At 35.1% G+C, this 125,381-nt stretch overlaps 1 protein-coding gene across 1 annotated transcript; it reads left to right on the forward strand.

Annotated features, from left to right (window-relative positions):
- Nucleotides 1-2,369: 2,369 nt before the first annotated feature.
- SYCP2 (synaptonemal complex protein 2) lies at nucleotides 2,370-115,124 on the forward strand. Its single transcript, XM_036749896.1, is given in 42 exon segments — nucleotides 2,370-2,393; nucleotides 3,758-3,901; nucleotides 4,853-4,981; nucleotides 14,395-14,499; nucleotides 14,806-14,830; nucleotides 17,131-17,216; nucleotides 18,892-18,977; nucleotides 19,302-19,336; nucleotides 20,943-21,085; nucleotides 21,185-21,237; nucleotides 22,605-22,650; nucleotides 27,849-27,944; nucleotides 30,698-30,758; nucleotides 34,776-34,924; nucleotides 36,841-36,915; nucleotides 65,232-65,325; nucleotides 65,659-65,828; nucleotides 66,576-66,651; nucleotides 66,950-67,007; nucleotides 67,467-67,600; nucleotides 67,715-68,154; nucleotides 70,142-70,299; nucleotides 81,722-81,758; nucleotides 84,417-84,490; nucleotides 84,587-84,644; nucleotides 86,274-86,329; nucleotides 86,705-86,762; nucleotides 89,707-89,881; nucleotides 91,489-91,526; nucleotides 96,579-96,758; nucleotides 102,229-102,427; nucleotides 103,959-104,206; nucleotides 106,170-106,352; nucleotides 107,528-107,615; nucleotides 110,991-111,149; nucleotides 111,337-111,464; nucleotides 111,965-112,059; nucleotides 112,139-112,238; nucleotides 112,595-112,653; nucleotides 112,868-112,946; nucleotides 113,118-113,174; nucleotides 115,053-115,124. Coding segments are annotated over 42 exon segments (4,530 nt in total).
- The last annotated feature ends 10,257 nt before the right edge of the window (nucleotides 115,125-125,381 follow it).

Here is a 125,381-nt window from a genome sequence, read left to right on the forward strand (position 1 = left end):
GGGCCGAGGCCTGATTGGAACGGCCTAGGAGCTCTCCTGGGCCTTCGAGCCAGGCCAGATGAGCAAGTGGCTGCCGCAGACGCCGCTAGGAGGCGGCCCAGAGCTCTAGCACGACGGGTTCTAGACAAGGCTGGCGGGCGAAGCCGCAGCTCCCGGGGACCCGCTCTGGGTGCCTTGGCGGGGACGGGGTGGGGGTCGTCTGGAAGCTCGGTGGGTAGTGAGGCGTGCATGGGCGCGGGGACTTGGATCGCGGGGCAGGGAGGACCGGGAGAGCTACCCACCCGGGAGTGGGTGGGTGGAAGGTTGGCAGTGGAGGCGCCCTCAACTCCGGGCCCTCCCCATCCCCCCGCCGGGGGAGGCTTCCCTCTTGCCCCACCCGCGGATCCGGGGAGGGGGCGGGGGACCTCAGGACTGGGAGAGAGGCGGGCGGGAGGCGGGAGGAGCCGCGCCAAGGGCGAAGGTGATTGGAGGAGGCATTTCGCGCCTTTTTCTCAGGCGCTAAGCAGCCGCCTGAGGTAGCGTGGGAGACGACAGCTGGTAATAGCCCCGGAGGCCGCAAACACGTTTCTCCCGGGGATGGGACGACGCGTCTAGGCCACCGCGGGTTAGCGGGTTGGCTTTCCACCTCCCCACCAACTACCAGGGACGTCGGGCCAAGGGGGAGGCCGAAAAAATCATCTTTGGTACCAGAAGCTGAGGCCGGCTTCCCCAATTGCTGAGGTCACCCTAACGGCCTCCCCCCCTCCCCCACCACCACGGGGAGGAGGAGGGCGGAGGCGGGCCGGCTCCGGGCCTGGGGGCGGGGGGCGGGACCGGGGTCCGAGGGGGCTCCCCTACCTGGGGTGGGCCACTTCAACACCTGCGCCTTCATTATCGAGGTTGATGCATGCCTCCGTGGTGGGGGCCTTTCCTTCCCCGCGCCCGCGCTCCTCTCCGGAGATGTTCGGGGCCGGAGGCGCCGGTCGCTCGGCTGGGCCGAGGGGGCAGCAGGGCCCCTCCTGGGGCAGCGTCAGTCCCCCTGGTGGCACTTTAAAACCCGAGTTAGATGGATCATGTTTGGGCCCCGTCGGGAGAAGCCGGTGCCTTCCGTTCAGGTTCCCTAAGCCAGATGTGGAGGGCGGGATGGGGTCGGGCGAGGGCCTACCATGCCATCTTGAGGTGATTAACGGTGAGGGGATCTTCGGAATAACTGCGTTTTCGGTCCCGTTTCTGGAGGAGAATCTTAGGATCATAGAAGGGGCCTTAACACCCTGATCAACCCTCCTCGTTTTACAGATGAGGAAACTGAGGCCTAGAGAGGTGAAGGTGACTTGCCTGTGGTCACACAGGTACTAAGTACGGATGGCAGGATTCAAGCCCATGTCTTTTGACGCCAAATCCAAGGTTCTACATGGCACTGAGGTCCCGTTTTCCTAACAATGACAGCTCAGTTTTATCCTCCTCAGAGGAAGTGGATGCTTGAACCAAGAAAAAACAGGATTTTTGTCAAATAATGACAAAGCTAATCAATCAATTGACTAGAAATTATAAGACTCTCACATGGCAGCATTTGATGGGAAATTTGTTGTCCCCCTCAACAAATAACCTTTTCTTAGGCCTGATTTTATCTTCAAGAGTAGTAATGACTGAAAAAATTACAGTTATTGTATTACATCTTCTATCCTGCTTAATTTCTTGTTTAAAGTTGAGAATTTTTGATGAGTAGCCTCTAACACCTAGTTTGGTACCAGTAGCTCGCAGCTGATCCCCTTTTTTGGTTAATTTGCTTGAAAAAAAATTCCCACCCCTTCCATTTCCATATGCCTAAAAGTTTAACTTTCTCATTTTGTCTAGTGATTTTTCTATACGTTTATTACTAATTCAGTTTCATATTTTTTTTATATTTAGTTTGGGCAGAGGAGGTGAATGAACCTTATTTTTGGTCCTTGCCTCCAAGGTAGGATCCTTATACTTCAAAGAATGAATATAACATAGTAGTGGAAGGTAGAGCAGTAGGAGTCAGGAAACTGATTTTAGTTAAGATAGCTATGTGACATTATACAATTCACTTTACTTCTCTGGCCTCAGTTTTCCAACATATAAAATGAGGGAGTCAAATAATCTCCAAGGATCCTTTCATCTCTAAAATTCTTACATTACTTGGTCCAAATAAATATGAGTGATTTGTTTAGTAAAAATAAAACTGAAACTAACACAATTTTAAAGGAAAGCAAAATAGTTTTTGATTTGGTATGAAGCATTCAGAAGTGTCTACCAAATTCTAAAATGTTACACAGACTATAATCATTTGGAGTAGAATTATGAAAATAGTTATATTTATATTTTCTTTCAAATATTTTTATACAGTTTAGTTAATTGAAGTTGCCAAAATGCCAGTAAGACCAGAACTTCAGGTATGTTGTTATGGGATACGGTGAGATTATGTTATGTTTAATGTTAAAACAATAATTAGGGAAGTTTTATGTTTTTATATGGTTATATCCTTCTAATAAAGACAGATGTATAAATTACTATAAAGGGTTAAATGTCTTAATATGTTTAAATATGTCATTTTCAAGTACTTTGCTTTACTTTACGTGATGTTCTTGAAAATTATATTAAATCAATTTATAACTTCCCATTTAGAAGTGACCCTGTAATAGAGCCTTTTAAACTGCAAAAAAATCACTCCCTGATTGTTAATACAAATATGGATTCTTGTACATCAGGTTTTTTTCAAACAAAATATATTTCTATATATTTGAACTTACTGAAATTTTTTCAGTTAATGAGTCATAGCTAAAGATTGTTTTAATAAATTTTAAAAAAACAAAGCGCGGAACATCAATACCACCACCAAACGTTGCTTAGCAACTATTTACATGAAAATTAATTTTAAAACGTAAAGTATCCCAACAGGTTTTCAGTTTTTCCACTTAAATTCCTATCAGTATTCTTTCCCTCTTTGCCATTCACCTTTCCTCTTTAACATGGTTGTAGTTAATATGTATTGTATCTTTCTGTTTTGGTTTTGGTGGGTTTTTTTGTTTGTTTTTAAGTGCTAGATACAGTTTTCTAATACAGCAACAGTTGTAATTAGTTTGTACTTTGTAAAGTTCTAATTGCTAATTATGGACCTAAATTTAATGTCAAGGATAGCAAATTCTTCCATGTAAATTTTACATATGATTAGTGTTACAGGCAAATCTGTTAATAGGTTTGCTTAGTGATGCTTCCTGACTGGTGATGCCTTTTCCTTCATTTAATATCTAAAACCTTATGTGGATAATGTAGATGGCCAGTAAACCTTGATGAAATCAAAACAACCAAAATTTTTCTGTGGTCGTGGTTTTGATTGGCTTAATTAATAATTTAATGGGCTTAACTAATATCACTTCATTTTCCAAAACCAGATTTTTATTTTTACTTTTGCCTTAAATTGATTAGTTTCAACATAGTTAGCTTAGCAACTTGAAGAGATAAAAAACAACTTAAATCAGGACTAACAAATCTTTCTTCCCTCCTCCATGAAGAAGTTTTATTACTGGCAAAGTGATTTATTATCTTTATCTGTCTTTAATACTTGACATCACAAATCTTAAAATAGTACGTAAATATGACTGGGTTATTATTATCCTTATTAGAACCAATGATAATATTTATAAATTCTTCTGAAATTTTCATAGAAAAATGTTTGTAAAACTTTGGGTATAAAGGATAATTGATTTGGTTTTGATTTGTAATTTAACCATGTCATAGCACTAATTTATTTCTTTAGCAGTTGGAAAAATGCATAGATGAAGCTTTAAGAAAAAATGACTTCAAACCTTTAGAACAGCTTCTGCATTTGGAAAATTATGAAGATATCACACTTACATGCAGCAAACAGTTTTTCAGCAAGTTAGACAACCTTATGTGCAAGGTAAAATTTCAGTTCTAAAAAAAAAAAGACTGGATGTCAACACCACTGTTAACAAGTGACTATTTTGTTTAAATGTTCCTGCCAGAAAGAAAATTGCCATTATAAGAATCAAATTAAAGTGTTTGCTTAAAAATAGCTATTTTAAAACAAATTTAAAATGCTTTGTTTTTTGACCAAGTGATTTAAAAAGTTTGGAAATATTTGCTTAACTTGGTGGTTCTACCTCCACAATATCTTCCACTCACATGACCAAAATCTTAGTTTAGGCCCTTTAAATTCTTGCCTCAACCATTGCAATACCTTCCCAACTGGACTCTTGGCATGCAGCTTCCCTTCTCCAGTCCATCCTCCATTCAGCTGTCAGATTGTCCATGTTGCTTTCTATTACCTCTGTAGTTAAATATGAACTCCTGTCTCACATTAAAATCTTTCAAAATCTAACTCTAACCTGTCTTTTAAAATTTCACATTGTTCCCTACACATACCATGTTACATCTCATCCAACATACTTTCCTATCTCCATGCATGATGTTGTCTTCTACTTCTGAAGCTATGCCCCCATGCCTAAAATGCTCTCCCCTCCTTTTAGAATTGATACTTCTCTTCAGATTCAGCTTAGGTTCAACCATTTTTCTACACAAAGGTTTTCCTGACACCTCTCATTGTTAGTATTCTTACAAAAATTACTTTATATTTCTTTTCTATATTTTGTATTTCTTTATGTGTGTATAGTTTTGCCCCCAGTAGACTATAAGCAGCTTGAGGACAGGAGCTGTTTTTTGTCATGCTATTCTAGAGTCCAGCATAGTCTCTTTTAGTAAGTGGATAATAAATACTTGTTTTTGTTTCTGTATCTTGACTGGAATTAATTTTGTACAATGAAAAATTATTTGACTTATTTCATTGAATATCTTTTTGTGTATATAAAAGATATTTTCTATTTTGTTTCAGGAACTTAACAAAAAAGATATCCAGAATACTTCAACTATTTTAAATTCTCTTGGAAAATATGGCAAAAATATCAGCATATTTGGGGAAGCTGGACTTCTAGTAATGATAAAACAAGGGCTAGTCAAAAAGATAAGTATATTATAAACAAAATAAGTCTTAGAAGGTGAAGTGTCAAGAACAGTCCATTTTAACAATTTTTAAGAAAATTGTATCTCTGTTGAAGCAATCCAAATTATAAGTAATTTTTCCCTACCTTAAAACATGTACTTATCATCTTTACCCTTAAAATACCTCTCCTAAATTCTAACATTCCTTCTAGCAATATCTTATGTACGTCCTCCATTTCATTGCTAAATTCTAAGAAAAGAGGATATGTCATAGGCAGGTTGGTGTAGTGCATAGAGTTCTGGACTGGAAATCAGGAAGACTTGAATGTTGGCCCAAACATCTATCAGGTGTATGACCTTGGGCAAGTCACGTTCTCTCTCTCCCTCTCTCTCCCTCTCTCAACCTCAGTTTCCCCATCTGTAAAATGGGAATAATAGTATCTACCTCACTGGGTTGTTATGAGGATTAAACGAGATATACAAAAATCATATATGCACATAGAGGAGTGAGGTACCAGATATATAGTCTATCACATGTGATTGTAAATGCTTTGCAAATGCTAAAGCTATTACATTTTTTTTTGTGTTTGCTGCTTCTGTTTCCTCAATTCCTTGAGATCTGGCTTCTGACCTCCCTGTTCTATTGATAGTACTCTCTTAAATGTTAACAATGTCCTGGTAATTGCTAAATTTCATGTTCTTTTCTCAGTTCTCATTTTCCTTGACCTTTCTTTTTCTTTCTTTTTTAAAAGATTATTTATTTTTAGTTTTCAACATTCATATCCACAAGATTTGGAGTTCCAAATTTTCTCCTCATCTCTCCCCTACCCCCCACCCAAAGATGGCATGCATTCTGATTATCCGTTCCCCTAGTTGGCCCTCCCTTCTATCACCCCGCCCCACCCTTATCCCCTTTCCCCTTACTTTCTTGTAGGGCAAGATAGATTTCTATACCCCATCGCCTGCATATCTTATTTCTCAGTTGCAGTGAAAACAGTTTTTAACATTTGTTTTTAGAACTTTGAGTTCCGAATTCTCTCACTTCTTCCCTCCCCACCCAGCCTCCTTGAGAAGGCAAGCAATTCAATATAGGTTATAGATGTATTGTTATGCAAAACACTTCCATAATAGTCATGTTGTGAAAGACAATAACTATATATCCCTCCATCCTATCACCTCCCCCATTTATTCAATTTTCTCTTTTGACCCTGTCCCTTTTCAAAAATATTTGCTTCTGACTACTCCCTCCCCCAATCTGTCCTCCCTTCTATCATTCCCCCCACCTTTATTCTCTTCCCCCCTATTTTCCTTTAGGGTAAGATACCCTATTGAGTGTGTATGTTATTCCCTCCTTAAGGCACTTCTGATGAGAGTAAGGTTCACTCATTTCCTTTCACCTTCCCCCTCTTCCCTTCCATTATAACAGCTTTTTCTCGCCTCTTTTATTTGAGATAATTTACCCCATTCTACCTCTCCCTTCCTCTTCCCAGTACATTCCTCTCACCCCTTAATTTTATTTTTTAGATACTATCCCTTCATATTCAACTTACCTTGTGCTCTCTGTCTATATATATATATATGTATATGTATATATATATATATATATATATATGTATATTATCTTCAACTACCCTAATACTGAGAAAGTTCTCATGAGTTACAGATATCATCTTTCCATGTAGGAATGTAAACAGTTCAACTTTAATAAGTCCCTTATGATTTCTCTTTCCTGTTTACCTTTTCATGCTTCTCGTATTTGCTCCATTCTAATTTTTAAGGAATGATTTTCTTCAGTGAGCTTTTGACCTCATTTTCCATTTGGCTAATTTTGTTTTATAAGGCATCCTGCATCTCATTGGCTCTTTTGCCATTTGGGTTAGTCTATTTTTTAAGGTGTTATTTTCTTCTGTATTTTTTTACATCTCCTTATTTGTTTTTCATTATTTTCTTGCATCCCTCTCATTTCTGTTCCCAATTTTTCCTCTACTTCTCGTACTTGATTTCAAAATTGTTTTTGAATTCTTCCATGGCCTGTGACCAATTCATATTTTTCTTGGAGGCTTTTGATGTAGGATCTTTGACTTTGTTGTCTTCTTCTGGCTGTATGTTTTGATCTTCTTTGTCACCAAAATAAGATTCTGTAGTCTGAGATTTTTTATACTGTGCTCATTTTCCCAGCCAGTTACTTGACTTTTGAGCTCTTTGTCAAGGTGTGGCTCGATTTCCAGAGTGGAGAGTGCTCTGTCCCAAGCTTTAGCGGTTTTGTGCTTCTGTTTTCTGAGCTACTTGTAGGCACCTGTAAATTTTCAGTTCTTCTGAGGTTGTATCATCCAAGGAGAGGTGTTTACTCCTCCACTGGCCTGTGCTCTAGTCTGTGAGTGACCTCAAGGACTCTTTTCTATCTTGGAACTGCTAGGAGGACTCCCTCTTCTCAGCAACCACAAGCTGTGCCACACCAGTGCCCCTCCTCTCTCCAGGACTGCCACGCAGGACTGCGACCCAGATCCAAGCAAATTAAAGCAAGAGAATCCCGCTTCAGTGCCAGGAAAGTGATCCCTGCACTCTAGCTCTGATCAGCTGCTTGATTTCCCCCACCATCTGTGGGCCTGGAGCCCCTAAAGCAGGCACTGCTGCTGCTGCCACCTCTGCAGCCACCTCTGCTGCCCTGGGGCTGGGGCCAGACCATGACCTTCTCTCATCCAGGTCCAACAGCGTTTTCCCACTGACCTGCTAAGTTTCTTTGGCATTTTTGAGTTGAGAAATCTGGAAACTACCACAGCTCAGTGATTCAGTGCCCTGAGGCCTGCTCCACCAGGTCTGTTCCTGTGTGATCTGTGACAGCTTGGCCATGCTGGGTTGTGCTCCGCTCCCAGCATGGTGTGATAGACCCTTCCCAGCAACCATCCAGGCTGTCTTGGGCTGGAGTCTTGTTTCACTCTATGAGTTCTGTAGCTCTAGAATTTGTTTAGTCAATTTTTACAGGTGCTGCTTTTACTCCGCCATCTTGTTTCCACCCTTTTCTTACTTTTTTATTGAAATTAGACTCATGCAGGGTACATAGTTGTGACCACCCTAGTTCAGGTCCTCATCACTTCTCTCCTGAACTATGGCAATAACTTTCTCACCCTTTCACTATCTCCTGTCTTCTTATGGCTTCATTATTTTTTATACAGTTAGGTGTATCTTCTTAATATGCCAGTCTAATCATGTCATTTTGCTATAGCCTACTGAGTGAAGTTTAAACTACTTAGCATGACATTAAATTTGGTCATGTGAATGGAAGATATTGTGGAGCTAAAACCAGCAAGACTTGACAATTGATTGGATATGGGAGGTTAGGGAGAGTGAACAATAAATTCTGAGACTGGTGATTAGAGAAAGAAGGACTTTAGGAAGAAAGATGGGTTTGAGCGTTTGTCAGGGGAGGAAAGAAAATGAATTTCAGACATGTTGAATTTGAGATAGCCTTGAAGTAACTCAGTGGAACTATCCATCCAACAATTGGAAAGGCAGCACTTGAGCCCTGGAGCTAGAGGTGGTATTCAGTTCTGGTATTCATTATCCATTTCTCCTGGAAATTATCCATTCATTATCCATTTCTCCCCTTCATTCCAATCCAGTCAATCCAATAAACATTTATTAAACACTTACTATGTGCCAGGCAGGCATTGTGCTAAGCTCTGGGGTGATACAATTAATGAAAAGAAAGACTGTCCCTGCCCTCAAGGTGCTTATAATCAAGCCTGTGGGAACAGCATGTAAAAGGAGGCAGGAAAGCAGGGTTGGAGATAGAACAGGGGACATCTTGTTCCATGGAGTTGAGATCAGGCATAGCAGCAGATGTAGAGTGCTTCTGTGACCCTGATCTTTTCTACTTGTTGGACAGTTGCTATTCAATAGCTTTTGTTATTTTTTATTCTCATCAATATCCTAAGTTTGGGTTTCTTCCCAGACTCCTTTTGCCTTCTTTATATTCTTTGCATTAATAATTTTATCTGCTTCTGTAGGTTCAGTTATCTCTTTGCAAATGACTCTCAGAGTTTGATACCTAGCTTTGATCTCTCCTGTAACTTCCAGTCCTATATCTTCAATAATCTTTTAGTCATACCATTCCACAGCACCTCTGACTCCATATTTCTAAAACTGCATTAATAATTTTCTCTTCCTAGTTTATCCCCTTTCCAGAAAACTCTGTTACTGTTTATAGTATTACCATCCTTTTAATTATCAGTCTTGAAACCTGAATCATCTTTGATTCTTCCTTTTCCTTCATCCCCCACATTCATCCAGTTGTCAAATTCTTTTGCTTCTGCTCTACCTAGAGCTCATTTCTCTTTCATTCTTTCTGCTCCCACTGTCATTTTCTGATTTTAGGCCCCCTTTACCCTTATGTTTTAATGTTTTAATGAAGTTTTTATTTTTATGTGAACTTAGATCTCTTTTTTTGTAATAGCAGTGTTTCACAGTTTTATGTAAATTATTATCTCTTCTCCAACCTAGCCTTCCTACAACTACCAAAATATTCTTTATAACATATGAAATGAACATGTCCCTCTGCTCAAAAACCTTCAATTTCTAATTATGTATATATAAAATATAAAAATTCCTTGTATTTAGGTCTCACCACCATCTTTTCAACCTTATTTTATATTACTGTCTATGCAGCTGTTCCCAAGCTTAAAATACTTTTTTCTTCTGCATTGTACTTGCACATACTGTACCCCATGCTTGGAATGTACTCTGTCCTGACCTATGCCTATAACTTCCACTCTCTTCAAGCCATGGCTTAGATGTCACGTTTCCATATTCCTTCCTTGATTCTGGTCATTTCTGAAAGTGTCTCTCATTCAAATGTTCTTAAAGCACTTTGTCTAGATCTCTCCTTTCCCTCTTTCATATTCTTATCTTCTATTAAATTTATCTTTGTACATATTCTTAGAAACATATAAGACAGTCCTTTGTTCATAGGATATACCTAAAAATGTTGAATTAAATTGAAAATTTTTTTAAAAGTGTTCATTAGCAATTCTATTTGTGTGCCTTTGAGAAAATAGAAGAAATAATTTAATATTTTCAACCTACTTGGCTTAATGTGCATATGTTAAGTATATATTGAAATTAGAATCATGTAGGGCACATAGTTGTGACCACCCTAGTTCAGGTCCTTATTACTTCTCTCCTGAATTATGGTAATAACTTTCTAACCCTTTTCCTATCTTCTGTCTTCTTATGGCTTTGTTGTTTTTTATACAATTAAGTCTATCTTCTTAATATGTCGGTCTAATCATGTCACTTTTCTATAGCCTACTGAGTGAAGTCTAAACTGCTTAGCATGAATGACATTTAATTTCCTTTATAATCTAGCAGCAACCTAGGAGGTAATATATAATAATGGGGGGGGGCGGTAAACTGGTTCTGAAGTCAGAAGACCTGGGTTCAAATTCTCCCTCTGATGTATTCTACCTGTATGATATTGGGCAACTTATTTAATAGCTCTGGACCTTAGTTTCCTCATCTGTAAAAAGAGAAGAGTTGGACTGGATAGCTTCTGAGATTCCTTTCAACTCTTACTCCATTCTGTGATCCTGCGTTTCTAGTCATATTTGCCAGTTTATGATTTACCTTTACTACTTGATGTTCCAGTCTGAATGAATTTCTCACCATTCCACAGATAGATGCTAAGCTTTCCTGTTCCTATATTGTTTCCAGTGCCTGCAATGTTGGTCCCTCCTTTCCTCTGTGTATATCCAGCCTTTAAAATCATACTTGTCTTTCACGTCTTACTTCACATATCACCTCCCGCATTACCACATAATCTTAATAGTGTTCTCTCCATCCAGAAATTATTTTATATTTACCATTTATATGTTGGATACTCCTCGTAGGGTGTAAGCTCCTTGAAGGCAACAACAGTTTCTTTTTGATCTTGTATCCCTAACACCTCAAGTTGAGTATAGTTTTTCTTTTCTAGGAACTCTCACTGTACCTTGTATCTCTTGTTTATACCTATTATAGATTTTTGTATTCATGTTTTATATCCTGCATACTATTTTGTAAGTTTCTTAATGTTAAGAATCATATCTCACTTATTTTTGTATCTTAAGGGCCTGTTTTGGACTTAATACATACCTAACATTACAAATTTTAAATAGGCTAACAGGAACTATTATGTTAGGTTGTGGGAATGTATGTAAAATTAAGAAAATTTTGTCATTTTATTTATATTATAAATTACTCATAAAATAAAATGAAATTGTAACAGAACAATTCCCTTTTAATTAGTTAGAAGACCAAAATAACCTAAAATGAAACAAAAATTTCCCTTTAAATTTAATCCACTGAGTATTTATAGATTTCTACTATATGCAAGACCCTAAGAAAGATAGAAAGGTAAATAGTATCCTTACTGTTAAGGAGCTTCTAAGTGGCACAAATCTAGAATAAAATAGAAGGTAATAAATGCCATACAAGAGGTAAAAAGTAGAACTGGTTGAGTAAACTGGGAAGGACTTTGTAGAGGATGTGGGTCACAAAATAAGACTTGAAGTATGGACTTCATTGGGTAGATCTAGATGGATATTGTGTGTGCATTGCAGAGCAAGCAGCATAACCAAAGACTGGGAGGAGGGAAAGGTTTAGGATAATGAGCAACATATTTTGCTGGAGGTTAGGTTATAATGGAATAGGTGATGGCTAAGATTTTTCCCAGGGGCAACTAGGTGGCACAGTGGATAGAGCACTGGACTTGGAAGCAGATTCATCTTTCTGAGTTCAAATCTGGCCTCGGACTCTTATTAGCTGTGTGACCCTGGACAAGTCACTTAACCCTATCTGCCTCAGTTCCTTATCTGCACAATGAGCTGGAGAAGGAAAAGGCAAACCACTCCAGCATCTTTGCCAAGAAAATCACAAATACGGTTACAGAGAGTCTGACACTTAACAAGAACAAAAGTCTTTTCCAGTGCTAAGATTCTGCAAGTTCTGTGAATAGGGACGATAACCTGTTATCTTTCCAGCCTCATCTATTAAAACGAACATACTAAAACTAGGGATATTTTAAAAGTTTTTAAAGTCATGTTTTTAAATTAACAAGCATTTTCTTTTTTTTCCCATCACCCTCGTCCTCCTTTCATTTGGGAAAAAAGGAAAAGAACAAAAAATCCCTTTAACAAATATACATAGTCAAGAAAAATGGATTGCTACATTGCCACATCCAAGAACTAATGTCTCATTCTTCTTTCTTGAGTCCCTCACTTCTCTGACAGGATATGGGTAGCATTCTTCATTATCTGTCATCTGGAATGATGACTGAACATTGGGTTGATCAGAGTTCAAAAGTCTTTCAGTGTTATCTTTACAGTATTGTTATAGAATAAATGTTCTTATGATTCCTTATCTGATGGCATCAATTCATACATTGTCTCTGAAACCCTCCATTTTATCATTTCATACAGTAGAGACATTACATTCATATGCCATAATTTGTTCAACCATTTCCCCCTTGATGGGCACCCCCTTAGTTTGCAGTTCGTTACCCCCACAAAAGAAACAGATAGAAATATTTTTGTACATATAGGTTCTTTTCCTTGCTCTTTGATCCCTTTGGGGTATAGGCATCACTGGGTTAAAAGGTATACACAGTTGAATGACATTTTGGTTATAGTTCCAAGTTGCTTTCCAGAATAACTTGACCAATAACATCTCTCTACCAATGGTGTATTAATATGCTTACATTCCAGCAACCCCTCCAACAACTGTCATTTTCCGTTTTTGTCAGCTTTTCCAGTCTGATGGGTGTGAGATGGAAACTCAAAATTGCTTTATTTTGCATTTCTCTTATTAGTGATTTGGAGCATTTTTCTTATGATTGTTGGTAGCTTGAATTTCTTCCTTGGAAAATTGCCTGTTCGTATCCTTTCACCATTTATCAAGTGGGAGATGGCTCTTGTTCTTATAAATTTGAAGCAACTTCTTGTATGTCTTAGAAATTATACTTTTACTAGAAAAATTGCTAAAAAGATATTTTCCCAGTTAACTGTTTCTCTTTTAATCTTAGTTTTGCATTTTGTTTTGTTTGTTGAAAAACTTTTTAAAAAATTTGATGTAATAAAAACTGTCCATTTTATCTTCTCTGACTTTATCCCTTGTTTGGCGTCTAACGCTTTCCTCATCCATAGATCCAACAGGAAATTTTTCCTTTGTTCCCACAATTGTTTATAAAAGGACCTTTAATATAATTATTCATGTATCCATTTGGAACTTGTGTTGGTATCTGATGTGAAATGTTGGTGTTACCTTTATTTCTATCAGACTGCTTTACAGTTTTTGAGAATAGTGAGTTTTTGCCACATCACCTGTGACCTATGGATTTATTGAACACTAGCCTATCTGGTTTATTTGCTTCTGTATGTTATGTACCTAATCTGTATCACTGATCAATCTCTGTACTTTGACCAGCACCAAATCATTTTTATGATTACTTATTGTAGTTTACTTTGGGCTGCATCTACTTCCTTCTTCCCCATTCACATTTTTCATCATTTCCCTTGAGATTCTTGACTTGTTTCTCCAAATGAATTTTGTTATTTTTCTTTATAAAAGCAGTCCTTTGGTAGTTTGACTGGCATGGCACTGAATAAATAAATTAGGTAATACTTTCATTTTTATTATCTTGGTCCAGTAACTGATATTTTTTCCAATTATTTAGCTCTTTATTTCTCTAGGATATTTTGTAGTTATATTCCTATAGTTATTGTTCATATCTTGGTAGGGAGACTCCTGAGTATTTTGTGCATTCTGTACTTATTTTAAATGGAATTTCTCTTTCCATTTCTTCCTGCTGGATTTTGTTGGTAATATAGAGAAATGTTGATAATTTATTTGAATTTATGTTATATCTTGCTATTTGGATGATGTTGTTACAATTAATTTTTGTTGACTCTTTAGGGTTCTCTAGATAGACCATCACATATAGTCAGCAAAAAGTGGTAATTTTGTTTCCTCCTTGCTTTTGCTTTATACAATTTCTTTATCTTTTCTTATTGCTATAGCTAGTATTTTTAGTACTATATCAGAGAGCAGTGATGTTAACTGACATCTATTCATTACCTCTGATGTCACTGGAAAGACCTCTTGTTTATCATTATGTATAAGCTGGCACAAGTAGGAAGTTTAAATATTAAAAATATAAGCAGTTTTTCTTCTAGAACAAGGATACCATTAATTTAAGCCAATGCAAACATTAGAAATCTATTTTCAGTTTATTTTTGGAAACATGTTTAAATAAATTGTCTTAAAATACTGTTATTCTTTTTAGAAACTTATATTTTGGATTTTTACATTGTTTATTAGTAGGTTACCTAGTTATATAGTAAGTGACATATTATTTCATAAGGTACTTAAAACTGAAATTAAAATAATTTTTTTCCCCTTTACATGGTGGCCTGGTTTGAAAAAACCAAAGAGATTATTTTAAGTCACAAGAATGAAAAAGATGAAGCAATGACGAATCTGATAGAAGATTTCTTTGATGTCTTAATGGTAAAAAATAAAATAAACCCCTTTTAAAAGTAAATTTACAAGACTTGTGATAAAGCAAATTTTATACTCTGTACCTTGTGCATTAAAAAATGCACTAATATAGGACATAGTATAGCCATTTAATATAGGTTTTATTAACTATCCTAATAAAATAATTAAATGCTCATTTTATTTTAGTTGAAAAATTGAACAATCTATCCAAAATCTCTATAGTGTTTTAATAGCATTTTATAACGTAAATTTTGTAATATGAACAATACTAAATATAAAGTAGTCAATTACAAATTGATCACTTTTTTCTTTCAGACTGTTCATGATATCAATAATGAAGGTATGCTAAAAGATCAGGATTTAAGTGATATTATTTAGATAATTACTGTTTTGGTTATATTATAATGAATTAGTAATTTCTAATAGTGCTATGGTGAATGCTTAGTACTTGACAATTTAAAATATTTTAAGTACCAGAGTAGGCTTTAAAACATAAGACCTACATGCTAGGAAAAATAAGCAGTTTTTGAATCGTGGCTATCTGGTATCTTAGTAGTCTATATATAGTTTTTATAGATGTGTCTATGCATATATGAATATGTATGTACACAACATATACATACACATACATATATACACATGTAGATATTTGTGTGTATATGTATACGTGTGTGTGTGTCTGTATATAAAATCACCAAACCAGAACTTTGTTCCCTATGTTACTTTGGAGAGGAAATAACTGAGAACTGTAGAAGATTTGTATCCTTCTTCAAATCCCTTGAATGTTAGATTACTGGATTCTGAAATGATTAACATAGGGCCAGCTAATAGCTCTCATCTAATTAATCTGCAAGGATTATTAATTGCCTGCTATATGCCAGTATTTGTGCTAGACCTGGGGATACAAGTACAAAGAAACAATTCTTTGCTAAGTGTTTACAGTCTAATGGAGGAACAATAAATATTTATAGAATAAATAATAAGCGAATAAATGCAAATAAATATGAAATAGTTAAATACATGGTAGTTTGGGGGGCAGGGCACTATGTCAAGAAAGTCTATGCAGAAAATGGTATTTGAGCTGTGTATTGAAGAAAGGGACTCTGAGGTAGAATTAAACAGGGAGTATATTCCAGGTTTGGCAACAGCCAAAATGTTGTATGTGAAGAACAGAAATATAACCAGATTGGCTGGATTGCAGAGTGTGGGAGGGTGAGTAATGTTCATTGAGGCTGGGAAGATAGATTGTAGCCAGAACATGTAGGCTTTAAATCCTAACCAGAGGAGTTTATAGTTTATCCTAGAGGCAATAGGAATCTCCTCGAATTGATTGATTAGAAGAGTTACATGGTTAGATCTGGCCTTAAAGAAAATTACTTTTCTAGCAGTGTGTTTGATACCTTGGAATGGTGAGAGACTTGAGGCAGGGAGACAAATTAGGGGACTATTATAATAATATAGTCTAGAGAGGATGAGAATCTCAAGGTGATAGCTGTGTGATGGGCAAGAACAGATCATGTCTGGGAGATATGAAAATTGAAACAGCAAGATTTAGCAACTGATTGAATATGTGGGATGAGGGAGTGTAAGGAATCTAGGTTATAATGCTTAGGTTTTGAACCGAGGAAACTGGAACCTAGTAATGCCTTCAGCAGAAAAAGATATGTTTAAAGGAGTCAGTCTCCTTTGGGAAAAGAGGTGATGAGTTAAGTTTTCAGTATGTTAAGTTCAATATGTTTCTAGGACATCCAGTTTGGAATGCCCAAGAGACACTTTATGATGGAAGAGTGAAGAGTGAAGGGAGAGAGTACCGTACTGCTGGATATATGGATCTATATGGCATAGAGATGAAAGTTAAATCCATGGGAGCTGATGACGCTAATGGAAGTATAGAAGGAGAAGAGAAAAGGCCTAAGTCAGAACCTTGAGGAACATCCATAAATAAACCAGCAAAGGAAACTGAGATGTGGCCAAATAGGAAGGAAATAAACCAGGAGAGAGTACTATCAGGGAAACCCAAGAAAGGATACTATGTGCAGTAGGAAAGATTGGTCAGCAATTGAAATGTAGCAGATTGTTTGAGACAGATGAGGACTGAGAATAAGACCATCATTACATCTTTCAGTTAAGATATCATTGGCAACTTTGGAGAGAGCAGTTTCAGTTGTGATGAAGTTGGAAGCCAGAATGCAGAGGGTTGAAGAGTGAGTTAGAGAGGAAGAGGCAGTAAATATAGAGAGATTTTAAAAGAAATTTGACTGAGATAGAGGAGAGACACATTGAAAATGGTAGGATCTAGTAAAAGTTTCCCAAAACCAAGTCATTAAAGAAATTGGTCTATTAACATTGTTTCTAATCAAATGTATTTTAAACTTGAAGGTAACTTTGAGACTCAAAGCCCTTTTTTCAGATGAGGAAATCGAGGCTCAGGTTAAATGATTTGTTTGACATCACATAGCTAGAGCTAGAATTCTTTTCACTTTGCTTTTAGTTCTTTGTTTTTTCTACTACTCCTCACTTAGTTTTTTTGGTTAATCTATATATAATATAATATTATGTAATATATGTTATGCTTTAAAATTTAAATTTAAAATTAATTTTCAAATTTTCAAAAGTAGTAAAATTTTAAATTTTAACTAGGTAAAATGGAAGTACTGGAAAACTTTATTTTGAGGATCTGTGCCCTCGTAGTCGACATGAGAATACATATCTGTATTCACCAGGAGGTAAAGTTATTTCTTTTACTTTTTTACTTGAAGGTTTTCCACAAAAAATCCTTTATGAAATTTCAAAGAAGATTTCAGAGTAATATTGTTAAAAATATTAACTATTTCTCACTTTTCCTTTTGTAATGCTAAAAATTGTACTTGTTTCAAGGATCCACAATTTCTGAGTACATACCTTTCCTCTGCTGATACAAACTGCAACCCCTATACACGTTTTTTTACACAGTTTTTATGAGTTACTGTGGCTGAATAAATTTATCAGTCATTGGCTAGTCTGTTGGTAATGAATCTCTTCGGCCCTCGGTATGTTGGGTTTTGGACAGGAGATATGCAGTTTGTCACTAGGCTTATTCTTGATGCCTTTCCAACTTGGAAGGATCTGCCAAAATTTGTATTATGCTGTCATACCCTTTGAGAACTCAACAAAGGTACTGTGTTTGCTTTTTTTTTTTTGAATCCCAAATTTAATCTGACCTGAGGAACTGCCTTAGAGGCAATGCTAATCTTGGAAATGTGTTTCTTCTTAAGTTCTGAGTTTCTGTTGAGAAACAAGTGTCTTATAATGATATGCATACAGAAAGTTTATTTAATTATATGTTGTAGATTATCACATCTGGTAGATAAGCCAGATTTGAGATTTAAGATGTAAGAGCAGAATAGAATAGAATTTTGTGCTTTAGTGTTTGAAATGCTAAAAATAGGCCTCTTTTTAAAGGGTGGAGTGTGTGTGTTTGTGTATGTGTGTACATAATATGAAACATGCACATCTGTGTATCTATACACATTCAATCTGTGATATACAAACTATACATACTGTATTCAGTCTGTATGTATACACATATGCATATGTATATGTGTGTCATACATACACATTAGTGTATTCATATTTGTATTATACCTTGTGATATAAATAGTAGTGTTAGATTATATTTACTTATCTCCAAAACAATATTATTACCTTAAGGATAAAGACTCTTTGTTTTGTATTTGTATCTTCTGTATTTTAATGCTTTCTTCATTATAGAATATGATTATTAAAAAGTTTAATGTGACAACTCTTGTCTACATGTTTTAAATTTTATTTTTCTTTGTATTAATTTGTCTAGCAAGTTTTCCCAAATATTTACGTTTTGTTAACCATGTAAAGCTACAACTTTTAAATATTTTGGTCTCAGGACTCCCTTTACCCCCTTAAAAATTATTGAGGACCCCAAATAGCTTTTGTTTATGTGGGTTATATCTATATTTATTTTAAAATATTTTTTCATTTAAAACAATAAAATAATAAATAATAAAATAGTAACAAATATCTTTATGAAAATTATATTAATGAAACAAAAATAGTGAGAAGAGTGAAATTATCTTACATATTCTTTTTCAACATCTTTAATAGGAGATTACTGGATTCTCATATCTGTTTCTGTATTCACTCTTGCAATAATGTTGTTTTCGTTGAAGTGTACAAAGAAAATCCAGTCTCACAGAGACATGTAGTTGAAAAAGAGAAGAGTATTTTAATAGGCAAGTAAAGTCTTAGGATTATTATAAAAATAGTTTTGACCTCATGGTCTCTCTGAAAGGGTCTCCACAACTCCAAGGGGTTTCTCAAACCACATTTTGTAAACTGTTGATATGAAGATTTGATGTCTGAGAGCACCATTTTTTCCTTTTCTAGGCCATAAAAAAGCTGAATGCTCTGCTTGGTAACATGCCCCGAGATGCCAAGAAAATAATTTCCAAACCAGAAATGTTTTCTCTCATGTAAGAGTTTTATTTTTAAATTAGAAAATCAAAAAAAGAATTTAAATGGGGGGGAAACCTAATTAAAGGGGATATTTATGGCTTTATACTGTTATTTTATTTCAAATTAGATTTAGGGAAAAATGATTTTTAGAAGTTGCTTTTGTATTGTCCATAATCACATGCCACTTCATATATGTAACATTGTATTGAGATTCTAAATTGTAGTGATGGATAAGCACTTTTATCTTATTAATGCTTAGGATGTTCAAGAAAAGAGGCTAAAGCCTGTGCTATTGTTCTTGAGATGCTAAAAACTGTGACGTAACTTGTTTTAATTCACAGGATTGATATGGGGAAACGGATATTAGATGCTGGGGGTAAGGATATCCTTTCAAAATATTCATGTCTGAAATTACTCTGTATTTTTCAGTGGAATTTGTGAATTCTCAAAATATAAAATAATGATGTTTACCTGGAAACTATCATTACTTAAGTACTTCAGAATACTTGTGATTTTATATGGCATTCCTCTCCATCAGTGATGATAATGTCAATTCCACCCCTTTTATCTGGAATGCCTTTTATGACCTGTATATAGCCTAGATTTTCAGCCCGATTTCATTTTTTTTCCTCCTCAATGAATTCTGTTCTAGTCATACTAGGCAACTATCTGCACCACAAACATACACTGATCTCCTGATTCTGTTTTTGCTTGGACTATTTCTCTATGCTTAGAGTACCCTCCATTTCTCTTTTCAGCATGTTGAACTCCTAACCTTTCTTTAAAGCTCATTCAAATGTCACTTCCTCCCCTTGTGTTTTATAATTTTGTAATAGACTTATTATATAATACTGTGTATTAGAGTTTTCTGTGTTGGTGTCTTATCTCTCTACCATACTGTAAGCACCTTGAGGAAAGAGTTTTGTAGGATCTAAGTGTTCTTTACACAATAGGCTTTTTGGAAATATTTATTTTATGTAACTTTTTAGTGGAAAATTTAAATGAGTTGCTGTGACCAAAAGAATTAATCACCTGGTTGCCAGCTTGGTAGTGAGGAACCTCTAACTATTTACCCAGGCTGGTTCTAAGATAATAGAATTTGTCCTTAGCCTATACTTTGCAATTTCATGAGACCTACAAGAGTTTGTATTCTGACAGGCCACATACTCTTTATATGCACTATGTAGTATTGGTGAGTATTTTAGTGGAGGCATAGGGTCACAAATTTATCATTATCATCTTAACTTAGAAATGAGAACCTTCAATGCTTATAAAACAGTACACCTTTAAAAATTACGGAATGTGGTAGTCTTTAAATGATTAATATCCTTTGAAAATAGTTAATATAATACTTTAGAAGACAAATGTAATTTATATATATATATACATATATTGTTTAGATAATAGTTATTTTAGATATTCTATATATCCCTAAATAGAGAGGTAGCTGGAATAATGTATAGATTGCCAAGATTAGACTAAGGAAGACCTTGGTCTAAAATGTGCCTGTAATACTTATTAGACATGCGACTTTAAGCAAATCACTTAACTTGCTTCAAGTTGCTTCAGGCAACTCTGAGGACAGAGTACAAGTTGTGATTAGTCTTGATGGAGGGAGTTCCTATACTGAGAGTTTCCTATACTACTGTGATCACTGATCTTTCATGCATTGTTATGATGAAAGGTCATTTTGGTTTATTGTGGAGTTAAGAATATAAATATATATTTTGCTTTTCTTATTTTTATAAAAAAATTTTGGAGGCGGTCGAAGTTAAGTGACTCACCAAGGGTAACACAGCTAGTAAGTGACTGAGGCTGGATCAGGTCCTCCTGATTCCAGGGGCGCTACTCTATTCACTGCACCACTTAGCTGCCCCTTATTGATTGTTTTTAACTTATACTTTATGAAGGTTGAAATAAGTAGCATTTGCATAACTTATGTTATTTTCCAATTATATATTATAATGCAATTTGTTTTATAGATTATGACTTTCAAGTAGGTATCACAGAAGCTTTATGTAGAATGACTTCTGAAAAACAAAGACGAGAACTGGCATGTCAGTGGTTTTCAATGGAATTTGTTGCTAATGCATTTAAAGGGATTAAAGACACTGATTTCGAAACAGTAAGTAAAGAAAAAAAAACATTATTTGTATGAATTCATTATTAATTTCTATGAACCAAAAGTTTCCCTTAAAATTTTTAAAATTCTGTTTCTTACTAGGACTGCAGGAGATTTCTCAACTATGTGAATGGCATGCTTGGAGATAAGAGAATGTAAGTTTGTAGATTGCCATACTTCTATAACTTTATGACTTTTGAGAGTCGATCTGGCTAAAAGTTTACTATCCCACAACCAACCTAGTGATAGGCCTTTCTGAAATGAATTAGGTTGGTACTTGGACAGGAAATATAACCCTGACCTTTCTTAGGCTTTTAAAGCCCTTCTTAGCTTGGTAGATTCTACCAGAAGCCTTGTTGTTCTAGAATATCCTTCAAGAGCCCAAGGTTATCTGTCCACTCTAACTAGGAGCAGAATCCTAGATGAAGAACTGAGAAAGACCATAAGGTTAATCTAATCAAATCTTCTCATTTTGGAGATGAGAAAACCTCCACAAAGGTTAAATGATTTTCCTAAAGTCACATAGGTAGCCCATAGCAGGGCTGGGATTTAAACCAAGGTCCTGTTACTCAAGCCGGTGATCTTTCCACTATTAACAACTTTTCTGTATAACAGAAATATTTCTAAAATTTGTTGTTTTTGAATCATTTTAGTCATGTATGATTCTCTGTGACCCTGTTTGGGGGTTTTCTTGGTAGAGATACTGGAGTGGTTTGCCATTTTCTTCTCTAGTGGGTTAAGGAAAACAGAGGTTAAGTGACTTCCCTGGGGTCACACAGCTAATAAGTGTCTCAGTCCGAATTTGAACTCAAATCCTCCTGATTCCAGGGCTGGTACTTTATCTATTGTACCACCTAGCTGCCCTATCTCTAAAATACTATAATGAAATAACTTTTCGGAAATTGCAGTAGTGTATAAATAGTATATTAGTGAGGTAAGAAGACCTTAGTGAGGTGAAAAGACCTATCGCCTGCCTCATTTTTTGCATGTTACTTCTCAGAGTAAAAGGAAAGGTTTTAATTAACATTTAACAAAAAAGAGTGTTTTATGAAAAGGCGTTTTAATCACACATCATTTAGAAAAAGGAGTGCAGCTAATCATTCAGTGAAAACCAAATATAGATAGCCTATGTCTACCAATTTAGTAACAGTTCAAAATTGAATATTGCTTTTCCTCTGTTTGGAGGCATAAATATAAATACTGTTTAAGCAATGCCTACCTTCTCAGAGCAAGACAAAAAGTCTCCTGACATAAATGTCTATTTATTTTGTAAATAACAGAAAATGAACCTGCTTTTTCGGGAGTTTTTGCTTTAGGAAAAAATGGAATATACAATTTATTCCTATACCCTTTCTGATTATTCGTGATAGATGCACAAATTCATATGAAATTAGAAATAAATCTTTGAAGTCCAAAAAGTCTTTCAATTTGGTACCACTTTCCTACTTCTTTATCCTCCTCATGGCTTAGACTAAATAGATTAAAATATTTATTGTTTATTATGATCTGTTTTTTATTTCAGGGTTTTTACATTTCCTTGTTTATCAGCATTCCTTGATAGATATGAGGTATGTTAAACATTTAATATAAAGTTGTTAGATTTTCAGTGTTTACATATTCTTTTGGTTTAAAGGTCTTTGAAGTACCACGGAGCTGAATAGTTGTGGACTGCAAATCTATAAAAATATTAAGGGTAGCCACCACTAGCTTATGGCAATATATGGTCTATATAGTTTAGTTTATTAGAATGTACATAGCTATTTTTCACAGAATATTGCCAAAGGATATTTTGTAGGAAAACATTTTTGCATTTCATGACATTAAATTATAGGACCTAATAAGTAAAATATGTTCAAAACATTTTCAAACATGTTTAAAATGTGTACATATGTGTATTTTCAACCTGAACTATATCTTGGAGTAACTAAGAGCTCGAAGTGTTCACTATCTCTTTTGTGTAAAGTAGAAAAAGAGCGCTGCTTTTTTTGTCCTAAATTTACGTCTTCGAAGGTGAGAGAGTGGGTATGCCCTCTAATTTTTATATTCTTTTTTTTGTTTTGTTTTTTCTTTTTTAAATTGATTTATTTAACATATTTAGTTTTCAGCATTGATTTTCACAAGAGTTTGAATTACAAATTTTTTCCCCATTTCTACCCTTCCCCCATTCCAAGATGGCGTATATTCTGGTTGCCCTGTTCCGCAGTCAGCCCTCCCTTCTGTCACCCCACTCCCCTCCCATCCCTTTTTCCCTTCCTTTCTTGTAAGGCAAGATAAATTTCTATGCTCCATTGCCTGTGTATCTTATTTTCTAGTTGCATGCAAAAACTTTTTTTTTTGTTTTTGAACATCTGTTTTTAAAACTCTGAGCTCCAAATTCTCTCCCCTCTTCCTTTCCCACCCACCCTCCCTAAGAAGCCAAGCAATTCAACATAGGCCACATGTGTACCATTATGTATAACCCTTCCACAATACTCATGTTGTGGAAGACTAACTATATTTTGCTCCTTCCCAACCTATCCCCCTTTATTGAATTTTCTCCCTTGATCCTGTCCCCTTTCAAAAGTATTTGTTTTTGATTACCTCCTCCCCCATCTGCCCTCCCCTCCATCATCCCCCCCTTTTTTAATCTTCTTCCCTCTTCTTTCCTGTTGGGTAAGATACCCAATTGAGTATGTATGGTATTCCCTCCTCAGGCCAAATGAGCAAGATTCACTCATTCCCCCCTCACCTGCCCTCTCCCCTCCTCCCACAGAACTGCTTCCTCTTGCCACCTTTATGCGAGATAATCCACTCCATTCTATCTCTCCCTATCTCCCTCTCTCAATATATTCCTCTCTCATCCCTTAATTTGATTTTATTTCTTTTAGATATCTTCCCTTCATCTTTAACTCACCCTGTGTCCTCTCTCTCTCTACACATATACATATACATATACATATACATATACATATACATATACATACATATATACATACATACACATTCACTTATATATATACACATAAATATATATATATATACACACATAAATATATATATATATACACATAAATATATATATATATTCCCTTCAGCTACCCTTATACTGAGGTCTCATGAATCATACATGTCATCTTTCCATGTAGGAATGCAAACAAAACAGTTCAACTTTAGTAAGTCTGTTGCAATTTCTTTTTCTTGTTCTTTTTCTTGATTACCTTTTCATGCTTCTCTTGATTCTTGTGTTTGAAAGTCAAATTTTCTACTCAGCTCTGGTCTTTTCACTGAGAAAGCTTGAAAGTCCTCTATTTCATTGAAAGTTAATATTTTGCCTTGGAGCATGATACTCAGTTTTGCTGGGTAGGTGATTCTACGTTTTAATCCTAGCTCCATTGACCTCTGGAATATCGTATTCCAAGCCCTTCTATCTCTTAATGTAGAAGCTGCCAGATCTTGGGTTATTCTGATTATGTTTTCACAATACTCAAATTGTTTCTTTCTGGCTGCTTGCAGTATTTTCTCCTTGATCTGGGAGCTCTGGAATTTGGTGACAATATTCCAGGAGATTTCCTTTTGGGATCTATTTGAGGAGGTGATCGGTGGATTCTTTCAATTTCTATTTTGCCCTGTGGCTCTAGAATATCAGGGCAGTTCTCCTTGATAATTTCTTGAAAGATGATATCTAGGCTCTTTTTTTGATCATGGCTTTCAGGTAGTCCAATAATTTTTATTTTTTTTTTTTAATTTAAATGCAATTTATTTCTTTAACATATTTGGTTTTCAGCATTGATTTTCACAACAGTTTGAATTACAAATTTTCTCCCCATTTCTGCCCTCCCCCCCCACTCCAAGATGGCGTATATTCTGGTTGCCCTGTTCCCCAGTCAGCCCTCCCCTCTATCACCCCCCTCCCCTCTCATCCCCTTTTCCCTTCCTTTCTTGTAGGGCAAGATAAATTTCTACGCCCCATTGCCTGTGTATCTTATTTTTTAGTTGCATACAAAAACTTTTTTTGTTTTTGAACATCTGATTTTAAAACTTTGAGTTCCAAATTCCCTTCCCTCTTCCCTTCCCACCCACCCTCCCTAAGAAGTTGAGCAATTCAACCTAGGCCACACATGTATCATTATGTATAACCCTTCCACAATACTCATGTTGTGAAAGGCTAACTACATTTTGCTCCTTCCCAACCCATCCCGATTTATTGAATTTTCTCCCTTGACCCTGTCCCCTTTCCAAAGTGTTTGTTTTGATTACCTCCACCCCCATCTGTCCTCCACTCCATCATCCCCCCACCTTTTATTTTTTTTTATCTTCCTCCCTCTTCTTTCCTGTGGGGTAAGATACCCAACTGAGTATGTATGGTATTCCCCCTCAGGCCAAATCTGATGAGAGCAAGGTTCACTCATTCCCCCCTCACCTGCCCTCTCCCCTCCTCCCAAAGAACTGCTTCCTCTTGCCACCTTTATGCGAGATAATCCACCCCATTCTATCTCTCCCTATCTCCCTCTCTCAGTATGTTACTCTCTCATCCCTTAATTTCATTTTATTTCTTTTAGATATCTTCCCTTCATCCTCAACTCACCCTGTGTCTGCTCTCTCTCTTTTACATATCTATATATACACATACATACACATACATACATATACACATAGATACATACATACATACACATTCACTTATATATATACTTAAACATATATATATGCATATATATATATATGCATATTCCCTTCAACTACCCTAATACTGAGGTCTCATGAATCATACTCATCATCTTTCCATGTAGGAATGTAAACAAAACAGTTCAACTTTAGTAAGTCCCTTACGGTTTTTCTTTCTTGTTTACCTTTTCATGCTTCTCTTGATTCTTGTGTTTGAAAGTCAAATTTTCTATTCAGTTCTGGTCTTTTCACTGAGAAAGCTTGAAAGTCCTCTATTTTATTGAAAATCCATATTTTGCCTTGGAACATGATACTCAGTTTTGCTGGGTAGGTGATTCTAGGTTTTAATCCTAGCTCCATTGACCTCCGGAATATCGCATTCCAAGCCCTTCGATCTCTTAATGTAGAAGCTGCCAGATCTTGGGTTATTCTGATTGGGTTTCCACAATACTCAAATTGTTTCTTTCTGGCTGCTTGCAGTATTTTCTCCTTGATCTGGGAGCTCTGGAATTTGGCAACAATATTCCTAGGAGATTTCTTTTTGGGATCTATTTGAGGAGGCGATCGATGGATTCTTTCAATTTCTATTTTGCCCTGTGGCTCTAGAATATCAGGGCAGTTCTCCTTGATAATTTCCTGTAAGATGGTATCTAGGCTCTTTTTTTGATCATGGCTTTCAGGTAGTCCAATAATTTTTAAATTATCTCTCCTGGATCTATTTTCCAGGTCAGTGGTTTTTCCAAGGAGATATTTCACATTGTCTTCCATTTTTTCATTCCTCTGGTTCTGTTTTATAATATCTTGATTTCTCATAAAGTCACTAGCTTCCACTTGCTCCAATCTAATTTTTAAGGTAGTATTTTCTTAAGTGGTCCATTGAACCTCCTTTTCCATTTGGCTAATTCTGCCTTTGAAGGCATTCTTCTCCTCATTGGCTTTTTGGAGCTCTTTTGCCATTTGAGTTAGTCTATTTTTTAAGGTGTTTTCTTCAATATTTTTTTCAGTATTTTTTTGGGTCTCCTTTAGCAAGTCATTGACTTGTTTTTCATGGTTTTCTTGCATCCTTCTCATTTCTCTTCCCAATTTTTCCTCTACTTCTCTAACTTGCTTTTCCAAATCCTTTTTGAGCTCTTCCATGGCCTGAGACTAATTCATGTTTTTCTTGGAGGCTTCTGTTGTAGGCTCTTTGACTTTGTTAACTTCTTCCATCTGTATGGTCTTTTTTGTCGCCAAAGAAAGATTCCAGAGTCTGAGACTGAATCTGGGTGTGTTTTTGCTGCCTGGCCATATTCCCAACCAACTAATTTGACCCTTGAGTTTTTCAGCAGGGTATGACTGCTTGTAGACTAAAGAGTTCTATGTTCCACGTTTGGGGGGGATGCGCCAGCTCTGCCCCACCAGCACTCCTCCTTCCCCAAGAACCCCCAACCTGGACTGGGCTTAGATCTTCAGCAGGCTGTGCACTCCTGCTCTGATCCGCCACTTAATTCCTCCCACCAGGTGGGCCTGGGGCCGGAAGCAGCTGTAGCTGCCCCACCTCCGCTGCCCAGGGGCGGTGGCCCAACCAAGAACTCCTTCCCCTCCCTCCACTCCCGCAGCTTTTCCCACTAACCTTCTCTGTTGTCTTTGGTGTTTGTGGGTTCAGAAGTCTGGTAACTGCCGCAGCTCACTGATTCAGGGCGCTAGGGCCCGCTCAGCCTGGCTCCTGGTCTGGTTTGTCCATGCTGCTCTTGCTGGGCTCTGCTCCGCTCCACTCCCAGCTCCCAGCTCCGTGTGGGGTAGACCTCACCTAGAGACCATCCAGGTTGTGCTGGGCTGGAGCCCTGCTTCCCTCTGCTGTTTTGTGGGTTCTGCAGTTCTAGAATTGGTTCAGAGCCATTTTTATAGGTTTTTGGAGGGACTCGGCGAGGAGCTCATGCTAGTCCCTGGTTTCCAGCTGCCATCTTGGCTCCGCCCCTAATTTTTATATTCTTGAATTTGGTAAACAAGCCTATTCAACCTGACCATATTTATCCATTAATTTTGTTTAGCAACCATCTTTCATTGTCATTGTTAAAGGTGGTTTTAAGTCACTGTCATTTTAAGAATATTGTCTGTGATTTTGGTTACTTGGTTCTATTAGCTACAGATACCTTCAGATGAAAAACTTGATGAATTTTGGATTGACTTTAATCTTGGTAGCCAAAGTATATCCTTCTACACTGCGGGAGATGATGAAGTAAGCCAATTTCTTTTTTTCTGCCATATACATATATACAAACATACATGCACAGACATACATACATACATACATATCCACTTTGAGAATATAGATTTCTTTATATGGTCTCGTTTTCCAGCTAGGCACCATTTGTTAGGCAAGTTCAACTTAAACCTCATTGTGTGTGTGTGTGTGTGTGTGTGTGTGTGTGTGTGTGTGTGTTTATGAATGTGTATGCAATGTCTGGGGTGTTCGTGGAGGACTAGTACCTCTGGTGTGAGGACTTACTGAGCCCTTTTCAGGGCTGCTCATCTACTTTTGCTGTCCACCTGTCACCCAATTCTAACTGTGGTTCCAAGAAGCTGTAGCATGTGCAGCAGCCACAGCCTGGTAAAACCGTCTTAGCAGATGGGCTAAACCAGGTTGAGGGTAACTGACAGGCCTCAAACCCATTGGTGAGTTAGTGGGAATGTCTACTCCAAGCATGTGAAGACTTCCTCAGTGGTATGAGCAGATGAGAACAATTTTTTCAAATGGCCAGGAAAGCAGCTGAAGTGGGTGCTGTGCAGTGCTTAGAGCTTGGTCAGACATTGAAGATGCTAAGGTTATCTGTTTCATCTTGGCATATCTCCAGTCTTGACTTTTGTCCTGCCACTAGACTTCAATGACTCCGAAGATTGATGAATGTGTTCAGCATTGCCTCACTTAAATCCCATTCATTTGCAAGTGAAGACATCACCCCGTGATGTCATTGGTCCTCTCTGGAAACAAAGGAGGAACAACTCTATGTGTTTGTATGTGCATGTATATACACATACACGCATACACACACACACAGACACACACATGCATATTTATATATTTTAAAGTCTGCTTAAAGTTGCTGATCTTTTGTTCGTTTTGTCTTTTTTTTATTTGAGTATTTGATAGTAATGTAGAGGAAAGTATGTTGGACCATGAGCGAAAAGATCTGAATTCAAGCTTCTATTACTAACTAGCATTGTGACTTAATCTCACTGATCTAAATTTCCTCATTATTTTTGGTAAAATAAGTCATCTAGAAGAGATGATTTCTATCATTCATTTTTTAAATTTTGATTTCTAAATTATATCCCTCCCTCCAACCCTTCCCCAACCCATAGAAAGGCAAGCAACATGATACCTGTTATATAATTAAGTTATTTGCATTAAATATACAAAATATATTTCCATATTAGCCAACCAGATGATTTCTAAGGTCTCTTCTAACTTTATGATTCCCTGGTTCTAACAGTAGGCAAAAGCAGAGGTTTTGGTAAATGAACAGCAGATGTTGGAGAATTGGCCACGAAGGACAGGGTGTTCAGTACAAGACTGCAGTTCCTCTGAAGACCTGGGCATGAGACAGGACTCCACTTTGAGAGAATCATGTATACTGGGCATCTAAGTGTCCTACATTAGATTATAGTGAGATTTACAGCACCCCAAATAATAATTTTGATGGTGGCAATTGTGGCCAACTAATAGGATATAGAAACGGATGGAGACAGTTTCTCCCATCTCTTGGGTCTTCTACTTACATACTTTGCTTCCAGTCTTTCAGTTAGGAAACCTTTATCTGTAGACATCTAAACCTTCAGTGTTTCTATTGGCTGCACAACTATGAGCCTTTATTTTGGGTATATTTGTGTTGGAGAGTGGCAGGGAAGGACGGAGTAGTAAAGAAGAAAGAGTAGCATGAATTCATAACTAGTTTCATTCTCACTTTGTTATAATAGAAAATTTTGCTCCTATCACCCTTCTCTCTTTTCTACTCCCTGTTAAATGCTGACAGCTATATAAAGATAAGTAAGATACAACCCCTTTACATTACTTATAATTTAATTTCTCCACTTTGACTTTAAAAGGTAATAATGGAATCTTAAGTACAGTAGTAGAGAAAGTTAATTGGGTAGGGCAACACATGATTACATAATGGTTAAGTGATGTTACTCTCAGAGAAATGAATGTGTTTTCTCTTTTGATTTCCTGTGTGTGTGTGTGTGTGTGTGTGTGTGTGTGTGTGTGTACTATAAATATACAGAGTGGCTACTTTATTGCAACAATAATGTTGCTTGCAGCTACTGGGGTGGGGTAAGACTAATAACACCAGCACACAGGAGGGCTGCTCAGATTCCTTGATCTGTATTTCTAAAGGAAAGCAACTTTAAGGGGTTAACAGTCTTACTTTAATCAAACATAAATATGTCATTCACTTAGTTCGGGGGAGAAAGTCAGCACCTTGAACTTCAGAGAGAATACAAACAGAAATTACAAGCAGAAATTATAAACGGAAAAATAACACAAATCAACAGACAGGCTTCTGTCTGAGCATAGCAATACATACATAGTTACTAGAAAGAGAAGCACCAACATCTGGGTTTTCAAAGCCGAGGAGACTCCTTAATGGCTACCCAGAGTCTCATCTGGCTATGTCACATGAACACTCTTCCAATGAATGAGCTCCCAAAGCAAAGATTCACCTCAGAGTATATATACCGTTTCCAATCAATGACTCTTGATTCAATCAAAGACTCTTGATTTAAACAAAGGCCAGACAATCAAAGGCACTGGATTATGTTAGTGCCAAGAAGCACTCCAAAAGAAAAAACAGCAAAAAAGTCCCACTTTGCTTGCCCTTACATTGATAGAAAATAAGAAACTTTTAGAATTCTAGTTTTAAAAATTATTTTAATAGTCAGCTTGATTCTAGTATTAGTCATATAATTTTACGTGTCTATTTTAATTTTAAGGATCATCAGTGGGAAACTGTCAATGTGCCTAATGATGAAGTGGAAATATACAGTGTAGAAGGTAATGTTTGTGCAATACTAGCATTTTCTTTTTCCAGTAATCTCTATTCAAAAAAGGGAACTTGAGTTCACTGATGCTTTTCAGTTTATCTATGTGCTTTCTCATCCATAGAAGTTATGTCTAGTGTGCCCGAAGTCATTTTGTTCTTTTATCATTTTGTGGATAACTACCTATGCATCAGTTAGATGGTCTATCTATTATTGCTTATTCTGCATACGTGACTGACCTTCTTTTCTAGTCATAGACTTTCTTGATAATATATTTTATGTCACTTCTTATGTAATCATCATTGACAATATGTTGTAGCATCATTCATCTTTCAATTGCCTTTTGAGCCACCTGTAGTTATAATCTGAGGTAATCTACAATTGTGATTGTCTAAAGTGTTGCTGTTCATGACTTAGAACTATAAAATGTAATTGGGACAGTACTAGTGTTTAAAAGATTTGCTTTTGTTGGAGTGAGGAGCTTGACTTCATTGAAAGGACTGTTTATTTTCCAAAATTCTGTTCATCTCAATCTTCTCTTTTCTCGATTCTGAGCCAGCTTCTTGTCTGTCTGTGGTGCTTTCCTGAGATGTATCTTTCTAAATTAGATGTAATTTGAACCAGTGTTTATTATAAATACTGCCTCATCCATGGAAACAACTAAATGAGTTTCCTGTCCAATTGTATGTCATAATCTGAGCAATATGTGTTTTTTTATCTTTAATCCAAAATAATAGTTTTTCTTGTATGGGTGGATATGCCAGTCTCATTTGGGTGATTATGGATATTATTGAAAAGTCCTTGAGTATTCTAGGTCTCAGTATAGTCAACATAGTATCATACACAAACAGGAACATCTGTAGAACCTCTTCATCAACAGGTAATCCCTTTTTTATTTACTTTCTCCAAGACCTCCATAAAAATGTTAAGCATTTTTGGTGAGATTATGTCCTGTTTCATTGCAAAATTTGATGCTGGTGCTCAGGGTATCATTGAAGGAAGTTATCTCCCTATTTGAATCTGTCATAGAATCTTATATGATCTTAAAATATACACAGTATATATACTTTGCATTATACTAAGTTCCTTTTCTGTTATTCTCTATTCAATAAATGAAATGGTAGTTACATGAATTGATGAAGAGGACAAATACACTAAGAAAACAATCTAAATTCCTTTATTTTATTTTCACATAAATATATTTGATAGTTTGTTACCTCTGATGTTATTAGCAAATATTCATCAAATGTTCCTTATAATTTAAAGTGCTTTATTGAATGTTCCATTGAAATATACAATTTTGGTGCCTTCTAAAAAACTCTACAATATAAAAGAAGCTAATAATTACAACAAGTATGTTCAGTCATGCCAAGGAGGAGCTATATAGGCCCCTCTTTCCCCTTGTGTCTCCTTGATAAGGTGTATGTTTCCCTTGTGCTGAGTGTTTCTTGGGTCATGGATGAGGCAGTATTTATAATAAACACTGACTCAAATTACAACTAATTTACTCATCCTAGATAATCCCTTGAACTTGGTCTGTAAAAAGAAGCTACATAGGACTTAGAGAGCTGGCAACAAAGTGATTAGAAAAGGAAATTCATAGAGAGGCTGTAGACAGAGAGATATGCTCCCTTTTCAAGAGGTTCACCCATACGTATATAGCCCCTTTAGAAACCAGTACCAGATGGAGATACAGATTTGTCCAGAGATACAAACTAATGGAGAATCAGAGATAACAGAAGGAAAAGATGTGAAGAGAAGAAGGATTAGTTCAGTATAATAGGTAGTCAGGATGTAGAGGAGCAACCTAGTCCTATCATTTCACTGATATTATGATTCATATAGATAGTGTGGGTACCAAGGGAAAATGTTGGACCTGCCAGAGAGAAGGTTTATTTGACTCTAGAAATTCCAACTCCTTTTTCCATTCAGGGACATGATCCCACCTAGAGTAGTACTATAGAGCATTGAATCATTCTTTGGGTAAAGCAGAAGCTTATTGGAGAGGGAAAAGGAGTTATCTTAACAATTTATAGGTTTTGGTGTAAGTCCTTTGTATTGTAAAAGTCTAAATAAAATATATGCTAAAAGCAGATGTATTGTTATTCTAAATAATTTAATGGGAGTTAGGGTGAGTTTTCACAGGAAACCCTTAGTGGAAACTGTTAGCCAAATTCTGATATTCCCAAGAGAAAAACTCTTAAGTGGAGACAAACCAAACCAAATTGTGACATTCTCCAAAGAAAGCCATAGAGTTATTTTTAGTAGGCTACCAAAATAGATTCTGGGCTATATTGGCCCAGAACAGAAGTAAATTAGCCAGATTACACAGGGAAGAATATTTGCCTAAATCTGTGATATAAAATAAGCATATATAAAATATTATGTAGTTATTTGGTTGATTGTAAAATAAGAAGATGACTATAAAGACTTATTATTGCCTTAATTCTCCCAACCTAGAGGTTGGAGAGGAGAAACGGAATTAATTCCCCATAGAAGTGATTTTTTGGCTTTCATTTTAATTTAACAACATTTTTAATAGCTTATTGTATCCTAGGAACATACAATGATACAATGATATAATACATTAATAAAAGGTATTATAAAATAATACAATGATATAATACAATGATAAAAAACAAAATGGTCCACACCTTTAAGGAGATAACATTCTTAAGTGAAGGGTGGGTGGAATGCATCATCATAACTCACATTTGTTCAGTGCTTTAAAATTAACAAAGCATTTTCCTCAAAACAATTCTGTTAGATAAATACATAGTGCAAGTATTAGTTTATTAGTTATCCCCATTTTACAGATGAGGAAATTGAAATACCAAGAGATTAAGCAAGTGGTTATACAACTAGTGAATGTTTCAGATGCTATTTGAATTCATAGCTCGCTCCTGGGCTCTGTCCGTTGCACAAAATGGTCTCTGAGAGTTTAAATGAATTGTTCATGATTTCACAGCTGGTTAAGTATCTGAGGTGGGATTTGAATTCAAGTTTCATCATTCCAGTTTGAGAGCTCTATTCTTTGTACCATGCAGTATTCAGTTAAGATAATTTGAAGAAACACAGACAATTAACAGTTGTTGAGTTCAAAGAAGACAATTTGGAAAATGTGGCACCTGAGCTGACCCTTGAAGGAAGATAAACATTCTGAAAAGCAGAGATAATGAGAGGGCACATTCAAGTAATGCGAAATAACTACAGTGCAACAGACAGGAGATAGCTTTATTTAGAGATGGAAGAATTTGATCACTCCTTTTATGATAATAGCAAATATGTTTTTCTTCCATACCTATTGTATGTTGTTAAACCTTATCAATCAGAAATGGTAAAAATCAACTTGATGTATATAATTGTATATTATAGATAAAATTCTTGTTAATTTTCAAGGCATGTTTGGGAGGGTCTCAGGTTATAATTTGGGGAGTTATGGATGGAAATTTTGTACTAATAACTATGGGTCACATGAAATATAAAAAAACTAGGCCTAAGTAGGTAGCATACTTCCAGTTAGGACCTGGGTATTACATATAAGGCAATGACCTTCAAATGCCTTGGTATGCTTTTTGGCTTGGCATCTTATTGTAAGCATTTTGTTTAAATATTTACAGTTTAAGTATGGCCTAAGGATGACAAAATACTAAGAATAATAAGTTAATTTTAAAATAATTATTCAAAATTATGAAATATAAGAAATATTTTCAAAGAATAGCTGTAAATCCTTCAAGTTGATCTGTAAATAAAATTATATGATAAACTATAAATATAGCACATATATTTGGTACAAAATTTGATAGAAAATTTTGGCTGATTTTTTTTTCCTATTAAAGATTAATTTTATCTAGCATTTATTGTTGGCATCTAGAAAAAATGATTTACTTTGACCTTAATATTTTCAATTTAATCAGTTTCATTTGTTCCATTGATTATGAATAGATTCCATTTCATTTAGTGTAGTCTGTAGATGAAAGTATGTAATTAGGTAAATATATACTAATAAATGTGTTTTATTTTTGAATAGTGAAAGGTCCTAAGAAGCTACTAACCCTAATTCTGAAAAATACAATGAATGTTGGTAACAAAGAAGGAGACCAACTGCTCCTGTATTTCGATCCTTCGCTAGAAATCAGTGATGTGACAAAAAAAATTTATGATGCGAATAAGTATAGGGTAAGTTCTGTCTTATTTCTCACGGCTTTTCATATTACTTACATAATATAGAAATGTTGATTTTCATGTTTCAGTTCATGATATTGGAAGTATTACTGTCTGAACGGTAGTTAATGTGGCTCTTTAGAAAGAGTGCTAGATTTGGAAGAGACAGAGGAGCTGTTTGAATATTGACTCTACCATTAGCACTTGTATAACCTTGAGAAACTTTCCTGTCTCAGTTTTTTATCTGTAAAGAGGCATTTGTATCACATAACATCTAAGTTTTTTTCTGGCTCTTAAGTCTATGATCCATTTATCCTTTGATATTAGGTAGGAGTTAATAACTCATTTGCCCGAACCTCTAAAATGACAGTAGTCTTAGCACCATCACCAACCAGCTATTTGACATTGGGAGAGTTACTTAATGTGTCTGAGATTCAGTTGCCCCTTCCATGTCGTGAGACACTTCAGTTAGATCTATGGTCCCCAAACTGTTTTGATCATAGACCCCTTGTCAACAAGAATTTTGAAAACATTCTCTAAAATGTTATATATTATATGTCTCTGTATACACATGTATTTATTTATGTACCTGTTAGTTATATGTACTATACTACAATACTAATAAAGCACATTTTAAAAAACATATACACAATTTTAAAATATGAGGCACAGATGAAATATTTTTTCCTAGAGTCAGTAGGAAGCCACTGGAGTTTATTGAAGAGATGAGTAACATGGTCAGATTTTTGGGATATCACTTTATCAGGTGTGTAGAAGATGGATTAGAGTGGAGAGAGTTTTGTAGCAGGGAGATTAGTTAGGAGTCTACAGTAAGTCTAGGTGAGAGGAGATGCTGTCCTGAACTAAGGTGGTAGCTGTGTTATTAAAGAAAAGGGGACAGGTTTGAGAGATCTTGTAGAGGTAGAAATGACAAAATTTGTCAACCAATTTAGACTTGAGTGATAAAAGTGAGAAACTGAAAATACACTGCTAGGTAAATTTTATATACATACACATATATGCACATATATAATATGTATGCATGTCCTTTATTTTTGAAAATGGCACTATTGATTATTCTCTATGAACATAGATGTAACTAAAAAACCCTACTATTTATCTTTATTAATTTGCATTTTGGTATTAAGTAATCCTTGATTTCAGCTACCACTAACATTTACAATATCTGTTGTGGCTAGCCCCAAAACTCATACTTTAAAATGTTTATCTTTTTTCAAGCTGCCACAGTTGATTTCATCATATAGTTGTTACCAGAGGCAGTTAGGTGGCACATAGTCAATGGAGTACTGGACTAAAGTCAGGAAGACATGAATTCAAATCCGGCCTCAGACACTTACTAGCTGTGTGACCCTGGTCAAGTCACTTAACTTCTCACTCAGTTACCACATCTGTAAAATGGGAATATAGTACCCACCTCCCAAGGTTATTGTGAGGATCAAATGAGATAACAATTATAAAGCACTTAGCACAGTGCCTAGTGATTTTTAAATATTATTATTGTTGTTGTTATCATTATCATTATTATTATTACTATTAAACTCTGGGCTTGGAGTCAGGAAGACCTGAATTTAAATCCAGCATCAAATACTCACTAGCTTTTTGACCCTGGGCAAATAACTTAATCTGTCTCAGTTTCCTCAACTGTAAAATGGGGATAATAACAGTACCTACCTCCCAGAGTTGTTGTGAGGAGCAAATGTGATAATATTTGTAAGACATTCTTGCTAAGTGCTCACTGCGTACCTGGCTCATAGTAGGTGCCTAATAAATGCTTGTTCCATTCCCCTCCCACCTGAGTATCTTGTGCTCATATTTTTTTGCACATGTACAGTCTAGCAGAGTTGTGTAATAGGCATTATAATTGGAAGAATTAGCAAATATATCCCAATTTTTAATCATTTTTGTCATAGGGGTTTACCAAGAAACAAGCAATTTCAGTTGCTAAAACATCAGTGCACATCATTTTTGATACAAGTGGATCACAGGTATTTTTCTTGCTTATTTATTAATTTTATCATTGAGTTGTATTTTTCTCCAAAGAGTAGATTAATAAAATGTCAAAAAATAATGTGACAGCGTGGTATGGTAGATAATTGTCCTGACTTTGGAGTCAGGAAGACATTGGTTCAAGTCTTGCCTGCGATGCATGTGGACATCATAACTGGGCAGTGTCCCAAACATCTCACTAAGACTATAGGTTATAGACTAATTACTGATCTCTATCAGTGAAGGGAAAATCCATACTGGGAGTTCCTTACACTTCTAGAATCACAGATCCAACCCTTCTCTCCTTCCCCCTGAAAAGATAATGAACGAGTTCTCACACCAATGAAAGAATGATGTGACTTGGTACATGTGAATAGCTAAAGAAAACAGAGAAGATTTGATTGATGATAGGTATGAGATTAATCTAGATATAGCTAAATCAACAGCAATTGGAAGAGATAGCTATAGAACAAGTAGCAGCTGAGACCTCTGCTACTAGTGTTTGTGTGTAAACTTTTGCAATATAGATTATGTTTCTCTAAAAATATCCCCTACCTCATTAATGTATATTGTGCTCTATGAATTGTCCAAATTATTATTAAAGACTATTTTGCAATTGTCTAGGTAGAATTGGAATAATCTGAGATATATCATGTAGTGTAGGTATGATCTTTCCTATCAGATTTGGTTTCTTAAAGTTCTTCATAGTTCTCTTGTTATAATGTTTCAAGTAATAGTTCATGAGTAGGTAGTTCAAGGACAGTGATTAAGTTTTTAAATGAATATTGATCTTTAATCAAGTTTTTATAACTTTCATTCAAATTGAGTAATTCTCATGAGTAATTAATCTACAGGTTTTAATTTCCTTGTATAATTTGCTTCTCCAAAGTAGTTCTAAAAATCATTGTACTCTTAGATTTTTTGAAGATTACTTGAATTTCTTATATACTTATTTGAAAATATTATGAATTATAACATTATTTATCAGTGTTTAAAGTCTTTTTTTTCAGCTTGCTCAAGTATAGAAGTTTGTATATATTTCATTTTTTACTTGAATGTATGAAAATGTTTTTTTTTTTTTCCTGAGGGAGGAAGGCAGGGCAATTGGGGCTAAGTGACTTGCCAAAGGTCACACAGCTAGTAAGTGTGTCAGTGTCAGTGTCTGAGGCTGGGTTTGAACTCAGGTCCTCCTGACTCCAGGGCCAGTGCTCTATTCATTGCGCCATCTAGCTGCCCCAATGAAAATATTTTTTAAAAAACCATAAGCAAATCTTTTAGAATCTGTTGTGTTTCTATATTTAACATGTTCTGTGGTCAGTTGTTCCTTAACATTTCCATGTAAGTTTATTGTCTTCCAGGCTACATCTCCGTTTTTTTCCAAAGGTGTACCTTAAGAGACATTATCAATTACTTTGTTAAAATTTAGGCACACTGTATCTAAAGCATTCTCTAATCTACTAGCTTAGAAACCCTGTCAAAAAAGTGAATAAGGTTAGTCTGGACCGATCTATTCTTGATGACTCATGATGGTTGTGATTACTACTTTGTTTTTCTAAATATTCGTTACCCATCTACATAATATTCTAGAATTTTTCTCAGGAATCAAATTCATTGACCTACAATTTGCAAATAACATTCTTTTCCCTTTTTAAGGGATAATAGTTGCTCTTCCCTAGTCCTATATAATATTTCCTTTTTCTTTATGTTCCAAATATAGCAGTAGTTCAGCAATCACATCTACCAGTTTTTCAATACCCAGGTTCACGTAGGTCCAATTACTTGAAGTTATCAAGGTCAGGTAAGAGTCCTTGTATATCTAGCTATCTAGATAAGGAAAATAAATACAAGGACTCTTACCTGCACCTACTTCACAGCATTGTTAGGATCAAATTCAAAAACACACCTAAAGTGCTGTATGTATATTAAAGTGCTATAAATGCTAGTTATTAGTATTATTATCTTCAATATCAATTTATTAGCCATTTTTGTTCAGTCCTTTCCAATCTAAAGGACCTTTTCTTTAGCATAGAGAACAGAAGCAAAATAAGAATCAAGTAACCATGCCTTCTCTGTTATTATATATCTTTACACTGTTCACCCAGAGTGGTAGTCCTATCTTTCTGTACTTTTCCCCAGTACAGTAGAAAGACAAATAAATTAAAAAGTCAACCATCCTGTTTTGTTGTATTTACATTTTCCAGCCTGAGCCACTTTTGGTGTTATTCTTATATAATACAGTGTTGTGTTCCTTTCCTGTTAGCCACCCTTTTGTTCCCTTTCATCTTTATATCAGTAATCCTTAACTTTGGTCTGAAGATGGATTTTGGGGAGTCTGTGAACTTGGGTGGGGAAAAATTACATTTTTATTTTCACTGACTTCTAATTGATATTAATCATCTCTTTAAATTAAGAATGTCATTAACAAAACAATATTTGGAAAAGGGAGTCTGTAATCTTTTATCAGACTGCCAAAGACCTCCATGACATAAAAAGATATATATATATATATATATATGTATATATGTATATTTGTATATGTATTTGTGTCTGTCTCTTCATGATCCTATTTGGGGTTTTCTTGGCAAAGATACTGGAGTGGTTTGCCATTTCCTTCTCCAGCTCATTTTACAGATGAGGAACTGAGGCAAATAGGGTTAAGTGACTTGCCCAGGGTCACACAGCTTTTAAGTGTCTGAAGCCGGATTTGACTCAGGGTCCTCCTGACTCCAGTGCCAGCTCTCTAGCCTTGTAAAATGTAAGTTGGCTGGTGAGTTCTTTGCACAGCCACCTTAGTTTCTTTGGACAGTTTCCTTCTTTCTTTCATTATATTTGCTTCTGTGTTTTCAGAATTTGATTCTTGTTTTTCATCCCTGTTTGGACAATGTCCTCTGTAGAATGGAATCTTGCCTGTCTTTCATCTGAACCTTCTGAAATCTACGCTTATCAAATTTAGGGTTTATGCCAGACTATTTCCTGACTTTCTTCTCCCTCTCTGTCTTAAAGTTGGTTGTCACTTCCCTTCCTGAGGTTCCTATCATCCACCCCAATAACCCAAATTAAGTCCCAAATAAGCCCAAATTAGAATTCCATCTTATTAGTTTCTCCACTTTTTGAATGATGAAATTATCATTAAGACAAATCAGAAATTTATTAATATTTCTACTTGTGGCAAAGAAAGATCTTCACCAGATTTCTGGAAAGTTTCCTATTACTACTATATCATGCCTTTCTTGTGCCAGGCTTGTTATCTATTTCTTGAACTCAGCTTTACTTATTTTTTCTGTCTCAGGGATCTGATATATATATATATATATATATATATATATATATATATATATATCTCATATCCATATGTGTAAGATATATATATATATATATATATATATATATATACACATATGTATATATGCATATCAATGGCAAAATCACTGCTGTTTGTCACTCCATTAATCTTTGCCCAGATGCCCTCTACCATGTTTCCTGTTTCTGGTTCCTGGACAAATATGTCTTCTTTAATATATAGGAATACCCCACGTTTCCTTTTTTATGTTATTATGTAAATCATAGTTCCATATTAGTCACAGTCGTGAAAGAAGAAATAGATCAAAAGGAAAAAAAACACAAAAAAGAATAAAGTAAGTAAAAAATATACTTTGATCTGTATTCAGAGTCCATCAGTTCTTTATCTGAATGTGGATAGCATTTTCCTTAGTGAGTCTTATTTACTTGTCTTGGATCATTGTGTTGCTGAGAAGAGCTGAGTCCTTCATAGTTGATCATCACACAGAGTTGCTGATACTGTGTACAGAGTTTTCCTGGATCTGCTCATTTCACTTTGCATCACTTTATACAAGTAATTCTGGGTTTTTCTAAAATCTGCCTGTTCATAAAAATTTTCTGTTTTACATTTTGTAATTCTCTCTAGCTCTTGTTTGGTCATGAATTCTTCCCTTCCCCATAGATCTTACAGGTAGACTATTCCTTGTTCTTCTAATTTGCTTATTGTGTCACCCTTTATGTCCAAATCAGGCACCCATTTTGACTTTATGTTGGTATATGATGTGAGATGTTGGGCCATACCAGGGGTGGGGAACCTGTGGCCTTGAGGACACATGTAGCTAGGTCCTTGGTGAGACCTTTTGACTAAGTCCAAGTTTTACAGAGCAAATTCTTTTATTAATGGGATCTATTCTATGAAGTTTGGATTCAGTCAAAGGGTAGAGCTTGAGGACATAGAGGTCCACGCCCTGGACCTAGTTTGTGTCCTCTTTGTTTTCCCAGCAGTTTTTTGTCAAATAGTAAGTTCTTATCCTAAAGGCTAGGATATTTGGGTTTATCAAACACTAAGTTGCTGTGGTCATTGACTACTGTGTTTTGTGTACCTAATTTATTCCACTGATCCACCACTCTATTTCTTAGCCAATACCAGATAGTTTTGATGATTATTACTTTATAATATAATTTGAGATCTGGTATTGCTAGGCCACTTTCCTTTGTTTTTTTTCTTCCATTAATTCCCTTGTTATTATTCTTTACCTTTTGTTCTTCCTGATAAATTTTGTTGGGATTTTTTTTCTAGCTCTATCAAATACTTTTTTTCGTGATTTGATTGGTATGGCACTGAATAAATAAATTAGTTTAGGCAGAACTATCATTTTTATTATATTGACTCACCCTAGCCATGAGCAGTTGATATTTTTCCAAGTGTTTAGATCTAACTTTATTTGTGTGAAAAGTGTTTTCTAATTGTGTTCATGTCGTTCCTGGGTTTGTCTTGGCAGGTAGATTCCCAAGTATTCTATATTTTTGTAAAAATTCATTGATTTCACTCAGATTGTCAGATTTATTGGTATAAATTGGGCAAAATATTTCCTAATGGTTGTTTCAATTTCTTCTTCATTGGTGGTGATTTCACCCTTTTTATTTTTTATACTGGATATTTTTTTAATCAAATTAATCAGTGGCTTATCTATCTTATTTTTTTTTTATAAAATCAGCTCCTAGATTTATTACCTCAGTAGTTTTTTCTTTAAGTCGTAATAATATCCCTTTTGATTTTTGGGATTTCCAATTTGGTGCTCAATTGGTTATTTTTGATTTGTTCTTTTTCTAGTTTATTTAGTTGCATGTCCACTTCATTCATTCTTTGTCTATTTTGTTGATCTAAGAATTTAGAGAAATAAATTTTCCCCTAAGTACTACTTTGGCTACATCCTATAAATTTTAGTATGTTGTCTCATTGTCATTCTCTTTAATGAAATTATTGTTTCTATAATTTGCTGTTTGACCTACTTATTCTTTAGGATTAGATTACGTAGTTAACAATTTTTAATCTATATTTCCACTGCCCTGTGTTGAATGTGATTTTTATTGCATTTTGATCTGAAAAAATACATTTCTGCCTTTCTACATTTGATTTTCAAATTTTTATGCTCTAATATATGGTCAGTTTTTGTATCAGTGCCATGTGCTGCTGAGTAGAAGGTATATTCCTTTCTGTTCCCATTCAGTTTCTCCAAAGGTCTGTCATATCTAACTTTTCTAATATTCTATTCACCTCCTTAGTTTCCTTCTTGTTTACTTTTTGTTTGGATTTATGGAGGGCTGAGAAAGGACAGTTGAGGTCCCCCGCTAGTATAGTATAGTGTCTCTTTCTATAACTCACTTAACCTCTCCTTTAAGGATTTGGATGCTATACCATTTGGTGCGTATGTTTAGCATTCATATTGATTCATTATCTATGGTACCTTTTAGCAAGATGGAGTTTCCTTCCTTTTCTCTTTTAATTAGTAGATCAGGATTGCTGCTGCTGCTTTTTTTTACTTCAGCTGAAGCATAATAGATTCTGCTCCAGCCCCTTACCTTTACTCTGTGTGTATCTCTTTGATTCAAGTATGTTTCTTGTAAGCAATATATTATAGGATTCTGGTTTTTGATCCATTCTCCTATCCACTTCATTTTTATGGGAGAGTTCATCCCATTTGCATTCACAGTTATGATCACTAACTGTGTATTTTCCTCCATCCTATTTTTCTTCCTCTTTGTCCTCTCTCTCCTTTCACCCTTTCCCTCTTCTTCAGTGTTTTGCTTCTGTTTACCATCTCCCCTGATCTGTCCTCCTTTCTGTCAGTCCCCCCTTCATTTAATCTCTTCCCCTCCCATTTCCCTGTTGGGTAAGATAGATTTCTATATTCAACTGATTGTGTATATTTATTCCCTCTTTGAACCAATACTGATGAGAATGTGGTTCAAGTGATGCTCATTGCCCACCCTCCCATCTTCCCCTCCACTGTAATAGATCTTTCATGTCTCTTCATGTGAAATAATTTATCCCATTCTACATCTCCTTTCCTTCTGCACCCGGTGTACTCCTCTTTCTTATCCTTTAATTAATTTTTTATGTCAGTCCCTCAAATTTACCTTATACTTGTACCCTCTGTCTATGTATATACATAGACACTATATAATCTAGCTGTACCATTTGGTGTTACTGTTTTTAAGAATTATAAGTATCATCTGTCCATGTAGGGATGTAAACATTTTAACTCTATTGAATCTCTTATGTTTTCTTTTCCCTTTTTACCTGTTTATGCTTCTCTTAGATCTTGATATTAGAGATCAAAGTTTTGGTTTAATTCTGGCCTTCTCCTTATAAAAGTTTGAAAATCTATTTCATTGAATGACTATTTTTTCACTTGATGTATTGAACCTAATTTCACTGGGTAAGTGATTTTTGCTTGCAGTCTTAGGTCCTTTCCCTTCCAGAATGTCATGTTCCATGACCTCTGATCGTTTAATGTTGCACCTGCTTTGTAACCCTGATCGTGGCTTTCCAATATTTGAATTGTTTCTTTCTGGCCACTTGCTGTATTTTTTCCTTGACCTGATAGTTCTGTAATTTGGCTATAAGGTTCCTTGGAGTTTTTATTTTGGCACCTCTTTCCTGAGGTGATCAGTGGATTCTTTCAATGCCTATTTTGCCCTCTGGTTCCACCTATCATTTTTTTTGCCTTCTGGTTCCACCTATCATTCCTTTTACTTACCCTTTTCATTTTGAATAAGGTACACCCAGTCAGTGCTACAATTAGTCGTGGATGTAGTCCTCCTGCCAAGTCTCAGTAATAACCTATGTTATCACATTTCTCTACTTCAGCAATCATCCCAATCCCCCCTAATTCGAGTGCCCTTCCATCTGTTGATTATTTACAATTCTTCCTATATATAGCTTGTTGGTAGATAATTGTTTTATGTTTTCTCCCCCATTAGACTATGAGCTCCTTGAAAGCAGGGAATGTCTTTTATCCTTCTTTGTATTCCCAATGCTTAACACAGTGTCTGGCAAATAGTAAGTGCTTAATAAATTGGTAATGAAGTGGTGCAATGGATAGAGAGCCAGGCAAGTCACTTAACCCTCAGTTTGCCTCATTTTCCTCCTCTGCAAAATGATCTGGAGAAGGAAATGGCAAACCACTCCAGAATCTTTGCCAAGAAAATCCCAACTGGGTTACAAAGAATGCTTGAACAACAATCAATGTATATTGACTGACTCCAGTGGCTTAGAGCCTCTAGGATAAATTGAAACTCCTCTGTTTTTCTTTTAAAGCCCTTCACAATCTGGCTCCAACCTCTCTTTCTAGCCTCATTGGATGTCACCTCCCCCAACATACAAAACACAACACAACACATACACACATGTACAGTGTAATCCATCCAAATGGGCCTTATCATTGTTCCTCATACAGGACACTCCATTTCCTGTTTTCATTCTTTGCTCTGATTATCTGATGTATCTGAAATGCACTACACCCTTACCTCTGCCTCATAGAGCCCATCTCTTCCCTTAAAGACACAGTTCATATATCATATTCTGTATAAAGCCTATCCCAATTCTCCCAACTCCTAGTGCCCTCCCTCCAAAACTACTTTATATTGGATTACTTTGTAATACCTTATGAATAAGAATTGTTTTATCTCTTTGCTTCCCACCAGAATGTATTCCTCTGGACCAGGGGTGGGGGAACCTGTGACCTAAAGGCCACATGTTTCCCTCTAGGTCCTCAAGTGCAGCCCTTTGACTGAGTCAAAACTTCACAGAACAAATCCCCTTAATAAAAGGATTCCTTGTGTAAAACTTGGACTCGGTCAAAAGGCTACACCCACAGACCTAGAAGGGCACATATGGCTTTGAGGCTGCAGGTTCCTCACCCCTGCAAGTCTGGACTTTTCCATTTTGCCTTCAGAAATCTCTACATCATTTCTTTTTTTCAATTAAAAATATTTATTTTAACATTCTTTTCTTTTAAAATTTAAAATTCCCAATTCCTTCCCTCCCTCCCACTCCCACTGAGAGGGCAAACAATATGATATAAATTATGCAAGTTAAGTCATGCAAAACATATTTCCATATTAGCCATATTTTAGAAAAAAGTAAGAAAAATAAAATGAGAAAATTATACTTCAATTTGTTCTAAGCATTCATCAGTTCTCTCTGAAGATGGATCGTATTTTTTCATCTTGATTCCTTTGGAATTGTATTGAATCATTGTATTGATCAGAGTAACCAAGTCTTTCATAGTAGATCATCATTACAACATTACTGTTACTGTGCACAGAGATTTCCCAGTTCTTTTCACTTCACTTTGCATTAGTTCATGCAGTCTTTATTTTTCTGAAACCCTCCTTCCCCCACTCCAATCATTTCTTGTAGGACAATACTACTCCATCACATTCACATGCCACAACTTGTTCAAGCATTTCCCGATTGATGAGCATCCCCCTGATTTTGAATTCTCTGCCACCACAGAATATTTTTTACATATAGATTCTTTCTTTTTTTCTTTGATTTCTTTGGGACACTGACCTAGTAGTGGTGTTGCTCGGTCAAAGGATTTTGTAGCTCTTTGGACCTGGTTCCAGATTGTTCTCCAGCATAATCGGACCAGTTCACTACTCCACCAACAATTCATTAGTGTACCTATTTTTCACTAACCCCTCCAACATTTGTCTTTTCTGATAGGTGTCAGGCAGTGTCTCAGAGTTGTTTTAATTTGCTTTTCTCTAATCAATAAACAACAGACCTCTCTTTCTCATAGCATACCAAATTGAAAAATAATTGTCATCCCCCTTAAGCAGGGAGCCATTACTCACCAACACTAATGCCTTTTTTCCTTAGAGCATTCCTCTGTAAAGTCTTCTCCTCTTTGGCTCTTTTTCCTCAGTCTATTTTCTTTCCTCACATTGAGTCCGCCAGATAAAGGCCTCCTCCTTTTTTTTTAGCTAGAGATTATCTTCTTTAGATGTCTTCAAGTACACTGAGATCTTACCTCTACAGATTCAGTCTCTGGACTTCTCCAAATGTCCAAAGCCCTCTAATTCATCTTTACAATTTATTTCTCCTTTTTAGCCTCAAGTTTCTCCTCAGACCCTTTTAGGGACGTGATCTTTTCCTTTGGAATCTAGAAAAAGAAATTAATACGTACCCAGGAGAGTTTAGATAGAATAAAAATGAGTAGACCCAGTCAGCACAGTTTTATACCTTCATTAACAGTACTAGTTATTCAAAATTGGGGATTATCAGGGCAAGAATAACAGTCAAGGGCATTAAAATAATAGTTTACCAAAAGATAATGACTATGAATGGACCAGATCATTTTGTGTTTTAAAAGGTCTCATAATAGCCAAAGACTTCATGTGTCAGTAAAAGTATGAAACAACTAATTTATGTCAATAAAAACTTTAAAATTTGGTTTTCCATGTATAAGATGAAAAGGTTGCCATACTTACAGATAAGATAGAATCTGTAGGCTAAAAGATAGTACAGTTAGGTGAATTCAAAACTAGTAGAACAATCATAAACAAAGAGAAAAGCTTTTAACGCATCAGTATTTGGAGGGAAATTCTTAGTGGACCTAGTGGACAATAATGTTGATTGTAATCATAATTCACATTTGTATAGAGCTTTAATGTTATAGAGCATTTTTTTTCACAGTAACTTTCCATTTTTTTTCCAGAGGCTAAAGCATGTAGTACAAGTACTGTCATTTCTGCTATAAGGTGATAAATGTATTCCCAAAAAGCACTGTGCTATGCAAAATTGTCCTATTGATGGAGCCTATGAGAAAATTTGAATTGGGGCCCAACACTCAAAGACTTCATTAGTGACACAAAAATAGGAATTTTGATAAAAATGGTAATGCAATTTTACACATATTAACTGGTTAAGAAATAGATACTTTAATAAGTAGTTGCAGTGTTTATGATCTCAGGCTGTCAGAGACTGATAGAGCTCCTGGTCACTTGTACCTCAATTCCCTAGTGGACCTGTCTGGCAAAGTCTCAGAAAGTTGAGCAGGCTCAAACTAGGGGCCTGGTGGGGATTGGCGGAGATGGTGGAAAGGAGAGAAAATTTTGGACCAGCCCTTCTCCACCCATAGCTCCTCTTGCACCAGAACATATAAAATAAATATGGCATTTTTACCTTGAAAAAGATCTGAAATTTGTTTGTGGATGTGGGAATCTGAAAGGTTACAGCTTGTGATGTATGAAGTGATATAGTTTTCTGCATTCTTGCTATTTCTCCCAGGATAAATTGTGTAAAAGCAAACTCAAAATTCACATTATACTCAAATTGTTCCCTCTATATCAGTTGTGTTGAAACAAATTCACATTTTTAAAATAATCCTTATAGAAGAAATATATGTATTATTATTATCCCAATTTTGTAGGTAATGAATCAGAAACTCAAAGAGTTTAAGTGACTTGACCCGTCAGATATCTGGTAAATATTGGCACTAGGACTTGTACTCATGTCCTCGGGGCTTCAAGTCCACTGTACTTACCACTGTACTATACTGCTTCCCAGTGATCTGTATTTGACACTGAATTACTCAATATTTTCATCAGTAACTTAGATGAAGGTATGTTATGATAAACAAATTAGTAAATAACACAAAGCTGAGAGGAATAGTTAATATATTGGATGAGAATAGGATCCTGAAAGTTCTGGACAAGCTATAACAATGGAATGAATCTCATTAAAATTCAACATAGGTAAATATAAAGTTGTACAGTTTTTAAAATCAGCTATATAAATACAAGATGGGAATAGTGCAACTGGACAGATTTCAGGTTAAAGAAGATCAGGGACTTTAGTGGATGGCTAACTCAGTATGATTCAACAATGTGATGTGGAAGAGGCAGTCTTAGTTTTCACTTTAATAGAAAGAAGATTCAAAGCAAGGAAGCCGCTAGTAACGCCGTATCTGAAATATTGTACCTAGTTCAGGTTGGCGTATTTTAGGAAGAGCATTGTTAAACTGGTGAGTGTCCTGAAGAAGATAACTGTGGTGATGAGAATAGAAACTACAGTATGTCATTTGACATTGGAAGACCTGTGGAATCTTAAACATGAAGAAGAGGAGATTTGGATAGGGCATGTTAAGTTATCTTTAGGTATTTGAAAGACTGCAATATTTCAGAACGATTAGACTTTGCTTGGACTTAGAGGACAGAATCAGCAGCAATCAGCAGAAGTTATAGAGGCAGATTGCAGTTCTATGTAAGTAAAAAAAACCCTCCAAATAAATTAGAGGTATCCAAAAGAGGATTGTGGACTCTCTTGGGAAGTAGTAAGTTAGTCATCACTGGAAGTCTTCAAGGAGAAGATAGACTGTTTGAGTATGTTGTTGAGGGAAGGAGTTTCCTGTTCAGGTAGGGATTTTACTAGTTTACAACTACAAAAGAACAGAAACAACAAACTATTAGGTTGCTTGTGAGTGAGATTCTGTGAGATTCTGTAACACTTCTTTTAACACTGAACTTCTTCCTCACTTCCCCCTCCCCCTTTTTGGGGTGGTTTTCCTTGTAATCTTTATCGACAGGAACTCTGAGGCTGTTTCTGTGTAAAGACTGGACAACCAGTTGATAGGGAGGTAGAAGGAATCAGACAGCTCATGGTTTAGTATAGAAAAAATGCTAGTAATTCATTTGACTTATCTTTCTGCTGAAATTAACAGTATATTGAGTTGACTAGTTCAACACAGATGTCAAGCTAATTATTTATCTATACACGGCTTAATATTATTTACCATTGTTTATGTTCCCATGATAAGAATTAGGAACATTATAAGAAAGTTGGATGGATAGGAATGGAAAACAATTAACATTAATAAATATGTGTCACTCTACTCCCCTCCCCATCCCTTTTCCCCTTACTTTCTTATAGGGCAGGATAGATTTCTATGCCCCATTGCCTGTATATCTTATTTCCCAGTTGCATGCAAAAACAACTTTTTTTGAGCATCTGGTTCTAAAACTTTAGTTCCAAATTCTCTCCCGTCTTCCCTCCCCACCCACCCTCCCTAAGAAGGCAAGCAATTCAACATAGGCCACACGTATCATTATGTAAAACACTTCCACCATACTCATGTTGTGAAAGACTAATTATATTTCCCTCCATCCTATCCTGTCCCCCTTTATTCATTTTTCTCCCTTGACCCTGTCCCTTTTCAGAAGTGTTTGCTTTTGATTACTTCTTCTCCCATCTTTCCTCCCTTCTGCCGTCCCCCCTTTTTTATTCCCTTCCCCCTACTTTCATGTGGAGTAAGATACCCAACTGTACCACTCAATTTCTTAGCCAGTATGTAACAGTAAGGCAATAATAACAACGTAGATGATAATTGTCAAAATATCTATGTAGTTCTATATCGCAAAGTATATGAGGCTATCCACATAGAAGGTAGAAAAAGTAAACCATTTACTCAGACACCAGAGAACCATATCCCACAAGCCATTTATCTTATCTATCAGAGCAGTAAAACACTCAGTACAGAAAATCACAACATGGAGCCTCTCCGTTCCAAAACCTCTTTGACCCCCTGCTGGGATCTTCCCCAAAAACAAACTCACAGTACAGCTAAGTCAGCCTGTTCAGTTGTAATAATCACGAGGGTGGCCATTAGCAGCCATAACTATACTTACTCACTCCCTCTCTCTCTCTCTCTCTCTCTCTCTCCCCCCCCTGTCTCTGTCTCTCTGTCTCTGTCTCTGTCACTCTGTCTTTGTCTCTCTCTCTCTTTCTCTCTCTTCATTTCCTGTGACATAACTTCCTTTTCCTGTCAGGAAGCTCCTCCCACCACACGTGTCTTAGGCTTCCTGTGATATAAGCAAGTCACAAGGCCTATTAATGGGTGGGAAAGATCTTCAAATCTGAATTGCTGCTACATTGAGCCCCAAGATCTTTCTTATCCGTTACATAGGGCAATGGGAATTCTGGGATAACTGGTGTCAGCCAAACTTTACACAACAATATAACAGGGATAACATAAGTTAAGTATATAAAACAGTGTCATAATTCCCTCCATGTATGAATGGGGCTCAAAATCTTGGTGTAAGGGGCAAAGATCTTGTCCTCCAAAGCATCTTCCTGCTGAAATTCCCCAAAAGATAAAGTGTCCTATTAGAGAGGTCAGTTATTTAGCAAGCTGGCATTTGGAACTCAATTGACGCCAGGTCCAGGGATGACACGTCACAATCGTGGACAGGTCCAGAGATGACACATCACAGTTGTGGACAGGTCCAGAGGTGACATCCAAACACATCAGAGGGTGACATCTGGCTTAAGCTATCGGGCATCTGCAGGTGGATGGTACTAAGCCTGCAGGAAACAAATCTCACCAACAAATTTAATAGACAAAAGCCAAAAAGAAACAAAGAAACTATCATAGCCTCATTCACGATAGAATACATGAGTCAATGGTACAATTTCATAACCATCTTCTCCTGGGTAGACTACTGTTACGGTATTGTCTTTCCCTTGTGCTATAATATCTGTAGCCTTTGGAACATCATCTGGCTTCTGTTTTACCCATACTTTAGCTCCCAATTTTATTCTCTCAGTACAATCAAATCCTTTCTTTCCTCTCATAGTTATTTTGGAAGGAGGGTCAGTTTTCACAATGGGTATTGTTTTACAAGGAATAATAATCAATTGAACTATTTATCATTTTTACACAACTGTAAAGGTTCTTTACCCAAATTCTGAAGTGTCACAATAATTTCCTCTTGATAACTAGAATCTGTTACTCCAGCCAATACATGTATTCCTTGAGCTGCTAATCCTGGTTTAGGTAATATCCGTCCAAAATGATACTTAGGGATTCTCATACATATCCCAGTAGAGATTTTTCTTATCTCTTTTCTATCCAACCAAAAGTTCTCTAAACAATCAAATCATATCCTGCTGAATCCTGGATACGGTGGTGGGACATCTTCCCTCACCATCCAATACTCAATATTTTGAATCTTATGTGTCTGATGTCTTCCAGTTTGCAGATTTGGGGTCATCATTCTGGCTAGAGGTGTACTTCCTCCCAATGGTCTATTATTCAGATTATGTAAAGCAGTGAACAAATTATCCTTCCAATGTTGACACGAATTATTAGAACTTAACTTTCTTAACTGTTCTTTCAATAATGCATTCATTCTTTTTATCAACCCAGATGCTTGTGGATAATATGGAATATGATATATCCTCTCTATATTATTCAATATACAATATCACTTCATCTCATTACCTTTGAAATGTGACCTATTGCTACTTTGAATCTGCATTGGGGTTCCATAATATAGACTTATAATATCTAGAGTTTTACAATTGTTTTTCTGGGTTGCATTCTTATAAGGACAAGCCAATAGTACACCTGAACAGGTGTTGACACAAGTACATATAAATTTGCATCCTTTATCTTGGGGTAGTAGTCCAATATAGTCTATCTGCCAAATCTGGGCTGGAACTTCTCCCCTTGCTGTTTCTCCAGTTACTACCCGAGGAACGGTTCATTCCTTTTCCAATTGACATATATGACATTCCTCTGTTACTTGCTTCAACAATGAATAAGAGATACTAATACCTCGATCTTGTGCCCACCGGTGTGTGGCCTGGACCCCTAAATGGCCAGCCATTTGGTGGACCCATTTTGCTAGTACCAGATCATCAGTTGGTGTCGAGGTAGGGACAGTGTATTCAGTAGCAATCTTTGCTAGTCGATCAGCATGTGCATTGCATTCAAGTTCTAGCATAGTGAGGGGCACATGAACATCCATATGAAAAGCTGACTAATTAGTAACCAAAGACTGTCCCATATATCTTCCCATAGTTCTTTGTACCAAACTTGTTTACCATGAATTTCCCAATTTTGGTTTTTCCACATTGGTATCCACATAGCTAACCCATTAGCTACTGCCCATGAATCAGTGAATATATAACACTGTCCTCCTTTCTCTGTTTTAATAACTTGATGTACTTCCATAAGTTCAGCATATTGAGTACTTCCACCTATCCCAGTACCTTCCAAAGTTCTCTTAGTACGTGGGTTATAGGCTACTGTTTTCCAATGTCTTTTATGGTCCAAGTATTTTGCTGTCCCATCAGTAAACCATGTATGTTTCTTCTGTTCTTCAGTCAATCCATCATATCTGTCATTCCATTTTACCAAGGATTGTACCAACTGTTGCCTTGATTCAGGTGCTTTTTCATTTCCATCAATGTCAATGCTTGCAATGGATTCATGTAGAGCAGAAATTCTACTTTTGCCTATTTTTGATCCATTTCCATTTAATTATGTGCATGTCCAATTCTGTGAGGTGCTGGGGTACTCATTACCCAAGTCATAATAGGGATTCCAGGCCTTAATATCACTTCATGGCCCAGAGTCAGTTGTTTAGTCTCTGCCAAGGCCCAGTATGTAGCTAACAACTGCTTTTCAAAAGTTGTATATTGTAATCCAGATGAAGGTAGTTTCCTTGACCAAAATCCTAAGGGTACATTTCAGCTTTGTTGTTTCTGCCATAAACTCCAGTTCACTTAGTCATCTTGTAATTCCACTGGGTCCACTTTGCTTAGGTCATAAATCCAGAGCCAATTGTATAGCAGCTTTAGCTTCTTCAAAAACTTTACTCTGTTCAAGTCCCCAATCAAATTCATATTTTTTCTTGGTAACTTTATATAAGTGTTTCAAAATTTGTCCAAGATGTGGAATGTTCTGCCTCCAATATCCAAAGAGTCCTATGAACTTTTGGGCCTCCGTCTTATTGTTGGGGATAGGAAAATTTTGGATCTTTTGTCAAGCTTGTGGGAGAATTTCTCACAGTCCTTTATTCCATCATATATCCAAGAACTTTACAGTTTGAGCTGGTCCTTGAATCTTTTCAGGGCTAATTTTCCATCCATTGCTTTTCATATGCTCAATTAAAAGTATCAAAGTCTTCTCCACTTCTTTTAATTTTCTCCCTGTATCAAAATATCATCCATGTAGTGGGTAAGCTGTACACCAGGTAACTTCAATTCATCCAAATATTCAGCCACAATCCTATGACAAATAGTTGGACTGTGCAGATATCCTTGTGGCAATCAGGTAAAAATATATTGTCGACCCTGCCATGTGAAAGTAGACTGGTTCCATTGTTTGGAGTCTATTGGGATCATAAAGAAAGCATTGGCCAAATTAATAACTGTATACCAAGTCTCATCATATTTCTGGATCCTTTCTATTAAAATAACAGTATCTGGAACAGCAGCATACAAGGGTGGAGTCACTTTATTCGGTTGTCTATAATCCACTGTCATTCTCCACATTCCATCTGACTTTCATACTGGCCATACAGGATTATTCCATTGAGTGGTTGTAGGGACTAACACTCCTGCTTCAACATATTCCTTTATAGCATTGGCAATTTCATCTTGCCCACCTGGCAGGTGATACTACTTCAAAGTAATTACTTTAGAAGGTTCAGGTAAAGTGATTGGGTCCATCTTTACTTTTCCCACTAAAACTGTATTAATTCTTATCTTCCTTACTGCAAGTTGATATCTCCCCTCAGGCAAATTCAGAGTCATTCCCTTCAATATATCTGTTCCAATGATGTATTCAGGAGTGGGTACAATGACCATGGTATATTCTTTCTTAGGCAGTTGTCCAATTTTCAACATCAGTTTCACTTGTCTGGCTGATATTTCGGTCTCTCCTAGTCCTGTGATGGTAATAGGAGTTAAATTCGTCAGGGTTTCTATAAGTCAAGCTGGCCTCTGCCCCAGTGTCTATCAATGCCCTAGTTACAGTACTTGATCCATTTTTCCAATATACAGTCAGATTAATATGGGATCTGTAATCTCATCAGTATGTTTCTTTAATCTGAGCTGGGGCTTAGTCTATTCCCTAGTCTCCTAGGAGGTGTGACTCCCTTGGATACAAGAGTTTAAGATCTGAAGGATTTGTAGGGGCAGTTCTTACTTCTCTATTCTGTTTGCTATTAAACTCTTTATCTTGGTACATTTTGTATAGCTCATCATTTGGAATACCATCTATTCTAAAATCTACCCCTGCTTTCAATAGAGCAGTAAACGTTTCTCTCCTTGTCATTGTATTCCAAAGTTGAATTTGCTGGTTTTTTACCCTTCTCTCCTGAGGAAATTCATTATTTCCCCAGTCTCCTAGGTCACTTAACTGTGAAATCTTATCCAGCACCTCTGAAAGAGGATTCCCTGCTTCTGCAATCAGCAGAGTCAGAATTACATGTTTATAAGTTGGGGGAGCCGTCTTAACTATCAAATTCATATGAGAGACTCCCCAGGGAGTTTCATAGTAAACATCAATGTGCCCTAACATACTAGCAGTTTTAACATTTTTGTACAGTTCCTAATTGAATACCAGGGTCTAACTGCAGTAGACCACATAGAATCAGCAGGGTATTCCATATTATAACCCGTTAAAGCCAATACAAATTGGTTGTTTGATTATTTCTTTGCTAATGATAATCCCTAAAAGCTTGCTGTACAAAAGAATTCTAATACTTATAAATCTCATACAATCCTCAGAATCTACAAACACTCCTGTGGCCCCTTCATCACTGATTCTTACCATCCAAGATAACAACAATTCTCCCATTCTCTGGGTGAGCCTGCTCAAGATATATGTAATTTCCTGCTGTGTAAAATCTTCCAAAATCTCCCTAAACACAGTATTATGATCTTGTGTTTCCTGCCTCCTCTGCTATATGGGGCGCACTTCTCTTTGAGAAGATAACAATGTCTCACTCTCTTTGTGAGAAGCACCATGCGACAAAGTATCACCCCATGCCTAAGGTTCTGATGTTGTATCCTCCTGTCTAGAGTCTCTGCCCCTGTTACCATGGTAACCAGACTGACTGCTAGGCTACACCTCAGCTGAACTGAGATGCACTCTTGACCTCCTTGACTCCCTCTGCCTTCTAGCTGAATTTATAGCAAGGCTGTTAGCTTCCTGCTGTTCTACAACCTGAATTTCTCCATCTTGCTGTGGTATAGAAGAAGCACTCTCAGACATTTCAGTAACTGTCTGAGTCTGAGTTGTCTTGTAATAGTCTGTCTCTGCTTTCATATACAATACAATAGGCTGTGAGTAAAATCCAGCCTCTTCTAGACATCCCTCTTGTCACTGCTGTTCCTAGCTCAACAATAACCTCTCTGAGGTATCGCTCCAGATTTCTAGGTCCTCCACTCTGTAAATTCTGCTTCCAATCTTCACAGAGACCAGTGCCTTTAGACCATTCTCTTGGGAGCAATAAGTTACATCCTCCCATCTTGGGACAACCAGTTCTTCATCTAAAGCCTTTCTACCTCTAAATAGAGGTCTCATTCCTTGCGATCCCATCCTGCTAGTCACCAAATATGACAGTAAGGCAATAATAACAATGTAGATGATAATTGTCAAAATGCCTATGTAGTTCTCTATTGCAAAGTATATGAGACTCTCCACATAGAAGGTAGAAGTAAACCATTTATTCAGACACCAGAGAACCATATCCCATAACCAAATGTTCAGCTCCCACAGCCAGTTAGCCCACTTCATCATAACAGTAAGGAACCCAAAACATTCAATACACACTATCTCAACATGGAGCTTCGCCATCCCAAAACCTCTCTGACCACCCTGCTGGGATCTTCCCAAAGACAAACTCACAGTACTGCCAAGTCAAGCCTGTTAAGTTCTAACCATCGTGAGGGCGGCCATTAACAGCCATAACTGCTCTCTCTCTCTCTCTCTCTCTCTCTCTCTCCCTCCCCCATTTCCTGTAACATAATTTCCTTTTCCTGTTAGGAAGCTCCTCCCACCTGTCTTAGGCTTCCTATGATGTAAGCAAGTCACATGGCCTATTAATGGGTAGGAAAAATCTTCAAATCTAAATTGCTATTACACAGTACCAGATTGTTTTGATGATTACTGCTTTGTAATATAATTTGAAATCTGGCACTGCTAGGCTGCCTTCCTTCACATATTTGTGTTCATTGATTCCTTTGATATTCTTGATCTTTGTTCTTTCAGATGAATTTATTCTAGCTGTATAAAATAATTCTTTGGTAGTTTGATTGGTATGGCATTGAATAAGTAAATTAGCTTAGGTAGAATTGTCATCTTATTGTCTCAGCCTACCTATTAGCAATTAATATTTCTCCGGTTGTTTAGATCTGTCTTTATTTGCATGAAAAGTGTTTATTAATTGTTCATATAGTCCCTGGATTTGTCTTGGCAGCTAGACTCCCAAATATTTTATATTGTCTGCAGTTATTTTAAATGGAATTTCTCTTTCTGCTGCGTTTTGTTGGTAGCATAGAAACACTGATGATTTATGTGGGTTTATTTTATGTCCTACAACTTTGCTAAAGTGGTTAATTGTTTCAAATAGTTTTTTAGTTGATTCCTTGGGGTTCTCTAAGTATACCATCATATCATCTGCAAAGAGTGATAGTTTTGTTTCCTCGTTGCCTATTCTTATTCCTTTGATTTCTTTTTCTTGTCTTACTGTCATAGCTAGCATTTCTAATACAATGTTGAATTAGAGTAGTGATGTTAGACATCCCTGCTTCACCACCACTCTTATTGTCATTCTAGAATTGGTTCAGAGCCATTTTTTATAGGTTTTTGGAGGGACTCGGTGGGGAGCTCACGCTAGTCCCTGCTTTCCAGCCGCTGTCTTGGCTCCACCCCCTCTCCACCACTCTTATTGTCAAGGCTTTAAGTTTATCCTCATTATAGAAAATGCTTGATCTTTGTTTTAGGTAGATACTACTTATCCTGTGCTTTCTAGTGTTTTTAATAGGAATGTATATTGTATTTTATCAAAAGCTTTTTTTGTACCTATTACTCTAATTATATGATTTTTGTTGGTTTTGTTATTGATGTGGTCAGTTATGCTGGTAGTTTTCCTAATATTGAACCAGCCCTGCATTCTGGGTATAAATCTCACCTTGGTCATAAGTGCATTATTTTTGTGATATATTGCTTTAGTGGCCTTGCTAGGATTTTATTTAAAATTTTTATATCAATATTTATCAAGGGAATAAGTATAGTTTTTTTCTCTGTTTTCGTTCTCCTTGGCTTATTTATCAAGACTATATTTGTGTCATAAAGGGAATTTGGTAGGACTCCTTTACCTATTTTTTCAGGTAGTTTATATAGTATTGGGATTAATTGTTTTTAAATATTTAGTAGAATTCACTTGTAAATGCATCTGGTCCTGGAGATTTTTTCTTAGGGAGCTCATTAATGGTTTGTTCAATTTCTTTTTCTAAGATCGGGTAATTTAAATATTCTATGTCCTCTTCTGTTAATTTGGGTAATTTATACTTTTGGAAAATTCATCCATTTCAATAAGATTATCGGTTTTACTAGCATATAAATGGGCAAAATAATGCCCAACTAATAACTGCTTTAATTTCATCTTCATTGGTGATTCATTTACCCTTTTCATTTTTGGTACTGGTAATTTTCTTTTCTTTTTTTTTTTAAATTAAATTAACCACTGGTTTATCTATTTTATTGCTGTTTTTTCATATAACCAGATCCTAGTTTTATTTATTGGTTTAATGGGTTTTTTTTAACTTTTCATTTTATTCTTCTCTCCTTTAATTTTCAAGATTTCCATTTTGGTGTTTAAATGGCGATTTTTAATTTGTTCTTTTTTCTAGTGTATTCAGTTGCATGCCCAATTCATTGATCTACTCTTTCTCTTTTTTATTGATTTATGTATTTATAGATATATATTGTCTTCTAAGTACTGCTTTGGCTGCATCCTACAAACTTTGGTATACTGTCTCATTGTTGTCATTCTTTTTAATAAAATTATTTCTATGTTTTTTTCTTTGATCCACTCATTCTTTAGGATTAGATTAGTTGACAAATTTTTAATCTATTCTTCCATAGCTCTTTATTGAATATAATTTTTATTGCATTATGGTCTGTGCCTTTAATGTTTTTATGCTCTAATGCATGGTCAGTCTTTTTAAAGGTACCATGTACAACTAAGAAAAGGGTATATTCCTTTCTATTCCCATTCAGTTTTCTTCAGAGGCCTATCATACCTAACTTTTCTAAAATTCTGTTCATCTATTTGACTTCTTTCTTCTTTATTTTATGGTTACATTTATCTAGCTCTGAGAAAGGAAAGTTGAGATTCCCCACTAGTATAGTTTTATTGTCTATTTTTTTTTCCTGTAATTCATTTAGCTTGTTTTTTAAGAATCTGGATTGTTAACAGGATTTTACTGAGCCAGTCTCTAACCCAAGAATGACGAAACAGTAGGCCAGAGACAAAGTGCCAATAATCAGGTAGCCTTTTAATTAATTAGTTTCATTATGAGGAACAGATTTGCAAATTCTCCTGATCAGAATTTCACCTTGAGGAAGTGAAAACAGAGATTATATACATAAATGGCAAGTGAGAAGGGAAGGGGGAAGGTGGATTGCAAACTATAATTCCCAGGGCCAGAGTGGTTTCCCATGACGAACCCACAAATGGAAGATAATACAACAGTTCTGGAGTCCTGTAGGAGCAACACTGCTCAAGTCTCTGGGGGTGGTTACTTAGTGGGTCATAGCTCCAGAGTTCCGTGACAGGAATAGGTTCTACAGTCTTTGATTTGCTTCACTCCAGGTATGCAGGCAGAAGGGTGCCAGTAAATGTGAGCCTTCTCAAGGTTTGATTGATCAGTTCAAGCTGCATTGTGAGTCTGACTCACAAACTGGAAAAGGCAATTCTACAAAATCTACTAGTATATTCGTTACACATATCATATTGATTATTATAATAATCAGAATTCCCTCCACACGTGTATATAGCTTGCTTTCCCTTCACAGGATGTTATGCCGTTTTGTTCTTATATGTTCAATGTTGTTATTACTTTATTTTCTATGGTGCGTTTTAGCTTGATATAGTTTCCTCGCTTATCTATTTAATTAGGTCTATTTTTGCTTTTGCTTTGTTTGAATGCGTGATATCTACCCCTGCCTTTTTTAGTTCAGCTGAAGAATAATAGATTTTACTCTAGTCCCTTATTTTAATTCTGCATACGTCTATGTTAATTATAATCAACACATTATCTGGTTTCTAATCCATTCTACTATCTGCTTCAACTTTATGTCTGAGTTCATCCCATTCATATTCATAGTTGTGATTACTAACTGTGTATTTCTTTTCATCCTGTTTTCTTCTGTTTATACTTTTCTCTTTCTTTTTATCCTGTCCCTTCTCTAAAGTATGTTTTGCTTCTAGCCTCTGTCTTCTCTAATCTGCCCTTCCTTTTATAATTCTTCCTTTTCTCTTACCCCCTTTCCCTCCTATGTTCCCTATTGAGTAAGACAGATTTCTGTACTCAGTTGTGTGTGTCTGTGTGTGTATATTTTGTCTCTCTTTGAATCAGTTCAGACAAAAGTGAGGTTCAAGTGTTATCTGACCTCCCCCCATTCCATTTTACCCTTCACTATAAAGGGTTTCGCACATATTTTTTTGTATGAGATAATTTCCCCCATTCTTCCTTTCCCTTTCCCTTCTCCTTGGGAATCCCTCTTTCTCACCTATCCATTTTAAAAAAATTATCCCAATGTAATTGACTCACTCTTATACCCTCTGCCTATGTACACTATTTCTAATTGCCCTCATATTAGTAAAGTTTTTAGGAGTTACATATATCATCATCTTCCCACATACGAATCTAAACAGTTTAACCTTATTAAGACCCTTAATGATTTCTCTTTTGTGTTTACTTTATGTTTTGTTTTAGTCTTAAATTTGAAAGTTACATATTTCATAAAGTCCTCTACTTCAATAAATGTATTTTTTCCCCTTGAACGATTACTGGGTTTTGCTGATTTAGTTATTCTTGGTTGTAATCTTAGCTCCTTTGCCTTCTAGAATATTATATCTAAGCCTTTCATTCCTTTAACATGAGAGCTGCTAACTCTGTGATCCTGATTGTGGCCCCATGATATTGAATCATTGCTGCTAGTTTCACTTTGACCTGGGAGCTCTGAAATTTGGCTATAATGTTCCTGAAAGTTTTCATTTTGGGATTTCCTGCAGATTGTGATAGGTGGTCCCTTTCAGTTCCTGTTTTACCCTCTGCTTCTAGGATGTCTGGGCGGTTTTCCTTGATAATTTCTTGGAACATGATTTCTAGTCTCTTTTTTTGATCATGACTTTCAGATAGTCCAATGATCATTCTCAGATTATCTCTCCTGGATCTATTTTCCTGGTCAAATATTTTTCCAAAGAAATATTTCACATTTTCTTCCATTTTTCATGTTTTTGACTTCTAAAAATTATTTCTTGATGTCTGAGAGTCATTGGCTTCCTCTTGCTCAATTCTAATTTTTAAGGAATTATTTTCTTCAGTGAGCTTTTGTACCTCTTTTTCCATTCGGCCAATTATTTTCTTTAAGGAGTCATTTTCATCAGTGAATTTTGTATGTCTTATTTCATTTGGCTAATTCTCTTTTTTAAGGTGTTATTTTCTTCTGTATTTTTGTGCCTCTTTTACCAAGTTGTTGTCATTTTATAATTTTCCCCTCTTTATTCTCCTCTCCAAGTTTTCCTCTAGTGCTCTTATTTTGTTTTGAAAATCATTTTTTAGTTCTTTGTGTCCAAGGGTTTGTGTCCAATTTACATTATTACTCGAGGCTTTGCGTATACCTCTTTTGACATCATTGTCTTCTAAGTTCTTGTCCTGATCTCTCCCCTTTCACTATAGTAGCTTTTTACTTTCAGATTATTTTTTGTTGTTTGCTTACTTTTCTCAGCCTGTTTCTTGAATTTGAACTTTATATTAAAGTTCTTGGCATGGGGAGTGGGGTTGGGGGGAAGGACAGTGTCCCAAACTTTAGGCCCTTCACACAGTTACTTTTGGAATTTTTTTCTGGAAGTTTGGAAGTTTTGGGGCTTCTAAGTTGGTGAGATCTGAGGATATGTGTGAGGACATGACATTCTTCTGGTCTGTGCTTTGGTCCTTTCCTAGGAAGGGCCCCTGATCCCTTGGGATTGCAGTCAATATTGCTCCTCAGGGTCCATATTCCCTTGGGACTGGGAATATTTCTCCTCAGGGCCCATGCTGCTCCTTTTAGACTGTGAGCAATACTGCTCCTGAGGGTCCCTGATCCTTTTTGCCTGAAAGTGATACTGCTCCTCAGGGCCCCCGCTCCCTCTTAACTGAAAGTGTTACTCTCCACCCTCAAATTGTGACCCATAAGTGACTAATGGAGTTGTCAAACCGCTTCTAGTCCTGCATCCAGTGCTAGCACAGGAGTCCCCTGTAATCTTTTTCTGACAAGGTGTCTTGGAAGAATGTCTCACCCTGACCAGAATTTGATTTGAGGTGTTATTTTAAAGTTGTTTGGAGGGGAATTTTCAGAGAGCTCTGCTAAACACTTCTCTATTCAGCCATTCTGACTCTGCCCCCTGCTTCCTCTTACTAATTTATCTTTTCTGTTCCTTTAATGCTATTTCCACATCAGATATTAGAAATAGATACCTTTCTGTGCTGAACTGACAGTGCCAGGGACTTTGATGGTAAGAGCATGTCCACAAGGAATATTTCCTCAGATGAAGGCTATAGAATCTGGGCTCTAAATAGGGCTGATCCTTTGCAGGTGCTCCTTTTCTTGGAGCCCTTGGGTTCAAGGTCCTGGGCTGGATCTACATACATCTGAGAGGAGATGATGATTGGGTGGACCTAGGTATTTGACCAGATTGGCACAAGCTACCTCTTGTCTCTCTCAGGGTGCCTTTTTACTGTAGATCAGGTAATAATTGTTTGACTTACGTTGATAGCGGTGGTAGCAAGAATGGACGTTCTTTTCTCCACAGGGGTTACTGTTGCTATGTGATCACTTTAGAAGCCAGGATGAAAACAAGACTGGTAGCAAAATTATCAAAGATCGATTGTTGGCAGCTAACAACTATCGCAGTAGTGGAAAGGATTAGTATTAATAAGGATTTGTACTAGGGTGGTGGCAACAAGAAGAGGAGACAGATATAAGAAATATTGAGGTACAATTCACAAGATTTCGTAACTGATTAAATATGAAATGATAGAGAAGGAAGAATCAAAGATATTAGGAATAGGGAGGTGATATTTAGTGGGTTTTGAATGTGGGAAATTAGGTGAATTTTGCTGTCTTTGACAAGAAGAGTGGAATCAGAAGGAGGTTAGAGGTGGGGAGGAAATAAGCTTGGTTTTGAACATATTAATTCTAAGGTGGTATTAGGAAACTCGGGTGTAGATATTATATAGACAATTAGAGATGTTTATTGGAGCTCAGAAGAAAGGCCAAGGCTAGAGATTAATTTTTGGAAATCATTTGCATAGAGGTATAGTAGTCGATGCAAAGAACATACATGCAAAGAAGGAAGAAAAGGGACCAACGACTAACTTTTGATGTCTCTCTTTTTTCTTTTCGTATCCAGTTACAAAGTCTTATAAGTTCTTCCTTTAATATCACATCCATCCCTCTTTCTCTAGTCTTTTCTAGCAACTTCTATCATAGACCCTCAGTACCTCTTGTGTAAATTACTTCTTTGGCTTTTAAAACTTTGGGGAATATACAAAAAATGTGAGATATGGTCCCTGTCCTCCAAGTGTTTAACTTGAATGATGTGAATAATATAATATAGCATGCCAAATACCAAATTGTATGGTACATGCTGAAGTGCTTTTGTAGTGAAAAGGAATCAGAGATCAGTGAAGATTGGAATAGGTAGGCAAAGTTTTGTGAAGTAAGTCTTGAGATTGAAAAGATTTAGATAGGGGAAGGGCTTTCCATGAGTGAAGGCATGCATGCATGAATTCAAGGTGATCTCCATAACTCTAGTCTCCAAACCTTACCTTCACCCACATTCTACCCTGCATACCACTACTGAATTGATTTTCATTGACTACTATTGAATAACATCACAGCCTTGCTCAGAAATTTTCAGTAAATCCTTTTTACAGAATTTTAGAGTTTGAAGGGATTTCAGTGACTATACCTCAAAGAAATCCCTGACTATGTTATAATCAATACCCAACAAGTGTTCATCCAGCCTATGCTTGAAGACCTTCAAAGAGCAAGAACCCTTTATCTCCTGAGGTATATCATTCTACTTTTGGACAGTTCTAATTGTTAGGAAGTTTTTGTTTTGTTTTGTTTTTCCTGACATCCAGCCTAAATTTACCTTTATGCAGTTCTGCTGTTTGCCCCTACTTCTTCCATCTGGAGCCAAACAAAAGCAGAAATTCTTTTCCATATCAGCACCCTTCAAAATATTTGAAAAGGAACTATCATGTCCCCTTTCCTCCCCACCCCGCCACCACTGAGTCTTCTCTTCACCAGATCAATCATTTCCAGTTTCTTCAACTGATCCTCATATGACATAGTCTAAAAGGTCTTCACCATCCTGGTTGCCTCCTCTGAATGTTTTCCAACTTATCAATGTGTATTTTTTTTTATTTTTGGTAGGGCAATTGGGGTTAAGTGACTTGCCCAAGGTCACACAGTTAGTACATGTGTCAAGTGTCTGAGGCCGGATTTGAACTCAGGTCCTCCTGACTCCAGGGCCGGTGCTCTACTCACTGAGCCACCTAGCTGCCCCTCAATGTGTATTTTAAACTATGGCTTCCTGAACTGAACATAATGCTCCACATGTCATCTGACCATGCAAAGGATAAAACCAGGGATATTTAATGAACTCTTTGGCAGTATGGTGAAGCCCATGGACTCCTCAGAATATTTTTAAATGGATAAATTAAAACAAATAATAATGGAAAGGGAACCAATTATATTGAAATAAATACTTCTTATTTGAATCATATGGAGGAGTCAGATATCTTGCCATTTTGAAGCTCCTCATAACTATTCCCCCAAATTGCCATTTTGTAAGAGGAGACTGCCAATTAAATCCCTTAGCTTTCTGATTAATCTTGGGCCCTTTCTATACCTCTCTTATGCCAATTTCCCCAATGTTTGTCCCTACTTCAGTGGTAGAGACCATATTATTTTCAATAATCTGTCTGCCCCCTCCTTTTATTCATCTTCTTTTGATACCACCTGTTTTTCCATGTTTGATTTTCAGAAAAACCCATTTTGAGAAACACTGTTTCTGATTTTCCTTCTTTCTTATTCGACTAATCAATCTGTCCCGTGCCTATCTATTTCTGTTCTACAAACTTCTAAGACCTCAGTAGCATTCCCCAAATTACATTTTGATCATGCTTAGGACAGTAAGTCCACCTTCCCCCAGGTTTGTGTATCAGCAGTCATTCTGTTCCTACAATACCATTAATATCCTCCTGACAAAAAGGGGAAAATTTTGTTAGTTGTGTAAATCAGATGAGTTAAAAATATGATAGTTTAAGACTTTTAACTACTAAAATACAAATTATAAAACAGATAACTTCTTCATTAATTATATTGCTACTGTAGTAGGAAATCTAAGCATATGTTATGTAGAATTTAATGAAATGTATTCTTTGTCAATAAAATATTGTTAACCAAAGATATAGAAGTAGGCTTGTTAAAGAAGCAGCATTGAATAATGGAAAAAACCCTTAACATGAAGTCAGAAGAAATGGATCTCAATCCTTACTCTGAAACATATAGTTGTGGGACCATGGGAAAGGTCACTTCATATTTTAATAACCTTGCTTTCTTCATTTACAAAATGGGACTATTAGTACTTGCAGTACCTAACTCTTTAAGATGTTGTATAAATTTGAATTATCCTGTAGTACTGAATATTTGTTAGCATTCTGTAAAACATGATTCCATCACTATAGTTTTGATTGTGTCTGTATAATGTTAAATATTTAAAAACCGAAAATATTTATCTGAATTATAGAATTTACAAGTATGTCGTTGTTCGTAAATATCCACATTGGCATCATTTAGATTGTTACAAATGTAATTATGAGGTATTTTCATTTAGAAAGAGGATGTGCATTCATCATCATAACATTTGTTTCTTATCATTTAAGATGATAACTCCTGTTAAAAGGAAAATGTCTGAAGCATCAATGTCTATTCCTGGTACAGATAAACCATCTAGGAAGACCTTATTAGCCAACATATGTAAGTTGATAAAATTTACAATATACACTATTAATTATTAGAAATATTTCAAGTGGATATTGCTAATTTTTCTTAAGAAGAAAACTAATCATTTAACATACATATATTTTTATTATAGGATGAAAACTCCAAAAGTAGTAGTATCTTTGAATATATGTATGAATCTATATATTCATATATATATATATATATATAATTTATCTTTATAATACTGTCACTACATCACCTAGATGGAGGGAACACATTCATATTTGTATTTATGTATATGTGTCTAAACCTATAAAATGTATCAATAATGTCAGCAACTAATAAAAATCTTACTCTGTATTTTAGCAACACCTCGAACAGGAAGAGTTAAACCACCTTTGAAAATGGTGAACTCCACTGAACCACCCAGTATTTACGAAGTACAAGAAAAGGGAGTGAAGAATACCACATCCCTTCCTGGTTCAATTGAAGGAAGGAATCCACCCAGACAACAAAGTGATTTTCCTAAATTTCAGGTCTGACCATGTCACTCCTCTCTTCAGTAAATACTATTAATTCCCTGTTATCTGAAGGATAAAATATAAGCTGTTTTTAATATTCAAAGTTCATCACACCTTGGTCCAACTTACCTTTCTAGTCTTGTTGCAAATTAATTCATTTTCCATGCTCTAAGGTCCACACATACTGGCCTTCTTAATCTTCCTCATAAAGGACACGCACTCTCCTAAATCCCCGCTTTGTTCTAAATGCCCTTCATGTCTTGAATGTAGACCTTCCCTGTCTCCATCTCTTAGAATCCCATTTCCTTCAAGACGCAGTTCACACACATGAGACATTACCTGATCTAAATCAGGTAAATGCTAGAGCATCTTTCTTCAGAAAATGCTTTTATCTATTTTATATATGCATATACATTTATATCTCCCTGTAGAATATTCTCTGTCCCTTGGGGACAGAGAACTAATTTTTTTGTCTTCGTATTCCACATAGTAGGCACTTGATACATTATTGTTGATTGATTAATTGTCTTTGATTTGTCATGCTTCTTTACTTGAGGTGAAGATAATTGATTTATTCTCTAAGATAGTATTCAAACATTTTTATGAAGCAAACATGAACATCCCTCATTAGAGACTAAATTAATGGCAGTTATTTTAAAAAGTTTCAATATTTTCAAAATAATAATTTCCTAATTTATTGAGATTTTTAATAATAATTAAAAGTATAAAGATTATATTTTAATAGATCCTCTTATCTTATAGCCAATCACAGCTGCTAAGCCCTCAGAAATGACAGAAAATGATGAGAACATCAGTGTGTTAGTAAAACAAAATTCTAGTAAGTGCCTTTCTGTTCAATTTAAATGATTTTTCTTATCATTTAGACCCTCCCCTGCCACCTCTTATTCTTATTCATATTTGCATTCCTTTTGGTAGCCAAAAAAAGATGTTTTTGTGGGTTTTTTTTTGCATGACAAATCTATATGCTCAGAATTTTGGTAGTCATTGCAAAAAATGCAAAATAAACATGAAACAGGATTTTTGTCTGGAAAACACTTAAAATCTCAGTAAGAAAACAGGTTCTGCCAGATGACTATCTCTCCCTAAAGAGAAAAAATAATTTGTGTTTTATTTAGATGGAGATGTGGATATCATTCCTGATTCACAACCAGTTGAGAAAATAGATAAACCTTTGTAAGTATTCAGAGGACCTGCTTAAACTATTAAAAATGGAAATTTCTTGGGCATTTTTTACCAGGGCATAATAGATTAATAGTTAAGGACAAATATTTCTTTAATGCTACAATACAGGCTAAAGAACAATCAAGTATCATGAAGGAGAATACAGTAATATTATGTGTGAGGAATAACAGATTCACTTGACTTCTTACAATATAACTTTATGACTAGGAAAGCAAAATTTTACAGTGTTTAAGTGTTTGAACTTATAAAAAGTCATCATGAAAAGTGGCCCTTGTCGCCATTGTGTGTTGTATGCTAGGAGGCTGCCTAACTGGATCAATTCTATAGTTAAACTCATTCTAAAATAACGATTATCAAATTTTAAATTTATTAGGATCTGTTACTATTTAAATAATATTAAACATTAATGTTTTCTTGTTTAGCAACAATCAAATGCAATTGTCTTTATAGATTGCCTGGTGTTATGGACAACATTTGTGAAAATAACATCCATTCAAAATGGACTTGCTGGACACCTATAACAAATATTAAAATTTGTAGTAAAGAGAGTGCAAGCACATCACCAGAAGAAACATTTAATCAAGGTTAAATTTGTGTAATAATGTGTAATTGTTTTATAGTAATAACTGTAAAATATTAATATTATAACTTTCAGTAAATAACAATACATTCAATTTTTTTCTTTTTCCCCCCACTAGATGTTGTTAGTGAAAGAGTCACAAAAAAATCCTCTCTTTCAACAACATCTGATAATATTGCACTGGAAAAAAATATGATACAAAATCGGAAAAGAAAAGGACATGTGGAATCTAACAAAAAGAAGAAAACAAAAATGGAAACTTGTGAAACAAACGGAAGACAACCACTAAATAATTCTGTCAGTTTAGGTCAGGAAAATACTGAAAAAAACAAGGAAAATGACTGGCGTATTGAATCTGAAACCTTTAAATCAGTTCTTCTAAATAGGACTATTGAAAAATCTCTGATATACACCAAGAAATTGGTTCTGGCAAAAGATCTAAATAATGATTGTTGTGATAAAACCATTTCTTCTGGAACAAATGCCAAAAGTAATAGAAGGCCTATGAAAGGAGTGATATCAGAAATTAGATCTTGTGACCTAGAAACAAATAGAAAGGTGAGCTTTCAGAGTATTCAGACTTTCATATTACTGTGTTTTCATTATAATATAGTTTCAAAAGACCTGATTTAATTAATGCAGACTTGGAATTTTTCTTAAATTTTCGCATTTTTCTAAAATTATTTGTCCATAATCTCACCTCCTCTTTCAGACCTCCCCCTCCCCAACTGCCATTTCCTTTGTGAAATTTTTCCAATATACCTAACTAGAAATAGTGACTCCCTCTTCTGAACTCCCAAAATATTTTGTAGCTTTCTTTTGGTATTTATGCATTTTCAGCCATGCATTGCAGTTATTTATGCATGCTTTAACTCCCTTACTAGATAATTTATTTCTTAAAGTTGTAGTGACTATCTCTTTTTTTTCTTATTCTATAACCTAACACAGTGACTGGTATATATTAAATGCCCCAAAACTGTTTTGAATAAAATAATGAGCTAGGCTCAAGTTTAAAGGTAAGATTTGTTTGGGGGCAGAGGAAACAATTTTACTGCAACATTTGCTTACATCCAAGAACCATCTTTCCCTCTAGAAAAGTATGAATCCTGTTCAGGAGAGTACTGAGAGGGGTCTATGTAGGAAAGTAATAGGATTGGCACCGTATTGTAGGGAGTCTCTTGTCTTAGTAGGTAGCTAAGTCTTTTCCTGTAAACGACAAAAGTGCCTCAAATGTTTTGAGTAATAATAACAATAGTAAATATGCACATAGAGCAACAATACTACAACAACTCTTTGAAGGTAGGTTATATTATAAGAGAATGATGTGATCTTTTGAAGTGATATTTTATAAATATTTATCTGGTAGTCTACATTGTGGATTACTGCTTTGAGAGAGGCAGGAAGATCAATTAATTATCAGATTTAGAGGTTCTGGTATGAAGTGTGCTAAAATGTATTTTGCCATTTTTTTCTGGTTCTGGTTTGAAATTCATTAATATTTTAACATTAAAATGTATTTGAATCTTTAAAAAATCAATATATATGCTATATACCTGGTTGTATTTTATAGAGAGATAGATAACTTTTAACCTCCATTACCCAGATTATACTGCTCTTGGATATTAGTGTAAATATAGGTATATTTACTTTAAAAAATTTTAATAACTTTTTCTTCACATCATAGTCATTTTTAGATATGTCCTTCTCAATCCCATCTACTGAGCCTTCCTTTGTAGTAAAAAACAAACAAAACTAACTAAAAAATTTGCATTTAACAGTATATGCAGTAATTCCCCATTCAGTCTCCCATCCCTCCAAGGAAAGGAGAGGGGTGAATTTTTCACATTTCTCTCTGGGACCAATAGCCATCATTATAATTACAGAGTTTTCAGCTTTGTTTTAGTGTTCTTTTCATTTATGTTATATCTATTAGATATATTGTTTTCTGATTCTACTTACTTTATATCAATGTGTGTCTTTTCATGTTTCTCTGAATTCCATCTGTCATTTTTGTATCTGTCATTTTTATGGTGTGATATTTCATCATACTCAAGTACCAGAGCTCTTCTAATATTTTTTTGAATTCCCCATTTGTTATTTGTCATTTCTTGTGATAGTTAAATTTCTATATCATTCATATACCATAGTTTGTTCAACCACTCCGTAACAAATGGATACCTGCTTTGTCTCCAATTTCCTCTGTGTGTGTGTATGTGTGCGTGTGTGTGTGTGTGTGTATGTACGTGCTACAACCAGAAGTATTGCTATATGTTGCTATATTAGGAGCTTTTCTATCTTTGACTTCTTTGAACTATAATTCCCTCCATTTAAATAGGTGGATCAAAATGTTCCAACAGTTTGGTAATTTTTTGACTGTATTTAATTACCTTCCTTATGTAGGTACTATTCTCAGTTTTTCCATTTGAATATATGACAACCCAAATATACAAAATCTTTTCACATTTTATATATAAATCTGACTGAATGTATCTACTTTTGATTTTTGCATTGTTTTAATTTAACATGTATTTTTATTGGGTAATACACTTTTAAGTCAATTGATTAACTATTTCAGAAAGAAAAGACAAAAGAAAAACAGTTTACTGATGCAGCAGAATCATTGATCAACCAAATTAATAAGAGATACAAACAAAAGGATGATTTAAATTCTTCAAGAAAATTTGGAGAATCTTTATATGACAGGTATGTTATTGAAAATGAATTTATCAGTTGAAATAATTTGTTTACATATCCTTTTAAGGGTAGTTATTTTAAGGATATATTTTAGTCACCTAGAATGTCCTACAGATAATAAAAAGAAACTTGGTAAGAACAGTTGCCTATTTTGAAAAAGGGAATAAATTTATTTATAGATTCTCATAGAAGATAGGGACTTATGATTTTATCTTGTTCTCTCCATACTTTAATTATGAATCCCTTCTACAAAATTCCCAGAATATATAATCATCCAAACTATTTATTTCTTTTTCAGTTGATCCATTCCACTTCTGAGCAGTTCTAATTATTAGAAATGTGCTTATTGGTTAATAATTCTTCTTTACAACTTGACTATTGTGTAAATAAGTTTAACGTGAAGCTGTATGTAGAACCCGGATTACTTGCTGTCTTGGGGAGCAAGGGGGAGGAGAGGGAGAGAGAGAAAATTTGTAACTCAAAAACTTGTGGAACTGAGTGTTGTAAACTAAAAATAAAAAGAAAACTAAAAAGAAATGTGCTTGATATCAAGCCAAGAAATCTGCCTTTATAATTCACACCCTTTACTCTTAGTTCTTCCTTCCTGGGCCAAGCAAAATATAACCTAATCTTTTTTGCCATGTTATATCCTTCAGAGAATTGAAAACAAATAATTTTCATTTCTTAGTCTCTTTTGCTGATTTCTTTTCTTTTGTATCACACCCACTAACTCTAGGTGACCATAAATGCTCTTCCTGGCCTTTCTTCCCTTTTGCTCTATATTGTCTTACTTGATGATAGTTCCAATGAGGTGAGGTATTATCTCTCTCCATGTGAATATCATTTTGTATCCATTCCTCATCTCTTTCTTGAGATAAAGTCATATATCTCCTCCTGCTTTTTGGAGATCTCAAACTAGATGTTCTATAGGCATCTCAAACTCAATATGTACAAAACAACTCGTTATTCTTCCCCTTAAACTCATCCTTCTTCTAAACTTCATTATTATTGTCTAGGGTACCATCATCTTTCTGGGCATGGGGGCGCACAAACTAAGTGTCGTCCTCAAATTCTCACTCTCCTCACATATTCAGTCTGTTGAAAAATGGTTTCATTTCTGTCTTCACAACATCTTTAGCATCTCCCTTTCTCAATTATCTACAACCTTAGCTTAGGCCTTCTTCACCTCTTTCCTGGACTAACCATTCCCCTGCTTCAAGTTTCTCTCCACTCCAATCTATGTGGCACTGTCCAAAGTAATTTTTCTAAAGCATATAAGTCTTTGAGAAAACACATTTTTTTCAAATTGAAAAATAAAATTAAAAATAAATAAAGCATAGATCTGACCAGATTATCCCCACCCTCTTAATGAGCTCCAGTGGCTCCCTTTTACCTCTGGGACCAAATATAAACTACCCTGTTTAGCCTTTAGATATCTTTATGTCCTCACCTTTTCTTATCTTTCCATTCTTCTATACACTTCACTGTCCTTCACATAATCTGATTCAACTACACTGGCCTACTTTTAGTTCCTTAATTCCTTGAATATGATACTTCATCTCCTATCTTTGTGGCTTTGCATTGGCTGTCTCCCATTCTTGGGATGCTCTGCCACCTTACTTTTTTTAATAGTATTTTTTTATTCTTTTGAATTTGTTTGATTGATTCTTGATGTCTCACAGAGTCATTAGCTTCCATTTGCCCAATTCTAACCTATAAGGAGTTGTTTACCCCGGTGAGCTTATGTACTTCCTTTTCCATTTGACCAATTCTACCTTTTAGGGAGTTGTTTTCTTCACTGGATTTTTGTATCTCCTTTTCCATTTGGCAAATTCTACTTTTTAAGCAGTATCACTCTCATTTTTCCCCTGTTTTTCTTCTACCTCTTATTTGATTTTTAAGCTCCTTTTTGAGCTCTTCCATGAGTTCTTTCTGGGCTCAAGACCACTTCTTGTTTTTCTTTGGGGTTTTGCCCATAGGTGTTTTGACATTGTTGTCTTCTGAGTTTGTGTCTTGGTCTTCCCTGTCACCATGATAACTTTCTATGCCAGATTCTTTTTTTCTTGTCTTCTGCTCATCCTTTTTGGCCTTTTCCATTTCTTTTAAATTTGAGCTCTGCTGCTGAGGTGAAAGGGGCACTGTCTGAAGCTTCTTGTCCCTAGGGCTGAAGGCACTGGCTGTCTACCTGTTGCTTCACTGATGTTACCCTGAAGCCCACAGGAGACCCTTGTGTCTGGCACTATGTTTAGCAGGTAAGGTGTGGAGTGGCTGGCACTGCTGGAGGCTTTAGGCACCTGGCAGCTTACCTGGTGCAGAGTTGGGGGGCTTGTGCTGGTGTCTGGCATGTGTTGAGGCCAGTGGAGTGTTACTGCATTTTCCCAAGGCTACACTGAAGCATGTGGAAGTCTGGCCTCTGGAGGCTTCCAGTTTGCCTGGGGCTGTGCTTCAGCAGGTGGAGGTCTGGCTGCTTGAGGATGCCTGTTTGCCTGGGCTATGCTAAAGCACATGGCAGTTCTTAGAGTTGGAGTATACCGCTTTCCTTGGCTATGCTGAGGCACATAGGTGGTCCTGGTGTTGACCTTTGTCTGCTCCATCACACTGGGGCTCAGGATCTCTCGCTGGTTGGCTGAGGTGGGGCTTGCTGCTGGCTTGCTCAGAGGCTTTCTATTCTGAACTGAGTTCGGTCTGAGTGGGACAGACCTTTCTTGCTGATCTTCCAAGTTTCTTGGACAAAAGATTGTTTCACCCTATTTTTTGCTGGTTATACTGTTCTAGGTTTTGTTTTGGGGTACTATTTTTGGTTGTTTGGAGGTGAATATGGGAGAGTTTACGATGATTTATGGTTTACTCCACCATCTTGGCTCCTTGAAGTCCTATCTCTGCCACCTTACTTTTGACTTAGTTTCCCTTTAATACTCCTCTAATACTCATCTCAAATAACACTTTATAATGGCATTTCTTAGTCTCGCCCAGCCACTAATAACCTCGCTTCTCAGATTACCTTCCATCTATTCTCCCTCTCTGCGTGTGTACACACACATACACACACATATACACATATACATACACACATATACTTATATATGTATATTCCCCATATATACCCATGTTGTCTCCCTCATCGGAATGCATACTTATGGTAAGCAGGCACTGATTTAGCCTTTATTTGTATCTCTAGAGCTTTTAATGCTTGGTACATATTAAGCACTTAATAAATGCTTACTAAGTCTCCTCTTCTCTAGACTAAACATATCCAGTTATTTTAATTGATCCTTATGTGGCATGATTATGATTCTTTTGATCATTCTGGTCACCTTTCCCTTGATGAGCTCCAGTTTGTCAATGCCTTTCCTAAAAGAGGGCATCTAGAACTGAATGTAATACTCTAGATGTCATCTCTCTAGGACAAAATACAATAAGATTTTCAATTCTCCTACCCGTTCCCCTTAAGACAATATAGTATATTGATGCAGCCTAAGATCCCACAGCTTTTCAGTTGCAACACTACATTGTTGATGCATTTTGAGTTTGAAATCCATTAAAACTGTCAGATCCTTGTCACACAAATTATGGCACATCACATCTCTACATGCTATGTTTGTGCAGTTTGTTTTTGAATCCTAGTAAAGGATTTCACATTTGTCCCTATTACCTTTAGTCTTGTTGGATTTTACTAATTGTTGTACTCTGGCAAGACCTTTTTGGCCCCTGATTCTGTCCCTACTAATATAATTTCATCCCATAGATATCATAGGTATGTCATCTATGCCTGTATTCAAATGGCTAACAAAAAGGTTGAAAGAAGGCTTTACAGCATTCCACTAGAATAGAAGTTGGTATTACTCTTTTAATTGCCACTTTCGGGTCCACTCTTTCATTTGGTTCTAAATCCACCCAACTTTTTCTTCTTTGAAAATGTTTATTGGTATCTTTTCCCATTACCTATATTTCCCAATATATCCTTCTTCCTACCCTTTCCAGAGAGCCATGCTATATAAGAAAGAATAAAAATAGCTCGGCAAAACTAACCAATATATCAAGCAAAGGCAACATATTGCACATCCCTAGTTCTCCCTTCTTTTCAAAGAAGAGAAAGGAGGTGTGCATTTTCTTATATCTTCTTCAGGGCCAAGCTTGGCATAAACCTAACAGCATTCGCTTTTGATTATTTTGTTTTATTGTTGTTCAACTATATTTCTAAGTTGTAGTCATTATGAATATAATTTTTCTGGTTCTATTTCACTTTGCATGCTTCTGCATATTAGTAATATTCATCATTTTTATAGTACAGTAATTTTCCTTTGTATTCCTATACCACAGTTTGTTTAGTTATTCCCAAATCAATAGGCATCTACTTATTTCCAGTTCTCCTACAGTGTTGATATAAACATCTGAGGGAGAGTGCCACATAAAACTTTTTATTTTATTGGTAACCTTCTTGGTATATGTACCTAGTAGTGGAATCTCTTGAATCAGAAGGTATGGATGTTTTAGTCATTTTCTTAGCATAAATGCAAGCTAGAAGAATTACTGGCCTAATTTACAGCTTCACCAGCAATACATTAGTATGTCTGTCTTCCCATAAACCCTCCAGTATTGAATACTTCCATCTTTTGTCATCTTTGCCAGTTTGTTTGATTTGAGGTGAAACATCAGGATTGTTTTGATTTGTATTTTCCTTATGTAGTGATACCTTGGATTTAGTACCCTAGAGCAATTTTCTAATACTATCAACTTGAGCCCCATTCCAGGGTGTTCCCTCTACTGTCAGCGTCCAGTAATTAGCTTCATAGCCCCATAGAAATAATTAACATCAACTAGGTTTTACAAAGGAATATTTACTTCAAAGATATAGAAAGAACAGAAGGATAAATATTCCTCTTCTCCCATTTCCCTCAATACCTGGGAAATCTATCTAGCCAGTAAACCTGGATTTAAAGAAGAAGCTTTCAGCCATTGAAATGTACCTTCCTTTGGGCAGAGGAGGGAGATGGAGAAGGATAGGGTTGTGTTTGCCCTTCATTCTCAAAGAGGACTGTGGCCTCTTCACCTACCTCAGGGTTAGTTTTTTCATTGCCAGTCATTTTGGGAAAAGCCTGGGATCAAAGAGACTCAAGGTGACTAATTATTTTGCATGCACCCATTCTGGCTACGCAGTTAATCAATAGTCTGTCTCTTCATTATGTGGCTAGCAGATCAGAACTAGCTACAGAATAACTGGGTATGCTCCAAATTGGGGAGCAGGGTTCTTCCAGTTTTATGTCAATAGTATCTTTCTGTAAAAAGATTTCCAAGCCTCCTCCATCAGTTCTCTACTGTTATATTTATTAATTAGTGAGATGTAACAGTCTCTTATATGTTGTTAATAGTTAGCAATTCTTTTGAGAACTCTTTATATCCTTTGATATCTTATGCACTGAGAAATCCCTTTTTGTCTTGTGTATTTGTGTTGGTTTCCTGTATATTAAATGCCACCTTTTAGGGGGGCCTTTCCTGATCTCAGCAAAGGGTAGTACTTTTCCCTAGACAAGGAGGGCAATTAGTCCCCTCCTCTTCTAGGGGAAAGTACTTCATATTTCATCTTAGTGCTTTGCACTAGCTGTCCCCCGTGCCTGAAATGCTCTTCTCCTTCATATCTACCTCTTAGTTAACTCTAGCTTCCCTTAAGACTCAGGTTAAATACCACGTTCTGTAGAAAGTCTTATCTTATTCCCCCAACAGCTATTTGCCTTCATCTTTGAGATTACTTTTCATTTAAAATATACATATTATACATATATATGCATATATATATATATATATAGTATATGCCTATTTATTGTCACCCCTATGTAAACTCTTTAAGATCAGGGACTTAATTTTCCTTTGTATCCCTAGCATTTAGTGCAGTACCTGACACAAAATAAGTACTTAAATGCTTATTGATCAATTTTAAAAATTAATTTATTTTAAACTTAAATAGAAAAACTTAAATACACAATAAGAAAAGACAAAGAAACATAAACTTAAATATTAAAATTTAAATACAAAATAAGAAAAGAAAAAAAGCATTGCCATATGGACAGCAGAATATAAGAGAGGATTCAAAATATGTATACAAAATGCAATAAATTTCCTTTTCAAGAAAGCTTATATAATAAATACTACACATTGTGTTCAGAGGTATCTTTTCTTTGCTTCCTTGTAAGTTTTGTTCTCTGCTGTGTGCTTTTTATTTTGTTCTTCTTCCCCCCTTCCTCCCTGTAAGTCTGAGTCTTTCCATATTTCTAAGTCCACCAACTCATCATTTCCCACACCACAGCAATATTCCAGCCCTATGCTGTCTAGTTATTTTAAAGAGTCTAATCAATTTTGGTTAATATGGCTGACATATAGTGTAGTTTCCTTGTTTTTGTTTTGATTAAATCTATTTTAGCTTTTACTTTGTCTGAGATCATGATTACTACCCCTGTTTTTTTCCTAATAAATTCTACTCCTCATCTTTATTTTATGTTCGTGTGTATCTTTTATTTCCTATCCCTCCTGACTCCTCTATTTTACTTCTACCCACTAGCTTGCCCTCCTATTACTTAACCTACCCTTACTCTACAGATCCCCCCATATCCTCCCATTCCCATTAATCTAAACACCCTTCTCTACTGCCCCTCTTCATATTCTCTCATCCTCCCCTCTAAAGATCTCTCTTATCCCCTCCTTCTTCCTATCCCCTTAGCTTTTTATTTCTTTCTGAATTTAGATGACTTTTATGCCCTGCTAAATTGAATATATATGTGTAATATGTATATATATGCAGATATATATATCTACATGTATATATATACATATATATGTATTGTTCCCTCTTAAACCCATTCCCGATGAAAGCAGGGTTCCAAAAGTACCAGCCCTCCTCCCCCATCTAGTTAATCTGTGTCAGTTTTTCCTCTCACACCTCATTTTACCTTTTCCTAAGCAGTTTTGCTTTTTAGAATCCTATCATACTCAGGTCTACCCCAGTCTTTCTTTTGAACTGCCCAATTATAAATAATAATCTTAGATATACATGTTTTATATTTCCTCATATAAAAAGTAAACAGTCTGTCCTTATTGAATCCCTTGTAATTAGTCTTTGATATGTACCTTATATTTCTCTTGGATCTTATTATGTGAAATCTTCTGTTGAGTTCATCTTGTTGCTTTTTTAAACAAAATCCTGAAAGTCTGGCAGTTCATTAAATTTCCATTTCTTTTCCTTGAGGATTATGCTTAACTTTGCTGAGTATGATATTTTCTGCTGCAACCCATCTTTTGCTCTTCGATATACAGTGTTCCAAGAGCTGTGGTCTTTTAGTGTCACCACTGCTAGGTCTTATGTGATTCTATTTGTGGCACCACCATATTTAATTGTTTTTTTCTTGTTGCTTATAATATTTTCTCCTTGAGCTGAGTGTTTCGGAATTTGACTATAATATTCCTGTAGTTTTTCCTTGTAAGATCTTTTTCAGGTGGTGATTGGTGATTTTTTCCTATTTCTGTCTTGTTCTAATACTTCAGGACAACTTTCTTTAATTATTTCTTGTTTTGCTGTATCAAGATTCTTTTTTGTGATGATAGCTTTCAGTAGTCCAATTATTCTTGTTTTCTTTTCTTGATCTATTCTCCAGATCATTTGTCTTTCTTATGAGATGTTTCATATCCTCTTTTATTTTTTCATTCTTTATACTTTGTTTTATTATTTCTTGGTCCCTTATAACTTCGCTGGCTCCCCCTTGCCCAATTCTAATTTTCAAGGAGTTGTTTTCTTCCTTAAGATTCTAATATCCTTTTCCAATTGGTTGACTTTCTTTTCATAATCTTCTTGTTTGTGGATTGTTCTTACTTTTTTCTTTAATTTTTCCTCAATTTCTCTCATTTGATTGTTAAAGTCTTGTTTAAGTTCTATGAATTCTTTTGGCCAATTGATCGTTTAACATTACTCTTTGAGGTAGGAAACACTTTATTCCTTCAGCATCCTCCTCTGAAGATGAACCCCTGTCTTCTCTATTCCCATAGTAACTTTCTATGATTGGATTCTTTCTTTTGCCTGCTCATTTTGGTAAAATTTGTAGCAGCTTATTTTTTGTAATCACCTATCATCCTAGGGTATAGGGGATGGTGGCTGGCCTCAGATCATCCTTCAGTTCTCCCCTCTGGCCTGGAACTGAAACCAAGAACTGTTCCCTCCTGCAAGTGCCCACAGCCAGGGGTGTCCCTGCCCCACTGCTTCTGCACTCATCTTCTCTGCTGGTTCCTTCTTTCCCAGAGCCCTATCTCAGCAGCACAGATGGGTCTGGCATTCCTTATTGGCAGATGTTCCCTTATTCTTCCCTGGCTCACACATGGACTCCCAACACTATCTAGGAACTTGAAGTTCCTGCGGCTGAGGCTGAGGCTGCCTCTCAACCCAGCTAGACTTGGGGCTCGGGCGTGCTGTTTAAGGGGAGCTAGCCTGAAGGGGTTTTCTCTTCACAGGGACCTAATCATGGTCCTGGAACTTTTCTTTAGATCTTCTCCCAGTTGTTCCAGCAGGACCAGTGTTCTGCTCCAACTCTTGTGTATTTTTACCACTCTACATTTGCCCCAAGGCACTATCTTGTCTTGTTTGTGGGGGAAATCTGGAGAGTTTGGAATTTTCTGACTTATTCTGCCATCTTTCCAGAATCCTCTCCTTTATTGATCAATTTCTGGATCTTGGATATGAGGACATTTTATTTGCTGCAAAGGTTTTTTTTCCCCTCAGTCAGCCGCTTCCCTTTGTATCCTAGTTACATTAATTTTGTACATGCAGAACTTTTTAATTTCTTGTATTTGAAATTTTTTTTTCTTTTATAAACACTTTTACTCCTTATTTGGTTAAGAATTTTCCCTCTAACCATCGCTATAAAAGATACCTGATCTGGTTTTTCTAGTTGTTGGGTTTTTTATGATGTGATCTTTAATATTCAGATCACTTATATTTTGATGTTATGTTATGTTATATGATATAAGGTATTGTTCTGAATCAGGAGTGTACTATAACCAGCTTGTATTGGCTCACAGTACCTCATTGTTTAATTTTCATTGTGAGCATTTACACCTCAAAAATTGGCAAATGCTACAAATCAAGGCTTGATTTATTGTTTTGTTGATTGTCTAGACTTAATAAGGTGATGGCGAAAAGTGGTAAGATGGTTAAGTTTTAAAGTGTTTCATATGCACTTTTTTTGCTGGAAAAGTGGTTATTAAATATCTACTAAACCATTACTGGACTCTGAACTCTCCAGTAGAGTCTTCCCTAGGAAATTTATGTTTTGGGTTTTATTGAACTCACTGAATCCAACTGTTTCTGATTCTTCCTTATCTAGTCTGTTCCATTAACTACTTTTCTATTTTTTAAATCAGTGACAAATAGTTTTCATGCCTACTGCTTTACAGTATAATTTGAACTGCAAAAGTTCTAATTTCCCCATTCATCCTTACTTTTTTCATTGTTTCCTCTTAGAGTACAGAGACTATTGTTCTTCCCCAATCCCTGTCTTTCTGTGCCCTCCATTTTCAGTGTATCCTTTGGAACTCTCCTCTGTTTTTAAATAAACCCAGTTTAGTACACCTAACTATTGTGGATCGTCACACATCTCCCCATTTCATCCAAAAGCTTTACTCTGACAAATACCTGCTAAAATCTAGACATATTAAGTTTATGGCTAGTTGACCTGATAAAAATTGAAATGAGATTCGTTTAAGATAACTGAGTCTTACTGAGCTGAATCATTGATCATAATTTCGCTTTATAAGTGATCACAATCCACTTTTTAATACGGTATTCTATTTAACAGAAACTACATCAAGATCACTGACCTATAGTTTACAAAATCCACTTCTATCCAGTAAAATGAGATAAGAAAAACAAAGTATGGTGGCACCTTATGAAAATTGAGATATTTACCCAGCATTAGTGTCACCTCTTTAATTCTCCACATTTCTTAAGAGTTTTGGTGTGAAATGATTGATATAGTCTGCTTCCCCAAAGCTTTTGTAGTTGTGGTGAGTTTTTCCTACCCTCGTACATTATTGTGGTATGAATGTGTGATCCTGAATCCCAATAGGATGTGATCTCTGACAGGTTCTATCTTGTTGGAAAAACTTTATGTATGAACGTGACAGGGAAGAAAGTCCACATCAGTTACGAGAATTTTGTGCCTAAGATTTCATGATCCTTAAAAATCCTTCTCATTTGCCTTTGGCAAATTCATTCCCATAAGAATAAACTGAAATTATGGTTAAGGTTTGGCCAATTTGAGGGAGGTAAGACAACTTTATGGGGTTAAATTTGTTGGTTCAGATAACGTTGAATTAATAAAAAACAAGTGCCCTGCTGAGTGAGAATATGAAACATTTAATTAGTAGAAACTTACCAAATTTTCATATATAATATATTATGCCTTCCCTGTTTGAAATCCATATGCTGTTGAGTAATTATTTTCTTTATATCTATCAACCTTTCTTATATTGTTGCCAGATTTGCTTCTTTTTTTAAATTAATTTAGGCTTACCCATATACTTAACTGAACAGTACTGCATTTATCATAGCAGCACAGATATTATATCCATGTAAATATTTAACATTTACTTGTCTGTGTACACTAAATCTAAGCTCCACTACAATGTATGCCCCTTGAGGTTTTTGTCTTTCTTCCTAGTATGTAGCATAGCTCTTGGAACATAGTAAACACCTAACAGAGCAGCTAGGGGCCTGGATAGAGTGCTGGGCCTGGAGTCAGGAAGACTCATCTCCTTGAGTTCAAATCTGGCCACTTACTAGCTGTGTGACTCTAGGCAAGTCAGTTAACCCTGTTTGCCTTAGTTTCCTCATTTGTAAAATGAACTGAAGAAGGAAATGGCAAACCACTGCAGCATTCTTGCCAAGAAAACACCAAAGTGGTTCACAAAGAGTCAAACACTGAAAAATGACTGAAGATACCTACTAAATGATTGTTAGATTGAAAACATAAACACAATGTCTTATTTCAGGTTTTGTTATCATCTATCCAGATCAGAGGAGTTTGTGATATGGTATTTAGCCTTTATTTGGAAAGAATTAGGGACAAGTCACTTGAACTCCTGGTGTCCCCATGCCACTCTCTAAAAGTTTAAGTTGCAGGAACAGAGGAACTTACCTTGGTAGAGATAAGTTCGCTATACCGCTGAAATCATAGGACTGGACCAAAAAGAAAATCTAATTTATCACTAGATTCAGTGGAAGTACTAATAGTCAGCTTACCACACAAATCTAAGAACCAAAGTGTACTATAATTTTGTTGTAATTTCATATAGATAACAGACTTAGCTATATTTCACTTTAACTTTAAGAAAATTTTTATTGATTTTCAAGTTTTTTTTTCAAATTGACAAAAACTCTTTTTCTTTTAAATAGGAAGAATTCAAATAAATCAGGTCTTCTTTTCAGCAAGGTAAGTTTAATTTGGTTATAGAATTGATAGACTATTTTAATATAATTATATTTTTATTAGAAAAATAGTCAAATATAAGATTAATGATTGATTCAAACATTCTATTTTTTAAGTTATTATAGGCCAATGTATAAAAAAGTAAATAACTTAGTAGCTGATGAGATTATGTTCTTAGGATTAACTTATTTTCTATGCTAAAATTTGTGAATTGCACATTCAAGGGAAAATTTTTTACTTTCAAATGTATAAATACAATATATCCTACCTACAAATGTAGGGTACAAGTCATTGTGCCTTTGATAGTATTATAGTATCAGAAAATGCATAATTTTTCTTTCCTGCCCTAAAAGAAGCAGTACAATCATATTGGAAAAAGGAAATTAAATGGAATTAATCCTGTATTTTAAAAGGAGTACTTGTTGACCATAATGTTATATTCAATAAAGAATAGCCAGTGGAAGTGATCACATAAAAGCCAGTGTTCCAGTTATACACACATATGTATATGTTTACAAAAGTAGTTATCATTTAGTTCTTAAAGAACTGCACTTCTCTTATTTCATTTTTACTTAAAACTTCTACTTAATTATACTTTATTTTAGATCTAGTTGAGTATATTTCTAATTGCGAGCCTATTAAAATTTACTTGACTGAATTTTTTGCATATTTTCCGTAGCAAAATTAGCAATTCATATTTTTACAACTCACTTCTTAAAACAATTACAAAATATATTAGTTTAATTCACTGTTTTCCCTCTCCTATATTTAAAGTTTAATACACATGGCCATTACTGACAAAGAAGATCCGCCTTACTCTTTTGGAATTATATAATAAACTATAGTGTAATGGAAGGATGTTTGAATTTATTTATGCCGTTCCTTTGTGAAAGTCTCGTACTTTTTCTGAGTCCATGTTCCTAATCTAGAAAATGTGGATGACAATAGTTGGCCTCCAATTTTGCATGATTGTTGTGAGGATTGAGTCAAACAACATGAAAGTACATTTTAAGTTGTATTTCTTTCCTTTTCAATGTGTAGGAAAGGGAGAGAATCTGGAACTGAAAATAAAATATAATTGACTTAAAATTTTTTAAGGAAATAGTATTATAGTATTATATTGTTGACAATAAAAGCCTATAGAATGTAAGGTATTATTATTTACCATGTCAGAAAAAATGCCACTTATCAGTATGCAATAAAAAGTATAAATTAAGTAAATTAAACTGTATGCTCTAATATGTTTTTAATTAGTACAAAAATATAAGCACTTAAATTGACTGTCAAATAGCAACTTGAAGCATGTTTTATTGAAGTTTGCGTCAACTACTTGAACCATATTTCTTATGTAAATAGAAGCCCAAGAGAGAAAATATATGTGTAAGTTCATTTGGACAGGCCACTTTTGATCAGATATACCAATATAGTCCTTTGAGTAGGTGTTTATCCAACCCTAACCTCTTTTCTGGCCTCCAGACATGCATTTCCAAATGCCTATTGGACTTCCTAATTTATACATCATTTAGACAAACTCAGCATATTCAAAACTGAACTCATTCTCTTTCCTCCCAACATCCCTCTTCCATACTTCCCTATTATTGTCAAGGGTACCACCATTCTTTCTTCCAGTCATAAAGGCTTACCACCTTGTTGTCATCTTTAACTCACTCTCACTCACTCCACATATCTAATCTGTTGTTAGGTCCTGTTGTTTCTACTTTCACATCTTTCATATGCACTCCTTTTTTTCCTTTGACACTGGTACAGGCTCTTATCACTTCAGGCCTGGACTATTGTAATTGTTTTCTGTTTGGTCTTGCCTCAAGTCTCTTCACTACTCCATTCTGTGCTCTATTCAGCCACCTAAGCAATCTTCCTGGAGTGCAGAGCTGACAACATTACCCTCCCTCACCCTCACCCCCAATTTAGTAAACTCCGGTGGCTTCATACTTCTTCCAGGATCAAATATAAAATCCTCTGAATTTTGAAACCTGGTCCTTCCTACCACTCTCTGATCCAGTGATACTGGCTTCCTTACTGTTCCTCACAAAAGAAACTCTCCATCTCCAAACTCCATAAATTTTCACTTGCTGTCCCCAACACCTCTCTCCACTCTACCTTATGGGTTCCTTGGTTTCTTTAGAGTCAGTTCAGAATCTGTCATCTACAAGAACCCTTTTTTAGTCTTTAAGAATACTTTCACTTTACCACTTTTCCATCTTGTTGGTACATAGTTATTTGCATGTTGTTTCCCCTATTGGAATATAAGCTGCCTGAGGGCAGGGGCTTTTTTTGCCTTACTTTATATCCTCAGAACTTGGTTCACTGTCTGGTGCATAGTAAGTATAGTATGTGCTTAATAAATCCTTGTTGATTTAATGTGACTGACAGTGAAGAGGGAAGAGTCTAGGGTAACACCAGGATTGTACCACTGACCGGAGTAATGAAGTTAGAAAGCACAGCCAAATTTAGGAGGAAAGACAATAAGCTAAACTTTTGGATATATCAAAATTGAGTACTATTGGGACATCCAGTGGAGATTTCCTGTAGGTTATTTGAAATGTGGGTCTGGATCTCAAAGGAGAGGCCCAAGTTTGAGTAAGCATGTGATCAATATCATTATCTAGTAATTTTTTAAAAATGTTCTTTTTCTGTATGTAGGAAAAAGTCCCAATTAAAAACTCTAGACAAATGAAGAGGACTACTTCTGTTAATATGACTTCTGAATGTGCTTTGTAAGTAATTTTTTCCTGAATATTTTCTATTTACTGCTTAGAGTGACTATATTAATAGTATTTTCACCATCAACTATTTTTTTCTTATTTCAACAGGAATGATGTTTATAATTTTAACTTGAATGGAGGTGATGACCCTACCATAAGACTTGGTGTAAGATTAATTCAATTTGATTAACCTTTTTTCCCTCGATTCAGTCCACATTAATGAAAATATATTATAGACATTTGAAGTTTGAATAAGACACAGTTCTTGCTCTTATGAAGTTTAGAATTCATTAATGTATAAGTAGGATATAAGTAAGGTATAAGACACAAAGATGCATGTTAAGTGCACTAACAAGATTTAAAACAAAGTAATATGTGAAGCCTGAGAGGGCAAAGTGTTTATTAATTTTTGGATTGTGGAAGGCTTCCTACAGGATGTGATATTTGGCTTGGTCTTTAAAAGATGGGTAGGGATGCAAAAATTGAGGAAGGTAATAGAAGACATTCTGAGCACAGGAAAAAAGTCTGAGCAAACGTAGAGAGGTGGGAAAATACAGGGCAAGTTTAGGGGACAAGTGATAGCTCGGTTTATTTGGAACATACAGTGCATTTGTTGTTATTCAGTTGTGTCTGACTCTTTGTAAACCCATAGACCATACTGTTGCTGGGGTTTTCTTGACAAAGATACTGGAGTGGTTTGCCATTTCCTTCTCCAGCGGATTAAGGCATACAGAGGTTAAGTGACTTACCCAAAAGTCACATAGCTAGTAAGTGTCTAAGGCTGGGTTTGAACTCAGGTCTTCCTGACTCCAGGCCCCGCACTCAATTGGCTGAACTGTCTAGTTGCCCTTAATGCATAGAAGGGGAAAATAAGAGATAAGGTTGGAAAAGTAGGGTGGAATCAGATTGTGGAGGACCTTGAATGGAGCTGCATTATAAGCAATAGGGAGCCACTGAAGAATAACACAAGATTTATATATGCAAAAGATTCATCTACCTGCTTATAATATGAACGATAGATTGAAGGGAGGAAAAGGTGGGTATGAGAAGGCTTGTTAGAAAGCAGTTGGCAATAGAGCCTATACTGACTGAGGTTATAATATGAGGAATAGAGAGAAATATCGCAGACAAAATTAATAGGACTTGGTAACTAATTGGATATGACATGGGAAAGAGAAGAAATGCTCAAGATAATGCTAAAGTAGTCCTAGTTGTCAGAGTAGTCAAGTCAGAAAGAGGAGTAGGCTTAGGCAAAAACAATAAACTCATTTTTTGATATATTGAATTTGAGATTCAGTGAGGATATATAGTGGAGATTACCTGTTGTTTATTTGCGGTATGGGCCAAAATCTCATAAGAGAGGCCTAGACTTTAGATCAGTTATATAGTAATGATAAAATCAGTATAATTATCTCTCTATCATAATAAAACTAGCATATACAAAACTTTTCCTATATTGCTAAGCTGTTTTTCTATATAGTTATCTGATGTTTTTGATATAGGTATATATTAGAAGAGATTATTGATAATCCTGAATTCCTTATTTCATTCTTTAATTTTCTAAGTCTCATTTTAAAGTTGTAATGATATTACTGTTTTTGAAAGTGAATTAATTATACATATTTGTTATTGTATTTTTTATAATAGCAATTACATTTTCACAAATGATTTTATCATGACTTTTCTAACTATATGACTGATTGATAATAATTAGCTCTACATACATTTTAAATTTTTCTTATACCACTTTGGTCTCTGAAATAACTATGTAGTTTACTTCTTTTTCATACTGCAGACAGAGGAATTTCGGACTACTATCAGAGAAACTTCTGTAACTAACTCAAAAAAGTTGTAAGTGTTTTGATTAAATGTGTATTTTAATATGAGCTGTGTAATCAATTACTATTTTTCCCTAAATATATCATTTTGTATTATGTTACTCTGATGACATATACTGCATAAGAACAAATACGCTGCTTTTAAAATGACTCACTTAAATGGTTGTTTTTATAGTAGTTAAATGCAGGAACCAAGTCATCAAATCTTTGAGTCAAAAAAAGGGTTCCAACCTTGATTTTACACCTTGGGAAGTTAAAGTTTTAAGTGATCTACTTGTGATCACATAACAAATTCAGAATAGGCATATTTCCTGGCTTCCTTTTACTCTTCATTGCCTCTGTATAATAAGCATAAATATATTTTTAAATTACCATTTATTTGTTTTAGGTTAGGTTTAAAGAGTCATGATGAAAGTGAAGCTTCTCTGAGAGAGAAAGATAAAAAAGTAAGATTCTTAATCATAATTCTTATAATTCTGTTAAAAGCTTTTTTTTACATTCAGAATTACCAATTTTCTATTCTTAAAAAGGGGGTCATAAAGAAACATAAATTATAGAATATTCAAATATAATTTTTCATGGTTAGCCCTACTTCTTTTGTGACCTTTCTTGTTGTAAGCATTTCAAATTATAGAGATAAGTTTTCTGGATAGTTTTGTTGACTGAAATTTCAGCTTTCTAAGATTTATTTTTGCTTTTGTATTTTATTAAATTTTACCTGTTTTACAGTTAATTGGTAGATCTTCAAAATGAACAATTCATAGAAAAACTTAATAAATCTGTGTGTTTGAATTGAGATATTTAACTACAGGTATCCTTGATGAAAGTATTAAAAGCAAACAGGTTTTTGCAAACAATATTCTTTAGATCACATCTTTACAATCTCACAATTAACTAAAAGTTTTAAAGAATAGAAGATACCATTGTTTCTGTTGCCCATAAAAAATATTTGAGCAGGGTGAGATGCTGCCTTAAAGGCTCTCCTCTAACAAAGTGTCCCTGCACAATCATAGTGCAGCATGCCTGTAACTCCTCTTACTGGAAAGGTGGAAGTTGGTAGATCTTGAGTTCTGAGTTGCAGTAGATTGTTAATCTGTTGTCAGCAGAGGGCAAAGCTCCCACACCCTTCAGTAATGGGAAAGGGCTTTTAAGTAGCCCCAGAACTTCTACCCTGGGCGAGAGGAGACCCAGTGGCAACAAGTGGCAACAATAATAGCAATATAGTGTTTCTGATGAGCAACTTTTAAGATATTTAATTATAAATATCAAGTGAAACATAAAAGAGGGAAACATACTTTCAAAAGGTTCAGTACTATTGAGGCAGGTAGCCAACCAGTGTTTATTAAGGGCCTGCTATATGCTAAGCACTATGCTAAGCAGTGGGGATACAAAGAATGGCAAAAAATATATTGTTCCTGCTCTCAAGAAGATCATATTCTACTGGGGAAGATAACATATAAACAACTATGTGCAAAGAGCATTGATATATAGGATAAATTGGAAATAATTAATAAAGGGAAGGCACTAGCATTATATGGGATCAGAAGGCTACTTATAGAAGGTGGAATGGAGGAAGTCAGGGAAGCCAGAAGACAGAGAAGAGGAGGAGAGAGCATTGTAGGTGTGGGGGACAGCCAGTTTCCTAAGTGAAAATGCTTAAAGATGCGTTGTCTTGTGTAAGGAGCTACCCTCACTGAACTTATACTGGAGAGTAAGTATAAGAAAACTACGTAGGAAGGGGCCAAGTATTAAAGGACTTTAAAATTTAGTTGATTTTATATTTGATTCTGGGGGAAATATAAAGACATTTGATTTTATGGAATGGAGGCGGGTGATATGGTCAGACCTGTACTTTAAGGAAGATAACTCGGGCAGCTGAATAGAGAATGGATTGGAGTAGGGAAGAGACTTGAGGCAAGGAGACCAGCCAGAAAGCTATTAACATAGTCCAGGCCTAAAATGATGAGAGCCTGTACCAGTGGCAAAGGAGAGGAGTGTGTATATGAGATGTAAAGGAAGAAGCAATAAGACCCAGCAACAGATTAGATATGTGGGATAAGACAGTGAGTTAAAGATGACACCAAGGTGGTGAGCCTTTATGACTGGGAGGATGATGGTACCCTTGAAAATAATAGGAAAGTTTGGAAAAGGGGGGGATTTGGGGAGAAAAGAGAATGAGTTCATTTTTGAACATGTTGAGTTTAAAGTGTCTAAAGGACATTTAATTTGAGAAGTCTAATAGGCATTTGGTGATGCAAGTCTGGAGGTCAGGAGAGATGAAAGCTACATAAGTAGATTTTAGAATCATGAGTGTAGAGATAGTAATTGAACCCATCAGAGCTGATAAGATCCCCAAGTGTAATAGTATAGAGGGAGAAGGAAAGAAGGCCCAAGATGAGGATGTTCAGCATGGAGCTCAAATGAAAAATGAATTCCCTATTTATGGGGAAGTCCTCCAGAGGTTCTTGTGTCTAACATTTTGCTAATTGCACCAAACCCCAGGATTTTACAAAGTCTCCTAAGTGAACTCTTTTATCACTTAAAAGATTTTGACCTAACTATCCATGTAGGAAAAACTGAGTGAGTGAAAAATGTCTCTTGCTCACACACCATGGCATATAGTTGTATGAACAGCCTATAGAGAAGTTGTTACATACATTTACCTTGGAGAGACAATACAAAAGAATACTGTTGGGATCTGGGATTGAATGGAAATAAGAGAGCAGGCTAGATTGATTTTGCTTACATCATATAAGTTTCTATACTACTGTTCTTTCAGTGATGCTATATGGCAGCAAATTCAAAGAATTAAAGTTTCAAATCATCTAGAGGGCAGTGGAGAGAGACATGATGGGCATAAGTTGGCTGTAGCCTATTAGTATTCAAGAACTGTGCTAGAGAATCTGCATAAAATATGTTATGAAGGAAATGTGTGACCAGAACAGGAGGTGGGCCAATCATGTATACGTAGTAAGAGTAAGGTAAACTGATGAGACTGTCTCATTTGGTAACCACACAATTTCCAGGAATATAGAGAAGGACCTCCAGTATATTGGGTGGGCCCCTTATAGAAGACATAGATAATTGGTACATCAAATGAGGTATAATTATAATCTACACTGTTGGAGGAGTACTCATATTGATGGGTTGACAGATACACCAAAACATCAAAGTTACTAATTCAGCTAGTTAGTTTAGTCCTAAGTCAGTTAGATACACATGCAAACTTATCAATGAAATTATCCAGTGCTTTACTAAATAGTGAGAACTGTTTTACCAATGTATATTTCAAAGTGTAGTTCTGTTCATTAAGTTATACTACATTCAGTGCTTACTTCTTAATATGGTCCATGCAAAATAATTATTTATTATAAACATTCTTTTTTTTAGACTAGAACAAATCACAAGAAGAAGCACCTCTTTAGTGATACAGACACAGATCATAGAGGTGATGACAGCAAGACTGATATTAGCTGGCTAAGAGAATCAAACAAAAAAACCAAACCTCAACTGGTAGATTATAGCAGAAATAAAAAAATGAAGAAACCTAAAAATAGGAAATCAAGTAAGAAATTACTTATTTGAGAAAGTATCTAGTTTTTTCATTATATGTTATTTTATTACCTAAGACTTATTTTATCTAAGGTATTTGAGAAATGTAGATTTTCCAAATGTTGCTTTTTATTTTATTTCATGCCGTGGTGTATTATGAGAGGCAGTACCCCATTGTAGATAGCCTTGGAATTAGAACCTAAGGTTAAGTCTAGACTGATACAAACTTACTGTGTGATCCTGTCAAGTAACCTAATTTCTCAATGCCTCTAGGCAACTTTTAAATCTATAAGTTTCAGAACAGTTGCTTATCTGCATTGTAGAAGTTTCCTCACCAGAAACTTTCTAGGATAAGCTATTAAAACTTAAAACTGCAATTAGATTTTTGGAATACCCAGTATAGCAGTTTTCATCTTTTCTTTCTTTTGTGTTTTTAAACATCCTTTACAATCTCATTGTTTGATTTAAATTCCCATTACTAAGCCACTTACTTGATTGGATTTTAATTTTTTTTTTGGCTTCTGGGAAGTTATATGAAGGATGATACGTCCTATATTGCAGGACTCATCTGCCCTCCCCCTACATAAATGCTGTCATTCAGAATCTCTTTTCAAGTGTGTACTGGTACAGAAATAGATTATGAGAACATACACAGAATTAGAGCCATAACACAGCAACTCTTCTACCCTTTAGAAAAGGGGTCTGTTTATGGATAGATTTTATCAAGGGGTCTGTGGACATGAATGGGAAAAATTACATCTTTTTTCTGTCCTCTCTAACTGAAATTTAACATTTCCTTCAATTATTTAAAAACATTCTGAAAAGCAAAAGGGGGTCCATGACACACAAAAAAGGTTAAGAACTCCTGTTTTAGGATAACTTTGAGAACAAAGCATATAAAAAGACATTTTGAAATGTATTAATGATCACTTAATTCCATGGTTAATATTAAAGCCTTTGTTCTAATTTGGTTTTCCAAATGCATGTCCATTGGTTGAGACAGTGCTATAAAAAAGCTGTATATGATGCTCCTAGTTTTACTTACTTCAAGGATCTCTAATTGCAGATCCTTTAGCTGCTTGAATTAAATATTAAATACCTAATATTAGTTCAAGTTCCTTAAAACATTTCAACAAGGTGGTTTATTGCAGAGAGTATGCTTTTTACAAGCCTTAAAGAATCAAATAAATGTGAGTTGTTATTATTGTGAAGTGTGGCTAATTCATACCTTAAGGTATGGTATTCATGAATTACTGTCATTGAAAAAATTAATGTATTTATTTTGATTTGGTTTGACATTATTTGGAACCATAGTCACATCTATATTATGATGAAACATCAGAGTAGAGCATTTAAGAGTAAAGAGAATAAAGTAATAATTTGGGGGTGCCTACATTGCCAATCTCATGAGACCTATATTATCAATATTTTTAAAAACTTTCCTATAGCCACTTTAAAAATTTTAATTTGAATATTTGAAAAAGGATTTCTAAATATCAAGATGTGTTCTTATTATTTGAATTTATAGATGATAAAATCTAGTTGATTTTTGACTCATTAAAATGTTAAATGAAATAACTGGTACAAATTTTAACTACAGAAAATTTTACTCATTTTCAGGTCCATCAATAGAAGTGAAACGACCAAAATCTAAGAAGGTAAAACTGTATTGCTAAATTACATGCTTTTAATGTCGCATTTTTCTCACATGCCTTCCAACATTTCTCATTTTCCTTTTCTGTCCTATCAGCCAATCTAACAGGTATGAGATAGTACCTCAGAATCATTTTAATTTCCATTTATCCAATCAGTAGTTAGTTACAGCATTGATTACATCATCTGAAAACTTCATATCTTTTGATCATTTATCATTTGGAGAATGGCTCTTATTTTTATAAATTTCACTCAGTTCTCTGTATGTTTGAGAAATGAGGCCTTTATTGGCAAAATTTACTTCAATTTTTTTTCCTATTTTTTCATTCTTTTGAATTTGTTGTATTGTTTCTTGATTTCTAATGAAGTCATTAGCTTCTATTTGCTCCATTCTAACTTTTAAGGAATTATTTTTTTCTATTTAAAAATTTATTTAGTATTTTATTTTTCCCCAGTTACATGTAAAAATAATCTTTAACATTCATTTTTAAAACTTTGAGTTCCAAATTCTCTGCCTCCCTCCCCCACCACTCTGAAAGCCCCACTGAGAAGGCAAGCAATTTGATACCGATTATACATGTGTAGCCATGCAAAACACTTCCATAATAGTCATGTTGTGAAAGAAAACATAGACAAAAAAAACAACCTCAAGAAAAATAAAGTTTAAAAAAAGTATGCTTCCCTCTGCATTCAGACACCATTAGTTCTTTGTCTGGGGATGGATAGCATTTTTCATCGTAAGTCCTTCAGAGCTGTCTTGGGTTGTTGTATTGCTGAGAATAGCTAGGTCATTCAATCTGATCGTCCTGCAATATTGCCCTTACTTTGTACACAGTACATTTCACTTTGCATCAGCTCATATAAGTCTTTCCAGGTTTCTTTGAGAGCATCCTGCTCATCATTTCCTATAGTACAATAGTATTCCATCATAATCACATGCTACAATTTGTTTAGTCATTCCCCAATTGATGGACATCCCCTCAATTTCTAATTCTTTGCCCCCGCAAAAGAGCTGCTATAAATATTTTTATATATAGGTCGTTTTCCTTTTTTTAATCTCTTTTGGGATACAGACCTAGTAGTGGTACTGCTAGCTCAAACGGTATCCATGGTTTTATGGCCCTTTTTAAATTTTTGCTCTGTGGAATGGTTGAATCAGTTCACAACTCCATTAACAGTGCATTAATGTCTCATTTTTCCTACATCCACTCCAACATTTCTCATTTTCTTTTTCTGTCCTATTAGCCAATCAAATTAGTATAAGGTAGTACCTTAGAATTGTTTTAATTTGCATTTCTCTAATCAGTAGTGAATTAGAGTGTTTCCATATGGCTATAGATAGCTTGGATTACTTCATCTGAAAACTGATCATATCTTTTGATCATTTACCAACTGGGTAATGGCTCTCATTTCTATAGATTTGATTCAGTTCTCTACATGTTTTAGAAATGAGGCCTTTATCAGAGAAACTTGCTTCAAAATTTTTTTCCTGATTCCTGTTGCTAACTGTATTTCCCTCTATCCTATTCTCCCCCTGTTCATTCTATTCTCTCTCTTCTTTCTCCCTGCCCCTCCATGAAAGTGTTTTGCTTCTGACTACCCCTCTCCCCAAATCTGCCCTGCCTTCTATCACCACACCTCTTATCTTATTCCCTTCCCCCCTACTTTCCTGTGGGGTAAGATAAACGGTATTCCCTCTTTGAGCCAATTCTGATGAGAGTAACGTTCACTCATACCCCCTTACCTCTCCCCTCCCCTCCACTGTAAAAGCTTTTTCTTGCCTCTTTTGTGTGAGATAATTTACCCCATTCTACCTCTCCCTTTCTCTTTCTCCCAGTACATTCCTCCCTCACCCTTAATTTTTTTAGATATAATCCCTTCATATTCAACTCACACCTGTGCCCTCTGTCTATATATACTCCTTCTAACTCCCCTAATAATGATAAAGGTCTTATGAGTTATAAATATCATCCTTCCATATAATAATGTAAACAGTTTAACCTATTAAGTCCCTTATGATTTCCCTTTCCTGTTTACCTTTTTAATGCTTTTCTTGGGTCTTGTATTTGAAAGTCAAATTTTCTATTCAGCTCTTGTCTTTTCTCAAGAGTACTTGAAATTCTTCTATCTTATGGAATGCCTATCTTTTCTCTCTCATGGATTATACTTAGTTTTGCTGGGTAGGTGATTCTTGGTTGTAATGCTAGCTCCTTTGCCCTCCAGAACATCATATTCCAAGCCCTCTAATCCTTTAACGCAGAAGCTGCTAAATCTTGTGTTATCCTGTTTATGGGTCCACAATGCTTGAATTGTTTATTTCTGGCTGCTTGCAATATTTTCTCCTTGACCTGGGAGTTCTGGAATTTGGCTATACTATTCTTGACAGTTTTCATTGTGGGATCTGTTTCAGAAGGTAATCATTGGATTCTTTCCATTTCTATTTTACCTTCTAGTTCTAGAATATGAGGATAGTTTTTTGAAAGATGATGTCTAGGTTCATTTTTTGATCATGGATCTCAGGTAGTCCAACAGTTTTTAAATTATCTCTCCTGGATCTATTTTCCAGGTCAGTTGTTTTTCCGATGAAATATTTCACATTGTCAACTATTTTTTCATTCTTTTGATATTGTTTGATTGTTTCTTCATGTCTCATAAAGTCATTAGCTTCCATTTTCTCCATTCTAATTTTTAAGAAATTATTTTCTTCAGTGAGCTTTTGGACCTCCCTTTCCATTTAGCCAATTATGCTTTTTAAGACATTGTTCTTCTCATTGGCTTTTTGGACATCTTTTACCATTTGGTCTAGTCTGTTTTTTGAGGTGTTATTTTCTTCAGTGCTTTTGGTGCCTCCTTTACCAAGCTGTTGATTCATTTTTCATGATTTTTTTTTGCATTGCTCTGATTTCTCCTCCCAGTTTTTCAACTGCTTCTCTTAATTGATTTGCAAAATCCTTTTTGGGCTCTTCCATGCTGGCCTGAGGCCAATGCATATTTTTCTTGGAGGGTTTGGATGTAGGAGCTTTGACTCTGTTGTCTTCTTCTGAGGATGTTTTTTGATCTTCCTTGTCACCACAGTAAGTTTCTGTGGTTAGAGTTTCTTTCCATCATTTGCTCGTTTCCCCAGCCTATTACTTGACATTTTAACTCTTTGTTAAGGTAGAGCTCTGCTTCCAGGATGGAGGGTGCACTGTCCCAAGCTTTGGGGGTTTTGTGCAGCTGTTTTCAGAGGTACTTCTAGGGACCTGTAAGTTTTTAGTTCTTCCAAGGTGGTATGATCTAAGGAGAGGTGCTTACTCTTCTCCTGGACTGTGCTCTGCTTTGTGAGTGGCCACAAGCACTCTTTTCTTCCCTGGAACTGAGGAGGGTCCCTATTCCACTGTGGCCACAGGCACTGCTGTGCTAGAGCTCCTCCCTGCCCCTGGACTGCCACCCAGCATTGTGACCCAGATCCAAGTATGGGCAAAGCAACAGAGTCCTGCCTCAGTGCTAGCAAAGTGACCACTACAGTCTCCTTCTGACCAGTTGTTTAATCCCTTTACCATCTGTTGGTTGAGAGCTCTGAAAGTAGCCACTGCTGCTGCTGATTCAGTGTCTCCCAAGGCATGTTCCTAGCTTTCTGGAGCTAGGGCTGTGCTGGGCAGCCTATGCTGGATTGTGCTCCACTCTCACCCATGGGTGACAGATCTTTCCTGCTGAAAGCTGTCTTTGGCGTCTGTGGGCTGAAAGATCAGGAAACCACCACTGCTGCCACTGATTCAGTCTCCCCAAGGCCTGCCCCCAGTTTGCTGAGGCCCTGTCTATGCTGGTGCAGCCTGTGCTGGATTGTCTGTGCTGGACTACCCTCCTCCCTCACCCTAGAACAACAGACCTTTTATGCTGACCTTCTAAGTTGTCTTTAGCTGGAAAATTGTTTCACTCTGTCTTTTTATGGGTTCTGCCACTCTAAAATTTGGTTAGAGTCATTACTTAAAGGTATTTGGAAGGGTTGGGGGGAAAGCTCAGGCAAGTCCCATGCTTTTATATCAACGAAAGGTATTATATGACTTCTCTGAACTCTTAACCACATTATCCCTTCCAGTTGCGTATCTTCAGTGATTCCTTCTGTCTTTTGCTCACTCTGACTTCCCCTTTAATTGTGTGAGCTTTACTATTTGAGCTTTGCTATCAAGCACTATTATTACCATATTTCACTGCATAATCATTGCACCCTGTTTTTTCAGCCTATAAATTGGTTTATAACCTTTCATAGCGTAATTGTTGCAATGTATAATTCTGCTCGTCATGCCACTTAAAAGGTAAACAGAACAGCAATGTATTCATCAGTGGCATATGGATACACATTAGTCTCTAGAACATCGCAAGCCACAAGCCTAGAATTCTCAGCACAGAGTATGTTTCTGTGTCAGTATATTTCTGAAACCTGACTTGCATGGTTTGTTTAGAGTACTGCAGTACTAACGGTACTGTCACTCAACCCAATGAAGAGCCATAAGTACCAGGGGAGCAGGCAGGCAGGTATGGTAAAGCTTGCATCTTCCCATGCTAGCTAAACTGTACAGTTCATCTCCCAGTGATACAGTTTAATAATGAATGGTTTTTAAGTAATACTGACACATTTTTTAAAAAAAGCTTTACATAATGGTCGCACTCCACTTTTTTGCAAAAATATTTGGCATAAAATCTGCCGATTATGCAGTGAAATGCAGTATTGATGCATTTTATTTTCTCTACTTTCATAAGCTATTGAATTTTGTTTATAAACTCTCTTAGTTGTGATTTAAGGGCATTTTAAAGGTAATAAAGGATATAGTTAATTGAAATAGAATTATCAGTTATTTGGTGACCATGGTAACAAAAGCCTAGCAAATGGGACAAGATCGAGAATTTAGACTTTATAGTTGCATGTGCAGGTATATAGTTTGTTTCTAGATGTTAACACATCTATACAGCTGTATAAATATTACGTGTCTTGCTAAAAGGCTAATTTTTCTAACAAAAATGTTAAACATAGAATTTTATCTCATTATGATCTACTAATATTAATTAATTTATCCCAGACTCATAATACAGATTCCACCAAAAAGGTAGATGAAAGAATCACAGAAGCAACAAGACTCCAACGTCCTCGAAGAGCAGGATTAGTAAAAAAAAATTATAAAGATTTCTCAAATTCAGAATCAGAAAGTGAACAAGAATCTTCACCAAGTTCCCTCAGTAAAGAGAAATTACTAGTTCAGGTAAATAGTTTCGAATTAAAATCATTATATATTTTTACAAATGTTTAAAAATAACTGAGTCTCGTAATTTCTTTTGTTAAAGCTATTCCCTTCAGAGAAGAACACTTAAGTAGAATAACTAAAAGTTTACCAAAAGTACCTCTATAACATTAATTTATAAATTACCTGCCATTAATTATATTTTAAAAAGGAATGTTTTATGTGCTAGTTAAGTACAACTAATGATTTGTTTATAGATTCTATGGCTTTAAATACTTTATCCTCCAGATTAGTAGCTCCCAAACTGGGACATTCAGGACACATGATTTATAAGAATGTTATTGATTGTACTTTCAAAGCAAACATTTAATTCAGTCTTTTAGCAAATACATATTAAGCAACTGATTACATACCCTGGACACTGTTCTGTATTCCAGGGGGAAGGAGGGAGAAAAAGCATAAGTAATGTAATGATTCTTGCCATTAGAATGTGTACAATTAGCTGGGGAGACTAATACAGATAAAACACTAATGAATATTGCTGGGCAATATACTACATTTTGTATACATACACACTATACATATATATGTATGTGTATGTATATATGTGTGTGTGTGTGTGTGTGTGTGTGTGTGTATGTATGTGCCTATACTTGAGTCCTTAAAGGATCTATGATGGTTAAATATGAGTATGGATACTACTTCACTCCACTGTTGTAGATTGCCACCCCTTTACAATCTAGGAGATAGTCTTCAAGAGTTGTGATAAAAAATTCTTCACTATGTAACTAGCATTGAGATATGTGAAATATATTATAAATACTATAAAAAATTCAAAGGACATTTAAGCCAGAGCTTATATGATACAGGAACTCTTCCCATAAGACTTTTGGGGGTGGAGGGGATTTCACAATGACCCTATTACATAGAGAAAGAAAAGGTAGGCAATCTTTCTAGATTTAAGCAAGTCACTGAAGTAGAAATGCACATAGTATACAAAAATAGGCCATAGAAAGGGGCTTCTTTCTAAAATTACTTGAAAAGATGTATGAACCTTTATTCCTTCTCCAAGATACTTTTAATAAAAATATCAAACCTTAATAAAAGTATGTAACCTCTTCCCCAGATGTTAAGTATTGCAAGATATTTCCCTTCAGTAAGATAATATATGGATGTTTAATTGTGTTGTGGAGGTGAGCTTGGGTTCTTAAAAGTTCTGCTAGTAGAGTATAAGCTCTGGGAGATCCCTCCTATTAAGCTGTAAAGGCTTTGAGTGTGGACCTCATGATGGGTATGTGTATACCTGTTATCTAAGGACCATCAAATTCAGAGAAGCTCATCACAAAGTTGAATATAAAATGATAAATTTTTCAGCCACAGCAACTCCGAAAGACCATCAAAACTATGTAGAGGGTTTGTGGTCTTCATTATACCCATACCTTTGAAATTATATATTCTTGAAGTAAGAAGTATCTTTCATTTAACCTATAACCAATAATTACGGAGAATTGCTTTGTTTTTTAAGCTTCAAAACAAAACCTTTGACAATAAGCAATTACTAGTTTACTAGTTGAGCTTGATACTATGCCAAGTAAGCTATAAAGAGAACTATATAGTTCATGCTCTCTAGGACTTAGCACTCTGAAGCAATGATTTATGCCTCTACCTTTTTTCCTTTGCATTTTCAATCCAAGTAAAATGAATATTCATTTTTTGAAAAATATCATCAAACATATTTTCTGTTATTGGGTCAGTTGCAACAGAACAACGTTTGTAAAAAAATAATCTAAGTCAGACATTCTCAATATTCTCCTACATTCAGAGCCATTATTGATCCATTATGGGGTTCACTAATAGGCTGTGCAAGTTTGAATAAAGCTCATTCCTGCTTGTCCATTTAGAATTCAGATATCAAGATTTATTTTTTGTATTTATTTTGACTTAATCTGTTCCTCTAAGTAATCTATCTAAGCTGAGCAAAGGAAAAGTCAACCTAAAAAAATGAAGTCCTTAACATGTAGCACTATGGTCCAGCAAAACAAATTCCCACATTGGTTTCAAGCATCTATCTTATAGGGTTTTTTCCTTCCTATTTTTAATATATAAAAGTGATAACTTGACCAACCATCATTTATTAAGCACCCAGAGATGTTTTGCTTTTTGTCGAATGCATTTTTATTGGTGCCTTTTTTTATATCACCAAAATTTCCCCCAGAAGCCCTCCCCTTTTTCCTCTCAGAGAGCTGTCTCATATAACAAATAATAATTTAAAAGATTTTTAAAAAGAGGAAAAATCACCAAAGCTGTGCAATACCTTAAAAAAAAGTCTGGGTTTCTGTGCAGTGTTCAACACTAGTGGACCTCCCACCTATGCAAAGGAGTTTGTTTCTTCTCATATCTCTCCTTTGAAATCATGACAATCTTTGTAATTTCATGCATTCACTTTTGATTTTTTTAATGGTTCTTTCATTATTGTAGGCATTATGTTTTATTGTTTTCTTGGCTTGGCTTACTTCACTCTGCAGCAGCTAATGAAGATCTTTTACTTGACACTGAGCACCATTGACTAGACTCTGTTCCCATTGTCTACCAACCTTTCTTTCTGTCACTTTATGCTGACCTGGGCTGAAAAAATGACTCAATGATTTTTAAAAACATTATCTCATAATGGTACGTGTTCTATATTTTTGTGAAGGAATTGTGAGGGTGACTTCAGTTGTTCTTCCTATTGCTTTACTATCTTTAATCCTTTGCCTTTTCACTTTTTTGGAAGTCAAAACTACTTAAATTTTCCTCTTTCCTTTTCCTTACTATTTTGTAAATAAGATTTATGTTCAAAACTGTAGTTCCCCTTGGCTGCCATGTCTCTTCATTTGGCAAGAGGGTTGGGGAAAAAGGGAAGGGAAGCAACATTCATTACGTTCCTACTGTTTGCCTGTACTAAGCCTTACAGATACCTCATTTGATCCTCTCAACATCTCAGTGAGATAGATGCTATTATAATCTCCATTTTACAATTGAGGAAACTTAACACAGACAGAGATTAATGACTCACACAGATAGTAAGTGTTTGAGGCCTGACATGAACTCAGATCTTCCTGACTCGAGGCCCAGTGCTCCAGCCACCTCAGCTGCCTCTAAGGAGATAAAATGGTTGCTCTTTTTTGGCCTCCTATTGAAATTATTTACATCAGTTAAACTTACATACGATTGGTAGCAGTCAAAATTAACAGATTTCCCTTTATCTGTTTTTAAGATTCAACAGTTTATTTAAATAATTTAGGTTGGAGCTATTATGATTGCATGTAGTATCTTTTCATCTTTTTCTGATTTGTTTTCAACTGGCCTTTATTCTGGCTAATTGAATCTATAAACTTATAGCTAATTCAGAAATGGGCCCTATGTCAATAAGACTAATTGTTTCTTAATTGTCAAAATACCATCTTTTTCATATTTGGTAATGTTATTCATAGTTCACTATATCCAGTAACTATTGACTCTCTCTTCTTGAAAAAACATCCTGAATACAAGTTATGAAGCTTGATACTTGAGCTTTTACCTTCTCCAGTTTCTTGGCACTGAATCATATTTTATGATATCTTTCACCGTTCTTCTCTGTTGAAAGTTGTTGCATTGAACTTATTAGATTTGGATGATCTTGTTAAGTCCATATATAATTTTTCTATTTCTTCATTCTTTATAAGAAATGTTGGTGCATAAACTGCAATTGATGATTTTTTTATTAATGCTTATCATGAGTACTATGAGATGAGATGAGAAAATGCCCTATGAAATCATGTTTCTAATTGCTTTTTAGTTTTCAACAAAACTAACTCAACCAACTTCTTTGTGTGTTTCTCACTTGAAAATCTGAGTCATCCTGCCATTTTGCTCACTGAAATTTCTTTATTTTATGGGCTTCCAAACTAGAAGCAAGATTAAATATAACCTAGTCTAACTCCTTAATTTCAAAGATAAGGGCACTGATGGCTTAAAGTCTGGCAAGAAGAAATCATCAGAGCTAGGATTAGATCCCATGATCTATGACCCCAAATCCATTACTTTCCATTATTCCATCCTATGGTTTCTAATTTCATTAATACTAAAATTGATGTTTTTCAGTACTTTCTGTGGTATTGGCTGTTCATTAATCGTTGGATGTAAGCCTCACCTCTAGAATCTTAATATCTAATATTGGCTTCCCTGCTACCATTATTGTGGATGCAGAAGGAGAACACACAGGATTGAGGGCCAAGTTGTGTTTTTTTTCTTTCGTTCAGTTGCATGAGAATAGAAGCATTAAACCACCACATGAAAGAACGGTAAAATCTTTACTACATCGTTTACTAATTGAATGTCATTTGGTGTTCTTTGTCCAAATTTTGGCAGGTATGGAATAGGAGAGATTGAGCTATTTTGTAAACAACATAAAAAAGCCTATTGGAAAGAAAAGGATTTTTCTGGTTATTAGTAATCCTATAGAGAATTGATAGCAGTGGGTAATACTGGATAGAGAGCTGGTTTTGAAAATAGGAAGATCTCTGCCTCTGACAGATATTGGAAGTATAGATAATTTAATCTGTCAGTGCTGTAGACAATTTTTTGATACTAGTTTCAGAGAAAGTACTTTTATTTTTTGGTTTTTATTGGTAGAGGGAGTTTTCAAACCTCTTTATTTTTAACATTGAAATCACAGGTCCAGAACCTATTAGGGAATAGAGACTCTTAGAGACAAGAGCATCATTAAATTTCCTCGATCCCATATCTCTTCTTGAGATTAACTCTTAAGTGATAAGTAAGTTTAAATTATTTTGGAAAGAATGACTTTTTATTGTCAGTGATTTTGAAAATTGTTAAAGTTTTTTCAGTTTTTTTCCTTTTTTTGCATTGTTGAAGGGAAGGTCAACATCATTGAGATTGGGAATCCATTGGAATATGATTATATTCTATTCGTTATGCTTCCTATTTGAAACTATAAATGACAAACAGATCATTTGGTTCCTTAGTTGACTGGCAAATATGGTTTTTATAATATTTATTTCAAAGTCTGTAACATTGATGAGTAGGTTTACTGATCTTATTATTTATAGGATTAAAGAATGTGAGGCCTAGAAAAATAAAAATGGATCCAGAGTTGCCATTAGTTAAACAAAATTTTGGGATCACTATTTTAAATAAATAAACTTCTATATTAACCTTTATGTGAGGTTCCTTATATTCAAATGGCATTGATGTTTGAAGGGAAGTTGAAAAAAAGAGGTAGCACATTTGTTCTGTTCAAATACAGAAAACCGTTAAGGTATGGATATCAGCTCTAGGACTTATATTTCATTACAATCCCCTACAGTATGGTATAGCTCATAATTTGGCATTAAATAATTGATTTTAATAAAATTAAGTATATTCTGTTCATTGTGTGTTCAAGCATGTAATTATTCATACCAGTAAAGCATTTCAAAATATAATTTAGTGGTTGCTTTTGTTTTTTTAGGTTACAAATACACATAACAAAAGTGAAACCATGAAGCAATTGAAAAAAGGCCCAAATGCTATTTCTACTGAAGGAGAAGAGGAAATATCAAAAGAAGGGAAAAAATCATCTAAAGGAAAAGATTGTACAAGAGAAAAAAGACTTGACTCATCTCCAATTCCCTTATCTGGAAGCCCAGCATCTATAGAAGTGATGAGATGTCAGTGTCATTTTTCTTTTCTTTTTGTAGAACTTCTGGCTCAAGTTATCTCTAATTTTCTCCTGTGACCTACAATTAAGCTAATGAAAAATTCATTGAAAGGTTTCTCTGTTATATGTAGAAAAATCATTTTCATATTTGAGTGTCATATTAGGATTAATTTTTACAACGTATAGTCATGGTGAAATTTTACTTTGATATTAGTAAAAAGGTTTAATTAAGATATTTAGAGGGACCTCATCAGAATGGGTACTTCCGTCTCTGCTTCATGTCATAATTCCATACTTTCTTACTCTTATTCTTTGTCTATTCCTTTCTAGAAATGCTCCTTCGAGGATATACCCAATATTCTGAAGGCGTTCATCTAATTCTTTTAATATTTCTTAGACATTGATACGTTCTTCAGACTTTCTATATGCTCTCCTTCATTTGCATTTCTGACTTACCTCCTTTTCCTGTTAGGTGTTTTTCATCACATCTTTTAACTCTGCTTCTCAAATGCAAATCCTTACTGTTAAAATGCTATATAGCCGACTTAAACCTACCTTGAGCCTTAAGCTACAGCATTAAAATGACAACTAAAGCTATGGTAGCAATTATAATAGCTAGCATTTATATAGTTCTTTAAGACTAGCAAAGTTCTTACTTGTATTATCTCATTTGATTATCACAACAACCCTGTAAGATAGGTGTTAATATTAATTCCATTTTACAGATAAGAATCTGAGAGAGGTTAAGTGATTTTCCATGTCACATATCTACAAAGTGTCTGGGGTGGGATTCAAACTCAAATTTTAAGTTCAGGACTCAGCCTACTATGCTACCTAGCTATCTTGCTAATAGAAAAAAAGATCAAATTATAAAATTATATTTTATCCATAATGAAAATGTGAAAATATTTTCTGATGGGTTTGTGGCTCAAAGTTTTTCTTTATAGAATAAAGTAAATTGTAAGAAATTCTTGTTTTGACTTTTATCAGTTAAATCACCACAGTGAAGTAGAATACACATAAAAGCCTGAAAGAATTTGTTATCATTATTGTGTGAAAAAAATCAATTAAAACATACTTGCTTTTATGCAAAAGTCATTTAATTATAGACATGCCATGTTCTTATAGAATTTTGGAGTTCACGTTTAATTACTAATAAGGAAACCTTATTTATGAGAACAACTTCAATGAGAACAGCATATCTGAGATTATTTCAAACAGTTCTAAAGATTATTTTAAATGGATTATATTTTATTAATTTCATAATAAAAACTAGACATTTAAAGTTAATACTGTTAACTTAATTATTCTGTCACTAGTGTAGCTAGGCCTTTATCCTACAACATCTGCCTTACTATCATCATACTTTATAGATATAAAGCTTGTTGAGATTATATCATGTACACAAATATGTATGTATGTATGAACGTATGTATGTACTGCTGATTGAAATGTTTTTCACATGTTTTAGCTATTTTAAAAAATTTAAACAAGTAGTGATTAATTTGATAATTCCAGTTTTTGCTTATCCTATATTATAGGTTCAGAGAAAACAATTGAAAGAGAATTTCCTCAAGATTATATTCCTTCAATAAAGTCATCATCCCCTTTTTCACAATGTTCAACACCTGAAAAAAGAGAATCTTTAAACAGTGTGCATGGCATCTCAGGCTATAGTTTCTACACTACAAACATGAAAATTCAAAGCAAATGTTTAATAGAATCTCCTGAAAATATTAACAAAAACTTGATGTGTGCAAATAAACATTTCTCAAGTCCTTTGTCTTTGGTAAGAATTTCTTCATTTGTTAAAAAATATCTGAATAAACTAATATCTTACCTGCAATAGTTTATTTTCCTTTCTTCAAGACTTTTTTTAAAGTAACAATAAAATTGAAATAAGCAGAGATTAATGAAAGTAAATGGAAACACTCAAAGGAGAAAGTGTCCTTCATTCCTTTTTTAGAGAATGGTCTTTAAAATTATATCTGCCATATTCTCTTCCTTATAAAACTGTTGGCTTGCAAGTTTTTTCCTTCCTCTTCTCTCCCTCCTTCCCTCCCTCCCTTCCTTCCTTCCTTCCCCTCTCCTCTTCTTTCTTCCTCTCTCCTCTCCTTCCTTTCTCTCTCCTCTCTTTTCCCTTCCTCTGCTTTTTTTTTCTTTTCCTTCTCTTCTCTGGAAAAAGAGATGTTGGTTAGCAGAGACATAAACATATTTAAGCAGTATATATTCTATGGAATGATAAATTTCCTAAATTGAACTCAATATCTGTAGGTAGGCAGTTCAAGCAATGTAAACATAGCTTGAATGACAAGAAAAAAAGCAGAAAGACCTTTATGGGTGGTAAATTAATTTTTATGGCTACTATAGTACCATATTGTACATTTCTGTTTCAGTTTTCTAAAGGCTGTACAGAAAGGATTTCTGTAACTCAAAAGGTTGTAATTTAATTCTATCAGTGTGCAGCTTATTTGCTTACAGAATATGTTTTAATATGAATGATTTAAGGATAGAATTACATAAGCAATTGATTATGTATAGTCAAGACTAGTTTATTAAATGCTGCCCTATCTTTAAAAAAATGAAACTACCAACTGCTAAGCACAGATAGAGCAGAACAAGACCTGTGCAGAAACTGACACATTCCTTATTAGCCAGTAGTGTAATACCATTGTATAAAAAGCTAATTCCACAATGTATCAGTACAGGCAGAAAGTAATCTTGCAAGTAATTCTGTACTTTTCAGAACTTAAGTAAAGAACAGTCTCTGGTTTTAGACATTACATTTCTAGGAAAAGGTGGAGAAATTGAAGTATATAAAGAAAAATAAAAATTATTTAAGGGCTGAAAACAGGCCTTCAGAAAAAAAGTTAAAGACATTAGAGTGAATATTACCTGATTAAGATAAACTTATCTTCAGGTTGATGAAGTATTTCTACATGTATGCAATTCCTTGTTCTTGATGAGCAGGAAATACCAAACAAAAATAAAATTAGTTCAGTTAAAAAGGGAATTTGTTTAGATATAGATATCTTTAAGAAAATAACCTGCACTTTATTACCTATACTCTACACTTTATTGCTTGAAGGCATGGGGTTTGACCAGATTCTTTCCAGATCAGCTCTATTACTCTTTTTTAGTGGTTTTGGAGTAATATCAGTAAATATGGAATCCAACTGATTTTCAAAAAGTAAAATAAAATGAACATGAGATTCTTAATCATTGCCAAGATTAATCTCAAGTAAAGCAGTTTAAGGATTCAGTGGTCTAACCAGCAGTTTTCAGGCTTTTTGTTTTCAAGACCCTTTACAATCTTAAAAATTATTGAGGACCCCAAAGAGATTTTGTTCATGCAGGTTATATCTAATGGTATTTATCATATTGGAAATTAAAAGTCAGTATTATTATGAAAATAATTTTGACATCCCACACCCCATGAAAGGGTCTCAGGAACCCCCAGGAGTCTCTGAAACATACCTTGAGAACAACAATACGTTATGGATCTTTTAAATTATATCCTTTTATTTGAAAATATTGTTGGAAAAATTTATTAAAAACAAAAATTGTGGAAAAATGTTCATGGGTATTTATAGTATTTGCAAACATCTGTCATTGTTTTCACTTTGTGAAATATTTTTGCTGTCATGTTAAACTGAGTTATAGGAAAATTACTTGTAAGAAAAATTTAAAACTACCAAATAATGATCCCTAGTCTCTAAAGCATTTGTTTTGTTTGGTCTTATTGATTCTAGCCTAATATTACTCCAGTAATAATGGACAAAACTGATAGTGGTGGAAAAGATGCAGAGATATCTTCAGAGAATATACAAGAATATGACAACCCTATGTATTTAAGTAGTTTTAATACAGAAAAACAATTTAGTGGATCGGAACTGGAAAACATCCATGAAAATTTTATTCAAAGTACACGAAAGGTAAATTGCTAACAGCTATCAAACTTCAAAAACTTAGCTTTATAAATTGCAAAATTGCCGGAAATTGTAATGAGACAAATATTATAGTATTATTTTGTGTATTTCTCAACTATGTACACAATTTACCTGAACGTTTTTTTGTTTGAAATTGAGAATTGCAAATAAATGTTGTTATTAGTAGCTTCTTAATCATGGAACGTATAGATATACACACGTGTATCTATATATATATGTTATGTATAGATATGTACATGTTAATATCTATGTTTTGTATATATATGTCTATATCTCTATATCTCTATCTTCCTATCTATCTCTTTCAGGATTTGGAAAGAAAATAAGAAATGATAGTTTTTAAATTGACTGAAGACACTTGCATAAATAAATAACTTTGGTTAAATTCTAAGATCCTGTTATTGAAGTTACAGGGTTGACGGGTTTTGTGATTTTTGACTTAAACATTTTGAATTTAGACTACTGTTTCCTAATTATATAGTAACCCAACTTACTTTTTTTGACATAGTTACAGTCAATTAACTCATAGATATAGAGTACTTACTATTTACCTAGAATTGTATTAGAAACTATGAGAGATACAAAAGTATATGAATAATTTTAGAGCTGATAAGAGACTTTAGATATAATGTATATATTTAGGAAGGAGGCGGGATGAAAGCTAGCCTCAAAGAATTCTTTGAGATAATGAGTAAAATCACCCTTTTAGGGATTAATAAGAAAAACAGTTTTCATATAGTAGAATTTTATTGAGAACAAGGACTATGCCATTATTTGAGCCTTTTAATCTTTGTATCCTCAGTTTCTAATATAGTTTATTGAACTGAATTGAATAAATGAAATGGGACCAGGTTACGAATAGCCTCAAAAGCCAGGAGAAAGTTTAATCTTGATCGTAATATAAAATTGATCTGGCTAGAATGAAGTAGGAGCAAACTATAGTCAAGGACACCAGCTATTTAGGTGTAGTAATTTATGAGGTAATGATAACCTGGACTAGAGATAGTTTTTTGGAGAATCCAGGAGAAATACAGAATATGAAGAAAAGAATAAATAGAAGTTGATAGTTGCCTATAAGGTATAAAAAAAGAGATGGATAAATAAAAAATGGCTACAATTTTTTTTCTGTTCTGAATTTATCTAATTACCATGTGTTATAGGAACTCCTTTCACCATCACGGTTATCCCTGTCTAGCTCAAAGAGAGAAAAACTCTATGACGTCCCTACTGATACTCTTCATCAAAAAGGTTTGTAACTTTTAAAAATGCTATATAGCAATATGTAAAATAATTCATTAGTTTTTCTTCTCCCTTATCTCCTATATTCAGTCATTTACTACATCTAGTTAGTTCTAGAACCATAACATTTCTCACATCTGTCCTCTTCTGTCCACTCACATGGCCACCACCTAAGTTTAGATATTTTTCACTTCTTGCCTGGACAAATGCAATAGATGTCTCATTGGTTTCTTTCTTTACAATCTCTGTTGACCCATCCATTTTCCACATAGCATCCAAAAATAATGTTCCCGAAAATAGTTTTCCCAAAGCATAGGTCTGCCCAAGTCACTGTAACAACAGTGTTGCTTGCAGTGACTATGGAGGTGTAAGACCAATAACACCAGCACACAGGAGGGCTGCTAGCACAGGTTCTTTGATCTGCTTTTCTAAGGAAAGCAACTTAAATGGGTTTACGATCTTACTTTAATTAAACATACGTTTATCATTCACTTAGTTCAGAGGAAAAAGTCAGCACCCTGAAATTCAGAGCAAATACAAACAAATTACAGAGAAAATATAAACAGATCAACAGACAGGTTTCTAGCTGTCTGACCAAGACATTTTATACACAGTTACCAGAAAGAAAAGCACCAACATCTGGGTTTTTCAAAGCCAAGGGCTCTTTAACAGCTACCCAGAGTTTCCACACCAACAGTCTTCCAATGAGTGAGACTCAAACAAAATGCTAACCTCAGAGTATATATACACCTCTTCAGGCTCAGAGCACTTCACACCTCTCCAGGGTTTCACACCTCTCCTGACTTAATTAGCAAAAGCATGTGGGCCTTTCTACAAATAAAGGCAAGACTCAGTTAAAGGCATTTGATTACCTTAGTGCTGAGAAGCACTCCAAAACAAAAGATAACAAAAAGACCCATCTTGCTTGCCCTTATAGTCACTACCCTGCTTAGAAATCTTCAGTGGCTTCATATTACTTCTAGGTTAAACATACAAAGATCTCAGCTTGGCGTTGTAGTCTAGATTACTTTTCTAGACTTATTTCACATGATGGATAGCAATGTGAAATAAAACATGTTAAAAATTGTTTTTACATGCAACTGGGCAATAAGATATACAGGCAATGGGGTATAGAAATCTATCTGGCACTACAAGAAAGTAAGAGAGAAGGGGATAAGGTGGGGGAGTAGGGTGATAAAAGGGAGAGCAGACTGTGGAAAGGGGTAATCAGAATATATGCCATCTTGGGGTGGGGGTAGGGTAGAAATGGGTTAATAAGAATTACTGACTGTGTCTACTGGCTCATTATTTATGGGAAGTACATGGGAGCGAAAATGATGTTAGAAGGTGATTATTATCTCCAGAAGTAGCAGCCACCCTTTAAGGACTTAACCTGCTAGTGCAAATTTGGGTAGCACAAGGGTCACATTTAAATATGCTTTTTAACCACAAAAATATTCTAATTCAAACAAGTGCTAAAACAAGAAGGAAAACTTGTGTAAGAGCAAGACAATACTGTTTTTAAAAATTTTGAAAATCATTTACAATACATAACTACTTAGCTGTCAACGAGACATGCCACATGAATTTCTTAACATGGGCTTTATCTTCTTATGTTTAATTTTCAGACCTGGCATTATCACTATTTAGAACCCTTTATTTTCCTTCTTTCACTAGCATCACTAATCTGCCTGGTTGGATAAAATTCCTTTAAGTCTCAGAGTAATTCTCTCAGAATTGTGATGAGACAAAAAAATGAAGTTTTTAGTAAGGATTTTTCCAATATTCTTTTAGCACTCCCTCCTTTTATTTTGAGTCCTTATACCACTACAGGTAACTAGCATCTTCCTACTTACTTCCCCTTGGGCTACACACTGTGATGGGCTATGATAGCTTTGCTTTATTCCATCCTGTAGATCTTTGTCTTATATCAAACTTTTCCAGTGTCCCCATTGCTTCAGGTCCCTACAAGCTAAACAGCTAACTGAATGTTCAGCTGATACTGATGTGCATTCTAATTCAACCCAATTTCTTATGTGACTGCATTAGGGAGATACAAAACAAGTGCTTCATAAAGTAAGAGAAGTTGACATTTGAGTCGGGCTTTAAAGGATGGGTAGGAATTCAGCAGGAAAAGAAGGCAATGAGAAACATTCCAGATTGGAGGCAAGAAATCATAGGTTGTATTTAAGGCACAGAGAGTAGTCCAAGTTGTCTAGAGCACAAATACCATGGAGGAGAGAAACACAAAATAAGAGTACAGCAAGAAGGTTGATACCAGATTGTGAAGTGTTTCAAATGCCATGCAATTGAGTTTGAATTTTGCAGTAGGGAGCCACTGAAGATTTTTAGGAAGAATGATTGCATAAGGACAATTTATCTGATGGTCATTTGAAGAAGGGATGGAGGGAAATAGAGTAGAAAATAGCATTAGTATCATCTCTCCTAGTTAACATTTTCATTTTGGTAGTGGACTCCTTAAGGCAGAGGAGAATACTGGTATGAATTTGAAGAACTGTGGCAGAAATAGGGGGTAGGAAATATTAAAGGTTAAGTGTCCCATTCTTGTAGGGTAGGATAAGGGAGCCTTTCCGTGCCCCTCAAATAATATCTTTATGATGGGTTGGTCCTGTTTCTGTTGTGGTTTGCTTTTCTTAACATAACTCAAATAATACTGAGTTCTCTGAGATCAATAAAGTCATTTCTTCCTAGAAGGAATTAGTAACACAATATGGGGCACACTTCCAAAATTCTTTTTCCTTTTCTATTTACCTATAAATTTCTGTGTTGTCTTAGTAGTGCATAAAAATATTGATAAAAATAAATGTGAGGGTCTGGGGGAAGTTCTCTTATCTGTTTCACTAAGGTTTTGCTTTTATTTAAATAAGACTGGTCTAAATGTCTGTTGCCCAGTGTGTAGTTCCAAGATGTAATATCTGAAGTTACTTAATACTGCTTTCTTAGTCAGCACTATAAGTATTGAGATGTACTGGTTGATAGAAAATTTTCCTATATCGCATACATGGATTTCCAGTTTTAAAGAATTACAGTAAAATAAATTATATAAAATATAGTAAAATAATTATGCGATAGAGATAGTTTGATATCTTTGGTTTCCTAGTGCTAGGTCTTCATCCAAACATCAGTCACTATTGTACTGTTGAGCAATAATATGGATTGTTAGAGCATTTCATCTATGGGAATGTTAAATAACATAGTTACAATATTGTTTGAAGAAAATGGACAATTTTCAGAAATCACATTTTCTCATATTTGGAAATGCAGCACAATTCATAACTATACAAAGATGGTTAAATTGGAAAATGTGTAAATTATGTATTTTAATGTGATAATTAAGTTACATTTTTATTTACAATGCTTTAGGATCTAGTATACATACAAATCTCAAACGGTTATGTACCTCTGAAAATCTAAGTAATTCTGATGAAGTGGAACTAGAAGAGGAAGAAGAAGAAGAAAGAAGACAAAATTTACTTCCTCCGAAATTGTTTAAAACAGATGGCGACCATGTTACCTACAAAGGTAGGTGGACCTAAAACTGACATTAAAATAAGGATACTTGGGACATAACTTATGGTAGGCTTGCCCAAACTGCAGCCTGCCCAAGGATTTTGGGTGGCCAATTCCTCTAACTAGTCCTCTAAGCAAACATGATAAAGTAATGTTAAACCAGGAAAATCTTGGTTATCTTTTCATTTTTATTTTTTAGTATCTGAGAGTGTATCTACAGTGTCAGCCAATGAGTTTTCTTTTCCTGGAGAGATTTGGGAGACTGAAAGTTCAGGTGTAGACACAATGTGTCAGAAACTAAGTAAGGAGTTTAAAAGGAAAATTCAGGCAAGTTATCTTTTTAAAAAAAACTTTTCATTCTTATAAGCATTCTTCTTGTAAGCTACAACTATAATAAAACACTTATAGAACTAATACCTTTTCCACCCCTGTGGCATAATGCATCAGGTAACCATCCTAGAACCTAACGGGGCATAAGGAATTTTGATTGTTTTATGCTTCTGAATAACATTGTATTTTCTGGCATTGTTATAATGCTACATATTACTATGGCATTTAAAAAACTGAAATGAGTTATCTTACTAATATTTTCATCTATTGATGAAACATACCATTATCATTTTGTAAAATGAAATTTAGCTTAGCCTTTTTTTAAAAAAATGAATTTGTCTCTACAAGTTTGCATTTAATTATTAGGAGTTGGTTTTGAATCTAACTTTTTTTTTGTTTGAAGACAATAATACATTTATCTAACTGATTTTTAAATTTTTCTCATGTATATTAATTATGTAAAAATGAATAAAAGCCGAGCATAATATGTGTTTCAGAACCGCTACAAAAAAATGGATCGTTTTAATAAACAGTCTTTGAAATCAGCTCAGCAACATCTGACAAGCATAAACTATCGCATTCATGAATACAGGTCTGTAGCAAAAACTGTTTTGAGAAATTCTCAGAATTTTTTTTATTTGTGAATTAATTTTCTTTTGTTATTTTAATAGAATGAAGCAGCTTGATAAGTTCCAGTTCAATATCATAGAGGAACTAGAGAACTTTGAAAAAGATTCCCAGTCTTTAAAAAACTTGGAACGAGAATTTTCGGTTGGTATTTTTTAAGTATAACCTTAAAAACATAGTTTTTGTTTCTTTTATTCCAAACATATTTAAAAGCAAACTGTAAATGCAGTATTAATTTATCTTTAAGATCATCTGTTAATCTTCATATTTTACACCCCTGAAACAACAGGAGACATCTTTCATATAACTTTCATATAAGGTTCTAGCATCCAAGAAAATGGGATACTCGTATTTTTTTTTTTTTAAAAAAACCTGAATGCTTAGTAGAGTTAACAATCAGAGTTGTTTTAGTTAGGGTTTGAAATGAGAAGTCTTTCAATCACTAGTTAGTAATTTCAAATTAAAGTAATACATTTTTCTCCTGTGGGTTTTATTTAAAGGACTTTTGGAAAAAAACTTCTCAGAAGTTCAGTACGTACCAGAAAAATGAAAAAAGGAGGTTAGTAGATTTAAGGTTTTTATATGTATGAATCAAACTACCAAAAATGCTGATTTATTTAACAAATGTAATAAAAAGCTTTTTAAAAATGTTTTAATATTTGACCATTTTGAATAAAATTGTATTAAATTTATTTAATATATCTGCAATTTCAATTAACTAAGGAGTTGTTAGTAAATGTAAAGATAGTTCCAATTCTCATTTTGCTTTTTAGGGTTCATCTTCTGAAAACTTCACTTGAAAAAAATGTCTTTCACAACATTGACTATGAAGAAAATATTTTTACTTCTGAGGTACAGTTTTAATATTTTTAGCATATTATTTTAAGCATATATATTTTTAGAAAATTATTTTATCATATTAATATTTGTCATTATTTTAAATAAGAACAAGTCTAAATAATCAAGAACTATGAGAAAAACTTTATGAAAAGTTGAATGGAACAAATTTATTTATATTTACAGATGCATTTGATGAAAGAAGATATGAAAAGGCTTCAAGAAAGGTTTCTTAAGGAAATGGTAAATAGATTATTATTCTAATCTAAGCTGTTAAAATAAATGAATGATACTTTTGAAAGAAAACTCTCTTCAAAATTTTATTTCTTTCCAAAGTTGTGGTCCTTAGCCTTTTTAGTACAATTACAATTATGTCACTTGAACAAACATTTTATTCACAAGACCCCTATAATATAGGTGATGCAGATACAGCTAGTTCCTGATTCTTGTAAATTCTGATTAGTACATATAATGAACCCCCCAAAGTGATGGCATGAATTTGAATTTGCACTATTCAAAATTATAATTATGTAAAATATGGGTAATTTGTTCCAGCCCAATGGAAATATGCATTGCTATTGCAAAAATAATGTAGCCACTTCAGGAGAGTCATCATTTTCACTAATCAGGACCTGTCATTTTCCCCCATCTTACAGATGAATAAGCAGAGAGTTTAAGTGATTTGCACAGGTCATATGACAATATTATACGTATGGATAACATAACATAATGCCTGGCATTTAGTAAGGGTTTAATTTTGGTGTTTTTTTGCATCTACCACATTAATTTTTTTTAAAAAAACTTTGTTTTTGCAATTGGGCTTGTTGCTTAGTAAATGGTTGACTTGGAGGTTGTTACTTCCACTGTACTGCACTGCCTACTCATTATAAATTAGAAACGAGAGCAGATTTTAATAATAAATGAATATGAAAGGTTTAACAGTTGTCTACCATTGAAGACAAGAAAAGATAGCTTTTCCCCAAAATGTATGAGCCCTATAACTAGGTGCTTGTATTTTCTCCTGGGCCTGCAATTACAAAGGACAATGTATCAGAATAAGATCTGACTTATCAATAATTATGCCACTCTATAAAATTTTGATACCAGCAAGTTTTTCATCGTTCAGATTTTGAAATATGATAAAGCAGTTGTCTTTCCAGAAACTAAGTAGACTAAAGAAGTACATCTGTCTGTTGCTCTTCTTAGTGTATGTTATTAGTTCCCTTCTAAATATGGTACTGAAGTGTTAATTTCGATTCAACAAATGTTAAGTTCCTACTGTGAAGCACTGTGTTGATTAGTAATTACAATTGAAATAGGGCTTCTTTTAAATCTTTGGATTCAGGAAGACCTGAGTACAAATTCTGCCTCAACCACTATCTAGCTTAGGAGTGGGGAACCTGTAGCCAGCCCATGGTTTCCCCACCCCTGATCTATGTTCTGGCCTCTCATTGGTAAAATAGGAATAATAATAGCACCTTACCTCACAGGGACATTGTGAGGATAAAATGAGGTAATGTATGTAAAGTGCTTTGAAACTTTAAAGTTTTATAGAAGTACTAGCTAGTAGTATCAATACTGCATTTAAGTTTATTTAGAGAGTTAAATAAAAACTACTAATACAAATGTTAGAGGAATGAGGTGTTCCTAGTTATTTTAAACCTTGTTTAAAATTTTCCTAATTTTCTTAATTCCTAAATTCTAATTTAAATTTCTAAATTCCTAATTTCTTAAGTCTGGTGGTTTTATAATTTTGTGCCTAATTGTTATCATTCTGTATAATAGTTGTCTTTATAGAATACTGTAGATATAGAAAGTATAGAATATTCTATCTTGATCCCATGGAAAACCTTGGAAGTTAGGTAGCCATTTGCTTCTTTCTCTTAAAATTATTTGCAGAAAAAATTTTAGTTAACCAAGAAATCCAGATAAATTTTAAAATAAATTTATTGGAATCCAAAAATATACTTCAAATACTTTGCCCAAGTGCAAATGATTGATATTTTTGTGGTCTTAACATAGCACTTTGAGAAAGCCAAACTGGAAAATATTGTTTTAGGACTTTGAAAGTTGGTATAAAGAATATAATATATTTTATAACTATGATCTTTTTTTCCACAGCAAGAAGAGGAGCTCCTCAATGTTCGACGAGGATTAATGTCACTCTTCACTTCTGATGAAAGAAAATTTTAATGCACAAAACTAGTATTTAAACACCTGTCCTGTCTCTGTACATCTTAAAAAACAACCATACAAATATAAGTGTTCCAGCATGCACAGATGATGTACTATTAGGTGATGAACACCATCCATCCCTTTTCATGCACCTCAGAATTGCTTATAGATATTTCTACCTAAACGAATTAATAAGAGATTTACAACAACACAATACCTATTCCAACCTATTTTTCTGTCTAATCCTTTCGTTTTATTTACCATGTTCCCACTATTACTTGTAGGAGAAAGAATATTGGGCAGGTAAATTTCATAGGATAGTGGCTTGTTATTTTATTAGCTTTTTGCATGACTGTACTAAGAATTGAAGTTATATCCAAGACTATTTTTTGAAACAAATTGTAATTTATTGTATATAAAAAACTAAAAATTATAAGTAGAGTCAGACTTTAAAGGCTTTGAAAATATTAATTAAATCTATTTTAATCATTAAGAGTATAGCAGGAAATAGTCTAAGAAAGTTGGTTCATGCTTTTAAATGAAGAAAAATACTTTTTGAATGGAAATCAATAAATACTATTTATCTAAACTGAAGCAGGAATTATTATCTTATTATTATTATAACCTCAAGTTCCTTGGATGAGGAAAGAATATCTAGAAAAACATTCCCATTTCAGCAATTTTTAAAAGCTGAATTTTCTTAGGACCCATAGCATGGGGCTGTCACTGTGTAAACTAGTTTGTAAAAATGAGTATACACTGTTTGCTTTAGTTTTGTAACATAATATATTAAAATTTATTTTGAATTTGTATGTGTCCTTTGAGGCCTTATGGAAGGAAAAAGAAATGGCTCTTACTAGAGGGCCATTATTTCTTGGGATGCCTCTGCCTCCCATTTGGATATCAGTGACTATTCCTTAAAGTTTTGCCCTCCAAACTCTACAGTGAAAGTTGTGTGCATGAGAACCAGCTTAGGGTCAGAATGAGCCTGGAATGACTGAAGGAACACGCACCACCCACCACCCACCCCACCTTACTCACACGCTTCTCTTTAGTCATGAGACCATGGACTGCTGGTCTGGAAAACTAGTGCCCTTTAAGAGGTCTAATTTCTCAGTGTAGCTAAAAGAGATGTAGAATAGGAGTCCTTATATTGAGCCAAAATATCCCTCTGCACACCTTCTGTTGCTCCACGTTCTTCACTCAGGACTAAACAAATCAAGTCTAATCCTTCTACATGACAGCTCTTCATGAACTTAATAACTTAATATTGATAATATTAGGTTAATAAATATAGTATGTTAGGTTTTTGTTTGTTTTTAATTTTTTAATTTTATTTTATTTCAGACTCAAGGGCCAGAACACAAATACAGAATAGAGAAAAGAAATAAAACATATCATAAACTTAAATACTGAAACTTAAATACAAAGAAAGAAAAAAAGCATGTCGTGTACATAGCAAAATGTAAGAGAGGATTCAAAATATATAACAATAGATTTTCATTTCAAGAAGCCTATATAATAAATAATACATGTTGTTTTGAGAATTGTCCACCTTTTGTTTGCTTTCTTGTGAGTTTTCTTTTGTTCTCTGCTGTGCCCTTTTTTACTTTATTCTTTTTCCCCCTCTCCCCACCCCACTCCCAAAAGACTACAATAAAGTTTAGGTATGTTTCTCTATAGCTATAGATATATACATACACATACTTATATACATGCATATATAGACATATACTTTCCCAAACATATTTGACTCCTAATATTTGTTTTTATATTTGTGCATATCTCTTGTTTCCTATCCTTCTTGATTCCTCTACTTTACTTGACTGACAATCTTGCCCTCCTATAACTTGCCTACCCCTCTCCAAGGATCCCTCCCCTATTCTCCCGTTCCCATAAATCTAAACACCCTTCTATACCCCCCTTTTACCTATTCCCTCATTCTCCCCTCTGAAAATCTCTCCCTTGTCCTCTCCCCCTCACTATACTCCTATCATTTTATTTCTTCTAAATTTAGAAGACTTTTATACTCTTCTAAATATATATATATATATATATATATATACACACACACACATATATATATGTATATATACATATATATGTATAGTTCCCTCTTAAACCCAGTCCCAATGAAAGTAGGTTACCAGAACTACCAGCCCTCCTCCCCCATCTAAATCCTCTGTATCCTTTCTTCCTGTTGCACCTCTTTTATATAAAATACTTTACTCTTTTTAAGCTGTTTCTAAATGGTTTTATTTTTTAAATTCATATCATAGTCAGGTTTATCCCCTTCTTTCTTATGAGCTCAACAATTATTTACAAGAATCTTAGACATACATTTTACATTTTATGTTATATCAAAGGTAAACAGTCTGTCCTTATGAATCTCTTAAAATCAGTCTTCTGGTATGTACCTTATGTTTCTCTTTCTTGTATGTTGAATCTTCTATTAAATTGAGGAATTTTTTTTAACAAAGTCTTGAAAGTCTGAGGGTTTGTCAAATGTCCATTTTTTTTCTTTCAAGATAATACTTAAATTTTAAGGGTATGATATTTTCGACCAGAGCCCCAGGTCTTTTGCTCTTCGATATATTGTGTTCCAAGACAAGAAGTCTTTTAACGTCTCTGCTGCTAGGTCTTGTGTAATTCTAATTGTGGCACCATCGTATTAAACTTGTTTTAATCTTGATACTTTTAATATTTTATCCTTGAGCTGGGGGTTTCAGAATTTGACTATGATAATTCCTATGAATTTTCCTCATAGGATCTCTTTTAAGTGGTGTTTGATGGATTTTTTTCTGTTTCTACTTCCCTGCCTTGTTCTAATGCTTCAGGACAATTTTCTTTAATTATTTCTTCTATTATTATATCGAGATTCTATTTTTGATCATAATTTTCAGTTGCTCTGATTTTTATATTTTCTTGATGTATTCTCCACATCTGTTGTTTTTCTTACAAGATGTTTTACTTTCTCTTCTGTTTTTTCATTATTCATGTTTTGTTTAATTATTTCTTGATATCTTATAATTTCACTGGCTTCACTTTGCCCAATTCTAATTTTCAAGATGTCATTTTCCTCCTTGAGATTCTGGATCTCCTTTTCTAATTGGTTGACTTTCCTTTCATAACCTTCTTGTTTTTCTTGGATTATTTTTATTTTATTTTATTCTATTTTTTTTAGTTTTTCCTCCATCTCTGTCATTTGGTTTTTAAAGTCTTTTTTAAGTGGAGCCAAGATGGTGGCTGGAAAGCAGGGACTTGTGTGAGCTCCCTGCCAGGTTGCTCCGAAAACCTGTAAAAAACGGCTCTAAACAAATTCTAGAACTGCAGTACCCATAAAATAGCAGAGGGAAGCAGAGCTCCAGCCCAGGACAGCCTGGATAGTCACTGGGTGAGGTCTATTGCACACAGACCTGGGAGCAGAGGGGAGCTGGGAGCAGAGGGGAGCAGAGCCCAGCGTGGGTGGCGGCAGGACCAACCAGAACAGGAACCTGGGGGAACAGGCCCTAGCGCCCTAAATTAGTGACCTGTGGCAGTTACTAGACTTCTCAACCCACAAACACCAAAGACAAAAGAGAAGGTTAGCGGGAAGAGCTGCAGGGGACAGAGTGAAAAGAGTTCACTGTTCAGCCACTGCCCCAGGGGCAGCAGAGGTGGTGCAGCTACAGAACTACAGCTGCAGTTGCTTCTGGCCCCAGGCCCACGTGGTGGGAGGAATTAAGTGGCAGATCAGAGCAGGAGTGCAGAGCCTGCTGAAGATTTGAGTCAGGTTGGTGGTTCTTGGGGAAGGAGGAGTATTGGTGTGGCAGAGCAGGCAGTATAGAAATAGCTCTAAAAACAACAGTTCATCCCCTCAAGCTTGGAACAAAGTACTCTTTACAAGCAGACATATCCCAACAAAAAATTCAAGGGTCAAGTAAGTTGGCTGGGAATATGGCCAGGCAGCGAAAACGCGCCCAGATTCAGTCTCAGACTTTGGAATCTTTCTTTGGTGACAAAGAAGACCAAAACATACAGCCAGAAGAAGTCAACAAAGTCAAAGAGCCTACATCAAAAGCCTCCAAGAAAAACATGAACTGGTCTCAGGCCATGGAAGAGCTCAAAAAGGATTTGGAAAAGCAAGTTAGAGAAGTAGAGAAAAATTGGGAAGAGAAATGAGAATGAAGTGAGAAAACCATGAAAAACAAGTCAATAACTTGCTAAAGGAGACCCAAAAAAATACTGAAAAAAATATTGAAGAAAACACCTTAAAAATAGACTAACTCAAATGGCAAAAGAGCTCCAAAAAGCCAATGAGGAGAAGAATGCCTTGAAAGGCAGAATTAGCGAAATGGAAAAGGAGGTCCAAAAGACCCTATTCTTCCTTCTTCACCCACACTTTGTTTGCCCTAAGGTACTATTTTAACTCTTTTGTGGGGGAAAATCTTGAGAGCTTGGAATTTTCTGACCTACTCCACCATCTTCCCAGAATCCTCTCATCAGCATGTTAGGTTTTTAAAGCACTTTGCAAATATTATCTCATTTGATCCTCATAACACCCCTTGTGAGATAGATAGTATTAGCCTCATTTTGTACTTGAGAAATCTGTCAGGAGTCTTCCTTGACTCCATGTCTAGCACTTTAAACATTATGCTATGTTGACTGTCTTGAAGACAACCATCATGTCTCTCCAGACAATTTTCTCCAGACTTAAACCACCAAGTTTCTTTGACCAATCCTTTTTTTAATGTTATTTCAAGTCCTCTGACCATACTGGTCAACCTCCCCAGGGCTTTCTCTGATTTGTTGTTGCACTTAAAAAAAACGTATTTTGTACTGAACATAATATTCTAGATACAATCTGCCACATAATCCGAGACTGAGTTAGTTTACTTCTGTTTTTGTTTTTTGGGGTTTGGGGGAGAGGGAAAGGAGGAAGAGAGTAGAGATGTCATGCCCTAATGTTACTTATTTTCTTCCATATATATTGCTGTAATAATTTTGCATATCATTTTCCTGGTTCTACTCTCATTTTGCATCAGTTCATATAAGTATTCCATGATTACTGGAATTCTTAAAGCATAGTAAATAAATACTCCATTATATTCGTATATCATAAGTTGTTTGGTCATTAACCAGTATGCGTCTACTTTGTTTTAATTCTTTTTTGCTGTAACAGAGAAGGCTGTTATGAATATTTAGTGGATAGATGAACTTTGTCTTTTAACATTGAGATCCCTGGGTTAAAATGTATAGACATTTTATTCCTTTTTTTCCTTATTGTGAATTAAACAATCATACGTATTTTCAGTGATACAAAACTTCTGAGACTAAGCCAAAGCAGTCCTTAGAAGAAAAGTTTTGTCTTTTAAAACTTTTCATCAAAAAGAGAGAAAACAGTTCAATGAGGCTAAAGGAAAATAAAACATAGAAACTAACAAATTTATAAAACAAGCACCAAAATAAAAATTCTGAAAAATCAAAGATAAGAGTAACAAAATTGAAAGGAAAAAGAAAACTTTAAATTGATGAATAAAACTAGGAGTTTTTTTTGGGGGGGGGAGAATAAAATGAACTATTAGTTAATATTATTTTTTTGAAAAAGAGGAAAACCAAATTACCATTGTCAAAAGTGGAAAAAAGAAAATAAAAAGGAAATTATTAGAAACAATTTGCCCAAATATGTACCACTAAAATTGACAACCTAAACAAAATTGATGAATATTTACAAAAATATATAAAATACCCAGATTGACAGAACAAATGAGAAAATTTAAATAACGCAATCTCAGAAAAAGAGATTAAACAAGCAATGCTAAGCTAAGTAGATGCCCATCAGTTGGGGAATGGCCAAACAAATTGTGGCACATGATTGTAATGAAATATTGCTATGCTGTGAGAACCAGAGAGTATGATAAATGCAAAGAAGCATAAAAAGATTCATATGAACGAATGCAGAGTAGAGTCAATAAAATAATGTACACAATGACTACAGCGATGTAAATGGAAAGAACAACTATAAAACAACTGTGAATGTTGCAGAATTACAAATAACAACCATGTCTCAAAAAAAAGATAGATGGGACTATACCTCCCCTTTTAACCTTTGCAGAGGTGGGAAGTTGACATATATGGCCTATTACAAATGTTTTCAGACTTTTTCAATTGTTTATCAGGTTTGCTGTTATTTTTTCTCTTCCTTTTTTGCATTTTTTCTTAAAATATTCTTTGTTATGGGATGGCTCTGGGAGATGAAGAGCTAGGAATAATGGGTGAAATTGAGGAAATGTAAAAACAAAAGACATCAATAAAAATTTATTTTAAAAAACATGATTGTTTAAAGACAAAAGCTTCCCTGCTTATCTGTGTCCCCTTTGGAACATTTTTCTGCTCTCCTTTGTATTTTAAAATTTTCCTTGCCAAGTGTTGTGCTAAATGTTGGAGATAAAATTACAAAAGCAAAGATACTCCCTTTGCTCAGAGTGTTTCCATTCTAAAAGAGAGACAGCAAATTGAGGGAAATTTGCTAGTCAGAGAGGATATTTTAGTTTGGCAAATTACAGGAAGAGTGATTGGAGCCTTAGAGGAGTAGATGGACAGTAGAGTAGAAGGAGGAAAGGCAGAGTTGATCTGATCATAGTTCTTTCTAGAAGGGGCTTGATAAATGTTTGTTCATTCATAGGCAATAAATGCTTACTGATTGATTGGGAAAAAATGAAAATGAAGAGATAATATCTCTCATTTAAAAAAAGAACACAGGCCAAAAAAGTAAAAACAAAAGAATAATAAAGTTTTAAAAGTATGCTTTGATCTGCATTCAGATTCCTATCAATTCTTTCTCTGGAGGTAGATGGCATTTTTCATCCTAAGTTCTTCAGAATCATATTGAATCATTGTACAGCTGAGAATAGCTGTCATTTATAGTTGATTATCATATAATATTGTTGTTAATGTATCCAGTGATCTGGTTCTTCTCACTTTACTTTGCATCGATTCATAAAAGTCTTCCCAGGCTTTTTTTAAAAACGTCCAGTTTGTCATTTCTTGTATCACAATAGTAATCCATTACAATCATATCACAACTTATTGAGCCGTTCCCCAATTAATGGGCATCCCTTCTATTTTCAGTTCTTTGCCAACACAAAATGAGCTACTATAAATATTTTCATACATATAGTACCTTTTCCTTTTTAAGACATAGTAGATGGGGCAGCTAGGTGGTGCAGTGAGTAGAGTACCGGCCCTGGAGTCAGGAGGACCTGAGTTCAAATCCGGCCTCAGACACTTGACACATGTACTAGCTGTGTGACCTTGGGCAAGTCACTTAACCCCAATTGCCCTGCCAAAAAGAAAGAAAAAAGACCTAGTAGAGATATTGTTGGGTCAAAGGATATGTATAGTTTTATAGCCATGAATGGTTATATCAGTCCATGTCTCCACCAAGAGTGCATTAGTGTCCCAATTTTTTCACATCTCCCTCCATCTGATAGATAGTTTTTTAATTTGCATTTTTGTAATCAATAATGATTTAGAGCATTTTTATGTGACTATTAATCGCTTTGATTTCTTCTTCTGAAAATTGCTTTATCATGTCTTTTGACAATTTATCAATTGTGGAATGGCTTATTTTATAAATTTTGCTTAGTTCCCTGTATATCTGAAAGATGAGACCTTTATCAAAGGAACTAGCTGTAAAAAAATTTCCTGCTTTCTAATTTTGGTTACATTAATTTGGTTTCTGTAAAAACTTTTTCATTTCATGTAATCAAAATTATCTGTTTTACTTCCCATGATGTTCGTCATCTCTTGTTTGGTCATAAACTTTTTCCTTAGTCGTGAGTCTGACAGGTAAAATTTTCCATGCTCTTCTAATTTTTTTAGCAATATCACCATTTATGTCTAAATGATGTACCTATTTTGACCTTATCTTGATAGTATGAGATGCTGATCTATGCCTAGTATCTGCCAAACTGCTTTCTAGTCTTCCCAGCAATTTTTTGTTAAATGTTTGATTCTTGCCCCAAAAGCTTGGATGTCTGGGTTTATCAAAAACTAGATTACTATGGTCATTTACTACCGTATCTTGTATATCTAATCTATACCACTACTCCACGGCTCCATTTATTAGCCAGTTCCAGATTGTTTTGATGATTGCCACTTTGTAATATAGTAATATTTGTAGTATCTGCCACTGCTAGGCTGCCTTCCTTCATTTTTTTTTAAAAAAAATATTCTTTTGATAATCTGTTCTAGATGGATTTTGTAATTTTTTCTAGCTCTGTAAAATAGTTCTTTAGTAATTTACTATGGTACTGAATAAGCAAATTAATTATGTAAAATCATCATTTTTATTATATTGGCTTGGCCAACCCATGAGCAATGAATATTTCTACAGTTGTTTCTATGTGTATTTGTGTGGGTTCATATAGTCACTGGGTTTGTCTTTATTGAAAGTAATTTTATTGCATTATGGTGTATGAAAAGGGGACATTTAATATTTCTGCTTTTCTGCATTTGTTTCCAAGGTTTTTATTTTGTTTTTTTAAATTTATTTTTAGTTTTCAACATTCAGTTCCACAAGCTTTTGAGTTTTAAATTTTCTCCGCCTCCCTTCCCTCCTCTCTTCCCAAGATGGTATGCAATATGATATAGGCTCTACATATACATTCATATTAAATGTATTTTCACAATAGTCATGTTGTAAAGAAGAATTAGTACCAATGGGATAAACCACAAGAAAGAAGAAACAAACAAACAAAAAGGGAGCACATAGTATGCTTCAGTCCGCATTCAGACTCTGTAGTTCTCTCTCTGGGTATGGATAGCATTTTCTGTGATGAGCCTTTTGGAGTTGTCTTAGAACCTTGCTCTGCTGAGGGAGCTAAGTCTATAAAAGATAGTCATTGCACAATGTGACTGTAACTGTACAGTATACTCCTGGTTCTGCTCACCTCACTCAGCATTAGTTCATATAAGTCTTTCCAGGTTTTTCTGAAGTCCTGCTCATCATTTCCTATAACACGTTAGTATTCCATTACATTCATATACAACAACTTATTCAGCCCTTCCCCAATTGATGGGAATCCCCATAATTTTGGATTCTTTGCCACCACAAAAAGAGCTGCTATAAATACTTTTGCATGTACAAATCTTTTTCGCATTTTTATGATCTCTTTGGGATACAGCCCTAGAAGTAGTTTTGCTGGGTCAAAGGGTATGCACATTTTTATAGCCCTTTGGGCATACTTCCAAATTGCTCTCCAAGATGTTTGGATCAATTCACAACTCTACCAACAATGCACCAGTGTTCCAATTTTCCCACATCTCCAGCATTTATCATTTTCCTGTTTTTTAATGTTAGCCAATCTGATAGGTGTGATGTGGTAGCTCAGACTTGTTTCCATTTTCATTTCTCTAATCAATAATGATTCAGAGCATTTTTCATATGACTATAGATAGCTTTAATTTCTTCATCTGAAAACTGTTCATATTCTTTGACCATTTATCAATTGGAGAATTACTTGTATTCTTATAAATTTAGCTCAGTTCTCTGTATATTTTAGATATGAGGCCTTTCTCAGAGACACTGATTATAAAAATTCTCTGTGCAAAAACTTTTCAATTTATTGTAATCAAAATTACCTATTTTGCATTTCACAATGTTCTCTTTCTCTTGTTTGGTCATAAATTCTTCCCTTCTCCATAAATCCGACAGGTAAACTATTCCTTGCTCTCCCAGGTTGCTTATAGTATCAGCCTTTATGCCTAAATTGTGAACCCATTTTAACTTTATTTTGGTATATGATGTAAGATATTGGTCTGTGCCCAGTTTCTGCCATACTGTTTTCCAGTTTTCCCTGCAGTTTTTGTCAAATAATGAGTTCTTATACTAGAAGCTAGGGCTTTTAGGTTTATCAAACAGTAAATTACTATAGTTATTGACTACTGTGTCTTGTGTACCTAACCTATACCACTGATTCACCACTCTATTTCTTAGCCAGTACCAAGTAGTTTTGATGATGAATTTATAATACAATTTAAGATCTGGTATGGCTAAGCCTCCTTCCCTAGCATTTCCTTTCATTAATTCTCTTGATATCCTGGATTTTTGTTCTTCCGGATGAATTTTGATAGTATTTTATTTAGCTCCATAAAATATTTTTTGGTAGTTTGATTGGTATGACACTGAATAAGTAAATTTTTTTTTAAATGCAATTTATTTATTTAACATATTTGGTTTTCAGCATTGATTTTCACAACATTTTGAATTACAAATTTTCTCCCCATTTCTAC

The sequence above is a fragment of the Trichosurus vulpecula genome, chromosome 3 (assembly GCF_011100635.1).
Source record: "Trichosurus vulpecula isolate mTriVul1 chromosome 3, mTriVul1.pri, whole genome shotgun sequence".
Classification (NCBI taxonomy): domain Eukaryota; kingdom Metazoa; phylum Chordata; class Mammalia; order Diprotodontia; family Phalangeridae; genus Trichosurus; species Trichosurus vulpecula.